This window comes from Salvia miltiorrhiza, chromosome 1 (genome assembly GCF_028751815.1).
Source record: "Salvia miltiorrhiza cultivar Shanhuang (shh) chromosome 1, IMPLAD_Smil_shh, whole genome shotgun sequence".
NCBI classification, from domain to species: domain Eukaryota; kingdom Viridiplantae; phylum Streptophyta; class Magnoliopsida; order Lamiales; family Lamiaceae; genus Salvia; species Salvia miltiorrhiza.
Window position 1 is genome coordinate 51,055,639 of NC_080387.1, and position 133,305 is coordinate 51,188,943.

Below are 133,305 nucleotides of genomic sequence, written 5' to 3' on the forward strand. Positions count from 1 at the left end.
TCAAGTAATACGACGTCGTTTTGTAGTTATATTTAACGCTCAAAACGACGTCGTTTTGAGTGATTATAACTATTAAAAAAAAACCCAAAATCTGTAAACCACCGCCACCGCCTGAAACCAGCCACCCCAATCCACCACCACCGCCTACATCCAACCACCACCGCCCCAATCGAACCCTGAATCCAGCCACCCCAATCCACCACCACCGCCTACATCCACCACCCCAATCGAACCCTGAATCCAGCCACCCCAATCCAACCACCGCCTGATCAGCCACCCCAATCAAATCCTCACAAGACTCCATTTTCTCACAAGATCTGCAAATAGAGAAGGAAATGAACGGCAAATGAACCTCCGTCGCCGATTTCAAGTTCTCAAGGTCGGTGCAGACTTGGAGCCACTGAGCGAGATCACCGGAGTCATTGCGCGAACCTAGGGAGAATCCTCAGATCTGCACATGAGCCCAGATCTGGTGCGCCTCTCACTTCATACACGAGTCACAGAGCACTCATTCTCTGCTACTTCCGCTAGGCAGCCGCAGCGGAGGAGGGTTTTCAGGGGCGCCGGCGGAGGAGGATGAAGGAGATGATGGTTTGAAGAGGAACATAAGAGAAGAAGAATTTCAGAGATGAGAAGAAGAATTTGAAGAGGAACAGAGGGGCGGAGGAAGAGGGCGTGGAACGATGGCCAATCGCCGGTCCTCGTCGGCCCCTCAGCAGCGACGACGACTCTCTTACAGACGGAGAATGAGAGAGAGCTAGGGCTCGGTTTAGGAGAAGATTTCCAACTCAGTCAGAGGCAGCGCCGGAGGTTAGGGCTCGGTTTAGGAGAAATGGATCGATTATCGAAGGTCAGAGGCGGCGTCGGATCGAAATGGTCTTCAATTTTGTTTTTTTCAATTTTGTTTTTTTTTTTTTGTTTTTTTTAATATTAAGAGTAATGCCATGTCAAAAAAAAAAAGTGTGTATTGTGGAGCTACACGTGTAAAAAATTCCACGTGTAATGCCATGTATGTAGGGGTGTAAACAAACCAAGCCGCTCGCGAACTATTCGGAGCTCGGCTCGAAAAAAGCTCGTTCAAGTTCGTTTAGAGAAGCTCGATAAATAAACAAACCAAACTTGAGCTTAGTAGTATTCGGCTCGTTAGCTCGTGAACATGTTCGTCAAGTGATTCAGCTTGAAAAATATAAATTATTAGTATATACAACTTATATTTATCCACTAAAATTAATAATAATTGTATTAAATCTCTAATTAATTTTATTTGTCATAAGAAAATAATTAATATATTTATTATTTTAAATAAAATAATTTATTTTTAAAATAAAATAATCAATATTTTGAATATAAATATAAATTTAGAAAGTTCGTATAGGCTCGATTAGGCTCGTGAGCCGCTCGCGAGCCTCAAAGTATTCGGTAAGTAAAGTTCGGGATTCGATTCGATACTAAACAAACCAAACTTGAGCACACCACTATTCGGTTCGGCTCGGTTCGATTACACCCCTACATGTATGTTAAATATTGTCCACGTCATCGCCGGTCAAACTTAAAAGTGATCGGAACTTTCACCGTGTGCAATTTGCAATTAAATTAAAATGTGATGTATTCTGGGGCTATTTTTGAAGGTCATGTGCAATATGCAAATTCGGTGAAAGTTCGTGTATTTTTCGGCTATTAACCCTTGTTTATTTGGTACCCTAAAAAAAATTGTTTATTTGGTATTTCGGTTCTTCTACATTATTTTTAATTAATACTATTAGTTTCTTAGATTAACCCCAATCTGCATCTTTATTTTTTCTTCTTATTTCCAGATTTTGGCCAAGCAATGGAATGATCTTTTTGAAATTAAATTCATCATTCATGTAGTTTTACTGTTCCGACTGTGCATCTTAAATTTTGTATCCTGCTTTCTCGACTTGATAAACAAGTGTGAGTTTTTTTTTTTGGGCAAAAATAAATTTTTTGATTTATATCCTGAAAAACTATATCTTTCACCCTCAATCCTCATTTCCTGGAAGAACATATTTTCAGATAACATGTCTTTTTCTTATCAAAACTTTTACCTAACTTCTGTATGCAGTTTCTACAAAGATGAAAGTTTGAAAATAAATTTTAGACCAAAACTATTTGCAGAAATTTCAAAGCAACCCCAAATTTCCATAAACATAGATCAAAATCAGAATGAAACTTGCTAAAAGTAATTAGGAGTAAACTCAGATGGGATCCTCTGTCCATTATTTTGTGTGTACCATTCTTAATTTATCTATTTTATAATTATTTTTTATAAAAAAAATTATTATATTATGAACTCTAATTAATATTTATCACTAAAAATTGAAATTTTAAAAAATTATATACCCTAACTTTGAATTAATGAATCCAAATAATCAATTATTAATTCAAATAAATATAAAAAAATAATTATAAACCCTAATTGGATGAGTGAACCCTTGTTAATTATCTTTTTATAATATTAAAGCATAATAAATTAAAATTAAAGAAAATATAATTAAAAATTATAATAAATTAAGAGTGGTATACGGTGGTACACACAAAATAGTGGGACATAGGATCTCATGTGGTAAAAAAAGGGATGAGATCTAGTGTCCCACAATTTTATGTGTGCCACTGTGTCTCATGTTTATATCTCTTATTTTAAAAATATTTTTTATAAAAATAAAATTTATTATAATATTATGAATTATATTTAATTTTTATTTCAAAAAATTAAATTTTTTAAAAACTATATACCATGACTTTGAATTTATCAACCTATTATTAGCTAATAAAAGTGAAATTAAATGATAAAATTAAAATAATTATATACCCTAAATTGATGGAATAAATCTTAATTAATAATTATAAAATTAAATTAAAGCACACAAAGTTGAAATTGAAGAAAAACTATATAAGAAAATAAATAAAATTGAAAATGGGACACAAAATGAGACATAAAGTGTGGTACACTGAATCTGATTCCGTAAAAAATATACTTCTCCAGTAATTGTATTTAGAAAATATATAAAGAAAAGAGTAAAATTTTGGAATAGCCAAAATGGATCATAAAACACAAATTATGGCCACTCATTGAAAAAACATAAATTTTGGCCATTTTTATAGCTTTGGGACGTTTTTGCCCTTAATTGGACGGACTGGGTAGGGTCAGGAGCGCGGATCGCGTGCCGGGTAGGATCAGGCACGCGGATCGGGTTAGGCACTTATGGCACTATTAGTGCCATAAGTGCCAACGAAATTTTTTTTTACTCCCCCTGCCCTGTCTACCCCCAGACCCCCGACCCCACCCATCCCCAAGCCAAAAACAAAAAAAAAAATTACTCCCCCTAGATAAAAATAAATCTAATTTTACTTTTGTTATTTTATTTTATGGCACTAATAGTGCCATAAGTGTCATAAGTGCCAAACATGCAGAACAAATATAGAAACAACAGCATCATCTAAACCCTAAATGGAACATTTAAACCCTAAATGGATAATCTAAATCCTAAATGGAATATCTAAACCCTAGGGGAAGTGTTTAAAAAGTTCCTTTTGGCTTGGGGGTGGGTGAGGTCGGGGTCTGGGGGTAGACAGGGCAGGGGGAGTAAAAAAAAAATTCGTTGGCACTTATGGCACTATTAGTGCCATAAGTGCCTAACCCGACCCGCGTGCCTGATCCTACCCGGCACGCGACCCGCGCTCCTGACCCTACCCAGTCCGTCCAATTAGGGGTATATTAGGTATATTGCCTAATTAATGGCCATAATTTGTGTTTTTTCAATTAGTGGCCAAATATTGTGTTTGCATGTTCAATGTGGCCATTTGACACCATTGTTTCTAAAGAAAAGAGGAGCACCGACCCATGCATGAAATGGATTCATTTTGTGGCTTTCCCCATCCACTCCCTGCATTAGTCAAACGTCAAAAATTAATGAAAAGTAAAAAGAAAATGAAATCTAAACCAAATCTATAATTTCTTTTTATACCTTAGTCATACAACAACAAAGTTAGCACTCGTCAAGCTCTGAGCAACTGCTTTCTTCTTCTCTGACTTGAAGGGCTGCTTCTTCCCCGTGTAATTCCACTTGTTCCTCGACTATTCTTTTAGCAGATTCGCTACACCATTCCACATCAATCACTTTAAGTGTGTTTGAGTCTGCAAATTCGAAAGGGATCTCAGAAGAAGGTGTTCAAGGCATGGGAAGTGGGAGCGATACACAGAGCCCACTAGCCGCGGCCCAATTACTCCTCCAGCCCAAATGAGTGTCACCCACATGAGAAGCCCAAATTCACCACCAATTAGCCTATTAAGTTTAAGAAACGCATAGTTGATAGCTAAGAGTTATAGCTATATATATACTAGTATTTGCACGGGTGCACCCCGTGCAATGCACGGGAAATGATTTTATATTTTTATAATTTATATTAATTAATACCAACTTAAGTATTATATTTATAAATATAAATATAAAATAATTTTAACTGAATATATTTGATTTTAATATTGAAAAAAATAAAATAAATAAGAATTCATAATAATAAAAATTGATATTACGAAAAGACATAAAAATAAAAATAAATTAAAAAATAGATTCATTCAAAAAAATTACAGAGAATTTTGTTTATTTTAATATTTAAATGAATATAACTTTTACATTTTAAATCAAATATTTATATAAAATTTATCAAATTAAAGCTCTTATCGTGAATTTTATTTTGATATGCATATTAAATATTTTATAATTAGCCGAGTTTCACAATTTTAGAAAGAGATAAAAGAAATAAGAAGATCAAAAAAAGAAAATATAAAGAAAAAATATAGTTTACAAATAAACCTTCAATTTTATTATAACTACAAACTTGTCACTTAATTTTGAAATCAATTTGAAATTGATTTCAAATTGAAATTTTGACTTTTTAATATAGTATAGATTTACACGTATAATTGACATATAAAATTATTTAAATTATATTAATTACGTAATACTTTTACTAAGGTCATAGAAAAATAGAAAACCTAGGGAATAAAATATGGTAAACCCATTACCATCCAAAATTTATGCCTTAGTCATTTCGTATGAATAATCAAAATTTTATTTTATTGAGAAAATAAATCAATAATTACTAACATTCCATTAAAAACTACAAATTAACAAAATAAGTTTTAAAAAAAAATATAGGAATAATTTCGATTTCAAATTATTAAGCATTTATTCAACATCTTATTTGTAATAGGTCCATAATTCTAGCTCAACCAATTCATCATTTGATAAATTTGCATTTATTAACTATATTGGACAATTTCGTTCATTAACAAATAAGATATTGCATATATATACATATCGAATTTGCTAATAAATACTATTTCAAAAATTGAACGTGAAGTTAGAAGCAGTTTTTTTTTTGGTAACACGTTTTTCTCTATATTTTTTTTTAATCTAATTTGTAACCTTGAATTCTCTTTAATTTACAAAATTGCCACTCAAATCAATTTCAAATTGATTTGAAATCAATTTCTAATTGAAAACTGCTGTTTTAATATAGTATAGATTTGTATCATCTATGTTTTCAAAACTTGGAAGGAAATGAGTTAGAACTTTATTTTGCAAATGGAGTGTAGGCAGCTTGACTAGCCATTTCATCTTCGTTTCTTAGGCTAGTTTTATCAATGACCAACAAAAACCGGTCATAGCTAAAGACAAACAAAAAAATAATAAAAAAATGTTAAAATCAAAAGAAAAGCACAACCGATTGTCAATTTGAATTGCAGACCGACTATAACAACCTTCACCCTTGGTTCGACATGTGGCATTTTATAATTAAAAAATATGATAACAAATAAAAAAAAAAAAGTATTTAGGTTATTGATAAAACATAAAGGTTGTTAAATTATAGGTTGTATATGTGGAAGAGAGATAAATAAATTTTTTATTAAAAAGTTGGGTTGTTGTAGGTTGTTGATAAAGATAGTCTTAGGTTTCTGGAGTTTGGGCTTGCTCGAAAAGCTCCACCATTGATATAATTGTATCAATTGGTGCTTTCATTGAGATAATCTTTCTTTGAATATCCAATTTCTATAAAATAAAAAAAATAAAAAAAAAAGAGAGAGAAAGATTTGTTGCATTTGGCAGTGGGTGTTATGCGAAACCAAGTGGCGTGGACAACATAGGATTGATTTGGGATTATTTGCAGTGTGGAGAACAAGAAACAAGATAAAGAAATCGAAGCAATTGAGGTCAGGGTTGTTTGCTGAAATTTCTTTTGTTTGCAGAGTATTTTACCTGCCTTGCTTGCAAATTCCATCGCTCGAACTTTGAATTTATTGAATCGATTCTTCTATTTGGGTCGATTCATATCGTATGGGTTGGTATTTTTGAATAGGTATTAGTATTAGGTAAGAGGATTACTGAGCAGAGTTTTTTCTTTTTTTTATAAAAAAAGAAAAAAAGGGGTAGTGATTTTAGATGTTGCGGGGAGATTTGTATGTATTGAAAAAGGAAGAAAAATGGATTGAACTTGTTGGTGGGGTGGTGAGGAGCAGACACGCTGAAGGATAGTCGGATTTGTTTTGTTGAATGAATTTCAAGAGTTTAACATCACAGGGATACATTCTAGGAATATTTGAGAATCTGATACAGTGTGATGGCTTTCGGACTAAACTCACTTAGATTTATTGGGGAAGATGGTGATATTTATGAATGGATATGTCGAATAGATAAATACTTCACTCTTCGTGATGTCCCTGGTGAGCAGCGACTTTCCTTGGTCTTTTATCACGTAGAAGGTGAGGCATTGACATGGTTCCGATGGTTGGAGGCGAATTACTTATTAACGACTTGGAGCAACTTCTTGATAGCCATCAGTTTCGTTTTGGATCATCAAAATTTGAAGAACATGAGAAGAGCCAACTTCAAGAGCAAGAAGGTAATGAAATAATCGTACCATAAACTAAAGAAGCAAGTGAAACAGTCGTCAAGGCAACTGAACAACCACTCTGCTTAGAGAATCAAGATGCTAAGGATGCAGCTGAAACCTGTGAAGCGAGCTTAGAGATTCAAGAAGCTACAGATGCGCCTGAAATAAGTGAAGTGCACCAGAAAGTTATGCCAATGCACTTTGAGAAGGGTAATGAAATGAAAGGATTGGTTTGTGAATGATTGATTTATCATGTGAATGAGTCTACTGGTGTGTGTGAATATGTGCAATTCTTTCACCGATCTGGGCAACATGGAGAGGGGATAATATGCTAAAATGGTTTATGGATTGATTCTTCCTACAAGATGAACAAAAATCCCTTTGGTTGTATGATTGTTGCAGACGCGGCTCGAATAAGAAGTATTCTAAAATGCTATGCACTTGCAGAGGTCTATAAAGAGGAGGTTTTGAGTCTCGATTTTCGAAGAAGGTGGGAATGATACGTAGAGCCCACTAGCCGCGGCCTAATTACTCCTCCAGCCCAAATGAGTGCCACCCACATGAGAAGCCCAAATTCACCACCAATTAGCCCATTAGGTTTAAGAAATGCATAGTTGTTAGCTAAGAGTTATAGCTATATATATATATATATATATATATATAGGGTGCGGTTATAGTGAGAACCACACTTATCGTGAGAACATAAGAACCATTAAAATCAATGCATCTACTATATAAATTAATGCATTCGCTATTAAATTTAATGCATCCGAAAATAATAAATTTTTTGCTCCCTTCAGGATTCGAACCCAGGATCTGCATTCATCCACCAAGATGATGCATCCACCGTAGATCTTGATGATCGAATGGTTTAAAATGGTTCTCTGTTCTAATTTTATTTAGTGGTTCTTATTTGAACCTCTCCCTATATATATATATATATATATATATATATATATATATATTTGTATCATCTCTGTTTTCAAAACTTGGAAGGAAATGAGTTAGAACTTTATTTTGCGAATGAAGTGTAGGTTGCTCGAATGGCCATTTCATCTTCGTTTCTTATATTTCTGGAGTTTGGACTTGCTCGAAAAGCTCCACCATTGTTATTATTGTATCAAGCTTTCTGTAGTCCAGACTTGTAGATTTTCAAATTCACCAAGAGCCAAGAATTTGAGGCTGGGGAATTGGCCTTCACTTGTTTTCCACCGCCCTTCTTCGAACCTCATAGATAAGAGTTTGAACCTCTCAAGAAGGGGTAATTCACCTATCTTATCCAATATGTCTTGCGGCCAACAATATTGGGCTGCGATCCAAAGGGTCAACTTAGTGAGAGAATTTGGGAAGTTAGTTTGGTTATTCAAATGACGATGATGGAAGGTAAAGGACTAGAAGTTGTCAAGCAGAAGTAGGACTCTAAGAAAGAAACTTGCGGTACAAATTAGGGTTCTCTGAAACCCTAGTGTAAAAGACTCCAACACCATCTGGAGATTTGGTAGTTATATATCTGTAGATAGGCTCAAGTATATCTCCAATATTATCTTCAAAACCCGCAAATGTAGGCTGCTTAGGTGTCTCCAGAAAACTTGTAACATTAATGGAAGCAACTCATAAAGAAACGGCAAGTAGAACTCATGAAGACACTCATGAACACAATGACAACCAATTTAGAGTGTAGAAATACTTTAAGGGTGTGTTTATTTTTATCCCTCTAAATGGAGGGATAACAAAAATTTATGCCTTTAAATATCTGCTTTCTTATCCCACATTTTACACAAACATCATTTTTTCTTCCTTATTTTTATTTTTTTGAGTGCATTAATTTTTACAGTGAATGCATTAGATTTGATGATTCTCACGTTCTCACAAATAATGTAGTTCTCTCTAGAACCACACCATATATATATATATAGGGTGCGGTTATAGTGAGAACCACACTTATCGTGAGAACGTAAAAACCATTAAAATCAATGCATCTACTATATAAATTAATGCATTCGCTATTAAATTTAATGCATTCGAAAATAATAAATTTTTTGCTACCTTCAGGATTCGAACCCAGGATCTGCATTCATCCACCAAGATGATGCATCCACCGTAGATCTTGATGATCGAATGGTTTAAAATGGTTCTCTGTTCTAATTTTATTTAGTGGTTCTTATTTGAACCTCTCCCTATATATATATATATGGTTGGTTTCTACAAGAAAGGAAGAAACATTGAACACGTCGGTAATGCGGTTGAACATACCAATAATTTTATTGAACGTTTAGGGTTTTTGGGGTTCGAAACTTGGATACGTTCAACACAATACCGATATGTTCATAAAAAATCTGAATGCGAAATTTAATCTTAATTATTGACCGTTCAATGGATCATAATCAATAAATGAGATTGCTTCTCTATTCTTTGAAAACATTTACTTCTCTATTGACCGATATACATATTACATTTGAACTAATCAAATATGAATCATATTATTAAAAATTAGATTAAATATCTAAAACAAATTAAAATTATATTAGAATTATATTACACTTCAGTTTCCTTCTGCATCCCATTCGACTCCAATGATCAAAATTGGAATTATATTAAAGATCAGTTATAATTTATAACTTGAACTTACAGTAAAATTTAATTATTTCATTTATTTATTTTTTGTTTTATATATATATATATATATAGATGGATCAATAATAATTTCTCATTTTTCCCTTTATAACTCGAACTTACAACCTATTAGTTAGAATGGGACCGTCTCACCAACTCAGGTGTGCTTTATTGTCATTCTATTACTATTTTGTTTGCTTATTTTATTTCAGTTAATCAACAACTCTTGAACTTTCACTAATTAAATAGGTTGAGAATAATTTGTTAATGATATTTAAAAGTTTGAATTCACTAATTTTTGTGGATACAATCTTACTTCCATTTATTGCAATTCAACTATGTGCTTACGACGTAGTCAAAATAATTTTACGAACGTAATTAAACAATTTTTAAAGTTCACGCTATATAAAAAATAAATAAAAGTTGAAAGCTACAAACTAAAATTTACCAAGGGTGCGTTCTCTTTAGTTGTAAATTTATCATGGGAAAATGAAAGATAAACAAAATTTCACCATTTAAATCCTTTCTTTTTTTTCCCACATTTCCTACTTGACCCTTACTCATTCCTCATTTACACTACAAAGGAGGGATAATATTATCCCTCTAAAAATGGTGTGATAATATTATCCCTCATTTGTAGTGTAAATGAGGAATGAGTAAGGGTCAAGTAGGAAATGTGGAAAAAGAAATGAATGATTTAAAGGGTGAAATTTTGTTTATCCTTCATTTTCCCACGAAAATTTACAACATAAGAGAACGCACCCCAAGAGTTTAGGTTATAAATTATAATTAACTTTTAAATTTTTCGAATGAGATCATCTATTCCATAATTTATTGTGTCCCATTGTGTCTCACTTTCAATAGTTTCAAATTATTTTTTTTCTTCAATTTTAATTTATTACTTGTCCCACCGATGGTGAGTCGGATCGTCACAACGAAAGTGAGTCATTGTGGACTGAGGGATTACTTTATATTTATTGAATGATAATGTATTACTTAGGTTAATTAGTCTAATTTTGTATATAATTTTTTTAAAAAAATTAATTTTTAGTAATAAATATTTATTAGTAGAATTTATATATAATGATATTTTTATTTTTATAATAAATCTTTATATATATAAAAAGCAAAGTAAATGTCAATAATTTCAATTTGAAGGGTAATTTTGGAATTGAAAAAATTGCATGATCTATTTAAAAACTACCAAAACTACCGAGAATGTTAACTAACAAAAAAAACTGCCTACAATTTGAGGTAATTAATTGTTGTTCTTCCTCTTTTTTTTATTTTTTTTTATTTTTTTTCTCATATTGTGGATTAAACACATTTTTGGTATAAACACAATATCTATTTCATAAAATCTACCGAGAATGTTAACTAACAACAAAAACAAAAACTACGCACCATTTAATGTTATTAATTGTTGTTCTTCCTATTTTTTTTTTCTTCTCATTTTGTGGATGAAACACATTTTTCCCATTTTCACTAAATTATGTTTTGGATAATAATCACTACTCTCTCCCTCTCTCTTTATATAATAATAATAATAATAATAATAATAATAATAATAATAATAATAATAATAATAATAATAATAATAATAATAATAATAATAATAATACTGGTGGTGGGTTACAATCCCCTAATATTTAACATAACCAAATTAAATATATTTATATTTTTCATATCAACTTTAATTAAATTCAAGATTAAATAATTCAATTTTTATTGAATTAAAAGTTATAAGAGACCAAAAAAGATTTTATGTTTTAATTAATTTGTTTAAAATAAGTGTTTCTTTCAAAATATGACAACTTTTTTATTTTTAATTAATGTATTATATTTTTTTGTATCCATACAATTATATTTGATAGGTATTAAATTAAGCTCGGATATCTTTACATGTTTATTAATTTTTCAAAAATATGTGTTGAGACATGGTATGTCTTTAATCCCTTGAATTATGAAGATCTTTGGTGAAATTATAGTTTTGCTGAATGATTTTTTGGTCCAAAATTTCAATTTCATAGGTTGATTTTTTTAATTCATTATTTTTCACATCAAATTCATAATGTTACATACAAAATTCATACACAACTTATTTTATACGATAAATTTGATTTAATTTGTATAATTATAGAACTCCTTATATAAGTGATACAATATCTATATATAGACTTATGTTATACTTTTATTTGAATTACATTGGTTATATTAAAATATTAGATCACTTTGCAAAAAAATAAATTTGATATCAAAATTTAATTGTATTAATTTATATTAATATTATAAATATATATATACATATTTTGCGCGAATCTAAAATCATATTCACCGCGCATAGTGCGGGAGGTACACTAGTAATTACAGAATAGCGAAATGAGGAGTTAGAAACGAGATAATTCATCTGTACATTTATAACGTCTTTGGCGCAATTCGTCGAACACGTGAAATGCAATGGAGTACACTGTCATCTTGGAGGACAAAACCTTGGCATCTCTCCATTTTAGAGAAACCTGTATATTACAAGTGATGAATAAACATCTTCGCGCAGCTCGTCTTCTGCATCACCTACGGTGAGATCATAACTATTAGGGACTCCGAATTGTGGAAGTCTTGATTTCCTTTTATTTAAAGAGCTCGAACTTGTTGTTCTTCAAATTCCATATCTAACTGTTGTAAATATATCGGTTTAGCCTTAATAAAATCATTTGAAGCAATGGAAGAAATTTGCCTATTAAATCGACTGTTTTGTTTTATTGTTGCTTGTTCTTTTATTAGCCTAATCTTAGCTTTCTCTGACTCTGGACCATTTTCAGCAGCCCACTGGTTTGACTTATGGTGTTTAAAATATTTTTGAAGTGATGAAATTGATTGGCTTATGAGCTTGCAATTATTTTTTGCTCCGTGATTTGTTTGAGAGTAATGGATATTTTTCACGTAGCTATCTAGCTAGCCACTCACATGTAATACAGCTGAATGGCTAATCCACTCATTCTAAAAATTAGTTAATCCACACAAAAAATATAAAGAAAGATACAAAAAGCAAGTCTTCATACATTATAATACACTTTGCAGTTTCTCAATTCTGGTTGTTAATCCTATCTAGGCTAAAATTCCATCCAGAAATACAGAAAAGGATCAAAAGAATTGACAGTAGATAGTGCTGAGATGGAAATCCAAGAACAAACAATCGAAAAATTTAAAGGGCAGACAAGACTTCCAGAATTTGCAGTCCCAAAACGCTATGAGCTTACTTTAAAACTGGATCTCTCTGCTTGCACTTTTTCTGGATGTGTAGCTATTGATACTTCTATTAACAAGCCCACGAAATTTCTGGTCTTGAACGCACTCGAACTCGTCGTTCATCGAGTCTACTTCACCAGCTCTCAGAAACAAGTATTTCTTTTGGAGCTCATATATCTGTTGATTGTGATTTTTTATATTACTTTGGTTGATTGTTGATCCCTTCTCTTTCCATTTCCTTGGTCTTGTTGGAAGACAAACTCTAATTGAGTATGAATATTGTGTTCTTTTCCGCTCTTGATCATGGATTCCTGTTCTTGTTTTGCTTTATTTTTATTGCAGAAACATGTTCCATCTGATATAGTGGTGGATAGTGATGATGAGATTCTTGTTTTGGTGTTTGAAGAGTTATTGGAAGTGGGATATGGCTTATTGGAGATTGAGTTTTCAGGGGTGCTAAATGAACATCTGAAGGGCCTATATAGATGGTAAGCCTTTCTGATTATTCGTTTCTTGGGAATATAATAGGACAAAAAAATTCAGAGAATTTTGTGTGTATATGGTGATTCGACAAAAGCTTACAGAAGTTGGAAGGTGGTGTTTCTGAACAATGTTTCTAACTTGTAATTTAACGAGTCCTTATTCGGGTGAAACTGTGTAAGCGTTGCTTGCTGATTTTAGCAACACATCACTGCAGTACTTACTCTGATAAAGGGGAGAAGAAGAATATGGCAGCAACTCAATTTGAGGCAGTTGATGCACGGAGATGCTTTCCTTGCTGGGATGAACCTGCTCTCAAGGTCCACTAGGATTGAAATTAAAATTTCCTATCTAATAATGTAAAATTATAGAACTAATCTAATGTTTCTTTGTGCTAAAAGTTCTGGATCATACAAGTATCTGAACTCCTTCTGGAATATCTAATCATTGACATGAATGAAGTTTAGTTCTAGTAAAAGTTCCTTCTATATTGAAAATCGGTTCTTTTATGTTCAGTTTAGTCAAATAAGAAATGAAAAGGATGCAACTTAGACATAGAAGAAACCACTTCATTGTGTTTAGATCCTTTTCTATTAATAATCCTTTCTGTTATTTTGATGGATTTAATTTACTTCTTTCCTTCCCATTCTGCTCTCTGATCGTCTGATAGATTTCCACCATTTCAGGCCACCTTTAAGATAACGTTGGAAAACATTCCATCCGATTTGACAGCATTGTCTAACATGCCGGTTTCTGAGGAGAAAGTCCATGGGCATCTCAAGACCGTTCACTTTGAAGAGTCAATTCTTATGTCTACTTACTTAGTGGCTATCGTAGTTGGTTTGTTCGACTACATTGAAGACACAACAGATGATGGTATCCGAACAATCAAGAATATATCGGTTTTTTTCTATCTTTGGTGAGTTCTTAACTCCCATATGTCCATGCAGGAATCAAAGTCCGGTCCTATTGCCCAGTAGGTAAAAGTGATAAGGGCAAGTTTGCTCTCGATATTGCTATGAAGACACTCAGTTTTTTCAAAATGTAAGATATCTGTCTATCTTCTTCTTCGAAATCAAGATCAATAGAGCAGTGTGATTTCCATTTGATGGAATTTTGCACAGGTATTTCTCGACACCCTATCCACTTCCAAAAATGGATATGGTTGCAGTTCCTGAGTTTTCCGGTGGAGCCATGGAGAATTATGGTTTGATTACATTCCGAGAGAGCGAGCTCCTTCTTGATGAATTGCATTCCGCAGCAGCTAACATACAGAGGGTATGTTAAGAAGTAGTTTTACGAAATTACTTTGTTCTCAAATGTATGAAATCACTTTTCTTAGCACTCATATGCTATCTATGAATCTCTCCTGTTTAATTGTATCATCTTTTTTACGAGGCAGCAAACAATCGTCGTGGCTCATGAAGTTGCTCATCACTGGTTTGGTAACTTGGTGACAATGGAATGGTGGACTCATCTATGGCTTAATGAGGGCTTTGCTACATGGGTAATTTTCGATTCCTTTGTAGAGATGAATATTGTTGCTCTCTTTTTTCCTAATTTGGCCGTTGCTGATGCTTTTAGGTGAGTTATTTGGTTACTGACAAACTATTCCCCGAATGGAACATTTGGAACCTATTTCTTCAAGAGACAGAAGATGGCTTGCAAATGGATGCATTGGAAAAATCACATCCAATTGAGGTAACATCCCGTGATGTCTTCCAAGACTAGTCGTCCTGTTGAATAACGTGAGATATTACATTCTGCAGGTCGAAATACCTCAAGCTCGAGCAGTTCTTGAATATTTTGATGACATAAGCTATAGAAAGGGGTGTTCTGTTATCAGGATGTTACAAAATTTTCTTGGTGACGAGATTTTCCAGGTGTGTTTCTCAAATCTATCTTTCATCATCCGTTTTACACCGTGATCAAGAAAAGCAAACTACTGACTTTGATTACCCTTTTTGTGAGGCAGAAGTCATTAGCTTCCTACATGAAGAAGTTCGGATTCAGCAATGCCAAGACAGAAGATCTATGGAAGGTTATCGCAGAGACTTCAGGAGTGGAAGTCGACAAAATCATGAACATGTGGACAAAGCAAATGGGCTACCCTGTTATTACAGCAAAGCTGAAGGGCACTACTTGCGAATTCGAACAGGTTTGGTGTCTAAAGAGTTAAAAAAAGAAAGGCATTGTTTTGCGATGAATATTGGAACAGTTAGTTAAGCTCATTCTTCTCTGCCATGTTCAGACCCATTTTTTGTCTTCAGCACTGGATTCTGATGCTCAATGGATAGTTCCAGTGACATTGTGTGTATCTTCATACGAAAACCAGAAGAAATTTCTGTTAGAAGCAAAAAATGGGCAGTTGGATATTGCTGACATAGAAGACATTGAAGAGAATTGGTGGATCAAAATTAATGTCCACCAAGCTGGTTTCTACAGGGTGAAATACGACGATGATCTTGAAGCTCAGCTACGGAAAGCTATAGCGAGCAATTGCTTATCGGCATCAGACGAATTCGGTTAGTGGCAGTCTCTAAAACTCTTATTCATGATTGTTTTCTTATATACAGAGATTCAAGCTTTACAAATTCAGTTTAATCTTCTTCGAAAGGGATTTTGGACGACGCGTTTGCTCTCTGTGAGGCGTGCTTGACACCGTTCTCGTCTTTGCTTCACTTGATGGATACGTACAGGAAAGATCTGGAATATATCGTGTTGACAAGGCTCATCAATGTAAATTCTCGTATTTTTTTTCAGTTAAATTACTAACATTCATTTTTTGAGGAATATTGTTTTAAATCTTCATTACACAGATTATCTACAGTACTTCAAGAATCATAAGAGATGCCATCCCAGATTTGGAGTCTAATTTAAAGCAATTCTTCATCAGTCTCCTTCAACCACATGCAGAGTGAGAAATATCAATGTCTTTTGAAAGACCAAACCTAAAAAAAACTCACTTTTTACAAAATATATAAATTATACCCATTTAAGACTTCTTTACCCTTAGTGCAAATTTTACACTGATGCTCGACTGCACAACTTGCAATGGTTGAGTATGTCGAGCATTAATGCATTTTCTGAGAATGCTCAATTTGCAGTGATCGAACATGTCGAGCATTGGTGCATTTACCATTAATACGCGACTTGCAGAGGTCGAGCATTAATTTATTTATCATAAATGTACTAACGCTCGACTCGCAGTGGTCGAACACGTCGTGCATTAGAGCATGTCGATCAAAGTTTGCAATCTGAATAAGGGCAACTTTATCCTTTCAAGTTCAAAATGGATAGTTATAATGTGTATTTTTTACTCCCTCCGTCCCATGAAGCATGACCCAGTTCTTTTCGGCACGGGGAATTAAGAAATTGATATTTTGTGTGTTAAGTGTGGTAGGTGAAAAAGTGAAAAGGTGAATAAAGAGTAAATTTTTTGTCATTTTTAGAAATAGGTCAAGTTTCGTGGGACAAACCAAAAAAGAAACTGGATCATGATTCGTGGGACGGAGGGAGTACTTTTTATTTTCGAAAATGGGCAAAAGCTACCATTAACCCAAGAATATATGTAAAAATTCTATTTGCCATGCTTTTCTCAAGATCGATTGTTTCTTGGGCAGAAAACTGGGCTGGGATGCCGTACCGGGTGAAAGCCAATTAGATGAACTAAAAAGGGAGCAGGTTTTGACAGCATTAGTGAATCTCGATCATCTTCAGACGAAAGAGGAAGCAATAAATCGTTTCCAAGCATACCTGGAGGATAAAAACACCTCATTACTTCCAGTTAACACCAGAAAGGTAGCATCAAATATTTCTGTTCTGTTCCACTGTTTCTCTCGCTAACCTGTTCCATTCAAACGTCTTTGACAGGCTGCTTATGTAGCAGTGATGAGAAATACGAGCAGTGCAGATAAAACCGGGTTGAGGTGGCTGCAAAAGCTATACAAAGAAGTCGATGCAGTTCAAGAGAAGACACGGATTTTGCGTAAGGTTTAGTTAAAAACTTCATAAAATGTGCAAATTCTAACTGCGTGTTGCCTCTTGCAGGCTGCATCGGTTCTTCTCCCGACCCTGCTATAGTTTCAGAAGTTCTTGACTTCGCGTTATCGCACGAGGTATGGCACCATCAAGAACTGTTTTCCTTCTGCTTTATCATTCAATTTACTACTTTTGCTCGCATGAAGGTTCCTCAACAAGATATAGTCTATGTGCTTCGGGTTTTAAGCTGGGAAGGTCGCACCACGGCATGGACGTGGCTTAAGGTACCCGATTAGCATTTCGACTCGCTCAATCTGTTGGAAAAGACAGTGGATCTGAACAATTTTTTCTTAGTGAATTCGTTCCAAGAGAGGATAAATGCTTTCCCAATTTTGCAGGAAAATTGGGATCTGATACTGAAGAAATGGGGAAAGGAGATGCTTCTTACTCATTTCATACGAGACATTATCACACCAGTAAGTGGCCAACACAGCCATTATTTACTAAGATGGACTGAAATTTTGGGATATTTCAAGGCCCTTAATTATTTCTATCATTTGAGTTAATTTTGTTTGATTCATATCTCATTAAAATGGTGTAATCGGAGAAATTCTAGTAATGAGATAAAAAAAATACTCAATAATGTAAAGTAAACGCCCTTCTGATTATGCATACTTGTGTCCAGTTCTGCAGTGATGATGTGGCAGACGAAGCTGAAGTGTTTTTCGGTGGAGACGACGCTCTTCCCTCCATCGCGCTAAATCTGAAGCAAAGTCTGGAAAAGGTGAGGATCAAAGCAAGATGGGTTGAACACATAAAGCAGGAAACACAGCTTCTTGTAGCATTTGTGGAGAGACTGGCTTCCAAGTAGTGGGCTCTTGAATCATGATGAGTGAAATCCATCATTTACCACTGAGATATAATCATATTACAAGTACAAGGATACCGTAAAAGATACTCCATCTATTTCGTTATTAGTGACTCAGCTTTCCACTTTGATTTGCCCTATAATCCTATTATAAATGATTCATTTTATACATAGTAAATATTATTTTAAACCCCAAATTATTTTCACACTATCAATTATATTTTAAATTATCAAAAATAATTATTTAAATGTATCAATTGATACTCTTCGTCCATTTTTCACCTTTTGAATTTTCAATTAGTAAGGCATATATTGACGTTGTTTCATACAATATAAAAAAAAGAATGATTATAAATACATCCTAGAATTCAGCGAGGCACATCAAATTTTGGAGCCAAAAAAAATGGACGAATTGATCAATTGACACAAAATTGATAGTTCAAGATTTAAAAATATATTTTCGATAATTTAGAATATAATTGATAGTATAAAAATAATTTGAGGTTTAAAATGATGTAAAATATATATCCCTCAAAAAGTTGTAAATCCTATAATTTTTTAATTAATTTACGCACTCATATTAATTCTCGCACCAAAAAAGTTGTATATCCCTCGGTTCTCTCCTTGTTGTCTTCAAGTAGGAATTGAATGATGGATCATAGTTTTTTTTTTCTTTTTTGTAAACTGAATTTTAAGTGTTTCTGCTTTTGTGATTGAAATTGATCTGGTTTAGATCCCCTAGTTATAAGGGGCTGAACTTGTAAGAATTGTGGGAAATTTGAAGATTTTAAAATTTTGAATAAATTTGTGTTACAAAAAAAAAAAAAAGGCGCCATTTGGTGATGCAATTCTAGAATTCATTTGATTTTCTGCATTCTTGGAGTTTATAGACGCTTTTAAGAATTGGACAAGTACAATGTAAACAGGAAACTCAATAAGTAAATTTGAATATATAAGGGACGTTTTTTTAAGATTTTAGATTATTTGGCATGATTTTTTAATTTCAAGCAACATATTTTAACTAATGAATTTAAGGGGGAAAAATCATTTTAGATGGACAAAATAAGAATAATAAGCAAATCCCCTAAACACAATCTTAAATGTACGAACCACACACCTTTTTCCTCTCATTTTTGTATGTGGCAAGAGATTGGACTGGTCCAAACTCACCGGACTTTTCCAAATAAACTTGACACCTGATTATTGTTTTTTTTTTATTATTTATATAAATAATCCTATAAACTTTTTTTCATATTATTTATATAATGGTATGAGACTCAATCTTCATTCAAAGACAATGTTCTTAAAATTTGTGCCACTTCTATTGAGTCACAATTTATAAGAACGAGGGAGTATGAAATTATTCTTCAACACAATAACGTAAAATGAATTTTCATCTAAATTCGACGAACTAATAACTAGTTATTCTTGAAATCGGCATGTATATGTCTAAAGCTATGACAATCCACATAATCCACAAAAACAGCCTCTCCATCGATACGTCAACAGTAAATCCAAAAATGAAATAAATAAAAAAATCAAATTTTTATTACAAAAGAAAGCACTAAATCTGATTTGGGCCCGAGCCCGGGCCAAGACTAGACGGGCCCACATCTCTTTTCTTCATGGAATGGATCTTCTCAAGCTTCAATTTGGCCCGAAAATTAGTGATGAAGCTCTCAGCCTTCGTGTTCACATCTGGACTCGGGCAGAACAACGCCGCCGCCGCCACCGCGGCGCCGCCGTCCGCCGCCGACGGAGTGACGTCGGAGTCCGTTTCGTCGAGGTCCGGAGAGCCGCTCCTGGAGCTATCGTTGCTGTTCACCCTGACGTAATCGCCTTGCACCACGAACCTCCACGCCGGGGTTTTCAAGAGCGACGGCGGCGGCGGAGGTGGTGGCGGCGGAATACGGCTCATCGGGGACTCACCGCCGCTGTTCGAGGCATCGTCGAGCCTGTCGAAGTTGTTCATCTTCACGGGTTTCGGCGGCTTGCGAGTGAGCGCTGGCGCCGCCGCCTGAGAAGCGGGTTCTGGGTCACGCGCCTCCGCGGGAGGCGGCGCGTCCGAAGGCGGCAATGGTTCCAGTGTGACCGTTATGGTTCTTTTTCTTTTGGGCTTCTTGGATGAGAACAGAGTGTGGAAGACCGACGGTGGCGGCGGCGGAGGCGGAGGAGGAGGAGGAGGCGACGGCGGCGGAATTTGGAAGCTCAGAGGTGGCGGAGCTTCGTGGAGAAGAGAATCCATATTCTCTACGCTCCTTTGCCTCTGCTTCTTCTTATTCTTATTGTAGAGAGAATTCAAGAAAACTTTAGTCGAATTCGCGGCCGCGCCGCCTCTTCTTCTCTCACTCTTGCCGCTCTTCTGCGGCGGCGGCGGCGGAGGAGGTGGTGGTGCCATCGTGATGGGTTCCACATCTTTGTAAATCTGCCTTCTACTCGACCTTTCCTTCTTCCGCGCCGCTCTCTCACGGCTCCGTTTCTGACTTTCTTGAAATTCCGGCGGCGGAGTAGATTCCTCCACCGGTGGCAGCGGCGGCTTCGGCGCCGAAACAGGATTTGAGATCTCCAAATCTTTGTAAAATCTCCTGCTCGATCTCTCCTCCCTCACCACCGCACTCTCATTCACCACCCTCTTCCCAATCTCCTCATCTTCCGGCGGCGGCGGCGCCGTCTCTGCCGGAAAACTTTTACCCTCCGCATTGGATTTAGACACCAATGTATCAACAAGAACGGTCTTAGTTTGCGGTGGCGGCGTCAGATAATCAACTTGCTCCAAGCTCCGGTGGCGGCGGTGGTGAAGCTGCAACGGATCCGAGCTCCGGCTCGAATCAACATGAAAATCATCAAAAAATCTCCTCTGATAATCTCCATAACTCCAATTTGATGAAGAAAATTCACGCAGATCAGGGTAGGAGCTGCTGCTTCTTCTCAAGATCGAATTTTTATGCTGCTGAAAATCTTGAAATTCATAAAGATTCGATTTTTCCTCATCATTTGATGGAAAATTAAACAATTTCGATTTCTGGGTTTCATCGTCCTTGATCGGAGAAGTTTGAAATTCATCAAACAATGGAGATTTCTCCTCATTTCGATTTCTGCTAAGAAACCCAAAAACTACAGCAACCAAAACAAGCACAATGTTCAAAGAATCCCAGCTTTTCTTGACGCTATTAGGCCTAAAAATAGTAGCACTAAAAGAAATGGTGGAGGGCACTATAAAAGCCAAGAAAAATGCAGCTGTTACCAACAAAAGGAAAACCACCAGCCCCGAGCTGAAGAACACGGCGGCGACGCCGCGGCGGAGGCGGTCGGCTCGGCGGAGGTTGGTGGTGCTTTGGACCCAGAAGGGGGTGAGGTCATCCCCCCCATCTTCTTCCATTTTTTGTGAGAAAAATGTGTGTGTGTATGTGCAAATGGATGAACACTTTTTACTCTTTTTTTTTGGCTTTTGCTTTTTTTTGTGTTTGGTATAAAATGGCTGTTTGGCAACTTTTACTTTAGCTTTTTGTAGGTTTTGGGGTGTTTTATTGCATAGATTTATTGTGGGGTTTTAGGGATTAAGGATTGATGGAATTGGAATAGTAGTGGGAATTGTTTATTTAATATGGAATTTTGTTTGTGGGGTTGGATCACTTTCTTGAAATCTGCATTTTTTTATTTGGAGAAAAGGTTGTTTATTTTACATAAAGTGTAGCGTTTTCATGAATCCAAACTGGCATTTAACGTGTAACTTCGCATCTTGGCTGGTTTGCCTGTGATTTTAAGAATGACAGCCCAATCAAAGCCGCGTTTGGCAATTTCAATCACATAGTATTTCAAACTTGTGTATTATTGAATTTTTGGACCATAGCATATTTCGCAATTTGTTTGAATATGGTCGTAGTTTTAGAATTAAATGAAGTATACAAGTTTTATAGTAGCATATTATTGCAATCTAGATTCCAATTTTTAGATATGGTTGCAAATTACATTTAATTTTTAAGCGTTTCACTAATATTTTATATATTTTGATTTGTGATGAATTAATTCCTTTCAATTTTTGCATAGTTTTGAAGTCAAGTAATTGAGTCGAGAGTTGGCGCAATGGAATTAGTTAGGGCTTTCTGACGATTCGAGTTGCAATTTCAAACATTGAAAGGTAAAATTAATATCACAAGATGACAACTTAGACAATGCATTTTAAAAGCTCTCAATTATTTTTGAATTTTCCCGTTGGATAACTTTTTAAAATCTCACATTCTAACTTGTGCACTAAAATAAAATGGTCAAATTTACTAAAAAATGAAATAATGAATCATTATTCACATTCATATTCATATTCATATCGACACTCGCATTAAGATTGTAAATCAAAATGAGGGACGACACTCGCATATTCACTATTTTATTTTATTTTTATCAAATTGAATAAAAGGGAATTTTACCATAAAAAGCATTAAGATTGTAGTTTTGGAATTCAAATGTGAACAAATACAAACATGCATTGAGATTGTAAATCAAAATAAGGGACGAAACTCGCATACTCGCTATTTTATTTTATTTTTATCAAATTGTATAAAAGGGAATTTTACTATAAAAAGCATTAAAAATTTAATACATCAACGCACATAATTCATCTTATAATTTATTGGTGGAGGAGACGGCTATGCTCGCCTACGTTATACTGTCAATTGGTTCATGAATCCAGCTCAAGGGAATGTCACCAAAAATGGAAATAAATTTAATACAACATTGAATTATCTTAAATTTCAAAGGAAGTTATACTAAACTATCTATGTAATCTAAATTAATCTCCATAATTGCTTCACCTAATACTCAACCACCTTTGGATTTAAGGGAATAAGTCAATAACTATTAAACCCTTGATGAACAAGCTTGAAACCCAAGTTTGGAACACATGAAAAAAGGGCAATGGTCAAAATTGGGCTAGCAATTATAAATAGAGGCAAATATTAAAATAACCATTTTGCTTAAGCAAAGGTTAATAATAACCATAGAAATAAAAATATATTAATTGTAACTATTTTTACCAAAATATCCTTATATTTTAAAATTTATCAGAAATTTAAATAATAAATTTTAAATTTATTTATAATACTTAAAACCTAAAAAGAAAAGAACAAACAAATAGAACCCCAAACCCATTCCCGTCAAGAGAAGACGAAAATGAAAGAGAAATGTAGTGGTGGGGGAGGTGTGTTGAATTGGTCAGAAAAGAATGAATTGGTGAAAAAAGAGAAGGCAAAGGAGGTGGTGGTGGTGGTGGTGGTGGTGGGGGTGGGTGGGGGGCGGGGGGGCGTGAAGATAAGAAGGAAAGGGAACGGGAGGGGGAGGGGGAGGGGTGAGTTAAATTTTAATTTCATTGTTATTTTTTCTTTTATTTTTATTATAATTTCAATAAGGATAAAATAGTCTATTTATATAAAAAATAGTTTGAATTAATATATTTTTATTCTTGTAGTTGTAATTAACATTTTATTAAGTAAATTGGTTATTTAGGAGTATTAACACTTATTTATAAATAAGTCAATAACTATTAAACCTTTTTTTTTTTATTTTTTTTTTATTGAAGATGTACTAAAATTGTGCAATACGATCTGTCTTACTTCATGTAAACATTTTATGGTAATTTTACCAAGAAGATCATCTCTATTCTAGAAACAAATGATAAAAATATTAGCTATCTAGGACTCTAGGTAGCAATATATTCATTTCTTGACTAACGAAACATATTCTACACAAGTACACAACGCCTACCAAATTCTGTTTACAAAATATTAACTTACATATTAACAACCCTTAATAATACTCCTATTACTTTCTAGATCAAGTTAATTCATTTTTTTTCAGAAATGGATTGCACTTTTGATATCAACTGTATTGTACTTTCTTCGTTCCGCGAAGCTTGAACAATTTCTTTTCGGCACGAGTTTTAAGAAATTATTAATATTTGTATGTTAAGGGCGTGTTTGATTTTGTTAATAGGCTAAGCCCATTTAACACAACCCAAGGTAATAGGAAGACCGATGGGCATGTAATGTTTCATAAGTTAATCGTTTGAAATCCATTAAGTAATCAAAGATATATAGCTTATGTATTTGATAACACCTCTCCAGCATACTGTTAGCCCCTTGAGCGTTGTGCCGAGACGTGTCGAGAAATTGGCACGCCTCGGCATGATGGTGTTGGGTTGCCCCGTCCTAGGCAACTCGGCTGGTTCGGAATGTGGGCAAGGGTCGTCGGGCACGTACGCCGCCGAGTGGGCGCCCTGGGTGATGCCAGGCGCCGCACATCGAGCGTGCGGGGCGCCGAGACCAAGTGTCGGGCGAGCATCGGACAAGCGCCGTGCCATGGGCACGCACGCTGCCGAGCGAGTGCGCCTGGTGATGCCGGGCATTGCACGTCGGGCGTGCGGGGTGCCGAGACATGGGCGCCCGCCGAGACGGTTAGCGGGCGGTTGGGCGCAAGTTCGTGGGCAAGGCTTTGCCATAACCGCCCACGACGTGGGAAGCCCCTGATTGACTAGACGGTTGACCCGACGGTTATCCTAGTGATGGGGGATTGTCCATCACATAGATAGGGCAGTTTTGGGCGGATCTCACACTAGAGATTCATGTGTGCAAGCCTATTGTTCCTTTGTACGAATTGTGAGTAATGCAAAGGTTGTGAGTGAGTTGTCCCGTATGTTGATGCGTGTCTTACGTTTATGTCCGTTGTGCATGTTCTTGATTGTTGCTTGAGCGAGTACACGAATACTCACCCAAATCTAAACACGAGTGTTGGTGAGGGAGTGTTGGTTGGTCGATTGTGAGTGATCGGCGCGCACAAGGCGAAAAATTCTAGTCCGAAAGAAAACCTTGTGACACATACCATGTGCAAAATGACAATTATAACCCCATAAATTTTCGCTAATCCCAAGCGTATCCCTGGCTATCTCCCGCCGCGCAGTGATTTTGGGAGGGAAAAAAGATTCTACCTTTATATAATAGCCATTCATAGACGACGGTATGCATTCCTCACGATTCACTTTCTCATAGTTGTGTTGAATTTGCAGGCGATTAGCGAGATTGAACAGACTGGTGCGAAGATGAATTCAGCGCAACAAGGTAAGTCTGTTGTTATGTGTTGTCGTCATCTGATCGATAGGGTTTAGCTCATAGTTTTTATATATACACACACACACACACATGTATAAATATATATATATATATATATATATATATATATATGTGCAATCATCCACATGATTAAACGGCAAGGTGCCTTACGTTACATACATATATTTGTCGGAATTTGCATTATATTCTTCCGTTACTTAAATCATGAAATATCTTCATTATTGCCGAAATTGATTATGGTATACGTGCTTGATACCAACCTTCATACTTTCGAAAGGGAATTGTTGACTGGTGTAATTGTATATTGGATGTGTGTCGTTTGTGTGTAAAATAGAGAGTTGTGACGTGGTCCGTGCCCGTCTCAACAAAACGGAAAAGACTCGTCGAACTTGGACTATCAAAGAGGAGGAGACTCTCATTATTGCATTGAAGGAATTGGTTGCTCAAGGCTGAAAGTCAGATAACGGCTTTAGAGGAGGCTACCTGAATAAGCTCGAGGATGCAATGAAGCGCGTGTTCCCAGACACGGACTTGAAAGGAGTTTCACAACACATCAATTCAAAGATATCCGCCTGGAAGAAAAACTACAACAGCCTTTCGACAATGTTAGGCATCAGCGGGGTTGGGTTCAACGTGCACGGAGACCACATGGTAGATGTTACTAACGAGCAGTGGGAGCTAATCGCGAAGGTTTGTGTTTTTTCTTTTACTTTGTGGCTTTGTTGTTGTTAAATTTCCATCTTATTGTTGATATCTATGCAGCGTGACCCGAATGCGAAGAATATGAGGTACAAGTCGTGGCCTATGCTTGATGCATGGAAAGAAGTGTTCGATAAGGACCGCGCAACAGGTGACAATGCCGAGGACCTTATGGACGCTGCGCAGAACACTCCTGATGGGGATTACCACGTTAATCTTGAAGCTGTGATGGAAAATGGTGTTGTTGAGGAGAGCGCCAGTCAATGCAAGAGGAGCGAGGGGACTACAAGTGGCATTAAGAAGAAGCGTAAATAGAGGGACAAGTCAGCTAATCTCTATGAATGTATGGGCGAGATCAGTCGGAACACTGCCCAGATGCTGCAGACACTATCAAATCGTGTCGGTTACGAGTTTGACATCGGGCAAGCAAGGAAGGCTGTGTTTGAACAGGTCAGCCTCATCCCGGGTCTATCTCTTGAGGAGACGTTTGACGTGACCGAGCTCCTTGCTTACAAGGTGGAGTGTTTGGAGATCTTCATGGGCTTGCCACCCGATGCACGCATTGCTTATGCAATGTGAATCTTGCAAGGGAATAGTAAATGAAAGGAAAGCAAATACCCATGGTCTTTTGTGATGATTCTATTTTGTATATAGCGCTTACGTGTGACGTTGCAGCAGCGCCTATTATTTGATGCATATATAATGTAATTAGGTGGTATGATGGGTATGTTTGTTGCTTGTCTATAGATATTTTGTTGTGTTGGACTTGGAATGTCCAATTGTTAATGGTGGTTCGTCCGTAAACTTGGTTTATGCGTACATAATATATTACTTTGTTTGCTTTTTTTTAAAATCTTGTGTTCCATTCATTTGTTCTTTAGATCATTTTAATGCACATATACATTCCTTGTGTGCTCATCCATGTTCCATGTGTTGCAATATGTAAAGTTCATTAACAAGCAACCACCAAATAGCATAGATCATCATAAAGGGTGTTACTTCATTACATAGCCTAACGGAGTAGTGCCCAACCCATATATACAGGACACATTTCAAAACGTAACTAGCACGTCGTAAATCTTATACATACTGCACCACAGATGGAGAATTTTCGACGCTATGACAAAAGGGGATCACCATAGATGTCTCTACTTGAAGGGATTGGACGGGGCGTAAGAACTCTCCACAACCTCCGTTGGTTTGGCTGCATCATCATGTGGCTTCATTGGGAATGCGTTACGTGCTGGGAAACCGGGGCGAGAATTGCTCGATGGCCATTGCACGTACCCGTGGCTACGTGGGGGAATCGTGGGTTCATAAACAGAGTGAGCATCGTCTACGAGGACCGCCGACGATGTAACTTCTTCATCGGATGAGAGTAGTTCAGTGTACACCGAATCACTGATGTTGATGATCTCTCTCACTGACTCGTGCTTTATGTCGTCTAGTCCGAACACTGCACACATTTTGTAGTACTCTGGCTTCCCTTGGTGGTAGTAACTAGTAAGCCTTTGCGATGGCATTTGTCAAGGAATAGAGAACAAAGTGTAATGACAAGAATTGGTATACAAAAACATTGTGGGTTCAAATATGGATGCAAACCTCGAAGATTCGCTCCCAGACTTCGTCAACTGCTGTGAGTATGTTGGTCTCGCAGCACCAATTCGTTTCCCTCATCTTCATAAGTCCCCTAAAAAAATTGTAGCGATTTTTGAGGACATCAAGACGATTGTTGATGTCAAAGAGCCGGAGGTTGCACCCAAACTTGGCGTTGATGTCTCCGAGTGTCATGAGTCGTGCATGCGGTGATTTATATCATGTTCCATCTACATACATAATGGAGCAGATGACAATCGAAAAAAACAACGCATCACATAGGGATTAAATCATAGTGACTTGCTGTGGAATATCTTACCCACAATTCCGGTTGCTTTCTCGATGACAAGGATACTTCGCAGGAGCATTGAGTCCTTCTCTTTGTTCCACTTTTCGTTGTAGAAGAAACGTGCTTGCTCCGAGATTTCATCTAAATTCACCATCTTTTCTTATATGAGCTTCCAAGTTTTTTTGCTTTATGTGATTCATTGTACACATATCAATTGTATTTATAGAGGTAATATCATGTGCAATTAACCCAAATTGGTAGTTGTTGGAACGTCACATAGCAATTAATAACTGAGGGCAGTCATGTTGATTTAAGTTAGCTGTGCACACGTTATGATCTACTCTCCCAGACGTGCGCAATTAAACCTCTGCACCGCCACTTTGGAGTTCAATTCATTATTCAATTCAAATGCAATAAATACCTATCTATATGATGTTAATAAAGACACTTTATCAAACATAATATACCTGCAGCATATGATAAATAATAGGGCACATGAGCTTGAACAATACTAATATCACCATATGATAAAGCTCAGGGCATAACGATTCACCAAAGTATACAATATAAAAATGAATAATTAGACAAAGCCACTGGTATAAAGTGCTCATACGCATCCACACAAAATGATATAAGGAGTCACCTTCAAACATGCAATCACAAACGCGGATACATCAGAGGAACTTCCCAACAAGAACACCAAGTACAAACACGCAAATAACCATTACATCAAAATGATTATGCATTCGTTGCTAGGCGACGCAGGTGCCCTTTCGTGCATACTCTCTCTTCAGTCCTTTCCATGTATCGACTACCAGAAGAAGTTGTAGATTGCTCCACATGCATGTTTTGATTGGTTGTGCTCCACCGATGCATATTCGCATACATATCGCCGCGTGAGAGCAGCTGGAACTCATCATACCAAAAGAAACCATCTACATGGTTCTTAAGAGTGGGACACTTGTAGTAATAACGCCCGACATAATGGGCTTTTTGTCTGACGCGTAATAATAACATTCTCTTCCTACCACAATTGCACTCAGGATTTCCGTACTACCCCTGACCACCTGGATCCATCTTAGCTGCAAAAAGAAACAGTTGAAAATAATTCGTATTTTATATCTTAAGAAATGTACTTATTTTAGCCCTCCCATATATATATATATATATATATATATATATATATATATATATAAGGAAGGGCTAAAATAGGAGCATTTCTTAAGATATAAAATAACAATCATTTTCAGCCCTTAGATCATCAAGATCTACGGTTGATTCGTAATCATGTTGGATGGATTTATGATCATCAGTTCGAATCTCAAAGGTAGCAAAAATTTATTTTTCATAATTCATATCTTTATACAACGAATTCATACGTGTTCTACATAAAATTTATACTTTAAAAATTGCTCTAATTTCTTATTTTAAGATGTGCTCTCACGGTAGCCCACCCCTATATATATATATATATATATGGGAGGGCTACAGTGAAAACACTTCTTAAAATATAAATATAAACATTTTTTAATGTACGAATTTTATCCAACAGGGTTACGAATTCATCCAATAGGGTTACGAATTATGAAAAATAAATTTTTGCTACATTTGAGATTCGAACCCAAAACCACGAATTCATCCAAAAGGGTTACGAATCAACCGTATATCTTGATGATCTAAGGGCTGAAAATTGTTTATATTTTATATTTTAAGAAGTGTTTTTATTTTAGCCCATATATATATATATATATATATATATATATATATACTTTATGGGTAAATTTATTTGGATCAAATTGATCTGGATCAATGAGGATAAAACAGTCATAATATTACAAATAAAAATGTGTTTTATCTTAAATAGTACTGATAAAAGTTTACCAATTTTTTAATATTTATTAAATTAAGTTCATAATTTGAATTATATGTACTATGATTTTATTTTATTTAAATAATTTAATATATTTCTAAAAATTGAATGAAAATTATACTCCCTCCATCCGCGATATCGTTTCCACATTTGCCATTTCGGTTCGTTCGTGATATCGTTTCCACTTCCATTTATAGTTATATGGTCGATATGCCTTTTTCTGATCCAAAAAAAAAAAAGTTATATGGTCCATATAACACTTTATTCTCTTAATCTTATACTTTCATCAAAAAGTACCTTTATTGTGGGCCCAAACTCCACTCACTATAATATTCACTATTATCTATAAATATCCACCACTTTCTTTAAAACTCGCATCGTCCATAATGTGGAAACAATATCGCGATTCGCGGACGGAGGGAGTATATTTTAAGTAAAATAAATTACCAGTTTTAAAAATAAAATATCCAATTAATGGTGATTTTTAAAGCAAATTTAATGATGAATTATTATTCAATTAATAAATATAAATAAAATCAGTCAAAATTCTTATTGAAAATACAAACATTTAATGAATTTTTTATTCTCAGTATATATATATATATATATATATATATATATATATATATATACTCCCTTTGTCCCATTTATATAGGTTTCTTTTTCTTTTTCGGATGTCCCAAATATATAGACTTCATAAAAAGTAGTACTCCATCCGTCCCACGAATCTTGACATGTTTTCCTTTTTGGGTCATCCTACGAATCTTGACACATTTCCAAATAAGGTAATAATTATTACATTTTCTCTCCTACTTTATTACTTTTGTTATCTCATTTCTCCTACTTTATCATTTTTATACTTTATTAACTACACACTTAAAACAGTAATCTACAACTCCTTAATTCCCGTGTCGAAACCAAACGTGTCAAGATTCGTGGGACGGATGGAGTAATACTTTTTAACTCGTTTATTATTATATCCACATTTAATTCTTTAATTTGTTCAAACTTTAATTTACCATTAAATAATAAATATGACATATTAAGAAGTTTATTTATATATTTTCATTTCGAATAATTTTTCTTAATTCTTGTGTAAATTTCAAATTAGTCTATATATATGAAATGGAGAGAGTATATAATTATTATAATAAAATTATAAAATGAAAATGCATAAAGTGTAAGAACATTTTTTATATTAAATTGTAATGAATTCGGATCAAATTGATTCAAATAACATTATCCATACTTTATGAGACATATGAGAGCCTCGGAAAGAGACAAGACGGTTTCTATAGTCATTTATGCTGCAACGGTCTACAGCTCTATCATTATCACATTGCACTGCACCCCAAAATTTGTTACAAACATACATGCATGTAGTTGCCAAGAAATAAAACATCCAATAAAATAAAAGGTTAGTCATAATTTATTCTTTAGTTTTCCGTATTTTTTATAAAATATTTTAGATTTTTGTTTTCTATTCAACATCCAACAACTTTTAACATTTCTCAAAAAATATGTCTCATTATACAAAATTCGATAATAAAAAGACGAGTCACGTTGCCAAATTTTTAGGTGAACTTTTTTTTTTTTTTTTTTCAAATCTCACCCAATAAAACAACGTCATTCCATGTAAGAATCCTGCAAGACAACTCATAATTTAGTCGTCAAATTTTATATAACGAAAAATGCTGAAAGTTGGAGGTTTTTTTCTTAAATTCTTTGAAATGCTGAAAAATGCTGAAAATTGGTAACATTTTCTTAAATTCTTTGAAAGCTAAGGACACAAAACATAATTAACCATAAAATAAAATTATAACATTATATTTTGCTCTTCTAGTAGGGTGTCTTCCATTTGATGAAAAAGCGTAATAAATATATATTTTCACTATTTTCACTTGTTTATATTGTGGATAATGTTTTCCGAGCAAAATGAAAAAGAATTATAGCAACATGTTTCCTTGTTTTTCACTTGAATTTATGATAATATTATAATGAGAAGTGGGATGATAACGTTTTTTCGTATTATATTTTTAGAGAACATGGGATAATATAAATATATAATAGAGATGTGATAAAATTTTACTTATTTTAGAGAACGCCGCTTTATTATCTTATGGAGTATTTATTTTATCATGTTGAGTCGAGGAAAACGTGCAGACATCTCGCTAAGAACATTACGTTGACGTCATGAGATCTGTTACAAAATTAATGCGTCTCAACAGATTTTATCTTTTTAAGGGGATGGATAATTATTAATTTATACTACAATTGAGAAGTTCAATGTGTTTCTTTATTATTGTTTGTTATTGTAACTAATTGCATTTTTTTAAAGAGAATTGTAACTAATTGCCTTTGTAGGCATTATTATTAGACACATTGTAATTGTAATTATAACATCATTTCTAGATTTGATTTGTATTCGCTCTCAAATTCGACTGAATTATCAGCTACTCAATTTCAAACAAATTCGTCTTGTTCGAGCTCTTAATTTGAAAAAGCAAAAGTTAAAATTTGCAAACGTCCACCAATACTTTATAAGCACAATGAATTTCACAAAATCGATTGAATTTAAGAGTTATTCTAATTGCAATAAATCGAAAGATTAGAATCCCACTGCCAATATCTCAGAATGGTGTCACAATTTTTACTACTTTAGCTTTTCTAATTTGTTAATTGAAAACGAAAAAACGAAATCCATCCTCAATTAAAAACGGAATCAATATGACATATTCGAAAAATCCCACATATTTTCGACTGAAAAAATTGATATTAACCATAATATAAAGCATGACTGAAGTAAAATCATACATCAGTATATATTAAGGGAGCAAAATATATTAAGATTTATACAGAATTTTGATCGTAGCCAAAAATTCATACAAAGGTCATTTCTCATATTGCATCTATGTTACATTACTGATACACTATATTCTCATAAACAACTCAAGCCCATATGAAAAATAAATGGACAAGTTATGTAATAATGAGATAATATATATTGTGCTGTATAAAAAGAGACTACTATATCAGTACCTGGGCTTCAAGATTTGCTCTTGAACTTCCTTTGAGCTTTGAGATCGACAACGATGATCGATATATTGTCCTTGCTACCTCGGTGCAGGGCAACGTTCGAGAGGTACTCCGCTGCTGCTTGTGCCGCAGGGTCGACTCCCTGGCCCCGGTCCACAGTCGGGTTCGTCCCGTTCTTCTTGTGCCAGATCAAGATCCGTTTCCGTGCCAGGTCGCACACTTCCTCGTTCGTCATCACATCCCACAAGCCATCGCTGGCGAGGACAAGACACTCGTCTTCCCTAGCTCGAGGGACGAACATCACCTCGGGTTCCGGTATGATCCATGGCTTCAAGTATCTGTCGCCTGTCGCACGACCAAGCGAAACAATCAATAAAAAGAGGCGAAGACGAGATTAAAAATGTGAAAAGACTATAATACCCTTGGCTGGGTCATGATGCACCAATTAAAATTATAGATATGCCATTAGATGTGGACTTGAATCCCGATATTTAAGGCGTCTGACGGATCTCGACCCGTTTTGACTGACAGATCTTGACCCGTCTAGATGTCTTACGCAAGTTTTTGTGCTCTACAAATATGTAAAAGGAAATCAAAGATGCAAGTCTTTAAACATTTCGATTTCCTTCCAAAACGACGTCGAGTTGCACCAGCGTTAGGAAAATAAATTATGATCTAATTTTCAACAATCAACTTAATCAATAGGCCATGCTTTTAAATAAAACTTAATCGAACCAGTTTCACAATCCCGTAATTCCCGATCGGATCTTGCATACGTCGATGAAGAATATAATATTAACTTTTATACGCACGTGCACGAGATACGTAAATGGATGACGTAGTGTAATATTAACTTCTATATGCACGTGCACGAGATACGTAAACGGATGACGCAATGAGACATTCGTACGCCATGCGTCAGAACTATAATAAATAAATGACGTACCGATAGACCGTGACATCGCGAGAACACCAAAAACACGGTGTCCGTTCCATTGTATGACTTTGCCACCAGCCGCCTCGATCCTAGCATATTCATCCTCCCGATTTGGCTGAAAAGCGAAATTGCAACGTGTAAATCGGGGGCGGCCAACAAAACTTGACCTAGAGAACGACAAAATGCAAGAAAAACAAGGCGCCAAACATTAACGAACATAAAAGCTTACTTTATGGTCGACCGATAGTGTGATTGGTTCTTTACCACGGTAAAGGACAGCCCTCGAATCTCCACAGTTTGCAACTATAATATGGGATGAACAAACGACAGCAACAACCGCTGTGGATCCAACAGTTTCAGGGGCAACGGGTTCAGAGGCGCAATTAGACACTTTTGCATCTTCTACAGGGATGGCTCGGCTCACCTTCCCACTGACCTCACCATCGACCTTCAAAAAGCAATCGTTGAAGACCTTATCCCATTGCACCTGTCGAGCATCTTGGGAGGCTTGGGTGCTCCCATTAACCAGATTATCTTTGACATTTATTATCTCGTCTTTTAAAGCTAAATGGAGACGCTCACGACAATAATTTGCCACCTACAACACTCATGCTATTAGTGATATGAATCGGCAAAAGGAGAATAAGTCATTGCCTTCTCAACAAACTTACCTCCCGATCTCTAGCTACAAATATAACTAAATCACCCTCCCAAAAAAACATAAGCAACAGTCTAAAAGCATATTATAATAAAACAAGCGCCGCAAACGAAAAGATTCTAAATAAAGCGAAACAGAATTTTATATACCAATGTACACACAAACAAAAACCTGCACACACTAAAAAAAGACGAGTAAAAACACGTAATAAGCAATTATTTATTTATTTTATCATGATGAGAAAATAAGTTTTTCGACATAGAGAAACCTTACATACCTGAGATCCACCATGGCCATCGTATACCCCGAAAAAGTGTGAAGTGAGGTGAGTCAGAGTTTGACTTATCCCGTCTATCTTATAGTCCCCAATGAACATCTTGATGGGGATTTTCATGAAATGAGGAACAGCCACGATAGCATCTTCCATCTCCGGCCTATGTCCAATGATAGACACCGAACCCCAAAGAGGCAGACAATCAAGCTCATAGACACTCTTAACCCCACCTTTGCTGGGATCTTTTTCACCGGATAGCTTGAGAGAAACTACTGAAGCCTTTATAGTAGGCCCGCTTGAACACTCCTCATCTTGTCTAGTGGCTACTGCGAGGGCATCGTGAGATAGCCTCTGCTTTGTGTTTCTCTCTTCCACACTAATGACTTTTGCAACTATCTGACCATTATCAACACCCTCAATCTCGACGGCAATGGGTAAGCTGGACTCCGGTGCGGTGTCTAAAGGCACGCTTAGATTGGAGCTAGAATCTAAGGGTAGCAACTCCACACTACTAAAGTTAGGGTCTTCCCCGATAGAGAGGACTTCGTCTTCCTCACTTTCCTGAACATCACTACCGAACTGACCGTTTTCAGCTATCCGCCTCGTCTGTGACAGATCATGTTTCGCCTCACCTACTCCCGGCATTACCGAGACATCATTATCCAAACTAGAACAAGAATTATCATCCAGCACCATTGCTGCCTCCGTCTCCAGCTTGAGCCGTGCGGTCTCCTTGTGAGTTTCACACGCAGGACTACTACCTAAGCTAACTGTAACCGCAATTGCTGGACACATTCCGTCCATCAATTTCCTTCCTCGAGGCTACACGACCTCCTAACTGAACCTTGGGGATTCTCGAATACATGCATTAGCCAGATCACGAGCTTGAAATGCCCCGATTCAAGAACTAAACAAGCCGATATCCAGCCTCACGAAAAACTAAACAAAGGGTAAAACAAGTTACACCACAAGAATCAAGACAAACAGTTTTCCAAGAAATTAACAGAGCAAAACTAGGTTCAATTCAATTCAATTCACAACTTGATACAATAGAGATCTGAAAAAGAAACCAGATTAATTAATTACCCTAACAAACGATGATTTTTTTTCAAGAATCTGATATCCAGAGCTCACGAATTCTTCCTCCACAACACGAAATCACAACCCCCTCTAATATAATTCAAGAGACGCAGAAAAGGACAAATTACCAAACCCTTATCCAAATCCAAGAAACAGAACTCGTGAGAAAAAACAACCTCGGAAAAAAGATTCACAAGAAAAAACCCTCGAAAGATGCCAACTTTTTGCCACATGGAATACGGGTTTCATGGATCTAAGGCAACAATTCTCAGCCTCTCAAACAACATGCGTTCCTTTATAAATTAATCAAACAAATCTCCGATTTCCCCCAACAACAATCATGATTAAATCTTTGATAAAAAATTCTTCACAAACTAAGAAACCCACAAATTACAAAACAAAAGGGACTGAGCCACCACATCCAAGAACCAATTTTTTCAACTGGGATCGAAGTGTAAAGAAGAGATGTGAAAGGAATCTCACCAAGAATCGAAATGAAGCATCATTAACATGCCAAGAACTGAAAATGACTCGACTTTGCTCAGTAATAATGCCCCCCACCGCAGATTTTTTGTGTTTTACATCATTTAGCTAATTACCTCAGCTTTGAGGGATTGAGAGGAGAGAGAGGGGGTGGAGACAGAGAGAGAGAAAGAGAAGTGTGTGGAAAAGCTTTTTAGTAAATTGAAGAACTGCTTCACAGGACACGTGTAGACTCAATTATCTAACTCCAATCAATGCTTCTGAGCAGAAAAAGGAAACGAAAAATATACACAGAAAAATATAAGAGAGAAAAAAACATAATCATCTTAGGATTGTGCTTACAATAAATATTTTCAGGGGTCGTGTACCTTCATGACATGGACCTCAAGCACGCCACGTGTCCTCTCTCGACAGGCGCCAGTTATTTATTTATTTATTTAATATATAGATGCAATATTCCATAATCTAATTTTAAATGAAAGGTTGTGGTTGTAGTTGTAACTTGTAAGTGAGGAAGCGATTCCCCATATGGAAAAAGAATCAGTAATTTGAAGTTAATCTAATTTAGATTTTGATTAGTGTCAGTCAAATCAAAGATCAGTTTAAAACTAGTTTTATCTTATTTTTAAATGAGTGATAAATTGTAGAAGTTTATTTGAATCTAGTCGATCTTAAGCTTTGGAAAATTCTTATTAAACAATCTAATTTCTAATTATAACCCTACCTTTTATAGTTATAAATTCATAACTATAATAAATCACAAAATGTGTCTTTAGAAATCAAACTACAAATAATTTTCAGGATGACGAAATTGTGCACGTCACGAAACGTGTCTAATTCGATTCAACAAATTCGTTTGCATAATTAATTCTCACGTTGATAAAATTGTACACGTCACAAAACGTATTTAATTCGATTCAACAAATTTGACTGCATAACACGTGTACTTCAACAGAATTTATATAGATTTCATTTTATTTTGGGGATTGAATTTTTAATTGAATAGATTTTGAATATGATAAAATTAGTTAATGCATCATGTACCATTAGGGCTGTAAACGAGCCGAGCCGAGCCGAATACTAGCAGGCTCGAGCTCGGCTCGTTTAAATATTCAGGTGTTCGAGCTCGGCTCGAGCTCGATTCGAGCTTTTATCTTGAAGATCGAGCTCGGCTTGTCATCCACTTACTAAGCTCGGGCTCGGTTCGAGTTCGGCTTGGGTGATGCTCGATAATATCGAATTCGAGCTTGAGCTCGAGCTCGGCTCGTTAGATGTTTGTATATATGGTGTTCAAGCTCGAATTTGTTATAAATTTAAGAAAATCTTCTTAATTAATATGTTACACGAGTTCGAGTTCGACTCGTTTAAGGCTCGTGTACTAGCTCGATTGAAGGCTCGACTGAAGGTTCGTGAACAAGCTCGCGAATATGTTCGCGAACAATCGAATTCGAACATGTTCGCGAGCTCAACGAGCCGAGCACTGTCAGGCTCGAGCTCAGCTCAATAAAAATTTCGAGCTCGAAATTAGGCTCGAGCTCGACTCGTTTATTATCGAATCGAGCTCCGAACGAACTTTTTTCGAGCCGAATCTTGAATAACTTACGAGTAGCTCTGTTCATTTACAGCCCTATGTACCATTACTAAATTAGGCACTTAAAACTCAAGAAAATTTCTATGGTTATGAGTTATCCAATTCTCTATTTAAAATCATTCTCAAGAAAATAAAATCTCACATAAAATAGGAATCTAGAAAACAAATACTACTCCCTCCGTCCCGCGAGTCTTGACACGTTTGGGTTCGGCACGGGAATTAAGGAGTTGTAGATTAGTGTTTTAAGTGTGTAATTAATAAAGTATAAAATTGATAAAGTAGGAGAGATAAGATAATAAAAGTGATAAAATAGTAGAGATAAGGTAATAATTATTGCCAAAAAAGGAAACGTGTCAAGATTCGTGGGACGGCCCAAAAAGGAAAACGTGTCAAAATTCGTGCGACGGAGGGAGTAGTAGTTATTCCTTTTTAGAGTGAAAACCAACAAATATTTCTTGCTCAAAAAAGAAGAGATAATATCAGTAAATATTTTATTTACAAATCTATACTTATATTACTTCAAAAAAAGAACAAATACAAATCCATAGGTAAGGAAGGTTCCGCTGGCCCACACTCCCGCCGGCTCATTCGTGTCTACATCTCCCAATCAAATAATTTAAGATACAAATCTACTGCCCATAGTTGTAAATCTGCTACAATCCTTGCCAAATCGCCACCACAGAATGTTTGAATAGGTGCTACGCCACTTGTTTATACTCTCTCTCTCTCTTTCTCTCTCTCTCTCTCCTATTGAGGTGTGGTGGCGGCGGCGAGGCACGACGGCGCAGCGACAGTGCGGTCGGAAGAGAAAGTGTGATTAAAGAAATTAGGTTTCCACTTCGGGAGAGGAAAAGCGCATTTTAGTAAATTCACGAGGTCGATTTATATTTTGAGGGTATGAACTAATCTCCCATTTTATTTTATTTCGAGGAACTAAACTCCTAGTAAAGTAGTAAGTATTCCCTTCTTTTCGTTTCTTAAACATTTTTTTTTTTGGTTTGATTCGTCCTTAAAATATCTTCTTAATTTAATTTTAGAAATACTTCCATGAATAGTTATTTTTACAATCTACGCTTTTTGTGAAACTCATTTTTTCTTCCCTCAAAAAAAAAAAAAAAAAACTCATTTTCTCATTCATCAAATAAATAATTAACTTTTTTTAAAATTGGTCTCATGATCCATTAAGAAGATGTATGAGGGATGACCTTTTCCAGAGATCCGCAGCTAGAAAGAAATAGATGGGAGAGAGTTTAAGCTAGCTAATTTTTGTTTACCTTTTTGTTCATTTTTCAAATAATTTTAGTTACAAAGAAAATTTGCTTTTTTAACGTTTAAAAGAAATAGTATGAAAGTATTACCCTGAAATAATGAAACAAATTTTAGGATTACTCTGTGAAAAATAGTTTGAATTTTAACCGTATGATTACTTTTAAAATCAAATTTAAAATGATTAAAAATAATTTTTATTATTTTCGATTGTATATATTCGAGTCAAAATTTTCAATTACCGATCATTCGACTAAATTATGTACTTTTATACATATATGTTCATGAGTTCTGATCATCCGATCGAATTCTTGCCATCTATGTTCGATACATTTGTATTTTTCATTCGATATTTCATTAAAAAATTTCGTTCAGCCTATAATCTGAACAATAAAAATAAACACAATTTATATTTATAACAATTATAACTAAAAACTCACATGCTGTGTTTACTTTGATGAATAAATTTATCCATGAAAAATGAAGGATAACAGAAAATTATGTCTTGAAATGTCTCCTTTCTTTTTCAATATTAGACACAAAAGAGATATTCACCATTTTTTCTTCTTTGTTTTCACTTCAATGATGGATAATATTATATCTCCATTTTTGAGTGGATAATATTATCCATCCTCAAAGTGAAAATAAGGAAGGAAAATTGGTGAACATCTCTTTTGTGAAAAATATTGAAAAAGAAAGAAGACATTTTAAAGCATAAATTTGTATTATCCATTATTTTTCATGGATAAATTTATCCATCAAAGTAAACACACCAACAATGAAACCAGAACTCGAGCTAATTTTTATGGATAATAAAGAGACGTAAAATGCGTTGTGTAATCTCTATGTATAAAATTTTCCAAGTGATTGAAGTTTAGATTCATTACATGATCCACCAATATATACTAGATAAAATAATTGTGTTTATTTTATCATAAAATCAAATAATAATTTTATTATTTAAATAACTAAAAAACATGCATGTTTAGAATTGAAATCGAATCGAATTTTGCTTCTATTAGCAATTGATCAAAGAAATTATAGTAGAATGTTTATTATAGGCTCGATTAAAAGTTATTTAGCAAACATTATGCTCATGCAGCAAAATAGAGACAAAGATTCGGTGGAATAAAATTTTAATTACTAAAGACCAAAATAAAAGTTGTTTCTTCTTAACAATCAACAATTATAAATTGCATCATTTTTACGTCACTCGTCTTACGTCTTATTGGAAGTTGGAACCTCGTTTTCCACTTATAAATATACCAAAAGCAAAAAAAAAAAATTATCACATTGAGCTTCATGCCCACATTATGAAGATAACGATTGCCCCACCATGAATATTTTGGTTCACTTAAATACATAAATGCGATTATTATTTATATGTTACAAAGTATACTTTTTGTTGATGTAATATTTCGAAAGAGTACACTGTACACCACTAAGGATTTAAATAAAGTGATTTCGACGTATAAATTCTATTCCTTATGATAGTTTTAGCTTGTTTGCTTATTATTTAGCAGAAATGATCAAATCGAATACAATTATATAAGTCCCACCTGTTTTATTTTTAATACTTCCTCCATGTACGAAAATAAAATTCAGACAAGGTTGGCACGAGTGTTTTTTTTTTTAGTTAATGAGCCAAAAAGAGTCTCACATAAAAAAGTACTACATCCGTCTCATAACAAGTGTTCATTTTTTTTCCAACACGATAATTTATATAGATATGATTAAAGAGTAAAAAGATAAAAAAAAAGTGAACCTACTTTTATTTTGTGAGGGGAATAAAATTTAGGTAGAAATGATTAAAAGGTAAAAAATGATCTAATCCACTTTCTTTTTTAGAAAGTAGACATTTGTTACGGGACAACGAAAGTAAAACACATCTATTATATAGATATATAGATTAGAGTGTGTCATCTAAACTTTGTGCGTATTAAATTATTTCATTATGTATATATCCCTAATACAGTAATACTGGCTATTAAAAAATCTCAATTTCAACCTCAAACAAACGAGTACAAAAGTAGAAAACATATCAAAAAACTCTCATGATGCAACTCTATTAGTGTAGTGACGATATCCTAACCGAAAGATTATTACTTCAAATTTCAGTAGGTTCTCTAAAACAATAGTATATTATTTATGCATTCATGGTAACGTCCTCAAATAAAACAAACAAAAATTAAAGAGTATATTTGTATTAGCACTTAAACCTCATGTAATGCACGTGAATTTTTTTTTATATTTTTATATATTTATAAAAAAAAATATTACTAATTTAATTATCATAGTTATAAATATAATACAACAAAATAATTTTAACTGAATATTTAAAAAAATAAAGAAGAATTTACGAAAATAAAAATTAATATTATCAAAAGGTAAAAAAAAGGTTAAAAAATGAAAATAAAAAGAACTGAAAAATAGATTTGTTCAAAAAAAGATTAGAGATGAGAGAAAAGAGATTTTTTTTAAAAATATATCAAATATTTATATAAAATCTGTATCAAATTAAAGCTCTTATTGTGATTTTTAATTTAATATACATATTAAAAATTTTATAATTAGTCGAATTTCATAGTTTTAGGAAGAAATAAAACAAAAAAAAAAAGATAAAAAAAAGGAAATAAAAAGAAAAAATATAGTAGATTACAAATGAACATTCAATATTATTCTAATTATAAAATTATCACTCAATTTTAAAATAAATTTAAAATTGATTTCAAATTAAAATCTTTAACTTTTTAATATAGTATAGATATGAATATGAATGAAAGAAAATACTAGTACTCATTGAGTGGCCGCCTAAGCCCTAGTCTTAGTATGATATCATAACTAACCCAAAACCGAGTTACGTAGTCCCAAAATCAAATCAAAATCTAAAAAGAATATATAATCATATTTTTGTTGTAAAAATACAAATTGTGATTATTATTGAGTATATTAATTAATGTTGACTATATTTGAACGATCCGTATCTCACGGAACACCCGTAGCTTCCTAGGGAGTAAAACCCCTACCCCAAATATAGTCATAAAAGTTAATAAAAACACAAAAAGATTTTCATAAATTCCCGACAACAACGTCAAAATTTCTCCGGCTGGTCTTCTTGCATGGCTGAGCAGCCGCGGTAGCGCACAACCAGCCACCACACCGCTGTCCAGCGCCACCGCTGCTCCGCCTTGCCGGAATTTCTATACGTTGTAACATATGCTATATATATAGAGATAGATTTATAAATAATAATGGCAAATATGTTTGAAGAGAGCCGAATATCGACGGCGGTGGGCATCGACAAAGACAAGAACAGCCAATCCGCCGTGAAATGGGCCCTCGAAAAATTGAGGTTGAAAGATAACCACATTCTCCTCGTGCACGTTAAAATCCAACATGGCCCTGATTCGCGTACTCTCTCTCTCTCTCTCATATTGAAAATTTCATGTATTTCACCTTTTTAAAAAAATTTAAAGTTATTGGGGGTCAAATATAAAATACACCAACTTTGATCGATTTTTGGTTTTGCACACCAACTTTAAAGTTAATACTAAATACACAAATTTAATTATTATTGTAATTTTACCATAGTTAAAATCACGTTATGAATACAAAATACACAAATTTAATTATTATTGTAATTTTACCATAGTTGAAATGACGTTATGAAAATTTACGTCATCAAGTTGCAGCACCAACTTTAATTTCTGTGAAAATCTTAATTACGGTAAAATTACAATAATTATTAAGTTGTTGTAAATATTGAATTTGATTTAATGATGGAATTCTCTTTCAAATTTGATTAAAAAGTAATTTAGAAATTAAGAAAACTTAAAATGTGATTAATTCTCCAATAAATAGCTAGACTACCTTTAATGTTCTTATATTGTTTTTTATATCTCCAATAGAGTTTTGGATGTATGTTTGAAATATGCAAATATATCTTTTAGAGCAATATGATTTAATATGTAAAAGGAATAAACATGTTTGATGATCAAAGACTTAAATTTGGTTAAATAGAAACAAATATTTTCAATATAGATTATGAATCTCCATTAAATCACAAATGCCATGCAGTAAAATATAAAATCTAATTATTCTTATAATAATTTCATACGATTTCATAAGTTGAAGGTTTACTTCTTGAAGCACTGCTAATTTTGGTATTATATCTGCAGATGATGCTCCTAGAGAGGGCAGAGAGCCAACTCCAGCTGAAACACAGCAACTATTCCTTCCTTACCGCGGTTTTTGTGCTCGAAAAGGGGTAAAACGACGAACCCTAATCCCGAGCCAGATCCTCTATTGCAGCATTGTGCAACATCTTTTTTGCATCTACGTATTATCAACACAAGAAAAGATAATCGAATTCCATGAAACTATGATGAACTTACCTTGTTTGTTTTCTTTCTTCTTGGTGATTGTGGCGGCTGCAGATTCGTTCGAAAGAGGTGGTTCTGCAAGGCAACGATGTGGCAAGCACGCTCGCAGAGTATGCCAGCCGGAACTCTATCGTGAACGTGGTTGTAGGCACTTCGAGTCGAGGTGCCATAGCAAGGTAACAAGCAGAGCTGCATTTTTCACATGCTTCCAAGTGGGAGATTTGAACTCTCAAACAAAATTCTTGATGACTTCCTCTTTCTCAGGGCCTTCAAGAATCCGGATGTTCCAAGTTATTTGATGAAAATTGCACCTGATTTCTGCAACGTGTACTCTGTGTCAAAGTCGAAAGCGCAGAAACTGAAATCTGCCAATGATTCCGGGACCCCCAGCAGCACAGCCAGCTCGTGCTCAGTAGACAGCTCATTTCCTTCAAAATTTCGCCCGTAAGAACTTCATCTACAGCGGTGAATTCATTCTTGAAATTACAATGATGGAGATTACCTGTTTCTTATCTTGATTGGCAATGTCTGTTTGCAGTCAGGAGAGCTGGAAAAGCTCCGTCTCTGACGCCTGCGATCTGGATGGGGGCAAGAATGCGTCGCCTTTCAACAGCAGAGAGTCTCGTCAGATCACTCCGAGGGACTGGGCTTTTGGCAGAATACCTTCACCTCAGCATTCAAATGAATCTCTCCAAAGGGGATCAGCAAACACTAGCTATGAATCTATCGGCTTAGGCAGCTATTACAGCAACAGCAATGTCTCAGGGGCCAGCGACAGTGAAACCGGGCATATGCCTCGGCCCAAGAAGCTAGACCCCGATGTGTCAGATATCCTACAATCTATGAGGAACCAGAATCTTCAAGTTCGAACCAGGGACAGTCCACAGTACTCCATGGCTTCTTCGAGTGATCATTCGGATATGCAGAGTTTCCCTTCGGATGTGTCGTACGAACATCTGGACCAGTTCCGGATGTCTTTATCTTCGAGAAGCTCTATCTGCTCACAAACAGCTGTAAGTTCAAAAGTTTTTTCGGTCATTGTATGAAAAAAGAGATGGTAGCGCGCTCAACAAAGAATCTCTTATCTTTTCAGGATGTAGAGGACGAGCTCAGAAGATTAAAACACGAGATGAAGCGAATCACAATGATGTATAATCTAGTTTGTCAAGAATCTGAGACGGCTACTGATAAGGTTTGTAAGTTGCAATCATGCTCAATGGAGAGATTCTAATTTGAAAATAAACACTAGGTATTCATGGATACTTACCTGTTGTCATAGGATGCCGGCGGCCAAGGAGACGGTAACCATTCCCAAGAGTCTGCATTGGCCATGGTTGAGAGGGAGAAGTTGAAGTGCAAGGCCGCAGTTGAGCTTGCACAGACAGCACAACGCATAGCAGAGCTGGAGTCGGAAAAGAGAAAGTCTGCAGAGAAGAAGTTCAGAGTGGAGGCCGAAGAAAAGGAGAAGGCGATTCACGCACTAGCAAATACCGAGGTTCAATACAGAAAGTACACGATGGAGGAAATCCAAGAAGCCACAAAATATTTCGCTGGTTCAGAAAAGATCGGTGAGGGCGGATATGGGCCTGTCTTTAAAGCAAGTCTTGATCACACACCCGTTGCCATTAAGGTTCTCAGGCCGGACATGTCACAAGGCGAAAAGCAGTTCCAGAGAGAGGTCGAGGTGCTGAGCCGTATGAGGCATCCCAACATGGTTATCCTTTTAGGCGCTTGCCCTGAGTACGGTTGCCTCGTGTATGAGCACATGGAAAACGGCAGTTTAGAAGACAGGCTAAACTGCCTAAACGGCAGCCCTCCTTTATCGTGGAGGGCCCGTTTCCGGATAGCTGTAGAAATCGCCACTGCCCTGAATTTCCTGCATCGGACAAGGCCAGAGCCCCTCGTGCACCGTGACCTCAAGCCGGCCAATATCCTCTTAGACAGGAATTTAGTGAGTAAGATCAGCGATGTCGGCCTATCCAGGCTGGTCCCACCGTCAGTAGCTGATTCCATCACTCAATGCTGCATGACTGCTGCAGCGGGCACGTTTTGCTACATAGATCCCGAGTACCAGCAAACTGGAATGTTGGGAACGAAATCGGACGTGTATTCATTCGGTGTGGTGCTGCTGCAAATTCTTACCGCGAAACCAGCTATGGGATTGACCCATCTAGTCGAAACGGCAATAGAGAACGGCAAGTTTGCAGAGGTGCTTGATCAGACAGTGAAAGACTGGCCAGTCGAGGAGGCCCTAGCCATGGCGAAATTGGCCTTACACTGCTGTGAACTGAGGAAGAGAGATCGACCGGACCTTGATTCAGTGATATTACCAGAACTGCATCGAATAAGAGAAACAGACTCACAGATCAAACCTGAAGACAGACTCTACTAAATGCATTCACCAATTCAAATTTGTAAAGACCGCTCACCTCCAATACATGGACGACTGGTAAGCTCGTGTACGGTCAAACCTCAGAAAGTTGTGTGACAATCAGAACAATATCTTTCAATAGTACAAACATTAATATTTTATCATCGGTAAATGCAGGAGAGAATAAACCGATAAACAAAATGTACTTACGATGGAGATGAAGCAGTCTATACCATGTCCAGCACTTGCTGGTGGCGAAAACCTTAGATGAGGCGAGAGATGCACATTTTTATTTTTTCCTTTTTTGCAGAACCTGAAACTCGAGCACAAACACAGAGAAAGAGCGAGCAAGAGAGTACCAAAACAGAAGGGGTAGCAAACCAAACGGGCTGTCGTATCTTATTTCAGCTGTATTCTAAATAGTTTATGTAGGTGTTACAACGTTCTCGGGGATAAATACCATGACTAATTTTTCCTGCCAACCTTACAAAGGCACTTATCGTTTAAATATTCTCTTACACATAAGCTGGTGGATGATTCATTTCCTAAAACAAAAGATCAGCAACTTCAAGATTTTAAGATATTCACGGGCCCATTGTCAGCTTGCTTTCATCCATTAATGTGAAGCATAACATATTCCCTGAAATGGAGCTTCTTAGCTAACCATCATGTATATTAATGAGTTACAACAAATGAACTGCTTGAGAACTAATTGAAAAAATATGTTACCTTGTAATCATTTCTTGTATCAATCACAACTAGGATTAAACCCTTCGAAGCTCGTAAAAATTGACAAACTGCCGCAAGGAATTAAGAGTCGATCTTCTTGAAGATGGCACGTATCCAACGCCTAATTAACAGTATGAATCAGGAAATCCGTTAATGAAAAGCAAGAATAAACTGCAAACGAGGAGAATAGTCAGAAAGTCGCCAATCAACCCTTCTGCCACCCCACTGCCATCACATTTTATACAGAAAAGTTCTTCTACCAGTAAATAACGGCTTCAAGCAATGAACAAAAGGTACAAACGACAGAACTAGCAAAATCTGGTTATACCGGTCAAATGTCATATTTCGAGAGTGGTTCACTACTTGTCTGCAGCATGTATCCATATCCACGATACAAAAACCAGCTTCCGTAAACAAATTTGACAAGAAATCTTCAGAGAAATAAAATGAGCACTGCAAACAAACCAACAATCATTGAAATTCGAGTGTCAAAAAGTAGCTGAACAAAACTAAGAGGGTACAGATACTCACAGTGCCATCGCCTCTAAAATAAAAATTATGGCTGATCATCTGATTTCTGTTCTCTAACTTCACCTGCAAACTTGAGCTACTTAGTCCGATTATGAAGAGGTGGAAGTGTGGACTAGTTTGATAAGCATATCATAATCGATGACTTTCAAGATACTGAACACAAGAAAGTTATTTCATACCAGTTTCTTATAATTAAGAAAATTGCCCCCATTTACATATTAGCATCCATGCCAATCCGAATAGCAGATACATGATAAAAATAAATATTAATAAGCTCTTACTTGTGCAGAATCTCCAACACCGTAATCTTTGACTAGAACGTGACCATTTGGCTGTGAAAACGAGCCACACATAATCTCACATGAAGAAAATGAATGCCAGAAAAGTAAAGGGAAATGGATATGAAAGCAACTGCCAATCGTAACAACCTTAAGTATTTTCTTTACATTTTGTAGCACGAAGGGCATCTTCTTTGGAGAAACTGCAGATAACATGAAAATCTGCATAAAGATACCAGCAGAATACATTGAGGAAGACATAAAAGCAACTGCAAGAGCTTTTCAAATACCTTCACAGCATAATAAGAGCAGTTTACTCACTAACCAAGGTTACAAGATCAACAGAAGACGGCAAAATTCTGTCGCAGAGCTCTTCATTCGTGACATCACAAGTAAATACATTCATCCGTTTTACATCAAAATTCGAATTAGACTGCATTTATCAGGATAACAAAAGTGAGAAAAATGGAGGACTATTGACTATCTATCAAGAACAAGAAACCTTCTAATCCCCTAAAGCAATGAAGACAGAGAGAACAAAAACCTTAACAAGATTCAATGCCTCGGTCGAAAAATCACATGCGTGAATGAAAAGCATGGGATAGGCAGCAATCAGAGGAAAAATAGTATTACCAGCTCCAAAACCAACCTGTCAATCATCAAAATATACCTCAATGTAATAGCCATCGAAGTTAACTCACAAACTCCAATCATGAAATGATGCCAAGAAAGTTACTTCTGCCTAAATTGTATAGTCAACATGTTTGAAAATCACCTCATATGTTAATAATTTCTATAATTACCTCTAAAAGCACTTTCCCATCTGCAGAAACCCCATCATCATCATCATCATCACCACAAAAATACTTTCCCCAATCTTTACCCAAATAATGCCTGTCCTTGAAAAACTGCAACCACAAAGGAATCAAAAATGCAAATGGTGAGTCCAATAATTAGCAATGTAAGGGAAAATGTAAAAAACCTTGTTTTGATGGCGCTGGTAAAACTTGTCCCAGTATTTGAGCGACTTTCTGCAGTAGTAGTGCTCATCACTGTCGTCGAAAGCTTGAGCTTTGCAGCTCAGTGGCTTGGATTGGATGTTGGGTGAAAAGGGGAAAACCGTTCGATCAAAGGAAAATGGAGAGCGTATAACCGGTGGCAATGCGGTGGCGGCCGCCGCACTCGGCGGCGGTGGTAGCTGCCGTAGAAGTTGCTTCCACTGCGGCCGGTTCATGCTTACAGGTTACAACGATAGTATAGAGAGAGGGAGTCAGAAGCGGAAACAAACAATATCTTCACATGTTAAATTCAAAATTATTTTTTTATGGGTTAAAGTATCAAATTTGCCCATATCGATGAAGTCCATATCTTATACATGACCCTATAGTCAGGGTAAGCACTGTTTACTATCTTAACGTGGTAAAATCGAACCGATTTCCCCCTTCCACTTAACAGACGTCAACACCGATAGAATAAATAATATTTTATAATTTTTAATTAAAGTGGGCCCCAACTTGCCTCCTTCTCAATTCCGGCAAGCAGCAACGAAGGCTGCCGTCGTCTCTCGCCCTGGTCTCCCTCTCCCTTCGTTCGGCCGGACAGTAGCTCCGAACTACCGCCGACTGCCGACCGCCGCGTCCTAGCCCCTGCCTTCCTATCTTTCACCGCCTTCTCTCTCCTCTGCGTCCTTGACCCGGCAGTAGCGGGCAGAGCCACCATGCCGCACCCTCCCTTTGTCTCGCGGCTCTCTCTCTCTCTCTCTCTTTCTCCTCCCCTCTGGCTTCGACGGACAGCGGCAGTTAGGCGCCGCCGCCGCCGTGCACTAACCACTGCTTCGATTAGAGAGAGAGAGATGGGGCTTTGGGCGGTGATTGGCTCTGCTGGCCACTACAGTCGTCGGAATGAGAGAGGGAGGCAGCGGCGTCTTGCCGTTGCCAAGGAAAGAGACGACGCAGGGTTCACGCCTATGAGTGAGGATCTTGCGTTTGAGGTCGAGTCGGGGAGAAGAGGATGATCGGTGGCGGCGCTTCTTGCCGGGGCGATAGAGCAGCGGCGGTGACTGAGCTGTGTCGAGCTGGATCGAGGAGAAGAGAATGACAAGTAGCAAATGCCCCCTTGTTGAAATTGAGAGAGAGAAGGCGAGTTGGACCCCACCTTAATTTTCACTCTCTTTTTCTCTCTTTTCTTCCACCAAAATTTTCACTATTTTTTTTAACTTTTTTATATTGTAATTATTTTCTAAGCATCATCAAATTTGAACATGAAAAAATAATCAATATATATCTTAAATTTAATATAATATAAAAATCATCAAAAATGAATAAGTTATGAAAAATTTAAAATATTTTATTTTCTCTTCATTAAAATTTATAACTTTTTATTTATATTTTTGTATAAAATAATTTATTATGATGAATAATGTATGCATAGTGCAAATTTTTATTATCAAATAATTTTTAAATTTATTTAATAACTATATTATTATTTTTATTTATTTATTTATTTAAATTTATAGTTTAATTACGATGTCAGTCGTGCATCGCACGAATGGGCGTATACTAGTTGAGAGAGAGAAGGCGAGTTGGACCCCACCTTAATTAAAAATAAAAAAAATAATATTTCTAATGGTGTTAAGCTCCGTTAAGTGGCGGGGAAAAAATGGTTCGATTTTGCCACGTTGAGGTAGTAAATAGTGCTTACCCTGACTATAGAGTCCTGTACGCGAAAGGGACGCTACCGACAGGGGAATATTTGGTACTTAACTCTTTTTTTATTGATGGTTTTGTTTTGATCTTAATGAATTATTATCGAATATATATAGTACTATTACATGAATATCAAAACTCAATTATTTTAGCTTAAGTTGCCGACGAGGCCTAGCTCAAGTGGTAAAGTTGAAGCGCTCAAGTGGTAAAGTTGAAGCACATAAATATTTATTGTGATTTTTTCACCTTTATGTGATAATGATTAATTTACTTGCGTACGATTATTTTTTTATATTTATGTGGTATAAAGATCTCATCTATATACGAAGTTATTTATTTGATTATATAATATATATACCTTTTATAATTTTAAAAATACAAAATCAATTTAGCTTAAGTTTGAAATCATATTAAAACTACGAATCTAAAATTTAACGAAGATAATCTAAGGTACATACGATGGTATATTTGTAAAAAGGTTTAAACATTGAGGTATTAGAATATAATGTTACTTATTACAATGATGCATAACATTTTTATTTGAAAATGATATTACAATGTTACCTCCCAAGTGTGATACAAAATCCAAAATATATGAATAGTAAATAACGGGCCATTAATTTATAAAAAAATTGAACTTAGAAGCATAAAACATATTAAAATGTTATAGGTATTTATACCACACTTATCATGCGTAGCAAACAAGCCCTAATTAAACTACACTCCGTATTTTAAATTTATTTAAAGAGTTTTATTTATTAACGCCTTTTATTTTTAGATGTACATGTTCAAGCACATAAAATGATTTGAATTCTCGATTTATTAATATGAGAGAAACGTATTACCAATTAAACTGTGTTTTCATATTTTAAAGTCATTTAAGGAGATAATTTATATCCTTTTTTTTTACAAGAAGAGAGATATCTTTATTGACGACTCAAACATGGTATATGAAGATGATCCTCCACAAAGGACGTGGTTCACTCCAAACATGAAGTGCAACAAGATCTCTCACTGCTCTCGCTAAACAATGAGCGATGACATTTTGATTTCTGCTCACATGCTTGATCTTAAAACTTGGGAGTGTAGCCAACTCGTTTCGACAGTAGGAGGCAAGGACGCCTATCTCTGTGATGTTTCTATTGCGAAAAGCTGATCGCATCGCATGCTCTCTTACTATCTGAATTCACCCAGCCACTCGAGGAACCCCTTTTCTTAATCCAAGAGAGAGCCTTCTTGATGCCAAACAACTCGCCTTCATTCATTCTCAACAAGCCAACAACTTTAATACTCCCTCCGTCCCTGAAATAAGTTCCTCTTTTTCCTTTTTGGGACGTCCCCCAAATAAGTTCCTCTTTATTTCTTTCCATTTTTGGACAACTACCCCACCACTAATAATACTTTATTTATTCTTACTTTTCACTTTTTCACCACTCCCAATACTAATTATAATATATTTTTCTCCACTATCAATACATTTTACAATTTTTCCTTAAAACCCGTGCCGTCCCCAAAGAGGAACTTATTTTGGGGATGGAGGGAGTAATTTTTTCCGCAATGAAGCCACCAAGATCGTCACGAATAACCATCCCAAAACTTATCGAGTTTTCATTATTGAAGAACGCTGCATAAAACAGATACAGCCTTGTCCACCAAAAATGTAATGTAGTTTATGAATGTGTATAAAATAAAAAAAGCGATTTATTAAAATTAATTTTTTAATCAATTCATAAGTAATTAGTTATTTTGTATATTTATTTATAAATACTAAATATAATTGAGATTGAAAATATAAATATATATCAAAATTAAAATACTATAATTATTGTGAACGAATTAAAATAAAAATATAGAGAGAAAATATAATTTGGTCGTAGTGAAGTCGGTTTAAGATAAGAGGGGTTAAATGTACAATAAACAAGAAAGTGAGGAGCTACATGCAATAGCCCCCAAAGCAAGCAAAAGAGAAAACGACCTAAATTTGCCACGTCGATTCCACCGTTGACCGGTACGATGTCGTCTCCTCTATAAATTATGCGAAAATTCAGCAAATTCTGAACCGGACCGGTCCGATTTTTATACCTTTCCTCTCCACTCACACACAAGCCAAGGCGTAGTGCGCTCTCCGTTAAGATTCTTACACGTGTATTTATTAAAACCAGCTACTTTTTAAAAAGTAGCATTAGACTGTTTCCGGTTTCGAAACCTTTTCAACCTTTTTTAAGTTTTCCAATTTTCCCAAATACCAAAATCAGTCTTGTGCTTTCAATATTTTGAAGTCCGTCAAAATTAGACACGTCAACCTGCAATCCGTGCATGTATGAGAAATAAAATTAAGCAGAACACATAAAGAAAGTATGTAAATTTCGTTCTATGTGGTATGAATTTGATATATTGACGGTTAAATTAAGCGTTCAGTAATAAATTATCCAAAATTATCGAGAAGTGAACTTAATATTGAACAGTAACTATTACGTCCGCTCGTGCGATGCACAATTAATACTCATTATCATTTATAATTACTTTTGATATTTGATTATTTATATATTTATACACATTATCAGTTAAAATTAATTAATTGGTATTTTAAAAATTGAAAAGTTAAATATTTTCAAATTCATATTTTTTTTTATTTGAGATTATGTTGTGGATAATTTTATTTTTTTTAGATTCATGTTTGCATTAACTTATATTTAAATTATATTTAATTAGTATATATATATTAAATTAAAGCTCTTGTCATAATTTTTAATTAAATATATATTGAATATTTTATCATTATTAAATTACAAATTTTAGAAGAAAAAAGAAGAAAACGAAAATAACAAAAATGAAATAGGAGTATAAAAAAGCTAAAAAGTTTTTAGAGTGGAAACGGTAAACATGGAGTATTTGCCAGTGGAAAATAGAGTTCTTTTAGTGGCAAAAAATTAAAACATGAAATAATTGTGATAAGATTGAGGTAGCCGAAAAATAGGCCTAGTTAGTTTGAAATAAAAACTGATAGTCTTTTTACATGTGTGTGGTTATTATATTAATATTACATGGACTGAACTATACTATATTCAACTTTATTACCGAATTCACTACATACCACTAGTATTACTTTATAAAAATACTTTATACATTTATTTACTAATATAAAAATTATGACATCTCTTAAAATTGTTATATTATTTATTTTATGTTTATTAATAAAATATATATATATATATATATATATATAATTTCAAAATATCTAACAGTAGACTTGAGAAACACAATTTGTGGCACTTTTGCAATAAAATCATCAATTGAGAATAATGATATAAGTTGGAGCAAACTTGATAGAGCTGAGATAATATAAGTAATTCCCACTAGCCTAAATAAATGGAAAAAGAGTGAGGAAAGATAGAATGGGAGAGAGAATGGAGAATTAAAAAGAATGTTTAATATTTAAAATTTTAAATAAGTATGATTTATTAATTTGTCACAATTTATTTTTAATTATTTTTGTCAGGATTTTTAATCTAATAGGAATACTGAATTATTTTTATGAAAAAAGAATGTAATATAAAGATCAAAAGATGTTATATAGATTATAATACAATTCTCTTCCAAAAGAATGTTGTTTCACGTCTCTTTATTTTTTTATTAAAACGTAGTCAAATTTCTTTCATATTGTTTTTTTTCAATATGAATCTTAAATTAAAGCTTATATTTAATTTGAAATAAGGACACACACACATTATATAGAATTGTATATAGACACACACACGCATTAAAATATAATTTTACAATATGTTCCCCCACCAATTTAGTGTCAAATAAAGAATAATAATAACAATTATGAATTGATGCCTTATTTGTTAGCAAATATTTGTTCCCCCACCAATTTTGTCATCGTATTTAATTTAAGATGTATATGAATAATTTATTATGAATAAAAAAAATCTAAAATTTGACAAGTTTTATTTCGATATGCTTATTTAATCGAAGAATTTAATTGCAATTTGAAATTGGCATAAAAATATAAAATAATAAATAATATAAATGTGACAATGTATACATTATCCGGCGGTATTCTCAATTTTTCTGACGGTATTCTCAATTTTCCCTACGGTATTTTCAATTTACCCGTAGGTATTCTCAATTTAATCCGACGGTATTCTCAAAATACCCGACGGTATTCTCAATTTATCCGACGGTATTCTCAAATTACCCGGCGATATTCTCAATTTACCCGGAGATCTTGGCAAATTTCCACTTGAATATCCAATTGCACTTACAAATGGGGTTACCACTAACAAAAAAACACAATTAATGTAAGCACAACATACGGCCAAATCATCTTCCTAAGAACTACCTAATTGTTGGCGTTTGGAGATCTTTCACGTTCACTTCTTCGGGGCATCGATGGCGTTTTAAAAATATCTAACAGTAAATTTTGGAGGCCCTCAGTCGTCAATCCTTTCAAAAATAAATTTTTTTAGAAAAATTGTATATGAATATTAGTAGGCTTGACAAAACAACCACCTAAAAATTTGTCTACCAACGCTTGACCGCCTTTCCCATACAATACCTCTTTAACCAATTTCAAGTATTTAGTCGAATAATATGTCCCAACATGTAAAGTGACATTAATTGTATTTGGCCTCAAATAAATCGGATCCTCCTATAATTGTAAAAAAATTATTAAAACACAAATTATTTTTAGGTGTCCCACAACTAGTTAAACACAAATGGTTTCTAGTAAATCAAGTGAGAATTTTAAGAATCAAACTAAGAATTCACTAAATGGTTCTTGATTCACTAATGATTTCTAGTAAATCAAGTGAGAATTCTAAGAATCAAACTAAGAATCCACTAAATGGTTCTTCATTCACTAATGATTTCTAGAATCTCAAGTGATAATTCTAATAATCAAACTAAGAATTCTCTAATTGGTTCTTGATTTACTAACGATTTCTAATAAATCAAGTGAGAATTTTTTATATCATTAATAATTTATCATCTTAAATCTAAGTTTAGAATTTAGAATCATAACATAAGAATCATACTTTTAACATGAGAATGATCACCACTATTAGTGAATCATGAATTAATTGAACTAATTCATCTCAAATCTAAGTTTAGAACTTAGAACTGTAATATGAGAATCATACTTTAAATTAAGAATGATCATCACCATTATCATAATTGAAATTGGTCAATGGATAGGTAAATTTTATATTTATGATTAATATTTGAGTTAAGGTTGGTTTAACTTATTTTGTTACAAAATTCTCATTAACAAGAAATAAGTTTCTAAAATTAAAAATTTAAATATTATATCAAAGTTTGGATAAACCGAAAACCAAACTGAAACCGAAGTTTAAATATGGTTTGGATCGGATCGGTTGGAAGGAGAATTTTGGTTCGGATCGGTTGACATTTTTTAAAAGTTTGGATGATTTGGTTTTAGGAGTTCGGATCGATTTTCAACCGAAATGACCGATTGCTCACTCCTATACACGGTAGGGGACACGATATCTTACACAGTTTACTAAAACGACATAACAAGTGAATCATTTACTAACATTATAAATATAAGTTTAAGATTTATACTTACAATTTGATATTCATGAAATTCAAGAATGATTAAGGCACATATTAACAGTTTTTTAACATTAAAGCATTAGTAACGGTTTTTTATTTAATTACGTTTACTTTGAAATCTAAAACATACTTTTTTCATTGCCATAATATTTTATTCTAATATATATATATATATATATATATATATACACATACATATAGGGTGCGGTTATAGTGAGAACCACAATTATCGTGAGAACATAAGAATCAATAAAATTACTGCATCTGCTATACAAATTAATGCATCCGCTATTAAATTTAATGCATCCGAAAAAAATAATTTTTTGCTCCCTCCAGGATTCGAACCCAGCATCTGCATCCATCCACCAAGATGATGCATCCACCGTAGATCTTGATGATCGAATGGCTTAAAATGGTTCTCCGTTCTTATTTTATTAGTGGTTCTTATTTGAACCTCTCCCTATACATATATATATATATATATATATAATATGTATCTTAAATTTTTTCTCAATTTTTTCGACGGTATTCTCAACTTACTCGGTGGTATTCTCAATTTACTCGGTGGTATTCTCAATTACCCGGCGGTATTCTCAATTTTTCCGACGGTATTTTCAATTTAATCTGACGGTATTCTCAATTTACCCGTAGGTATTGGCAAATTTCCACTTGAATATCCAATTACACTTACAAATGGGGTTACCACTAAAAAAAAAAACCAAATAATGCAAGTACAACATACGACCATATCACCAATTTTTTCATTCTATTTAATTTAAGATGTATATTGAATAATTTATTATGAATAAAAAAATATGTATTTAATCTGTGATGAATTTGTTATATTCATTATTAATTAATAAAATTAATTGGTATTTTAACTATTGATAATCTAAATTTGACAATGTATACATTATCCGGCGGTATTCTCAATTTTTCCGGCGGTATTCTCAATTTTTTCGACGGTATTCTCAACTTACTCGGCGGTATTCTCAACTTACTCGGCGCTATTCTCAATTACCCGGCGGTATTCTCAATTTTCCCGACGGTATTTTCAATTTACCCGTAGATATTCTCAATTTAATTCGACGGTATTCTCAATTTACCCGTAGGTATTGGCAAATTTCCACTTGAATATCCAATTACACTTACAAATGGGGTTACCACTAATCAAACTAACATTCTTAAGTTATAATTTTTTCACTAGATGTCTAAGATACCTAGTGTCCAAAAATCACTACCCTTTGTCGAAATTAATAATCTACCGGCGGTATTCTCAATTTTCCCGACGATATTCTCAATTTACCCGGCGGTATTCTCAATTTTTCCGGCGGTATTCTCAATTTTCCCTGCGGTATTCTCAATTTTTCCGGCGGTATTCTCAAATTACCCGGAGGTATTGTCAATGCTCAAATTTAATGTAAAATATTTGTACGTGATTCTGTGCATGAGTATGGCAACACATCTACTTCTCATCAGAATCAGCCACGTTTTTTTCTTCAAAATCCATCTGATTACAATTTTGATCCCAGATATATGGAGTATATGATGCAGGTAGTAATTTTTTTTTTGGCCAAACATTTTAATATTCATATACATTTTTTCTAAAAATTTTGATTTTTGAAGGGATTGACGACTGAGGGCCTCCAAAATATACTATTAGATAATTTCAAAACGACATCGATGCCCAGAAGGAGTGAACGTGAAAGATCTCCACACGCCAACAATTAGGTTGTTCTTGGTTTCAGTGATCTGATCGTATGTTGTGCTTGCATTAATTGCATTTTTTTGTTAGCGGTAACCCCGTTTGTAAGTGCAATTGGATATTCAAGTGAAAATTGTCCAATACCTCCGGGTAAATTGAGAATACCGCCGGATTAAATTGAGAATACCTCCGGGTAAATTGAAAATATCGTCGGGTAAATTGACAATACCTCCGGGTAATTTTATATAATTTGTTATATAATTTTATATCATTGCGAGATTGTCACTTTCAAGTAAGATTAGTGGCAAATAATAATGACATTGTAAACTTTTGATTGCAAATGATTGAGAGAAACTTGTAGAATTAATTGGTAATTATACATCACAATTCGTTTTCCCCCAAAAGAAGTTCATCAATTAAACCAACGATCAAGGGGATTCCAAAATCTTATCGCATTAATATTCTATTTAATTTATTACATATTTTATTTTAAGGTTATTTTACAGTATTATATATTTATAAGAATATATATATTATTCATTAGATATTACACTAAATCTATATGATACTATATATCTATAGCTATTGATAAGGCTTATAAATAAATATATTCATCCAATAAATTATCTAATGAAAGCAATAAATTAATAGATTTTCTAAAATAATAGATTATTAAATAAAATAACCTTAATTACACGTACAACGTACGTTCTTTCTGCTAGTTTTATGGTGACAATTGTATACACAGATAAGCTTTATGGTGACAATTGTATACACAGATAAGCTTTTATTTCATTTTTTTTTAATATCAAAACACCTTCTTGCAAGTGCATTTATTAAAGTTAATAATTAATCAACAATTAATAGTATTATAAATAAAATGTGTTAAATAAGAGGTAATGTGTGGTTCCCAATAAACTCTGCTAGTCTAAAAAATAGATGTCCGACCGCAACAACTTTATTCAACAATTGTCCGCCCAACACACAAATTTTACGATCGGATAATGGTTTTTAATCATATGTGTCGGCCGGTCATTTAATTAACCATCTATAAACAAAAAGTTTGTCCTCAATATCAATATGATAAGCTTAAATATAAAGCTAAGAAATGATTGTGATTATTCCTATTAACGTTCCCTCAAGATAGTAGTTTTACCTTGACTTTTGGGTATGAAAGGGAAAGCATAGAATTGAACACACCTCAACTAAAATAAATTTCACCTTTTGGATCTACGTCCGACCCACCCACAAGAAAACGCCATTTTTAATAGGAAAATATCATGTCCGCCCACAATATTTTTATAGAAACATTGTCCGACCGGAGTACAAGTAGACCGGGCGGACAATTATTTGGACTCATAGTTATCGGCCGGTTAAAAAATTAATCACTTGTTCTTGTCAATTAATTTTCAAGAACTCTCACTACTCCACTATTACTTTGAGTCACTAGTTTATAATATTGATAACCGCCAAATGACCAGACGTCATTTAAACAAGAACTCCCAAACAAATCTAAGATTATATTTTTAGGAGAATCTCTGAATTAGTGTAAACAAATCAATAATATAATTTTGAAAACAAATAATAATAAATAGCTAAAATTTTGCAAATATAAAAACCGAAAAAAACTACAAAATCGATTGGTTCAATTTGAAAATGATATTTTAGATAAATCACTAAATAGCAAAAAATCGGTCAAATTAATATTTAAGCAATAATCGATTTTTTAATTAGGTGTCTAAGATACCTAGTGTCCAAAAATCACGACCCTTTGTCGAAATTAATAATCTACCCAAAAAATATGAACCCACATCTGAGATGCTATAAAAATGAAGATATCTCTATAAACATTAGAAGAAATAAAAGGCCGCGCGTAGTGTGTTTAAAAAAAAAAAAAAAACAAGAATGGAAATTTTAAAATATTTTATTTTCTTTCTCTTTGTTAAAAATTTTCAACTTTTTATTCTTAGTAAGAATCTTATAATTATTACTTAAGAATGTTAATTTGATTAGTGATTCACTCATCACTAATCTAAGATTCCTAGTAAGAATTCAAGATTTTTAGTAAGAATCTTATAATTATAACTTAAAAATGTTTGTTTGATTAGTGATTCACTCATCACTAATCTAATATTCCTAGTAAGAATTCAAGATTTTTAGTAAGAATCTTATAATTATAACTTAAGAATGTTAATTTGATTATTGATTCACTCATCACTCATAACTAATCTAAGATTCTTACTAAAAATTCAAGATTCTTAGTAAGAATCTTAAAATTCCGCCGAAAAAACTTAAAATACCGCCGGAAAAACTTAAAATACCGTCGAAAAATGAGAATACCGTCGGTCGATATTCTCAAATATTATGCCGGTATAATAAAACATTACGACGGTATTTCCGTTTTTCAACGGCGGTATTAAGATTATTTCCGACGGTATTATATTAATGTATTTATGTTATATAATTTGTTATCATTTTTTCTTTTTCACGTTTCTTATGTGTATATATATATGTATATATATGTAATATATATACGTGTAGGATATGTATATATATTCCTCTTAAATTGAAGAATCTTAACAAGATTATTCACTAATCTAGTTTGGAATCAAGAATCTTAAGTAGAATCCCAACTAATCACTCTATCAAGTGAAAAATCTTAACAAGAATCTCAACTCATTAGGTATCTGAATCTTAACAAGCTTATTCAAATTACATTTGCACCCATAACTATTAAATATTTTTGTAATTCCTTGTGTTCACAGCTAGAGATATCAATCGGGTCAACTCATCGGGTTTCAAGCTAATCTTATCAGGTTACAGTTAATCGGGTTAGATTTTTTTCGAATTAGAAATTTTCAATCTTAACCTGAAATATTCCGGTTTCGGGCTAGCTTGTCAGGCTAATTGGGCTCAAAAATTTTCTTTAAACAATTAACTATAATATATATCTTTTTATAATATTATATTCGTAATAAATAAATACACGCATAAATAAATAACATTTCAACATCGACTTATATAATAACTAATATACAAGTTTTAAAGATATAAAGATGCAATATTTTTATTAAATATTTTTTTTTTTTTTTTCACTTAAATATTTTATGTTAAGTATTGAATTAAAAATATAGAGAAGTGAAATGATGAATACAACTTTCTAATATTGAATTTTTATTATCGAATCAAAATATATTTTACAAACTTTTGATAAAATTATCTTATTATACTAATTTTTATTAGCAAATATGAAATTGAAAATATATAATATAGGCTTTACAAAAAAAATTCATTTTTTATTTGCATTGCTTTTCTATCCGCCCTATTGCAGAAACAAAGCTTCCATGTAATGGTAAAAGGGCAAATGAGGAGGACGAAGTAAAAGGATAAATATAACAAAGTACTATCTACCACCTATGACCTGTCTACGTATTTACTGGCTTAATTTTTTTTTGGGTACGGAAACAGCTTCTCAAAAGCAAAACAACAAACCAAAACACTAAGCAAAGAAACCAGATGTATTACTCTTCCTATTTAAAACAGAGGTACACGTGTAATGATCCTAGCGTGAAGGCGTTTTACGTAGGGGTGTAGTATAGACTTTTCCTCGTTTTTAACCTAAAACTCTCTCTCTGCCAACACTTTTCTCTCTCTAGAACCTCCGATCCCCCCATGGCGTACACACCTCAGTCCCCGAATCGCAGCCGCAAGGACGACGAAACCACCTCAAATCGCCGACTTTACAACCCCTACCAGGATTTGCACCACCCGGCGCAAACCCTATACCACCTCCCCACGCAGCCGGAATTCCTCTTCCAGGAAGAAGCCTTGGCGCAGCGCCGCTCCTGGGGGGAGAACATCACCTACTACACCGGAATCGGCTACCTCCTCGGGGCCACGGCCGGCGCCGCCCAGGGATTCGGCTCCGCGGTCAAGGCGATCGAGCCCACCGATACCCTCAAGCTGAAGATTAACCGGATCCTAAACGGCTCGGGCCACAAGGGGCGGCAGATCGGCAACCGCTGCGGCGTGATCGGGCTCATGTACGCCGGGCTAGAGAGCGGCATGGTCGCGTGGAGGGATACCGACGACGTGGTCAACAGCGTCGTGGCGGGGCTGGCCACCGGAGCGCTGTACAAGGCGGCGTCGGGGCCGAGGGCGGCGGCGCTGGCGGGGGCTCTCGGAGGCGTGGTCGTGGGGGCCGCTGTCGCTGGGAAACCCTACTTGAAACGATACATCCCGCTTTGAGCAGTTAATTTTTGTTCTAGTATTGGGGATTTGAATTTTGCATTTCGTTTGGTCTTTTCGTGATCTTCAATTAATTAATTGATGGTTTAATGTTGTTTTAGAGGTGCAATTTTGATAGTCATTAAGCTATATCTGGTGCTGAAATTTGAGTCTTTGGCATAAAAGGGGCACACTTTTTTCTCTGTAGTGAGAGTATATGATATCTATGTTTTATCTCTTTGGATGTAATCTATCTAGCCTTGTAGGATGAGAAATCAGGTTCCTGAATAATGCCCAGGAAACATTGGCTACTGCTATCCTTAATATTCCTTAATATTCATTTTCATATATAGTTGTTTACTCTTTTTTTTTGCACATCCCATTGAATTGATGTAAGTAACCACTTGTTCTACTGTTTTAGGTTGTTTATTAGGGAATTGTATGTACATGTAGTAAGGTTGCTGATGGACAGACATGTTCGAAGTTATGCATCCACATCTCTTGTTACAACTACTATATGTGATTTTCCTCATCCTCGTATGCTTATGTGCTACATTTGTATGAAGACTGGATCATTTGTATAAGTTTTTGTGTTTATGTGCATGTGTTTTGCATGTTACGCATAATTAGCTCAACAATTTCACTCCATCATTATCACCGGTGTGCTATTTCTGAATATAAGGTGGTTTTGGGGATTTAAGTTATTGTGCATAATCTCTGATGTGGATTATTGCTCATTAACTTATGAGCATGCAGTCCTCTGTTCAAGTTGTGTGACTACATATTTTCATATGTGGCTGATGTTAATAATCTGACTGTTGGGTATTCGAACATTTTCATATGTGGCTGATGTTAATAATCTGACTGTTGGGTATTCGAACCTCCGTGCTCATTAGGGCCTGTTATCTATCTATCTATCTATTTGTGTGTTCGTGTTGGATTCTACTGGAAATGATGGTATAGTCAAGTTCTGTTTCCATTTTTCGTGGCTGGCTCTATAAGCAAGTCTAGATACATGATTATTTGTGTGTTCTTGTTGGAGTCTACTTGAAATGATGGTATAGTCAAGTTTTGTTGCTGCCAGTAGTTGTCGTTGTTGTAGCTTAGTCTTGTAGTATCATGTTATGAAATCCATAGACATCCAACGGATGAGCCTTCGTAATAACATCCTCTTTTGGACTTGTTTTAGAACTACTGTTCTCTATGCAAATGCACATACAATCTTGATGATCACGGTGATCGTTGTATTAGGTGTGGTGGTTCCTCTGATTATAATCCTTGGTTAAAATTTGTGTTACGGCTTGCTGTTTTCTTGCGAATTCCATCAACCTTTCCTAGCTGAATGCTGTGATATGATTCTTGTTGGGAAAATGTTAGATGTGTTGATGTGTGGATCATTGTACAGTGACATTCTTACATCTCATTTTAACTTCGACAAATCCCTTGTGAATTTATCAGTATTTAGTAGTAGATATATTTTAACTTTGACAATCCCTTATGAATTTGTCAGTATTTGGAAACAGGGTGGGTTTTGTTTTTCTTGATTGCGCTGATAACAGATGCATGGATTGTAAATAATAGTGGATTGAAGAATATTTCCTAAATTTGAAGAGAATCTAACAAAAAAATGCCTTGGAACATTCGCATTTGACTAGATATTGAAGGATGTGGTTGAGAAGCCTACACCCTAGTAGTCCAAAAAACCATTGCAATTATCAAGCGAATTCGCTCGCACCAAACAATTATTTAATCTCGCCAACCTTCCACGTGGCATCACGAACTTGCTCGTGGAAAAATACGTTTATGTTTTTTTACATGTACACAACCATATTGGCAAGCATTTAAATGGGAGAGGTTAAATAACCTCACAACAAATCAATTTTCATTTCCATAATTTTGTTCAGAATACATGGAAAGCAAACAAAAGGGTGGTCAGAAATATTTTATTTCCTTGACATATATGTTTAAGGAGGAGACTGGCAAGTAAATAATCACATGCTGGGTAGATTTCTACACTCTATATCAGCAAAAATTGGTTCAATACCATATTGCCTTGGGACCCATTATTCGAAAATATCTAACCCGCATAAAATCGGTTCTCAGTGAATCAAAAGCAAAGAGACGGTATAAAATTCTTCTACGACAAAAGAAGGATTCCAATGAACGCGTGGGATTGTATCCCACCCTTCACTTCTTTAAAGCAACATCGACTCTGGATTTTCAATGTAACCTTTGAACGCCTTCAGCCATTCTGCTCCGATGGCACCTACACACAGTATCAGTAGTACGTTAGAGGAGTTGAATGTAGATATTGGGCATTTTGTGTCTGATCTGCAATTAGCTACTTACCATCAATGACCCGGTGATCACAGCTCAGTGTCACAGACATGAATGATGCAAACTTATACTGGTCGGGACCAGCACCGGGAATCACCCTTTTCTCAGCTGCTCATGCAGTGTGAGGACAGTAAACATCAGCAAGCAACCACTAAAACTTGATGCACTGTAATAATAGATAGAGCTCAAATTACCTGAGCCAACTGCGAGAATGCCAGCTTGGGGTGGATTGATAATGGCACAGAACTGCTTGATGCCAAAAGGACCACCTAAGTTTGATACTGTGAACGTACCACCCTGCAAACCAGATATAGTTAGATAGATATGATCAGCACTTTAGTCTTTCAGAACGATCGATGAAATTCCTGTTTCACCTCATAATCTTCTGGCTTCAAGCTGTTTTCCTTGGCTTTTTGAGCTAATTGCTTAACTTCCTCAGAGATTCTTGATAGACCTTTCTTGTCAGCATCCTTGAGTTTTAGGGCAAAGAGTTGAGAGGCACAATTGTCAGATCATTCCTATCAAGTGGGAAGAGCTTCCTTTACATGATAAGCATTAAACTCCTAAGATGACTTACCCTAATTATAGGCACGTACAATCCATTCTCAGTTTGCACAGCAACATTAATATTCACATTGTTAAACCTGTGAGCACACAAGAAGTCGCAAGTAAGAGGCATGTGTTAAACTACAAACTTCCTTTATCATGTATACTTACTGGCGAATATAATCATTGGTCCATGAACTGTTGCACTGAGGGACTTTTTTAAGGGCCAAGGCAGCAGCCTGCAGTCAAAAAAGTTGTTTAATAAATTGTGGGTGGGAAAATCTATCCAAACACAAAATATTTAGGTCCATGAAAGAAATTTAATTCTCTTAGAGAATTATCTACGACCTAGAACATAAATTTTAAAAAACAGCTAAATTTTTTCTCAAGCAAATCTTATATCTTACAAAGACGAAGTAAGTTCCTCACAAACAGAAGGAACTTGATAAAAGAGAAAGGCTTATCCCAGGATGAAAACAAGGTAGCACTCCCTCGAAGAAGGCTCATCATACCTTAATAACAAGATCGTTAACTGAAATCCTTTTCCCACCCGAAGCTTCTTGCAATGAGTTTAGCTGGGAACGCAATCTGCAGATCAGGTAGAGGGTAAAACAAATAATATAGGTAAACTTTGATTGGCCATTCTCATTTGCAGAAAAATGCACTCACTCCATAAGCTTGTCAACACATGTATCTACAGTCAGGTAATAGTGTGGGATTGTTTGTTTTGACTGCAATAATCGCGCTGCTGTCACCTGTTATACAGATTGCATATGTTAGCAACATAGCACACTAAATCCTGTCAAAACTCTCGATGTGATATGATTGATTTTAGAACATTTGCATATTACGCATGCCACAGAGATGGTTGTGTATGTTAACTATTACAGAGCCTTCTTATTCCAACTGAGATGCTATATTGGATCAGATCATTTTTTTTACTGTGTTACATGAAAAACAGCACCCCAACCTCCAATAGAAAGTACATATCAGCAAATGAGCGTGTGCAAAAATATCCCGCACCATCCTAGGCACGGTGAAATCTTAGAACCACACACCACTGAGAGAGAGAGAGAGAGAGAGAGAGAGCGCTACCCACCAACCATATATATTTCATAAGCCAAGGATAATTGTGCCAGCAATGTGAGAATATTACCTTTCTGATCTGCGAGTGTGGGATGTCAGTGTAATCTAAACCAGAAGCTGTTGCGGTAGCAGCCTTAGGAGCTTGTGAAGCTTCCTTACCACTTGAAGCTGTAAGGAGGAGAATGTAAAACAGAGTTAGATTATGATTTCAAATAGACTCCATTTCCTAAAAGTTGTAAGTTGGTAAAGAAGATCTCAGGGAGTGAAGAATTATAATAGTATGCCATCAAATTACAGAAACACAGAGCCCAAATAACTACCAAGATAATCTTCAATATCTGCTTTGACAATGCGTCCATCAGGACCAGTTCCTTTGATGTTTGCAAGAGATACCTGCATTGATGTTGTGCAAGATAAATGTAACATGAGAATAAAAACCTATTCCTTCAAACACATTGCTTCAAGATAAATGTAGCATGAGAATAAAAACCTAATCATTCAGTCAGATAAATATCATAGGTCATCTAAATTACATTATGATCTTCCGCAAGTTTTCTGGCAAGCGGACTGGCAAAAATGCGATCCCCAGAGGAAGAAGGCGCACTAGGCTTGGAAACTTTAGGCTCTGCCGGAGCGGCAGAAACTTCTTCTTTTGGTGGACTTGGAGCAGACGGTGCTTTGGGCGGGGGTGCTGGTGCAGCATCTGATGCTGGACTATAGTCCTTAAATTTATCAATATCCCCCTCTTCTTCAACAGTTACGGCAATTATCTAGTCAAAATAATACTTTGATCAGACACCAAAAGTAGGTTGAAAAATCAACTTCCTATGAATCCTTCTAGCTTCCTTCAATATCTAGACAGCCAATTACTGCAACTCTTTAGCTGGGTTCAGCACTACTAGTTTCAAAATCAGAACATATTTTCCAGCCAGCAGCACTAGCGACCCCTAAATCCTTTTAATTCATTAGGCACACAAGTAAGGTGGATTCCCATGAAAAATAAAAGCATGTTAACTTCGGACAGAGTAAATCTCATGATGGACTTGGAATTCATTGGTAGAAAATAAATACTAGTTTGAACCAGCTGAAATCACATAAATCAAGTGAACAACATCAAGCAACATACCAAAGACAATCAAATTAATTAACGGCTTTGCAAACAATTATTAGAATAGAACTAAAAAATACTATGTGCCAATGTAAAGGGACCAATCCATAAACAAAATAAGACTCAGAAGCCCTTAGTAAAAATCGAGCAAATAACTTGATTCGGTCTTTCTTTGTTCTAAAATGTGTTAAGAAAGATCAGAACAGAAGTATGGAAGAAATAGTTTGAACATGAAGTCCTACACTCGGGTGCCAGATAGATACCTCACCAACTTTAATACCGCTTGATCCATCCCCGCGCAAAATTTTTGCAAGATATCCTTCCTCCATGCATTCCATTTCTACAGTTGCTTTGTCCTTAAGACGTTAATTGATGCACAATTAGTTATCAGATTACCAAGAGAGTATGGTATCATGTTCAGTAAAATTGAGTGTGTAGAGAACCGATAGAACCTACAGTTTCCACTTCACAGAGCACTTCTCCAGTAGAAATTTTATCACCCTCTTTCTTCAACCACCTAGCAATATTACCCTACATTACACCAAACAAACAGCCCTTAGTATGATAGTTGAAGATAGCAAATAACGTGAGGATTATCAGAAAGATGCATGCCTCTGTCATCGTAGGTGAGAGAGAAGGCATCCCAATTTCAAAGTGTGGCGGAAGACCTGGAAAACAGTACCATGTTTAGCTGTGGATTGATATGCATCAACCAAAATTGTAGAGAAAGGTGCCTACTTAAACATGAGAAAACATTCATCCGCACATGCTGGAAAAGAACAGAAAAAACCAGCAAACTATGTTTTATTCAATAACTAATAGAACTTTGGATAACCTACCTCCTAACATTCCTACAATACACGATCTAATAACATCTCTTAAAGTGCTAACTTAGCACTAAATGAAGCATACTTAAGAAACCAACCTGAATCTGTTGAAAACTGTCTGGCCCTTCTTTCTGATTGGCTGGAAATAAGCATATCAAAGAGGCCAGTTAGAGAGAGATGACTTTTTACAAGAAATGATAAGTGGTTGAAAGATATGCAGAACCTGTTGTAGTGCACGCCTATTGCTGATGCAGGACTCCTGGCTGTCCAGAAAGCATTTCCATTGCTCATTTTTACAGCAGACTTCTTTATTACATAATTCTTATCAGAATCTTCCCAACTAAACACAAATACTTGTAAAACACCATAAAGCTCAAGTGTTAATTACCATCATTCCATTGACTGGCACATGATTGGGGCTGAAGGAACCCATACTGGAGAACTTTGGACTGCCATTCTTGTCCAAAGCTCCAAGACCACCGTGTCTTGAAATATCTGTACACAAATGGGCATTACATCGATTATGCACACTCTAAAAGTATATACGTGCACACAGACAAAACACAAAAGCATATGTGATAGCGCACACCTATGCAAATAAATCCAAATTCATCAAATTTAAGTAGAAAATGCCAAAATAATCAATAACAAATGAGCACAACTTGATAAGGCTGAAAGTCCATGCCACAAGCCTAAGCACTATAAATATAGAAATTTGGCTTGAACAACAGTACATACTTATGAAGTTGCAACTCAGCTAGTCTGATTAGCATGCAGTGAATGTAAGAGCAGCAGGATTTAGATTCTTTTTTTTTTTTTTTTAAATCTTGGATCTTTATTTGTTTGCTTAAAACAGTTAGCATTGAAATTGGAAAGATTAGGACTCTACTAGTACATTTAATTCCAATGTGAATATACTTTGTCTAACACAATGAGCCATACTCAGATAATGCCAACAAAGTTCAAGACTAAAACATTTTTTGAGCCTTTGTTCAACCTGCTCTATCAGGCAATAGGTTTTCAGGAAGCAGGCATGAAGGTGTTATAAGATGTTAGGACAGTAATGGATTGCTAAGATTAAAGGTTCCAATACTATATCAGCCAACTATCCCCATTCAGAGTGTAACCTTGACCCATTAGCCAGCTCCAACTCAAGTGTAAGCCTCGTCAATTATAGGAAGGACCACATGTTCAAATTCCTGCCTTATGCAGCAACAAAGAAGAGAGACCAATCTTGCTAAAAGAAAGAGCATGCAAAGATCACGACTTACCATCTGTTTTGACAACAGATCCTGCATCATCTGCAAAAGAGCGTACATAGATTGCCCGGCCTCGTATAAGATTAGGGCCTTGTCTGAGCTGTAAGTATGAAGCATGGTTATGTCATTCAAAACAAAGTAATTCCTCACGGCAGGCATGAAAAAGGAAATGACACTCATATTCTGAATAAGGAGCGATTGGTCCAGGAAGTTGATTAACGCTAAATCTACAAAACTGGAATCAACTTATCAACGTAAAAATAGTTTAATTAACATTATGATAGTTCACATACAGCATCAGAGAGAAATGAATGTAAATGTTTAGTTTAATTAACATTATGATAGTTCACATACAGCATCAGAGAGAAATGAATGTAAATAAACATTTTTTGAAATGCAGATTTCATCAGAAAGCCTTAGCCAACTAAAAGTATCACACCACAAATTCCAGTAAGACATCTAGATTTGGCATGACATCAGTATATCTTCGGAAAACTACAACACATTGTTACATAACCACACTCAACCAAGCATCCATCCCGGGGCTTAAGCTATTCACATCTCATGGGAGCTCAAAACAGCTAAGCTTCACCATTTGCTAATCAACAAGGAAGCAATTTCCAATATTAACACCGAACAATAAATCCCCGTGCGATCCATCATAGTAAATTTCTGATTATGCAACGAAAGTTCTAGAGAAATCAAAACACAATTTCAGCTAATCCCAAACAGACATCGCATCACCAGAGATTGACCTTTCATGCAAGTTCCGAATTCAAAACCGTTCAATCACAGAAGCACGAAATAGAATCAGAAAACAACAAATCGAGATGGAGAAACCTTTTTAGCGTGATGCGCAATTCGAGCGGAGTACATCATGGATGATCAGATCGTCCGGTTCGTCGATTGAAATGGAACTTTGGGGCTTGGCTTTTCAGCAGTCGAAAAAGGTAGGCTGCGGGTGGGGGGTGGGTGGGGGTGGGGGGGGGGGGTGATGGGGGGGGTAAGAGCCGTGCGCTGCAGATTCGGTGGTTGTGCGTCAGCTAGTAAATTTTCCACTATCAAACTGTGTGTTGTGTGTGTAAAATTAGGGCTGAAAAGTAATAACACCGAGAATTTTGAATTGTGATTTATGGACAATTATTTGTTTTTATTTTTTACTCATTATTTATTGTAGAAAATACATTTCAACTTCAGTTTTTACTCAAAAAAAAACTAAACAAAAAAATCAACTTGATTTTTTATTGAAGCTTCCGACTCCCGAAGTGCTTATTAATCATTTTATTACTATTATTTTTTAAAATTTTCTTTGAAACTTCAACGTACTTCTGATATTTTGGTTTTTTTTCTTTCAGATTATGTAGTTGTATTAATTTTGTGTTAACTATCTATTTATAAAATATAATGTCACTATTCTACAAAAAATAGCAAATTATATGTTAAAATCTATTTGAATATAAAATTATAAAGCTAACACATATGTGTAATGAAATGTATGGAATTCTCATATATCCATACAAATATGTTTCTATTTGTTTTATTTCCTCAAAAAAAAATGTTTCTATTTGTTTTATTAGGCAGAAGTTGTTTGATTGGGTACTATTTTTAATTTTATTCCGATTATGTGTGGAAAAACCACTTTTGAGAATTCCATATATCCACGATATTGATTGTATACTATTATGAGAATTCTCAAACATCGACGAAATATGTTATGAGAATTTTGCATGTTTAATTGGAGTACAATTTTTACTTTTAATGCTTGTTTTTATTATTTGTTAATAACAAATACGCCCTCCGTCCATCAATTCGTATCCTATGGAGAGGAGTACGAGTTTTAAGAAAAAATATACTCCCTCTGTCCTTCCGTCCCGCGAATCTTAAGTCAATTATTTTCGGTACGAGAATTAAGAAAATAGTATTTAGTGTGTTAAGTGTGGTAGGTGAAAAGTGAAAAGATAAATAAATGAGATTTTTTTTGCCGAAAAAGAAAAGTGACTCAAGATTCGTGGGACTGCCGAAAAAGAAAAGTTACTCGAGATTCGTGGGACGGAGGGAGTATTGTTTATTTGTTGAGTGGAGAAAAGAACACGACTTTTAAGAAAATGTGATTTATTTGTTAAGAAAATAGTTATTAAAAATTAGGACACGAATTGGTGGATGTAGGAAGTATAATATATGATGCGAGGTGCCAAGATAATTCGTGTGCATTGCACATGTGATACATTAATATTGTGTCATTTCCATATTTTGTTTTCTAATTGGACTATAGATTGTCCGGTGTGGAGAATTTTTTGTATATTAAAAATATTAAAAAGTAATTGTTTTTATTAAACATATTAACCTTTATTTATAATCGAATTGCATTTGCTTTTTCTTCTAAATTTGTTTACATGCAGTCATTACTTTTTTTGACTTCGTAGATTATGCATTACAGTCGATATCTTTTGTTTGCTACATTACTATAAATTTTGAGAATACTAATTTGCACGCTATTTATTTAAATATATAATTAAAATTCGTCAATATGATATAAATGACCGACCTAACGAAACGTTGCAACTTAAATTTACGGTCAATAGCTTGGTATAATTAATAGGGTAGGGATCAGCTTTGAATTAAATTGTTGGGAAATAATAAATTTGGGCTAGTTTGGTTTTCAGTAAAGGATTATGTAGGATAATTTGTAATTAGGATATTTAGCATGGATAATGACAGATTATTAATACTTAATTGGTGTTTGTTATCATGCTAGATACAGAATATCCTGGTTTAAGTTAATCCTATGGGGGAAGTGGTATTATTAATCCTAAAAAATCTGGATTAATAATACTCGGTCCTAGGATTAAACCGGGTCATCCGCATTATTACTAAATAATACCAAACACTGAACTTATCTGTACTAAATTAGCTAATACAGTGTATTAGTCAATATCAAACACGCCTTACAAGCAATAGAATAGTAGGATGTAAATTGTACTCCATTTTATATTAGGTAAGTAACATGCATATGGTTAATATAACTTGTACATTCATGTATAAAATAACTACACAATAATACAACAAAGAAAAATATAAGAGATTTAAATTTGAACTCAACCTCTAAATAATAAATCTGTATAGTCGGAAATTCGGAGACAACGAAGCGATGCTCAATTGGTTAAAAAAAATAAAAATCATTATCCTCTTTTAGAAATAAGAAAAAAAAAATTGGTGACAGCAGAATATTCGAGATGAATTACTACTAAGCTACAAAGCATAGATTTCAACTGATAAATGAGAAGCAACAGGAGATGAGTAAAGTAGCAAGGAAGATCAATACAAATGTTTCAGTTACAAAATCCATCTAAATCTTCTGGTTTGAAACCAATTAGAAATACCAAAGATAGCAGCATAACTTATGATGAAAAGGATAGAGGTCTTCCAAGAAGAGAGAAAAAAAAGAAAAAAACTCACTCGTACAAAAATGCTCGCGGTCGATGAATCTATAAGAGCACGAGGCCAAGCTCCGATGATCTCAGAACGTGCTTTAGCCGGTAGTTGTAGAGATAGTAATGAAGCTTCCCGTCTCCGGGGCCAAACTTGAGCTCCTTCAAGAATGTCTCGTTTTGCATAACATCCAACGCGTTGAAAACGTCGAAATCCTTCTTCTTGGCAACAATGAGAGCATCATTCATCAATTGAAGCAAGGGAGTCTTGGTGGATACGTTGTAATAAGAGTAGGCGGCCTTCAGAATTGAGTGGTTCTGGCTGCCAAGTATCGAAGAAGGGAGCGTGTAAAAACTGCAGAAATCAGTGATTTCGTGGCTTTCAGGACTTTCGACCAGGTAACTATCCACGACATCTTCCTTGGGAAGCAGCCAGTGCTCAACATCATTCTCATCAAAATCTGGCGCCACAACAAACTGCTTCAAGTAATTCCTAAGCAAACGAGTAACTGCAGGGACATCATGTGGTTCCATCTTTCTGAAGCCAGGGGTCGCGGTCTGCTCTGGTAGCTTGTACAATTTGATAGTTCGGCTCATTGTCATCCTTGCACCGAGCCTAGAGAACCCAACATCAATAAGCTTCTTTGGATTCAACGACCTGTGCCAGTACTGACAAGTTGTAATCGGTGTAGGCAAAACAACGCCAGCTGTATAAGCTGCCTGCCATATATTCTCCAAATGAACCCTCCGAGTAACCTCCTTAATCATGACGGGAGCAAGTCTTTTTGATCGGAGCTTCTTGTGAACACACAGAAAATTGACCTCTGCAAGCAGCACTACAGCATCACGGACACGAATCTTTGCAGGGATCCCGGTAATGAAGGCAACCAGTTTCTTCGAAGTCTTGACCCTTACTCCAATGTGCCAGCTCCGGAAATAACCAGGAGGGTGAAGTGCCCATCGAAGAAACTCTTTCGAGTAGTTGAACCTGAACATGTTCTCATCGTCCTCAACATAGTTATTGGTCAATAAAGTATACACCTCACTACACACCTCCTCTGAGTCCAGATTGCATGTAACCCATTCATATGGAGCTGGGAGATTATACGGCTCCTGCTTGACTTCAGACAGTGGCGTTGGTTGCTCAATCGGGCCTTCAGGCAGACTCGTGTCTCCAAGATCCTTGAACTGGCCTACGGGTTGGGTCTCCCAAAACTTATGCCTCTTTGAAAGCGAGAGCGACTCTTGAACCTTTCTTGCTAATGCATCAATTGACGTCTCGCTTTCATTCTCCGAAGGTGCATTATTCTCATTAGAGGGGACGTTTTCAGCTAGAGCATCGTTGTCAGCCATTCTCAAGAAACCTACTCTGACACATATACAACGTAAGCACGACTCATATTTCTAAATAAGCCATAAGATAACAATCAAATCCTCATTCACATCAACTATGCAGTTTAACAATATGGTTCTCTAATGACTACGAAATTCACCATGAATGCTCCCCGAGGAGTATAATGCACACACATACATTCTCTTTTCACAAGCATATGAAACCAATTCATCAAATCACTGGATTTAATGCTTCAACACTAGTCAAATTTACACATGAAATCGAACAGATAAATAATTGGAAAGAAACTGATATCATTGTCTACCAATTCCAACTGCTAAACAGTGGATAATACATCAAATTGAATATCTGAATCATATAATCTCAATTCAATTACTCAAGCAATAAATCAATGTTCTTCTAAATTACACAAATTTCCAACAAAAGTTACAAAACCCAAGTTCATAGCCATCTTCCCCGATCATTCACTGGGTACTTCCAACAGAATACTACAGCTAAACAATCAGCTAAAAACCAAAAACTGCGCAGCCAATAAACTAAAAAAAGGAAAGCTCGTATTGCAAGATCCAAATCAACCCAAATTGTCAAATTCCAATCTTATATCTTATAATTAATGAAAACATGGAGTTGTAATGCGTTACCTCAACCACGAATCGCGAGCTGCGCAGCAACAGCAATTAATGGAGATCTACGTAGCCAAAATTCGAAAGAAGTCGAATTGAGTCTCGATTGATGGAATCAAAGAAGATGGGAGCAAGGAATCATGGATTTTAGGTAAAGCAGTGGAATGTGTGGGATGTCTGGACCAAAGAAAGATCTTTTTCTTCCATTAACCCTAAATTACAAGGGCATTTTTGATATTTTGGATCGTGGCATCGTCAATTCTATGATTTTTTTTATTTTATTTTGGGGGAATTTCTAGACAAGTGAACATGAATTATAGGATAATAGCTTAATTCATTATTGTTTTATCTGGTTAACTACGTATTCTATCTATCATAATCTTAAAAAATTACTAATATAATATTAGATATTATCAACTTTTAACAAGTTTATGATAGAATTGATACGAACAATTTTATATTTAATTTAATATTACTAATATGGGTCGGTCTCTGGTGCGGCGGTCACACTTCAGTGCGACGGGTCCGCCCCGACCCGGCCCGCGCCCCAGACCCGAAACCCTAAATCCTAAATTATTACATTTGTTTATAATAATTGTTACTTTTAATAAACATGACATATACATTTGTTCGCACAAATGTATACTTATATAAATATAAGTATTTACCTTCATTTAATATAAAGTAGTAATATTATATTTTCTAAACCCTAAATTCTGTAAACTAAACCCTAAATATGAACAATAAACCCTAATAAGAGTATTTACTTTTAATAATCATAAGATATACATTTGGTCGCACAAATGTATACTTATGTTAATATAAATATTTACCTTCATTCAATATAAAACATTATACATATCAATAATTACTTTTTCGTACGATAATAATTATTTGATCAAATAATAATGTAATTATTTATGCTTATTAAAAGTAATCATTGTTATAATAAAAAGTAATATTTGATATGGAGAAATGTAATGTTTCAAAAATATTATATTAATTGTAATTATTATTGTAATAAAAATTAATTATTATTATTATAAAGAAAGGTAATGTTTTTAAAATATTATATTTCTTCACAATATTGATGTTAACTACTTGTATTAACATAAATATACATTTATGTGTACAAATGTATATATTATGTTTATTAAAAGTAACAATTATTATAAATAAATGTAATAATTAGGAACATGGGTCAAACCCACGCGGGTCAAGGTTCCGGATCAGGAGGGCGGGTTTGGAGTCGGGTCGACCCGTCGCACGCCTGTGCGACGGTCGCACCCAATAATCCGCGTACTAATATTTCTTCCATCCCCATTAATAATGACTCACTTTCATTTTTCGTCTGTCACATTGATAATTAATCGCTTATTCTAAAAAAGGAAACCATCGTCTCTAAAAAAAAACGCTGTGGGCTATATCCCTTTCTATCGATTTTATCATTTAATCACTCTTCTTTTTAATAACTGTGCCTATCATAAATTAGTCATTATCAACGGGACGAATGGAGTACTTTTTATATAAAATACTAAAATTCTATTGAAATTCATACTTTTTTTTTCTTAAAAATGTCGATCACTATCCACACAAAGGTGATAAAGTTACATGCACCATGTACAGATGAAATTGAATCCAAGATTGTTGGGGGTGCCTCAACTTTGCTACTTGAGTTAGGCTTCATTGACGTTGTATGTTATGTTTATTTATTCTTGAGATTGACAACAATATTAATTTTTTGTTAGGAATTAGTAGTAACATTACAAAGTTCATAATTTGTATGCATCTATAGATATATATATAAGTAGAACCATTGATAAATATAATAAATTATATTTTTATATCAAAATTATATTTATATTTTAAAAAAACTTATAATTACATCATATTTAGTATAATATAATGATTGTATAATAAATTATGTATTCATAATAATCTCATCGTATACATAGAAATAATAGCACTATAATTTATTGGAGTAATTAAAACAAATTATTGTATATTATTATAATTTATTAATCTATATAAACTACAATTATTGCTTATATAGAGTAAAATGAGTCATTATTAATAGGGCAGACGAAAAAAAAAGTGTTATTATAAATGAGACAGATGAAATATAATACATCACTATATATAAGCTAAGGGATAAAACACGTGGACAAATGAAAATAGCAAATTAGAACATATTTTTCTAGACGGATATAGTATAAATTTTTGGTACTTATATATTATTAATAAATAATTAAATTTTAAAAATAATATTTTTCATAGATCGCACATGCGTAAAATTAGTACAATCTCAACGAGTGCAAGTTGTGCAACACTTTATGCAGACCAAATTTAGATGAATAATACATAATTGAAGTTGAATAATTAAGAAATCTTGTATGTTTATATTGAAGTCAAGTTAGTGTTTTGATGAAATAATAAATGTATGATTTTGATTATCCACATCATTTTTTCAAACAAATTATTCTTGTTTAAGTGCTATATTAATTAGAACAAGAAAAAAAATTAGGATAATAATATACCAAATACAAGAACCTCTCAAAAAATAAAAAATAAAAAATAAAAAAATACGAATACAAGAAATAAACCGACTAGAAAGAGGTGTTCAACTTAAAGTAAAATAAAGAGTTATTTTCCTAAAAGAAAATTGAATATTATAATATATAATTTGCAGGAATTTTGCCCTAGACGGATTCAGTATAAAAAGGAGAAAGCTGATAGCAGCCCTTGATTTTTGCAAACACAAAAGCGAATTTTTCACTTCCCTACTTCTTCAACTCCACGGCGCTGATCCGGGGAGTTCTGCAAGGCTAATCAATCCTTTAACAATCTTTCTGTTCCTTTCAATTCAAAGGTACGATCTGTTGTTGCGTTTGTTTGATTTCTCCTGTTTTTCTTTTTTTCTTTTTTCTTTTTTTTTTGGGATTTTGTTGTACAGGTTTATCGTGTTGTGTTTTATGAGCTCATATCGTGTTTGATCTGTTGTCTTCTGTTGATGTGCTTTAAAAAGGTTGAATCTTTAATGTAACACGCGCGTGGTTAGGTTTCCTGTTATATTTGATGCTCGAGATCTTAATGTTAGGGTTCTTGATGTTGGTTGGTTCACATCATATGTTAATCGGATTTGCTTAGGTTATCTTTGTTTGTTTGTTAAAACTCCCTATAGTTGATGTGTAAATCTGTGACATGGTTAGGGTTGATGCGATCTGAAATTGTTTTTTGTTGATATAGTTGATGAGTTGGTGTTTTCTTTCGGAGAAAAAGATAAGATTGTTTATGGTGAAACAAGGTTTATGTGAGACTTTTGGTGTGCTAGAGGTATATCTCTAGAATTGGGGGAAGAGTATTGTAACTGCTATCATACATAGACTTTGTTCGTGATAGCGCCTTTGCTTCCCCAGACATGAAAACAGGATCTTAATGCTTGTACTCCATAATGTATGGTGCCCAAGTTTGGCTATTCTGTGACATTTTATCTTTTAAAAATCAAAGGATCTTGTTGTTCTTGCATTCATTGCTTCTACTTCTAAATTGATTTTCCATGTACTCGGTTTCTTTATTGTCAATTATTAGTTGCAGACTCACTTATTCATAAAAGTGTAGTGCAGTTATGGCAGGTTTGGCACCAGAAGGATCACAGTTTGATGGCCGTCAGTTTGATGCCAAGATGAATGAATTGTGAGTTGCCTCCATGTTCATCATTTAATCTTCAATGGTGATATAGAATTGAAAATGTTAAAATGAGATCGATTTTCTGATGCAGGCTCCAAGTTGATGGTGGTGATGAATTCTTTACTTCCTATGATGAGGTTTATGACAGCTTTGATTCTATGGCTCTTCAGGAGAATCTTCTAAGGGGAATTTATGCCTATGGTATGGCTGCTATGGCTTTGGTTATTTTTAAAATCTGCAGGACCCATTGGTTTTTAATCCCTATTGCTTGTTCTTGAATGCAGTTTATAATGTTTTGCCTCCCTTCATATAGGTTTTGAGAAGCCTTCTGCCATCCAGCAAAGGGGCATTGTTCCCTTCTGCAAAGGGCTTGATGTTATCCAGCAGGCTCAGTCTGGAACTGGGAAAACTGCTACCTTCTGTTCTGGAATCCTGCAGCAGCTCGATTACGGTGTGGTTCAATGCCAGGCCTTGGTTTTGGCACCTACTAGAGAACTTGCACAACAGATCGAGAAGGTTATGCGTGCCCTTGGTGACTACCTTGGTGTCAAGGTTCATGCTTGTGTGGGTGGAACCAGTGTTCGTGAGGATCAGAGGATTCTTTCAGCCGGGGTTCATGTTGTTGTTGGAACCCCTGGTCGTGTGTTTGATATGCTGCGGAGGCAGTCTCTCCGTGCTGAATATATCAAGATGTTTGTTTTGGATGAGGCTGATGAGATGCTTTCCCGAGGTTTCAAGGATCAGGTACATCTATTTTACATGATTTTTTACTAGTGCATAATTTCCCATTTTCTTTGTTGATATGCTACTGACTATGTAATGCTCGTGCTGCTAGATTTACGATATTTTCCAGTTGCTGCCATCAAAGGTTCAAGTTGGGGTTTTCTCAGCTACAATGCCTCCCGAGGCCCTTGAAATCACCAGGAAGTTCATGAACAAGCCCGTGAGGATCTTGGTGAAGAGGGATGAGCTAACCCTCGAGGGTATTAAGCAATTCTACGTGAACGTGGATAAGGAGGAGTGGAAGCTGGAGACTCTTTGCGATCTCTACGAGACCCTGGCCATCACCCAGAGTGTCATCTTTGTCAACACCAGACGGAAGGTGGACTGGCTGACCGACAAGATGAGGGGCCGTGATCACACTGTCTCAGCCACCCATGGAGACATGGACCAGAACACCCGAGACATCATCATGCGTGAGTTCCGCTCAGGCTCCTCCCGTGTCCTGATCACCACGGACCTCCTGGCCCGTGGTATCGATGTGCAGCAAGTGTCCCTCGTCATAAACTACGACCTCCCCACCCAGCCCGAGAACTACCTGCATCGTATTGGTAGAAGTGGAAGGTTCGGGAGGAAGGGAGTTGCCATCAACTTCATGACAACAGAAGACGAGAAGATGCTCAACGACATCCAGAAGTTCTACAACGTCGTCATCGAGGAACTCCCGGCGAACGTGGCTGATCTTCTTTGAGCTGTTCTGCTCTTTTTTCTCTCTTTCAGGTTCATCATTCCGGTTCAAGTGGGGACCTTTTTGAAGTTTCTCTTATTTTGCTCAAGCTTAGTCTGTTTTTTGATTCTCGTTGCTTTTATCTCTTATCTATTTATTTTTGCGTAGATATATGTATGCAGCATATCGTTTGGGTGTACATATATACTATTGCAATTTTGTCTGTAGGTATATTTCTGTAACGTATTTAAATTTTTGCCCCAAATTTTGGTTAACAACTTATTTCAGTCTTCATTAATTTTCGAACTCCTTGTGTATTTATTCATCGAAAATGCTCGTTTGTTATTGTTTTTGTATGTTAGAGTTCTTTTCTCTTGTGGAAATCATAAAATAGAACATAGTAACACGTAGTGGGTTTGGTATTGATGATAAAAAAGTGTATATTTAAATTGCAGGTGTAATACAATAAGTTGAAATTTGCAAAACTTGCTGAATGGGTTGATAATGTGATTAAAATTGTTGAGTTAGATGTAATTTAATTACAACATGTGTGAGTGAGTCTCGTGCATAATTTAACCACTTCACTTCATGTACATAATTTGGTTTATACTATATGCAAATACCACATATTATATTAATAAATCATTACTGAAATACCTATCTGCCCTAATACACATGAAAAACTCACAGCTACCCGAATTAATACCAAGTGAAGTACACGAATTGGTAACTCAACCTTCTATGCCTCTATAATTTCCCAAAACCTCAACACTACTAAAACGTTGAAAGCTAGATAACACAACTCTCTAAGTGTGTACCCCGACGAACACACTTAGTCCCTTACAACCATAAACTCACAAAAGAGATAAACGAACTCGCACAACACAGAGAACAAACGCAAAGCAAGTAAAATCAAGAACATAAGACTCGAATGAAACTATGTTCTCTCAATGAAGTGTGTTGCGCTCACAATCTGCTTGAAAGAATGCACAAGTGGTTAAACCCTTCTTCAAGGAAGATGTCGACTTATATAGATGATGCAATCGAGACTCTTCTCTTGATCAAACTCTCTCATAGCTCTGATAAGTCGATTCAGACTTATATAGATGATGCAATCGAGACTCTTCTCTTGATCAAACTCTCTCATAGCTCTCATAAGTCGATTCATACGGAATGGAAGTGTCCAACACGAAACAAACACTCCAAACAATATGATATCAAAAAACCTTGAACATATCCGCAAGAGAATATTCTTCAAATATTCAGCCCAGTCGTGGTATCACATCTGGTATCACAGATGGTAACAAGTACCGCAACCGTATAAATGACAATAAACCAAATAGAGTTTTCAACTCTAATAATCTCCCCCTTTGTCATTTATATGGACAAAACAAATATTGCTTTAACTCATGAATGATCAGCAATAGACAATAAAACTCCCCCTTAATAAATGAACTCCCCCTCAACTGAACAACTCCCCCTCAAGTATAACACCCAACATCAAACACAGGCACACAAGTAGCAAACATCAACTACTTAATAAACAAGAGAAGTATAACAAGGAGTTCACGGAGCTCCCCCCTTTTTGTCTGGATAAATGACAAATTCTCAGATGGAGGTGGAGGTAGAGTCTTCATGAGTGATTCCCTTTTCAACACAAAAATGATCAAAAATCGAATTTTCAAATCCTTTGCCATGATTACTTCGGATCCGTTTGATATGCAATTATTTATCCTTCTCAAGTATAACATTTTACAATCGTTGAAGCCCAGATAAATTCAAAGTTTCAATACCAATTACTTTAGCTTGAGCTCCACCACTGATAGTCACACCTTCATCTGTGACCAAATGAATGTTCGTCTGAAGTTTTCTATTCACTGTCGTGTGTTTCGATCCTGACCAAAAGGATGTATGTACCACATAACTTCTGTGATTCTTGAAGTTTGATTTTCGAAAAATATCTGGAGTTGGCTTTTCTGGCAGCAATGAGGAATCAACATCTTGGTCTGATATGGCCAAGCCTTTGGCAATAGTGACAAATGGGAACAAACTTTGCCACAGGGTTTCTACGAGGAGGCGGATTATTATATGAAACAGGAACTACATGCCCAACCTCTTTTCCAGGTCTTTGATTAAATTGATGCTCCGATTCATTACCAGGTAGATAGCCATGTTGAGTTATTTGAATTTGATCCTTAGAAACCTATCGATTCTTTTAGAATCCAATACCAGCCTTGTTACTAGATTTTTGACCTGTATCCACCCTTTGACTCTTTTGAAAACCAAGTCCAGCCTTGATTCTTGAGTTTTGGCCCATTTCCAAGATTTCTTCAAGCTTCTTTGTGCCTGTATTCATCATCTTTACCAACTTCTGAAGATGTTCCAACTCCTTGACTTTGAGATCCATGTTCTGATGTTGGATTTTTGCATCACTTCGTAGATTATCCACCATCAACTTCAATTCATCGTGTTCTTTGGTAACATCAGAGAGCTGGGATGATAACGACCTATTCAACTAACTCCAAAACATCCAGGCATTTTTTATGCATAATTTCATAATTTTGAGCAAGATAATCTTCAGCAGATCCGTCAGTATCACTATATATCAGTATCTTCTTCGTCAATGACTGAGTCGGTTACCAACACCTGTAACTCCTCCTTACTGGCAGTAAGAGCAATATCATGATTATCAGAGTCATCTTCAGTCGCCAGAGCCAGAGGATTATCAAAGTCATCCTTACTATGTAAAGCTTTTATTTTGGCAAGGAAAACAATTGGTTCATCATCAGAGTCACTCCCACTGTCATCAGTTTCCTCGTCACTAAAGGAAACATTGAATGACTTATTCTGCTTTTGAAGCTTCTTTAAAGTATTCGCACACTGAGCCTATATATGATCAAATCCATGGCACTCGTGACACTGAATACTCGATTTGTGAGAGGGTTTATTATCATTCTGAGATGAACTTCCAGAAACATTCTTGGAGTTATTCGAATTTCCACTATTTTTCTTGAATTTGTTGAAGGCTTTTCCAAAGTTCTTAGTGAATAGAGCGAATGATTCCACAAGATCATCATGATCATCATGAGAAGAGTTTGACTTCTTGTTACTGGATTCGGCAGCAAAAGCTATACTCTTCTTCATGCCAAATTTGTCCCTTCTGAAATTCATCTCAAAAGTTCTCAATGATCCAATCAACTCATCTAGCTTCATATCAGAGACATCCCTAGCTTTATCAATGGTAGTAATCTTGTAGTTAAAGCGTTCTGGGAGCGAACGCATCACCTTGCGGACTAATTTTTCTTTTGAAATCCTTTCACCAAGAGAAAAACTTTTTTGTTAGCAATGCGTAGTAATTTAACATGAAATCCACTAATAGTTTCATCCTCATCCATCTTGAGCTCCTCGAATCTACTGGTCAGTTGTTGTAGACGCTGCTTCTTGACCTTCGAGTTTCCTTCATAAGTGTTGACAAAGACATTCCATGCTTCTTTGGCTGAAGAACACATAGAGATAAGTGTGAAAACGTCAACTGTAACAACAGTTTAAATAGAGTTAAGAGCCTTTTGATTAGCACCGGAGGCATTTAGATCCTTTGTTGTCCACTTGCTTCTGGGTTTGACAGCTCCATCATTACCTTTGGGTGCAGTCTACCCTAACTCAACGACACTCCATGCTTTCACATCCACAGAACGAATGAATGATTCCATGCGCATCTTCCAATATCCAAAATTGGTTCCATCAAGTAGAGGTGGTCGAACAACGGATCCACCTTCTCTTTGAGTAGCCATCGAACACGCGAACAGTACCACGGGACAGGTGGCGAAAACGCAGGATCAAAACCTATAAAGCAGGTAACCCGCTCTGATGCCAATTAAAATACATGTCTGCCCTTATACACATGAAAAACTCACAGCTACCCGAATTAATACCAAGTGAAGTACCAAAACACAGCAGGTAACAAATAAAGAGATAAACAAGAACACACGAATTGGTAACCCAGTTCGGTGATAGAACACCTACGTCTGGGGGGCCTCGCCCAAGGAAAACGATCCACTATGAGAGATTAAATTACAGCAGGACTTACAACGACTCAACCTTCTATGCCTCTATAATTTCTCAAAACCTCAACACTAGTAAAACGTTGAAAGCTAGATAACACTAACTCTTTAAGTGTGTACCCCGACGAACACACTTAGTCCCTTACAACCATAAACTCACAAAAGAGATAAACGAACTCGCTTTGCACAACACAGAGAACAAACGCAAAGCAAGTAAAATCAAGAACATAAGACTCGAATGAAACTATGTTCTCTCAATGAAGTTTGCTGCGCTCACAATCTGCTTGAAAGAATGCACAAGTGGTTAAACCCTTCTTCAAGGAAGATGTCGACCTATATATATGATGCAATCGAGACTCCTCTCTTGATCAAACTCTCCCAAAGCTCTAATAAGTTGATCCATACGGAATGGAAGTGTCCAACACGAAACAAACACTCCAAACAAAGATATGATATCTAAAAACCTTGAACATATCCGCAAGAGAATATTCTTCAAATATTCTGCCCAGTCGTGGTATCACAGATGGTAACAAGTACCGCAACTATATAAATGACAATAAACCAAATAGAGTTTTCAACTCTAACAATTACTACTAAATTTATCAACTCCAGTATGGGGTTGAGTTGTTATATTAATCCGATTTATCATATAAACTATGTCATGATGAAACATTATAAATTCCATGTGAAAAATGATGAATTCGAAAAAATGAATTTTCGTCACCTACAGAATTCAAACGATTAGCAAATCAATAGGAGTATTTACAAAAAAAAGTCTACCATTTAGCATATCAACTTTGATAGGTGTCTTTTGCCACTTAAATACATCAAATAATCATTTATTAAAACTCGTGACGTTCATACTACACCATACTTGTTGGGAACACGAGTATATAATACTATCTCAGTTTATGAAAATTATAGTTTTATTAATAATCTACAAAACGTGTAGTCTTTTCTTATCTGAAAGTACTCTTTATATTTTAAACATCATTCACACTTAATATTTATACATATGTATATAAAATCAATAATTTACACATTAATTTTGGTGGATTCTTTTTTCCACTTAATTTTGGTGGATTTATTTCTCCTCTTTATACATGTCTCCAACTATTTTTGTGTCATTCAGTATACACTATAATTTTTGTAGACGGAGGGAGTATTATTTGTTGAATAATATAACACATGCACTGCACAAAATCAACACTCTTAATCAATTGCAAAAAAGAGAAAATGGACTTCGCAGCTAACAGAAAACACAAAAAGCACATCCTGAAACACACTACATATAGCCAAATAATTCACTATAAAAACATATAATCCATTTTTAAAAAACTCCACCATTTCAAACTACACCTCAAACCAATCTCTCTCTCTCTCAAAACATGGAGAAATATTCAAGATCCAATTCCAGCAGAGAGGGTGTGGTGCAGCCAAGCAGCATGAATGGCCTGAGGAGTTACAGTGTCTCAGTAACTCAAGCTCCAAGGTTTGATCACCTCAACAATAATTTGAAGAAAAGCAAAACCACCAAAATTAATGATACAAAGAATTGGAATTTTGGTGTGGATCATCCTGAGCTGCAGAGGAAGAAGAGAGTTGCTTGCTACAAAGCTTACACAGTGGAGGGGAAGATGAAGGGCTCTGTGAGGAAGAGTTTTAGATGGATTAAAGATACTTGCAACCAATTTGTTCATGGAATTTGGTGATTGAGTTTGTTGCTTTTATTATATGAAAAATGAAATTATCAATATTTTTTGTATTTTTTTGTAGTTTTCTTGGTTGTCTATATATATTGAATATTTGTGAAGTTGTTGATGAGAAGAATATACTACTCCATAAAAGGTGTTGAAAATGGTGCCCATGTTGATGTAAAGTTCTTGATGATCATATATCAAGGTATAATGGAATTTTATTCAATAGCGGTTTGAGCATGATTTCTTGTGGCTTTGGCAAAGGCTTTGATTTATTAATTTAGTTCTTAGCTTTCATTTATTTGCTAAGAATTACTAAGTGGGATATTCATGATTTCGTACATACTAGTAAATGAGTAGAGCTTTTTTTTTTTTTTTTTGAGAATAGTGAATGAGTAGAGTTATCTTTATGTGAATCATACAATCATTTGTTTTAAAATTATCAAATTTTCGATATTTTGTGGAGCGTTGTGTAAAAGCTCTCATCATCAAATCAAATCATATTTTTTTCTGGCTTCGTAATATGCACATGGAATATGCTGGTGTAGAAAATAAAACACTATTCATAGCCAAAATTTTCAACTAGTGATTGAGAAATGCTAGATCTTGCTTATGGGAGGAATCAAAATCTTGACCTTATTTTTTGTTAAAATTTATAAATTTGGAAATTCTAGTAAGTGATTAAACATCGTAATTAAAATATTTGATGTTTGTTACTGAGTGGGTACAATGATAAAATTGGGACATGAAATGATGAAATAAGAGGTTGTTAAAGCATGCTTGCTTTATTAGATTGATTTCAAAAGAGACATGTTAATTAGAAACAGAGAAATCGCTGGTATATGCTTCCATATTATTCCCTCCGTCTCATTATAAATGTCTCATTACTTTTGGGCACGGAAATTAAGAAATGTATATAAATTAGAAAAAATGAATTGATGAAAATTGTTTAAATATTAAATATAAAAAAATATATATTATAAGAAAAAAAATACATTTATAATAGCACGGATGGAGTAACTTTTCAAGCGATTAACTTTTGTTTTTCTCTTTTCCTCAAATTTCCCCCCTTTTTCTAATCTCCTTTTCCGATGCTAATTATGAATTCCTCCTTTCCTTCAAAGTGAAGAAAGGATAAATGGGCTCATTGTAAACGTTAAAATAGTCAAATTTAGACATAAATTAAATGGGGAGTGAGAACCACATCTTTTTGTGCGAATAAGAATTATGAATAAATACATAAAATACATGAATAAAGAATAATTAAGATGTAAATAATTATGAAACACAAAATATATAAACATTAGATGATCGGATCTTGAATATATATTATTTTTAATTGTTCATGATCTGACTATCTCTTGTTCACGTGTTTGATGTATTTGTTTATGATTTTCAGTTTTCACGAAAATATATGGTTCTCACGTTGTTATATTTTATCAGATTAAATACTCCCTCCTTCCCATATGCTTAGGCTTGTTTTCCTTTTTTGAATGTCCCATTTATATATAGGCTTGTTTCCATAAAAAGTAATGTTTTTTTACTCATTTACTATTATATCCCTATTTAATTCTTTAATTTACTCCACTTTAATACATCATTAAATAATAAATATGGACATATTAGGAAATTTACTTATATATTTTCATTTCCAATAATTTTTTTAATTTTTGTGAAAATCCCAATCAGTCTATCTATATGGGACGGAGGGAGTAAATATGATCAAATATACATTTAAAACCAAATACATATTTAGAAAATATTCCTAGCGAAATTGTAATTTAAACTTCTATGAACTTTTGTAAACAGATTATCTTAAATTCTTGCCACAACTGAAGTTTTTATATTTAGAAAATATTCCTAGCGAAATTGTAATTTAAACTTTTATCACTCGAGCTAAGTTAAATTTAAAAAAAAATCCTCTGCACCTCAAATCATTTCTCTATATTTCGAACCAAAAATTTATAAAATAATTATATTACAAAAAGATATATCTAATATCCTAAGGGGGTGTTTATTTGGAAGAATTAGCCTTGATAGATAAAAATAGTAAGAATCTCTTATTTACTTTGATGGATTGAAACTTTGGTATCACAAGACCCTTAATTATTTACATCATTTAATCTAATTTTGCATGATTCTTATTCTTATCCTATTAAAAGGATGGAATTAGAGAAATTCTACAATTAAGGATACAAATATTCAATCATGTAAATTATCAATCATTCAAAGTAAACGGCCTAAGTAAGAAAAAAGTAGGAATTTTCTCAGTTAGGTAAGAGTTTAAATTGGAGAGATAGGTATAATTAAAGCAGTTTTCCAACTACTTCATGCAACAACCATTTAAATCCCTTCATGGCCATTCAATTCCAATAAATGACTATAATAAAATGTTACATATACATAGTCCCACCAATCACAAAGTTCATCGTGCATGGCACCTGAATAACAAACTAGAGAGAGGGAGAAACTTTTTCTATATACTTTCAAATTTTTTCAACAAAAATATTAATGTTTTTAATATTTCAGGATGAAAAAACTGCGTTGATTTGAACAGGGATGTCATAAGTTTCACATAATTTTCTTCACTCTTATATATATAGAGCGAGAAATAATATTATAGAATGACTAAATATGATGAGAAATGGACATGACACAAGTTTCACATAATTTTCTTCACTCTATATATATATATAGAGAGAGAGAGAGAGAGAAATAATATGTAGTAATAGAATGATTAAATGTGGTGAAAAATGAGAATTAATTTGAAACATAAAATATTTAAATTTTAGGACTAATATTTACACGTTTAAGCCTCAACCAAACAAAGATTGATTTCTTGATTGCTCTAACGGCCTTTTATGATAGAAGTTTGTTGGTCACAACGAATTGTGACATCAAAAATTATAGAAAATTATCTTTTTGAAATCTCAAATTCAAAATTTTAAAAATATAACCCGTATTAGGGATTTTTTTCTACGTCTGTAACTACACTTTCAATCTCATATATATTGAGAGGGTCTCGTACCATCAAATTAATTATTTAATTACTCAAACAAATAAGCAGGATAGTCTCCCATAGGGGTGGTAAAACGGTTCCGGTTAATCGGTTTTAACCGTAACCGAACCGAAAAAATCGGTTTTCGGTTAACCGATAACCTGTTTTTACCGGTTCGGTTCGGTTATCGGTTAGTGTGTTCATCACTAATCGGTTAATCGGTTTAACCGGTCGGTTAACCGGTTAAACCGATTAACCGGTTTATTTTATAATAAATTAATTAATTTATATTTTAATATTTTAATTTAAATAATAACATTAATATTTCAAGTATCTATAAATTTGTTTTTGTTCTAAAGTATAACAAGTTATGAATTGGTGCAGTGGATAAAGCCTTATTCTTTCTTTCAAAGGTCAAGAGTTCAAATCCTATTACACACATTTTACAAATTTAAATTTTTTTAAATAAAAACCGGTTAATTAGGTTAACCGGTTAACCGATTAACCGAATTAACCAGTTAAATTCGAACAAATTGAGAAATCATGGATTAATCGGTTTGATCGGTTAACCGATTAACCGGTCGGTTAACCGGTCCAATAATCGGTTCGGTTACCGGTTAGGGAAATGACCCTTAACCGGTTCCGGTTAACCGGTAAATCGGTTCGGTTTTAACCGAACCGACCGATTTACCAGCCCTACTCCCAATTGAAATAGTGGTATTGAATTTATATAACTACCTATAAACTAACAAAACAAAATGTAACTGATCTGATTAAAATCTATAGGCTTTCTCCGCAAACATATCAACCACAGGTAACATACTCAATAATGCTCAAGAACACATCATAACACAGGAATATTTGAGTGTTGACATTATCCGAAAATTGGCAAAGAATTTGAAGCAATTACAGAATATAAACACACCCCTTTTATATAGACAAATAAATCAGGAAGAGAGAGAGAGAGAGTAATAAGTAAGCAAGAAATCAAAGCATATCTTTAGTAAGACTACCGCCTCTTCTCTTAAACTGCTGATACAACATAACGAGGTTCGACCGCGCTTTCGTCCCGTGTTTTGCCGTATCTTGCTCACTCTGTGTATGTGTCTGAGCTCTTTCAAAACTCTGCATCGAAATAATAATTTCAAGTTTCCATTAGCACATTGGTTATGTGCTGCGATGGAGCAACAGATTTTTTTTTCCGAATGCTATATATGTATCGCATTCTTGATAGTAGAAACCGGCTAATAATGTACCCTCTCATCGGGGCCGATTTTCAGGCCTGCTATGCCCTTGAGCGTGGACTCAAAACTCTTCACGTTCGAGGCGTTTCTTGTAAAAGATGAGCGCTTACGGTCTGATGGCACTACCGGTGAGCTTCTCTGCGCTGCAATGGAGCTATTACCCTGTTTTCTCGGGCTAGGATCTGCTGTGCGGGTGGAAGGATGGTCGTTACCACCATTGGCAGAAATCTCCAGATCACGACTGCTGGAGACAGTAGGCCGCCTTGATGTTCCAACTTGCCGGAAAATGTTAGAACTCGATAGCTGCAACCACAAGAAGATCAGGCAAATTAAGTTTATATCATTCTTCAAGTTTTGGTTCCTTGTCAAATATTCTTAACTATTTGAGTATAGTCGACTGTCCAATCACACGTGCAAATGCAGTAACATCATTTTTTATACGGATTTCTATTTTGTGCAAGTGTCGAGCATGCTTACTTCTTTACCCATGGTGAAGTCATTTGTAGTTGCACCTTTTTGTCTAGAAAAGCTCCCAGAATTCAGAAAGTTTCTGCTATGACTAGCATTAGCAGATAAACCACGAGTGACATCTTCATCACGGCCTGCAAAAGTATAGTTGAAATAGTTTTTAAGTTTAAGAGTAGATTATAATAAAGTTGTAGAAGCTGAGTAGACGGAAGAGAGTATAAGCCACAATCAGATAAAATGTAGCTTAACCAATAACCCGAGAAATACCTGGTCGTCTGCCAATGTTGGCGAGTTGCATCCCTGAACTTGTCCCAGCAGCAGTTCCCTGTCCCAAAATTTGTTATGGTTTTATCTCGGGGCCGAAAGAAGATAAAGTGAATAAACTAAGAATTAAATTTTTTACTAACAAGAGCATGAGATGGAGGGCTGGCAAAATCAGCCTGCTGATATTTCAAAATTGTCCAGTCAAATACATGATCGAATTGAAAACCTGCAACGAGGGGAGCGGAGACAGAAGAAAAAAGGATGCATAAACAAGTATGTAAAATGATGTAAATTTGAACATAAAGTTGAAATGAGAGGGGAGTTTTAGAACCTTCACGAATGAAAAGGTCACGGAAATTCCTCTTCAAAAAGGCATAATCTGGTTTATCATCAAATTTAAGCGAACGGCAATAATGGAAGTAAGAAGCAAACTCGGTAGGATATCCACGGCATAGAGACTGTAGAGACATTGAACCTACGTCAGTCAGTATCATGCAACTGGATTTATGCAATCATCAGGTAAAACATTAAAGTGTCGGTCACCTCAATCGAGGTTGAAACTTTTTTCTCACTGATTTTATCATACTTCTGTTTCTTGGTTCCGGCTTTCAGCCCCTGCCAGGGAAGGCTACATATTTCCAAGAATCAATATACACATCACAAGAACTCAATATTGAGAAAGGGAAAAGGTCGTCAACTCTATTAGATATACCTTCCTCTTAGGAAATACATGAGAACATATCCAAGTGATTCTAGGTCATCCCTGCGACTTTGTTCTATGCATTCACATAATCAAAAATAAAATTCATACACAATCAGATAACAATACCTCCCAATGGTTAAACTTAAAACTGAAAGAAGATATGATATACGTCTCATCCATACCTATGCCAAGATGTGTGTTCATACTCGCATATCTGGCTGTCCCGGTCAAGTTTTTATTTTCTCTGCAACATACCAAAACAAAAATGTTGGTAAAATCTAATATGTTATTAGGGATTGCTAACGATTTGAGTTCGGAACGGATGCATGTGGAAGCCAGCCTACCGATAAGGAATGTGCTGATGAGTCGAGGTATCTCTATATTTTTTGGCAAGTCCAAAATCTATGGCATAAACCTAGTAGCGAATTCCAAAAGATCACATAAATCAAGAAACGGAAAACGACACTTAAAAAAACTTTCAAAGTAAAGGGAAAAAAAGAGCAACCTGATTGGCACGTCTCCCCAATCCCATGAGAAAGTTGTCTGGTTTTATATCTCGATGCAGGAAAGATTTAGAGTGAATAAACTCAACCCGAGTAATCTGAAAAAGGTTCAAGCTTTCAAGCTAAGTACCGAGCATCAAACCATCTATAAGTGTAAACGATTGCAAGCAAACCGAACATCATACCATCTGATCCGCAAGCATGAGAACGGTCTTCAAAGACAGTTTCCTACTACAGAAGTTAAACAAGTCTTCAAGACTATGCCCCAACAATTCAATCACAAGCACATTATAGTCTCCTTCAACTCCAAACCATTTAACACTCGGAATCCCAGCTATCAAAACACAAAAAAAGAATACTAAACGATGAGCACGCAACAAATACAACATGCAAAAGATCAAATTGAAATTGATAACAAAGATCATTACTTCCTCCTTGAAGCAATTTGTACAATTTCGACTCGTATTGTAATTGGGGATGCTTCGTCTTCACATTTTCCTAAAGCAAATTCAGCACAAGTGAATGCTTGCTAGTGAAAGCAAAACACCAACAATTTATACACACACACACACACACATATGTCATAATCAAAGATAAGCATCAAGTAAACATCAAAAAAGGGAAAACGGGATAAAGAAAAGCAGCATTTAAAATTACTGACAAGCTTAATAGCTACTTCTTCATTCGTCTGTATATTAGTTCCTGCAAACAAGCAGCAGAAAAAAGTAATAAGAAACCAATTTGGGGAAAAGGAATCACTAACTGACAAACACAGAATACACACAAGGCATCAAATTCAAACAGTTAAAACATCCAAATTCAATCAATTAAACATCCCCAAACGGGAAAACACACACGCACACACACACACATAGTGGCAAAATTGAACCTAAATAGATCTCCCCAAAGGAGCCGCTCCCGATTTTCCTGCCGAGGCGATACTTATTCCCAACTCGGGGCTCCATCCAAGTTCAAATAGTTGCGAACCCAATCCACTCCCTCTTTTCCCCCGAACTCAATCAAATCCTGCAAATTCCTAGATAGAGAAAGCGCGACAATTCCTATCCGGGACAAAAATTAACAACTTTAATCCATGTTTGGGCTCCTCGTTTCGTCGATCTGATCAAGAAATTCGGAGAATTTTTTTTGTTCCGTTCACACCTAAGTTCCAATGATTTATCTGTTTCTTCTCTTTTTTCTTTTTTCTTTTTCTTTTTTCTGCTTTTTGTTTTCTACTGTTTCTGCTCTTTTATGACACACAAGAAGACTGTACAATTTGCTTGACACGACGTCGTCGGGTTCGTTTGTGTACCCGTTTTTTCCGGGTGCAGGTTTCCGGTAACGGTTTGATGGGCTAACCCGGTCGACAATATATTTATTGGTAAAGATTAAACAATAAACCCTTTTTTTCTTTAAATTTGTAACGTCCGTGCGTTGCCAATCCAAACGGGATTTATAGATACACCAATCCGACGGGTTTTAGATAATTTTAAAAGATTTTTTTTTTCTTTTGAGTTTTTTCAAAAAAAAAATATATATATTTTTTGAGAGGATAATTTTAAAAGATTTTAAAAATTCATAAAAAATTAAAGTTACATAAGAAGAGACCGTTCTTTATACTCATTCAGTCCCAATTGAATAGACCATATTTCCTCATTTACGAAATTTGAAAAAAAAAAAAAAAACCTCATTCCACAAATTATTTACTAATTATTTAACAAATCAACTTTGTTGAGTTTATTTTTTCACTTTATACACATTTCATAATATTTTCTCAAAATTTGTGCCATCTCATTCACGCCAAATTTATCGTGGATGGCGAGAGTAACTTACTCGATGCATATTTTGAAGTAGTGGCTGCGAATTTTCGTGTCATTAAGAAGGGTCAATATGAAATAAAAGGCACAATGGCATTGGTAGAGAGAATGAGAATAAAATACCAAACATGGAACTGTTATATCATATAAAGAAGCTATACATATATATGTTACATACAGCAGCCATGGATAGCTCCACCGCAGTAAAACTCACTATGAGAGAGAAACACTCCAACCAGCCAAAACCCTTTACAAAACTATCAAAGAATCAGGTCAACACATTTTTTTTCTTTTCATGAAGAAAGTAACTATACTTATATGTATATATATATATATATGTGTGTTAAGTCTGTTGCCTTGCAGGAGAAGAATGGCCACTGATCACTACTGAGTATTTCTTGTGCAGTCTCCCCTTCAGCTGCCGGATCTTCGCGTCGACTCTGGCCGAGAATCCGATCTTGGTCTTCTGCCGGGCCTTGGACCTCTCTCGGCTCCACATGCGCCCATCCTCGATGTCCTTCTTGTAGTACTTGATCTCCTGGATGATGTGGTGGTCCAACGGGTTCAACGACCTCTGGAACGCGATGTGGGCAAAGTACGGGAGGTTGCACACGATCGTGACCAGGAGGGTTGTGGACCAGTAGATCGGGGCTGGGGCGAGGATCTCCAGAAGGATCCTGAACGCGTTCACGTGGAGGGCGTGCTGCAGCTCGCCATAGACCAGGAGGAAGAGGTACCATGTGGCTATGCTGGCGACGATGAGGACATGCTGAATCCACGTAAAGTGGCTCATCGCCAGCGCGATCTGGATGTTCACGGCCCAGATCACGCAGGTCATCATGGCAGTCCCGACGGCCGTCAAGTCAGCCGTCTGGCCCCCGGCACGGAAAGCTTGGTCGTAGAAGATGATGATGTTGAGGAAGAATATGATGAGGGAAGCATAGAGGCCGTTCGCCATCCACCCGAATATCCTCAGCCAGTCGAAGAATAGGTTTTTTGGGCCCTGCTGATACAAAGCTGGGAACTGCCACAAGCAGAGTTCGTTTTAGACAGCAGCATCGCACGGGAGAAAGACTAGTTAGTATAAACCCATAGGAGAATACTAACCTGCAAGCATACTTCGGAATCCACATCCTGTTCGAACACACCAAGCGAAATGACTGGCAACGAAGTGAGAACGACGTTGAATAGCAGCATATACCAGTCGTCGTACACTGACTGTCCGGAGAAACCAGCAAATGCCTCGAAATAGAAGATTGTGAGACCAAACGCGATATTCTTGTAGAAGAAGTAACAAATCTGCAACAAAAATTGCAGCCTAGTTAGAACTAATCAAATGTATAACTGGATTTTTAACTTATTATTATTTACCATTTGAGCAATCCTTTTGTAACACCAATGTCCATGTACTACCAGAAGCCTCTCTAGAAACCGAAACTCGGCAATAGCAAAGTCACTAGCCATCACAGCCTGCAAACAACTGATAACATAAGTGGGCCAATCTCAAATCAGACGAATGCAGCACATGTTGGTCACAGACGAGATATGATTTTCCAATGCGGTAAACTGAAATTCTACTATTTTCCATAAGACTAAACACAACCTAGGTCACATAAATCTCTTTATTTGAAATGTATTATAACCAATCAAGATCTACAGCGAGACAGATTCATCACTGACCTGCATTCCTTCACATCCGCTGATGCCAACTCCAATGTCAGCTTCTTGAATCATGCCAACATCGTTTGCACCATCACCAATTGCTAACGTGATTTTTCCAGTTCCTTCTTTCACTAATCTGGTTACCTAAGTAACCATATATTATAGGTGTCAAATGACGGGAAGACAACCTAAAATCATAAATCATTGAGAGTATAGCTAAAGTATCTTACGAGAGCTTTCTGCTTAGGGGAGACTCGGCAGCATATAACTGAAGCACATTCAACAGCTAAATTCAAGAATTTATGCTTCATGTCATCCTCCAGTGCATATGCCAGAGTCTTTCCATCGATGATCAATGCAAATGCAGCATGAGGATCCTTTTCTTGCTTGATCATTTGGATTCCATTGGTAATTTGCTTTAAGATTCCCTCCTTTACCAAATTCTAGGAAAGATCGATAAGACAAGCAAAACAATTACATCAGCTTCGCCAAATATAATTCCATATGTCCATTCCTACAGGAATACTACCTTGTTGGACTCCAATGCATCAGGATTGATAGTTATACAAATTTGCTTCATGCCTTGCCGGAGTAAACTACACGCAAATCTGCATTGCACGGGCACTAATTTTAGTTTAAGCTTTAGAAAGATTTGATAATAGACTTGCGGAATTACCATAAATAGGTACAGCCAACAGACCCTATATTAATTGCAGTTTCCATCTTATCACCTGTCAGAACCCAAATCTTCAAACCAGCTAGTGCAAGCTTGTCTATGCACTGAGGCACCTATAGAGAAATGATGAGGAAAAAGTAAACAGAGTTTCAAGATTACAAAGTAACAAGAATAAGCATCGATAGGTTATATCATATGACATACCCCTTTCTGTAATTTGTCCTCCACAGCAGTTGCACCAACAAGTATCAAGTCCCTTTCCATCATATCAGACACCCGCTCCAGATTCGCCTCCCTGTCACTACCGAATGAGGTTTTTGCTCTGGTGAATTCGTTATTCCAAGCAGCATACTCCGCCTCATCGAGTTTCTTGTAAGCAAGTGCAAGAGTCCGTAATCCGGCCTCCCCATAATCATTCAAATGCTTTGTGGTGACATCCAAATATTGTTTCCCGTGGTTTGCTAAGCGATCAAAGATGATGCTGCATCAAACAAATGCTTTAAATACAAGAGTGGAGAAATCTTGAAGGTAGTAGTCAAATAAACACAAAAAATAAGTAGCAGAAGAATCGCATACTACAAGAATTGCACCTGTCAGCTCCTTTGCAGAGGAGAAGAATCTGATCATTTTCATCCCTAACGATTACAGACATTCGCTTCCTCTTGCTAGTGAAGTCCAACAAATTTAGAACTTTGTACTCCCTGAAATCAGAGATAAATAGTACAAGACACACGTCACAATGTGGTTAAAGACTTAAAGATAAACCAATCTTCCACACAGAAGTTAGAGCTAATCACTCTTCATCTCACCTTTCAACAGGCTCTTCATTGGAAGGATATCTCTCGCGTACATGTACACTCGACTGTGTTCTTTTACATAACTCAAAACCAAATTCTCTGGCAGCAACAAGAAACGCACCTTCATCGGGTGATTCTGCTTCATAGGTAAAGGTTCCGGTCTCTTCGTTTTGCTCTGGAATCGCAGTGTGACAAACAGATAGTATTCTGAAAAATAACAAGATGTCATCTGCAGTCGGTTCACTGAACCAATTCCCATTCATGAGACGGGAATCCTCAAAGCTAAACCCCTTTATCGGAGGCTTAAGAATGTCATCTTTTGCAGTAACAACAGTCTCCAATTGGATTTCCGATTTCACAAATTCACGATTTTTCTCCACCGACTGGGGCACTCCATTTTGGCCCTGGCCATCCATATCCATCACCATCTGCTCAGCAGCAGCAAGTTCTACATCACTAGGGCGAGTGCCGTACGGAGTGCCCGCAATCGAGCATTTAAGGAAATCCATTTGGTTGCATGTTAAGGTACCGGTTTTATCCGATAGGATTGTATCAACCTGCCCTAATTCCTCATTCAAGTTCGATGTCCGAGCCTGAGCCGGAGTTCCGCTCTCTTCATCATACATATGAATATCCTTGTTTATGAATAGTGCTTGGAGGACTTTTACAACCTCAATCGACACATAGAGGGATATTGGTATCAAGTACCCGTACAACATAAGAGCAGTAACAAGGTGATAAAACCCCGACTGCAGCGGCTGCTCAGGATCATAAAGATGTTCATCGTCAGGAACCTGTAAATACCACCAGTTCGGCAAATCATATTTTGTCTTCAGAATAAAACCAATGGAACTCAGAACCGATATGACCACCAAAACAATGAAAAGGATATAAATTATCTTGTCCATTTGTTTCTCAATTGTACTCCTCTTAGAAGGAGATTTCGTGGAGTTCTGCATAACTTTGCTATCATGACCAGTGAATATAGCTACTCCATATACATAGGCTGTATTCCGGAGCTTCGAGTCCCGAAGGAGTATTTGACTCGGATCAATGGGATATACCTTACAATCGTATTCTATTTTCCCCACAAAAGTGTAAAGACTGGAGTTGGGATCCTCACATTTGATGGTTCCACTGAAATCCTTCAAAGAAACATCATCCTCAATGTTTTGTGTCACCTCCAGGGCTCGTTTCACCTTCAAATTCGTCTCCCCGTCTAAATTCATAGTCTCGACATAACAAATCCCATCTTCATAACTAGAGGATAAAAATAGCAAATCAGCAGGGAAGAACTGATCCTTTTCTACTTTCACAACATCTCCTACCCGAATCTTCATCCACGGCTTAGGACCAAAAGTACCGTCTTGCTTGTGTATAGATGCCTTCCGTAAGTTAACCTTCATATCCTGCATAAACCGGCGCCAATCTTCCATAGCTTCCTTAGCCATACTCAACCCCACAACAAAGACCAACGGAGCAATCACGCTCAAAGGAGCAAAAGGTGTGACAGGAGTCAGTGACAAGGCTGCAGCGAGGAGAAAGTACAAGTTGGCAACGCGTCTGAATTGTTCAAATATTGCCTTTGGAAGAAATGTAATGAAATTGTACTTGGTGGTGGATATGTAATTCGTGCAGTACTTGAGGGGTTTTAGCTCGTGCAGGTGAGGTTGGTTGCACTGAACAACTCGAGAGTAACCAGGCCCTTCGACAGGAAGTGTCTTCTCTTCCTCAGAGGTGCGCGGCCTGTGGCAAGTCGCGAACGTGTACAGGCTGCTCCTGCGGAACTTTGCCCTTATTCTTCCCCCGGCCATTTTCTAACTATCTCGAAGTGAAATTCTACTTAGATTTCTCAGAGAATAACGCAAACAAAACCCGCAGCACTTGCCCGGTTAAGGCAAGTGAAAGGCTTGCTTATGCAAGCATCATTTTCTCCATGGCAAATTGACATGCCCTCCTTGAAAATTTGCCCAAACCCTAGAATAGTTTAATCGAAGAATCCTAGCAATGTACCACCTAGAACAAAAGTAAAGCACAAAAAAATGAATTCATTTATCATATATTGCAAATAATCCACCAACTCTCTCCAAAATCACACCATCATTTTCATAGCCAACACAATCATATCAGCATCCACGCCTAAATTCCCCAATTAAACAACATGATTAATTACATTTAACCATGGATCCCGTAAAACAGAAACAAAAAATTCAGCTCGAAAGCAGTAAAATGACGACACTTATTCCTTCAATTAACAAGAAAATAATAGGTTTTGGAATATTAATGCAAACAAATCAATTTAACAAGATGCAAATAGACAATAATCACAATACCCCAGCTAAAATTCTCTGTCTCTGCAGCTCCAAAATATAGAATTCGAAAAAAAAAAAAAAAAAATCAAACGTAAAGCGGCATTTCACATTTACTTTTTTTTCTCTCTCTCAAATTTCATCGCGCCGAAACAAATCTCAAAAAACAAAACAAAGCACAATTCCCGCGCATAATAAAACGATGTTTTCAGCAAATTTATCCGGTTTTTACCTGAGCAGAATATGATAAAACCGAAATGTGGGGCAAACCCAGATGGGATTTCAGCTGAGGGGTGGCGCGGAGGAGAAAGATAGCCAAGACGAAGAGGGGGAGAGGGGTGGGTCGGAAAAGAGAGAGTGGGAGAGTTTTTAGAGAGAGATGCGAAAAAATAGTTGTCTTCTGTATTCTGTCGAAGTCACAAACGCCAGTTTTTCACGCTGTTTCTCTCTCTAAAGTTCTTCCTCTTTCTCTCTCTATATCTCTTGTGCGAGTTTTCATCACAAAATGAAAAAAAAAAAAAAGGAAAATGAAGAGGAAATGCTATTTTGCTATTTATTACTATCATCCTTCAGGATTTATTAGAGATTTCATGTTAATAATTGTTATGGCACAATCGTATTATCATTTTGATTAGTTGGCATAATTAATGAACCTAATTTAAACAGTGCTTGGGCAATAAGTTTTTTTCTATTCTGGATTAATATGTTTTCTAATTTGGATTCAGTAGTTGGAAAGGTTTTTAGTTACTGATTATTTCACAAAACTTTGTTTAAATGTGGCAATAAATGCTCCTATACTTAATAAATATGCTAAAAATACACAACTGAGACTTGTGAGTTAAATAGCAAATTCAAATAACTTAATCTTTTCTCTCTTTTTTTGAGGAACAACTTAACTTAATCTTTTCTATACAGTTTATATTGACAAAAATAATTAATTAGTTGGAATATAATTTTAAGATGAGTATTTTTATTTTTATTTTTATTTTGAAAAAGAAGATACATATGTGTGTGTGTGGCTATCACCTTCCTTCACCGCTGAATTCAGTTTGACGACAAAAAGCAGCAGACTGCTTATCTTTCTTCTTTATCTGATAAAGTAATTTTAGAATAAATATTTGGGGGTTTTTTAACTATTCTAGAAAATATATATATATATATATATATATATATATATATATATATATTGCAAACAATATATTTGTAGTAAAGATTAATGATTTCTAATTTGTTGGGATTGTCTAAATAGTAAATGGGTATTGGTTAATCTAATAATCGAATGTGGTTATTTGATAATCGATTTTTTGCTATTTTGGTTGGTATTCAATTAATGATTAGTAAAAAATTTGGGTATCAATTAACTTGATACTCAAATAGAGTTATCCAAATAATCAAATTTCAATAAATACATATATAGAAAATTATTTATATATACATATAACTATAAATTCTTTTGACCCATTGCCATTGTTTGAATCAGGGCGTTGCTGTCGTTGCACTATTTTTTTGTTTGTGATTAATTGATTATTCGAATAATCAATTCAGGTTATCTTTATTCGAATTTGATTATTAAAATTTGGTGAATTTCGGGTTTTTCTGTTCGGATAATTAGATATTCCTACAACTTGGTTTGGTTCGATTCAGATAATGTGTTTGATAGTCATGCTTAGAAATAATGTGATTAATAAAATCAAGATAAATAATATATAAAATATGAGTTTAGTTAATTATTTAACCTAGATAAATAATATGAGATTGAAGGAAGTATTACTTATCAAGGTGAAATAATAGAATAAGGCAGCAAATCGACTTGTTAAATAATAATAATGAGTATGAGCTATCAAAAGTTCATATAAACTAAAGATTATTTAACAATTTTAACTTATATAATGTACCAAATACTAGGGATGGCAACGGGCTGGATCTGGACCAGGTCTGGCCAATACCAGATTCAGATCCGTTTTCATATACTAGATCCAGATCCGTGGATCTGAAAATTTTGGATCCAGATCCAGATTCGTCAGATCCGCGGGTCCACGGGTCCAGATCCATGGATCTGCTATTTTTAAATTAAATTAAAAAATTTCACAAAATCAACAACATCTAATTTTCATCATGAAAAATATAACACAAAATACTTTTATCTAATTACTTTTAGTTTTTATTCTTTTGAATATAATTTATTTATTATTTTTAATTTAATTAATATTATTAGTAAACTAAATATAAAATACAAAATATATATATAAAATAAAACGGATCCACGGGTCGAATCTGGGCCGGATCCGGATCTAAAATTTCAAGATCCATATCCAGATCCATTTTCAAAACTGAGATTCAGATCCAGATCCAGATCCGTCGGGTCCAAAAAACTGAGATCCAGATCCATAAAAACGAATTTGGATCCACGGATCTGGACCGGGTCCAAGATCCACTGCCATCCCTACCAAATACCCCTAGTGTACATATGCTGGTTGAAATCGGATTTATAATTTCCTTTATTCGATTATGAAATTCAATCACCAAAGTGGCTTGTTGCTATCACTTGCGCCGACGTGCATGAATAAATATTTTTCCGCTTAAAAAAAAGATTATGAGGTTATAAGTTGTAACCATTAAATGAATTTAAAAAATCAATTTGGATATTTATGATGGAAATAATTCCTTAATTTAATTTGCTGCACACGTCTCTATTACAGCCTCCATATTGTTTGGAAATTCTCATGTTTGGGCCCACATTTTAGTCTGCTCCAACATATATAATTCTTCTAGTTTGGGAAATGCTGGTTTTTGGCCCACGAATTTAAACATAGTTGAAAATATCCACAAACGAGTCCAAACAAATTCATAAAGTTTTATTCCTTTTTTCTATATAGATTTCACTTGTTCATTTTGTAATATTCATTGTTTAAAATTCTAACAATATAAGGACCGAAAAGGTCTATACGATTATATATTATATTTAAGTGATGCATTTAAATATAAAAAAATGAACTATAAATATAATCAAAGTAGGAGAGGGGTTTTTCTCTCAAAAAAAAATAAAATAGGAGAGGGGTTGATGGGCCTCTTGCCCCAATAGCGTAAAGAAATTGGATTTTGAATTCACCTAAAAAAAAAAGGATTTTGAATTTTCCATGTCCAATTGGGATTTGGATGCGTAGAGTTTTTCTTTAACAAACATGTTTTTTGCATTTCCAGAAAAATCGAGTTTTTTTTTTCCTGAAAACCCAATCAAGGAGAGTTATATTTGCTTTTCGACCACTTTTATATTTGACAAAAATAAAATAAAATAAAATTGAAGATTGTAGCCAATAACGGACACAAATCACACAATGAGATGTAGGGGGCGTCACCAAGCAAAAATATTATTCATATAAAAGTATTAGTATAAAATTATCGTTTTTTTGTGTGTAAAAACTCCATCATCAAACTAAATTATAAAAAAATTATCTATTGAAAACCTCCAACTCGAAAATTGAAAAATATAACTCCTTGAAAAAAGTCATTGTACAAACTAATGCAGCTCCTAGAGCTAACTAATTACTTCTACCATCTTAATTTCACAAAGATGAAAGAAAATTCGAAAATTGATGATACACCTCTCTCTCTCTCTCTCATTAAGGGCTGTAGAAGGTGGGCCCACACTTACATTTCCAACCCTCTGGTTCATAATTAGTGTAGAGAACCCCAAAATGTGTGGCTGTGGTTGGAACTTGGATGGCCTCACATGGCATGCAACCATAACACTTGTGCTCACAGCTTGGTGGCTTTGATCCTATTTTCTTCACTTCCTTGTATTTCTCCTTCACATTCAAAAAATAATAATTATACAATGCAAATAAATGAATTAAATACATGTTGGTTAATTTGTGTTTACCTCAATTGGGGTGGAAGAGATGGTCTGGTTTCGGACAGAGCCTGATACGTCACAAATGAAAACAATAGTAGTAGTTAAGAATACAACAACAACAACAAAAAAGGGTTAATGACTTCACACACACAAGCATGTGATTTATTATTGGAAGAAATGGCAAGATTTTCCGTTTTTGTTGTAGTGAGAAATGAGATATTGCAAAAGAGGAGCAGAAATGAACCTTGAATATTGTTGCTTAGTGGGAGATGCCTACTTGTTGCTCCATCCAAATTGAGCAAAATCACAAACAAGAAAAGAAAACAATAGATTCTTGCCCTTCTCATCATTTTCTCAGAGAAGAAAACCAAACTCTCAAATTTTCAGTGCGTGTTGTGTGTGAGAGAGAAAGGAGAGAAGTCTTGAATCTTTAAGATGGCAAGCTTCTTGAAAGCTCTCCTTCACTCTATATGTAAGTGAATACTAACATCACCACTCCCAAGACTCCCTCTCTCTCTCTAGACTGGAGCTGAGGGGTTGCTTTACGAACAAGTGATTCTAAATTCTGAGTTTGAAAAATCAGAGCACACCTTTTCCTCTCCTAGTTTGACAAATCTAGCTGACACAACCCAGGAAACAACCAACCTTTTATCTTAAATTACTTGAATCATCAATACAAGTAATCCTATAAATAAAAAATTAAAGCATTGAAAGGGCAAAATACTACCATTTGGAATCAGCATGGAATGCAGAGCCACAAATTTTTAACATCTTTCCATAACTATAGCTTAATAAAAAAATAGAGATTTTGAGGAGTAGGCTGCAATTAAAACCATATTTTGGGTTAAATTAAATACTAAGCAATAAACCGACAAATATTAATGATTTACAGATGACTACCACTTGGAAGAGGGGTGAATAGCTAGTGACACCATGCATGTTCAATCAATTAACTAATTAAGCTGTTTATTGAGGTTCAGCTGCTCAAATTACGTACATTAGTCAACCAAAAATCCAGCCGTTACAATGCTATTAAGGAGAAATATCGAATCATAACCTAACAATTGGACTCGGTATCAATCTGATATTCGACCCATTTGACTTGTATCAAAGTCTAATAGTATCAAAAAAATAAAAAAAATACTAATAAAAAATAATTAAAATACATTTTTTTTCAAAAAGATGAGAGGAGAGAGAAATTTATAAAATTTTAATATTTAAACAAATTTTGTTTAATTTGTACATTTTAAATCAAATAATTACATAAAATATATTAAATTAAAACTTTTATAGTGTGATCTTTAATTTGATATGCATATTAAATATTGTATAATTAATCGAATTTCACAATTCTGGAAAGAAATAAAAGAAATGGAAAATAAAAGGAAAAATATAGTAGTTTAAATATAAACCTTCAATTTAATTATAACTATAAAATTGTCATTCAATTTTGAAATTGGAAACTAATTTTTTAATATAGTATAGATTCCATATCTGTTCAATAAAAAAAATTGAAACTCCATATGTATTAAACACTACAAAAAAAGGTCTATTACCGGCGGCATTTTCCGTCGGTAATAGGGACACGGCGGTCGGAAAATACATTACCGGCGGCGTTACCGACGGCAACTTCCTCATCGGTAATTCAATTACCGGCGGCGTCCGGACGCCATCGACAATTAATGGCGGCGACGCCATTGGTAATATTGTCGTTGAGCGGTGGAGAATTACCGACGGTAGAAGCCGCCGCTCGCCAGTAAAATAAAAAAAGGCGGGTCGGCTTATTTGCCGTCGTTGTGTCGCCGATAATTATCGGCGGCAGCTCCGTCGCCGGTAATTGCTGCCGGTATTTTGACATTTTTTTGTAGTGAAATGTATTTTGAATGAAATATTTGAATAGGTTTGAAATTCTTACATTTTTTTTAGAGTGGTGCTATTTGGACAAAATTTGTCCGAACAAAAATAAGGTTAAAAATTTTTAAAAATCAATTTATTTGTAAATTTTGATTCAAGTTTAAAAGAATTTAGTTAGTTTTATTGTTTTTTCCATATTGTAGTTTTTTTTCGTAATCTTTTAACATTTTTTTTTATTTTATTTGTAGTTTGTGTACTTTAAAAATAATAATAATTAAAAAGGTTATTAAAAAAATTACAAAAAAATTATAATATAAAGAAAATAATAAAACTAGCTAAATTATATTTTATTTTGAACCAATTTTTTTAAATAAATTTATTTTATAAAGTATTTCATCATATTTTGTCCAAATAGCATTATTGTTTTTTTTTTTATCCTAATGTGGGGTTTTAAATTGATAATTGGTTATAAATTGATAACATTTGCCCCAACATAAAATAACAAACTTTTTTAGGAATTGAGCATGCATGTATCGATCATTCATATATATCATATATATCATTAATTGTTTGAAGGGATTAATCCTATCATCTATAATTATATAGTATAACAATAGATATTAAAGGCACCTCAATAATTCACAATCATATATGACATTTTCTTCATTTCTTATTTTTATTTATTTTAAATCTTTATTATCACATTGAAATTTTAATAAACTTCATTAATTAGGAACCTAAATATAAGGCCACTGATCATTCTCACATTGATATATTATTAAATTTCACCAATTTAAAACATAAATAAAAGATACTTAAACTAATAAAATTTGAATTTTAGTTTATACTAAAAAACAAAATATTATAGCATGCACCTTGCTTCATTCTATATTCTTATTTATCTTAAATCATCCTTCTCGAATGATTATATTCAACTTTGTTACTTTGATATTTGGTCGATCCAAAGTAATTTGTATATATTTTGCATAAATATATGTCTATTATAATATTATACGTAATATAGTTTTCCACCTCAAGGATTGCAAGATAATAGATTTGATAAACTTTTGAAGTAGTATATATTCTTAGAAATAATTAATTATCTATATATTGATTATATATAACAAAATATATCGGAGACACCACAAATCCAACAATTCAGAATCATGTATATGGCATTTTCTTCATTCTTTATTCTTATTTATATTAAATTATCATTCTCATATTGAATTTTTATTAAATTTTCAATTAAGAACCTAAAGAAAATAATACTTAAATATATTGAAAATACATATGTTTTTAATTGTATTTGACCATAACATATTTTGAAATAAATAATAAAATTTATATTTTTACTGAGACAAAAAAAAATAAAAATAACATCGTAATCCATTCTCTATTCATCTTGAACCCTCATGCTCACATCAAATTATAACATTCAACTTTGTTAACTTAATATTTGATCAAACCAAAGTAATTTATTTATAGTTTAATAAATATATATCTATGAGTATAATATTATAGAACTCCATTTCCCTAGGATTTTAGGATAACAACTTTAACAAACTATTGAGGTGGTATATATTCTTAAAAAATAATTATCTATCTAATAATTATATATAGCAAAATATATTGATGGCACCACAACATTTCACAATTCTACGTAGCATTTTCTAAATTCTATATTATTATTTATCTTAAATTCTCATACCCATGTTTGAGAATCTATTAATTATATATAACAAAAACATATTAAAGGCACCACAATAATTTGTAATTCTATGTGGCATTTTCTTTATTCCTTATTCTTATTTATTTTAAATCTTTATTCCCACGTTGAAATTTTAATAGACGTCGTCAATTAAGAACCTAAATAAAAGTATTTTATGGACTTCACCAATAAAAAACATGAATAAAAGATATTTAGATGTATTCGAAATAAACATATTTTAAAATTTAATACTATCAAATTAAATATTTTGAAATAAATAATAAAGTTTAATTTTTGTTGAGACTAAAAAATAAAATATTCAAGCACCTTACTCCATTATTTATTCTTATTTATATTAAATCTTCGTTCTTATATTAAATTATAGGGTTAATTACGCGAAAAATCATGAACTTTTGTCGGATTTTCAAGTTTGCCATGAACTTTTTTTTTTATCAAATTTTCTCTGAACTTAACCAACTGATCAATTTTGCCACGGTTTTTACCTCCGGTGAAGGTCCGATCTTAGCTGGCGCCTACGTGGCAATACCGAGTTGACATGGCACCTACGTGGTAATACCGAGCTGATGTGGCGCCTACTTGGAAAAAAAATAAACAAAAAATAGAAAATCGATTATTTTCCTCCCATTCATCCCCTTTCTCAATGAACGCACGCCTCTCTCTCTTTCTCAAAAGAAAATCTGCTCAGCCCCTCTCTTTCAATTCCCAAAATCGGCGTCTCCTCCTCAGCCATGAGTTCTGCTGCAAGCTACCACCGATCTCCGGCCTAGGGCGGCGATGTTGAGCCGCCGCTCCCTTCGACTCCCTCATCTCTCACCGCCTCTGTCTCCCGCTCGGATTCAGGCTCGCTGAGCCCTTGCTCGACTTACCACCTTCGGAGTCTCTCTTCTCTTCCGGCGACTGCAGCAGCGACGAGCCGCCGCTCCGTCCCCCCTTTCTCTCACCCTCTGCCTCACTGAACCCGGCGGAAACCGCCTCCTCGCCGCCTCCACGTTCCTCCTCCTTGGCGACGGCGAGGCGCCGCCGCCTCCCTCTATCTCTCTTCCTCCGATTGACAGCGACCCAGCCACCACCGGAGCCCTAGATCCCGATTTCATTCGCTCAAAATCCTCTCTGAAAACTCTCTCCCTCGGCTCTCTTCTCAGGTTGGCGGCACCAAGGCAGCAGCCGTGCAGGGTAGATTCGAGGAGTCGGCAGAGCAGAGTCGCAGAGTCAAACAGAGCTGAGTCAGGCAGAGTCGACAGAGCTGCCTCTGGCAGCGCTGCACTCTGGCAAGGCTTAGTCAACTCTGGAATTGAAGAATACTTAGTCAGCTCTGGAATTGAAGAATTCTGCTGCCGCCCCGCCGCCCTTCTCTACCACCACACCTCTTTCTCTACCGGCCTCCCCCACCACCATCACCAGATCCGCCGCCCCCTCCGCTCCTCCACCCCCATCACCAGAGCTCCGTTTGTTGGCATTTGTTGAGGAGGATGAGCAGCACTTTCGCCTCCACCATCTCCTCCTGCATTGCTATCATCTTCTTCGATGAGCCTGGGGCCTCCATTGAAGAAATCGGATGGGTGAATTGAAAATTTGTCGATTCGGGGAATGGGTTTCCTTTAATTGTTGGAAAATTTTCGATTTTGATCTTGTGTGTGTGTGTGTTAGCGTTGCTGGTGTTGAAAATCAAGCAAATATCGGATAGGGTTGCTGGCTATGCTGTTGTTAGCCAACGCCGAAGAAGATGAAGTCGGTTGCGTGGAAACATTAGAAACTAAGGGTACCTAAGGCGCCGCTGCCCTATCAGACATGGTGGCTTCTGGGAATAGAAGCGATTCAGTTGGGGGTGGACCGGATGTAGCCGCTGCCCTCCGATGTAGCGGCTGCGGATTTCTTTTCGACGACGATGGTGGTGGCGTCTTTGGGGGTGGACGAAGAAAGAGCAGTAGACAGAAAATTAGGGCTCTGCAAGACTGAAGGTAGGGGTGGTCCGGAGTTCAGAGAGGAGAAGACGGGGGCTGGAATTTGAGGTAAAACGACGCCGTTTTACCTCCAACTAAACGACGTCGTTTTGGTTTCCGTCCGGCTGCGTCCTGTCATATTTCATGTCAGCACTCAATTTGGAGATTTTTGAAAACCATGGCAAAATTGATCAGTTGGTTAAGTTCAGGGAAAATTTGATAAAAAAAAATCATGAAAAACTTAAAAATCGGCCCAAAGTTCATGATTTTTTACGTAATTAACCCTAAATTATAACATTCAACTTTGTTAATTTAATATTTGATTGATTCAAAGTAATTTATTTACAGGTTTCATAAATATATGTCCATTAAATTAAGTGTGTGTGTGCGCGCGCATGCGTGTATATATATATCTGAAACCAACTTAATTTATTTAGAAAATTTTAAATATAATATAAAATAGTATAATTTTAACTGAATTTATAAAATATTAAAAATCATAATAATAAAAATTTATATTATGAAAACGTAAAAAAATTAAAATAAGTTAAAAGAAAAAAAATTAAAAAACATAAAATTTGCAAAATTTTGATCTTCAAAATCCCAACATTTTTCTTTTTTTTGTTGGAAACGCAAGCTGCATTTATGATGCAAGAATTAGGAGCCAATGATCACCGATTGTCTTGTAACTGTATAAGGTAAAAAGAATGTGTTAATAGGCAAAAATGCCCCAAAAAGAATTGTGACAAAATCAAACAAATCTGTTGAGCAACATTTAACACTCTAAGATTTTTTTAAAAAAGCAGCTGACAAACCACATCATCTCAATCTTTGCAACCAGCCTGAGAAAAAGAAAGATAGGGCTGTAAATTTAGGGTATTGGGATTAGGGAAATTAGTTCACAGAATTAATATCAAATTTGGAATGTGTGCTTGACATTTGATTTTACCCAAAAGGGCCCCCCAAATATTTGATGGACTGAAGAATGAAATACTAATATTAGAGGAAAAATATTGTAAATAATAAAATAAGCATACATATAATATAATTTGGTATACAGCAGAGCATATGTTCGAAACTCTCAATTGTCTATCGGTGATTTATGGTGTGCTTTTTGTTATGTCACAGAAGGATTTGATTGCTCACTGATTAAATTCATATGCTACACTTTGACTCACTGTCTCCATCCTTTCTCATAAATTTCCAACACCCAATTTTGTTCTTCTTTTCAACAAAATATAGGAGTACTCATTTTTTTACTTACTTTGAATCTTTGATGTTGCTATATGAGCATAAACTTATTTTTTTACTCCTTAATTGCGCTTCTTTTTGTCATTTATTTGAGTTTGGAATTCATCCAAACTGTTTTGTCACTTTTCTAAGCACCTCTGAACGAGAATACCATTTTTTACTTTGTAAAAAGAAATGAGTTTAAACATATTCCCTTCGTCTGCGATATCGCTTTCACTTTCATTTATAGAAGTAGGGTCCACAAACTTCCACTCACAATAATAGTGGGACTCAAACTTCACTCACTACAATATTCACATTATCCACCACTTTTCTTAAAATCCGCGTCATCCACAATGTGAAAACAATATCGCGGACGGAGGGAGTAATAAATTATTTAATATTAAGAGGTATATTATTCATATATTTTAATTTAATAAGTCATATTTCATTATTTTGACGATATATTTTAATAGGTCACTTTTTAAAATAGAAATTAATATAACAAATAATTTCACATAACTCATTATTTACCTCTCACACATAATTGTCTCTCTTATCATTTAAAAAAGACTATCTTCATTTTCTCTCATACTTTTTGATAAATAAATTTTCAGAAAAAATTACATCCTCTATCACATTTTATTATAAACTACTTGTTTTATTAACATTTGTGTCCTACTAATTAAATTGGGACGGAATGAGTAATATTTTTACTAGAGGTTCTCATTCTTTATTCTAATAAAGAGGTTTACCAACTGAAAATAAAAATACAAATACTTTTTTTAAATATATATAATGGTATTTTTTATAATATCACTCCATTCGTCAATGTATATCTTTTCCGCAAGTAATGTCGTAGAAATTATATACTTTTATACAACATATATTTTCCGCAAGGTTCAATCGTAGGTATCTATTTGGATCAGCCACCATTAACCACCTCGCACTCCTTCACGAACAGTCATGACCTAGAGTTAGGAGACACACCCGTTCGAACCTAATTGCTCGCACATGTTCAAGGTTCAACTGCAGCCTGCAGGCACATGTTCGGTTCAGCCACCATGAACCACCTCGCCCCCCTTCACGAACAACCACCTTCTAGTTATAAATAGGAGGTTCTCCCATCGTTAGATTCATTCATTCAGCATATCATTTTGATCATATTTAATGTTTTGTCATGTTTTGCATACAATTTGAGTCATAGGAGTGATATTCAGTCCCGAATATCGAATAGTTCGTTGGAACATTGACCTATAGTAAAGCATATCGAGTTCAATCTAGTCGTTAGTAGTTTGCCGAAACATCGTCATTTGGTGCAATATATCGAATTCAATCTAGTCGTTGTATCTTGTAGACATATGTTATGGACCGTAAGCACTTGTAATGAAACATTTTTATTTTGCGGATAAAGAGTGTAACTCTTACCTCGACTCATCGATAAAGATAACGTAATTATTTCTATTTCGTTATTATTATTATTATTATTCAAGTTCATCGTATGTTTCTATATTATTGGCTTGTTTATTGTTAATAAAAATAACTCAGTATGCTGCAACTTGATAAAAACTTAGTAGATGCTATTTGAAGCACTGTTTTGGACTTGGTCACGCAAAAAAACCAGAATATTTCTGACATAAAGATTTAGAGATTAAATTCCTGAGGTGGCAGATGACAGATACTATATGCATAAAACAAAATAGATGGTGCTTTTGGAAATTGACTATTAATTAAGCTCGTACAGGAGTGGAAACCAAGGGAGATTAGAGAAGATCTATTTTTAAATAATCCAATATTCCACTCTAGAACAGTGACACAACATTCATTTATTAAGAAGAGTCACATTCTTTGTTAACTAATAGTACAATATATATATACATTTATTAAGAAGAAGTCACATTCTTTGTTAACTAATAGTACAAAATATATATATAATGTCAATTTTCATCTTCTTTTGATGTGGGAGACACAGAACGATATTCATATACATCCGGAGAAAATAAATAATACCTCCTTCCATCGAGAATATATTATTTTAAAATTAATATATACTAGTGTCTAACCCGTCGAAATTCGATGGAAATTATTTTATGTCATCATTTATAATTATTTTATGTTATTTTTATTACTATAGCATATAAGATAGTTTATATATAAATTATTTCTTTAATTAATTTGATATGATCAAATTAAATTACTAATACAATATTTAAAATAATATTAATCTTAATCATTTAAAAAAAATAAGAATGAATGAAAATTGAAGAAAATTAAAATATAGTGATTATACGGCGCCACATAGGATAAGATTTATTTTGCTATTATATATATAGATAGATAGATTGGGCATAGCCATGTATTTTATTTATTTATAATATTTAGTTGAAGAATATCTTTTTTAAAAAATGAATTGACATTTGAATTGATGTGGATTAATTTATTGGTATACTTTATTTAAGTTTTAGTCACACTTGGAACAATCTCAATTAAGTGGGTATAAGGATTCCTATTCTGGATGCGATCACTTTATTAAGTTAAATTTTTCGGGTGAAAAAAAAAAGTGGATTGTGAGGCATGATGAGTTCTTGTTGATCATTGAGTTTATATATATAAGAAAAGTTGGTATGAGGTTGGGAGGGATTTCAGGCGTTTGAAAACAAACGAATGGACCCTCGAAGTGCTAATGTGTTTTAATTTGATTGGGTTTCGAATTCCGATAATCACATGGATCGGATATGTAGAATTTATAATTAAATGGATATGTTGGATTTATCTAGTAATTTTATACAATTATTTAATAGTATAGACTTTATCTAATAGTTTTATACGATTATTTAATAGTATAGAATTCATCTATATATTTATATAATTATTTTAGTTTTTAAATGTAAAAATTGATTAGAAATGTATAAACAAATAAGAATGGATGAGAATTGAGGAAAATTAGAATGAAGTAATTATACAATGCCACGTGGGATAAAATTTATTTTGCTATAGTGTAAAAATTGATTAGAAATATATAAATAAATAAGAATGAATAAGAATTGAGGAAAATTAGAATAAAGTGATTATACGATGCCACGTAAGATAAGATTTATTTTGCTATAATATATGTAGGATTTTAATAAAATAATTGATAAATATATTTTTAGTTAATAAAGGGTTACATGCACCATAAAAAAAGTAATTCTGATTAAAAAAAAAGTAATTCTGATTATAGAAAAAAAAAAGAAAGTAAAGTTATATTATTGTATCAGAAACGATTGCATATCCACCGTGGGCAAGCATAATGTGCCCATCAGTGATGTGACAATTGTAATTAAAGTAAGATAATTTTAATTAGAGTAAGATTTGATAATTCTTTTCCTAATTAAAATTACCACATCACTAGTGGGTACACTATGCTTGTCCACGATGAATATGTGATCGGTTCTGATTATTATAAACATCACATTGAATTATTGTTGTATATTACTGTTAGAGGGAAATAGTCCAATTAAACTAATTAAGTCGTAAAATATTCTACTAGAATATTCATGTAACGCGGATCACGATAACATTTCTTTTATTGGCAGCTGTTAGTCAAAGCTGTGCGTATGTGCAGATTTATTATTATTATTATTATTAGAATGTATATATTTTTTATGCTAGAATATTCTAATATATATTTTTTATATTATTTGTATTATTTCTGATTTTTTAATTAATTTTAAACTATTTAAATATGAACTTTTAATGATTATATTGTTTGGATTTTTAAGAGCCCAAAATTGTTATATCAAATGAAGGCTATTAATTTTGTTAATTAATGGTGTAGTCATTGTAGTGTTGTTTTGCTCAAAATGAGATTGATTTAAATTATTTACTTTATAATATATAAACTTAATTATTATTATATATATTATTAATACTATTGTTTTAAATTAAATACTCATTAAGTGGTATTATTATTATTATTATTATTATGATTATTATTATTATTATTATTATTAAAAATTTGTTATTACTCAAAAAAAGGAAAAAATATACTCATATCTCTAGATGACTAGAATCCCCGACCTATTGATTGAAGGAGAAATATCTTACCAACAGATTGTGCTTTATCGTCAGCTAATATTATTATTATTATACAGTTCTCATTAAGTGATGAGGAGTGAATCCTACATCAGCCAAACCAACTCTAAAACTTTTAATATAATTTAAATATCTAAATAAAACCACGATAATTGATATTTATTAATGATGAGTAAATCCTACATCAGCCATTCAAATCTCATCCCTCAACTTAAGCATTTAAAGTTTATAAAGCTAAAAAAAGATTTCATGGTGTCAAAAAGGAGCAATCGGACTGTATGCAATTGGCTATATCATGAAAAAGGAGGCAAGATGAACTAAGAGGGCATTTCCCTAAACTAGAAGGTCAAAATCCGATCATGTGACTTGCCACGATGGCAAGATATCCTAACTCTAAGGAAGCAAAGGATTTAGAGGATCTGGGCCATAGTGGCACCTCCAATTTAGTGCCACGATGACACTTCCATTACTTATGACCATAAGATCATCCAATGTTGAAGATCTTGCCAAAGCTCTCAAAGTAGAAAAATAGTCGTGTGTTTGGGAAAAATGTAGTGACAAGCTAAGTGCCATGGTGGCACTTCCATGAGGAGTCTCAACTAGAGGAGAGGAAGGTTTCGCTAAATGCCACAGTGACACTTTCTTAAAAGGTCAAGACTAGGAGAAATAAAGGATAGAACCAAAATGCCATGGTGGCGCCCATAAAGCATCTAGGCCACGTCACCAGCCTAATGCCATGGTGAACCTTTAATTATATATATCTTGAGACGACTTATGCTATTTTTTCCACAGGATGAAGAATTATTCTTTCACGACCAAAAACGCTAGGAGAGGATCAAAGCCAAATCATCTTCATGCCTTGAGAGAGTTTGTAGAATCAGTTATAAGAAGGATAAAAAAGCTGATTACACTACAAGAAAACACGCGTTTAATGACCGAAAATTTCGGTCGTTAATTTTGCGGCCTTAACGACCGATTTACGACCGTTTAACGACCGATTTTACTTTTTATTTATTTTTATTTTTTAACGACCGAAAATTCGGTCGCTAATTATTTTTTAAATATTTTAATATTTAATTTTTTTTAACGACCGAATTTTCGGTCGTAAAAATTATATTTTTATATTTTAATTATTTTTTTAATTTTAACGACCGAAAATTTGGTCGTTAATATATATATATTTTTATTTTTTTATTAAAAACTAATTTTTTTTAACGAACGAATTATTTGGTCGTTAATATTATTTTTTAATTTTTTTGTTAATTTTTTTATTTTTTTAATATTTTTTAAATAAAAAAAATATTTTTTTAATTATTTTTTTTAAAGACCGAATTTTTCGGTCGTTAAAATTATTTTTATTTATTTTTTATTTTTTCATATTTTTTTTATTTATTTTAATTATTTATTTATTTTATTAACCACCGAATAATCGGTCGTTAATTTTATTTTTTCAATTTTAAAAATTTTAAATTTCGTTTTTATTTTTATTTTTTGATTATATATAAATATATATATATATATATAAATATTTAATTATTTTTTTATTAATTTTCTATTTAATTATTTTTTTCAAATTATAGAGAATATTTTGAAAATGATTGTTATTTTCATAATATTATTCTATAAAAATAGATAATATTGATTATTAATAAAAATGTGATATTATTTGCAAATAATAATAAATTATTAGATTTATTATAATAAATTATTAGACTTATTATAATAAATTATTAGACTTATTAGATTTTATAAATTATTAGATTCATTATTTTCAAAATATTAATAATTTTATTATTTTTTCAAATATTAATTTTATTAATATTGATTATTTGATTTAATATTGATTTTGTTGTATATTTGATTGTTATTTTTCATACTCATATTTTCTTTTCTTTTTTTAATTACGATAATATTATTTTTTTATTATTTTAAATTCGATCGTATATTTATCGTCAATGTTTCGCCGACACCACAAATCTTAGTTATTATCTCGACATATTATAAGGTTATGAATGATTAATGATATTTTATATTGAATTAGAGTTTAAATGAATTAATAGGTACTATATATATCAATAATACGAGTGTTCTCTATTGGTGACTACTCGAAAAGGAATTTCAAGGTTAAGCATGCTTGACTTAGAGCACAAGTAAGATGGGTGACCTATTGGGAAGTTCGTCAAATGGTATGCAATTAAGGTCAAAATACATTAGAAATACACTAAAAATACTTGTGGGATACAAAGATATAAAAAAAAATAATTTTTTCGAAAAAAAAAATATTTTTTTTTATTAATTTTTAACGACCGAATTTTCGGTCGTTAAAAATAAAATTTCGATTGTTATTTAAAAAAAATAAAAAAAATAATTTTTTATTTATATTTTTTTATTTTTTTTCTCTTTTTAACGACCGAAATTTCGGTCGTTAAAAATAAAAAATCGGTCGTTAAATTTAACAACCGAAAAAATGGTCGTTAAAACTCGGGCGACGATGCAAACAACGACCGAAACAAACGGTCGTTAAATCGGTCGTAAAAAATATTAACGACCGATTTTTGGGTTTCAACGACCGAAATTTCGGTCGTTAGAGCCGCATTTTCTTGTAGTGTTAGGAGGTGAAATCGTCACTTTGTAAATCAACCTATCTTTACAATTGTACCCCTTTTGTAATTTGTCTATATAAATAGAGAAATCGTCACTTTGTAAATCAACCTATCTTTATCCGAAAAATTAATAGAGTAAATATATAAAACTATCCACTTTCATATTGTAAAGATAAAAATTGTCCACTAAGATAAAAATAATAAAAATTGTCCACTTTTTGATTGAAAAGACGAAAATACCCTTAACATTGAAAACATAAAAATTAACCATTTTTCTCTCATTCTCTCTCATCTTTCTCTCTCTACGCATTCTCCCTGCTTTCCCATTCTCTTCTCTCTCTCATCTCTCTGTCCACTCTCAATTTCACCAGCGAACCGAGCGACGATCCAGCGCGGCGGCGGTTGTTGGAGGCTTCGGGGAGGGTCAGGCAGTGGTGATTATTAGTCAAGGGGTTGAAGAAGACGCGGCAATTGGAGGTACCCCACGCTTCAGCCGGAGATCCGACGATGAAGCGTCGCGGGATCGCCGGAGAATTCTCGGACCCTGCCTTCCTCGCTGATATATCGGAGCCGAGGAGTCCATCGCTGGACTGTTAGAAGACGAGAGAAATCTAGCTGAGTAGTTGTCGCGCCGTCGATCGACCGATCTCCGCCTCTGCAACCTCTGATATGAGGAGGAGTCGATGAGTTCACAGGAAGCCGACGATCGACGTCTGAAACCCTATCGCCGCCGCCTGAAACCCTAATTTCTGAGGAGACGCCGCAGATATGGCTCTCTCTCTTTCTCATGCTCGATGAGTGTGAAGAATCTGGCCGACATTTCAGTCGCCCTCTTCGCTGATGGAGATATGTTTTCCGAGAATTGAAGAGTCATTTTGTTTTTTGTAGAGGAGCAATTGTTGGTTGCTGTTTGGATGATCTGATTGGATTCTGTCTTCAACTCTTTCCATTGAAGAATTGGGGAGGCTTGGCTTGGCTTGGCTTGTATCTACTTTCTATGTACATGTGTGGATCTCATGGTGTAGATGGCCTTTTGCTTATATTATTCCTTTGGATTTACTACAGTTTCACATATTTTCTTTTTTCCAGTTTCCATAATAGTTTGTGGTATTGTTAAAAACAACAAGTGTAGGCTGGCGATTTCTCTTGAGAATTCTGTTTCATTTCATTGATGGATGCAACTCTGAGCATTTTAGATGATAATAGTATCTGCCAAAATAGATGGGCAAACTGTTTGTGTATTTCAGTACCCCATAGAATGCCTCTAAAAAAAAAAATTAACATAGAATGATCTCATCTGGTCAATGGTGGTAGAGTTGTCCGCCATAAGCTGTGTGCGGTGGTTTTGGTTGTTGGAAAATTTAGGAGTCCATGGTCGGAAGAGATTTTGATTGTATTGTATTGATAATTAATTAATATATTTAACTGATATTTTGAGAGTGTATAAATCGATTGAAAGATAAAGAGATTTTCGACAATTGATTAAAGAATTGATTAAAGTTCTTGAATTCACAACTAGATCTATGAATTCACAACTTAAATGTTCTTGAATTCACAACCAACTCGATGAATTCACAACTTAATGTTCTTGAATTCACGATCATATCTATGAATTCACAACCACATTTATGAATTCACAACTAAAACTCGAATTCACAACCAAAATAAATTCTAGTTTTAGTCGTGAATTCAAACTTTAAACATTCAAATTCACAACTACTTGAATTCACAACCAAAATTGTGAATTAAATTATGGTTGTGAATTAGACTGATTGTGAATTCACAACAAAAAAGTTATGATTGTGAATTAAATTTTCGTTGTGAATTCGACTGGTTTTGAATTCACAACCAAAAAATTCTTATTGTGAATTAAATTTTGGTTGTGAATTCACAACCCAAAAAATTTGGTTGTAAATTAAATTTTGATTGTGAATTCACAAACAAAAAATTCTGGTTGTGAATTTGATTGGTTGTGAATTCACAATTCACAACCAGTGTGTATTCACAACCAAAAAATTTTGGTTGTGAATTCACACTGGTTGTGAATTGCGGGATTTTTTAAAGGGGTGATGTAAAGTGGACATTTTTTTAATTTTTAATGTGAAGGGTATTTTGGTAATAGTGGACATTTTTTATGTTTTTTATTTTAGTGGACATTTTTTATTTTTACAATATGAAAGTGGCCATTTTAAAAATCCACTCAAATTAATACAAGTAAAATTCTCTCTTTTTTGTTGTGTGATACTCAGATTTTAGCTCTATTCTTCTTCTTATTCATATTTTACCTTGATGTGTTGTGAGTTTACTCATCATTAAGTGATATTATTATTATTATTATTATTATTATTATTATTATTATTATTATTATTATTATTATTATTATTATTATTATTATTATTTTAAATTAAATATTAATATTTAAATTAGTAGTATATTTTTTGTTATTAATTAATATAATCTATAAATAATACTACTTTCATTTCATAAGAGTGTGCCCTTATTTTTATTTTGGTACTGTTACATGAGTGTGTATTTGTCACTTTTAAACACTATCTCACCATTATTTTTTTATTTTATACTCTTAGTAATAAATTGAATAACTTTTTCAATTGTTATTTTTTCGGGAAAAAAAATATCGAATTCATAGAGTGATCACACTCACAGTATCAGCAAACCCACCTTATCCACAAATTTAAAGGAATTCTGCAAAATTCAAACAAAGAATACACTCAAGAGTTGAAGAAGATGGCAGCTGCTTATGCAGCTCTGGTTTCTCTCACGCACATCATACACCAAATCGAGCACCATCCTCGCCCTCCACTCTGTCTCCACAAACAACAAGTCCATTCCCTCGCTCAAAGCCTCAGTTTCCTGCAACAATTCCTCGAAACCTACACCTCCCACGCCGTTTACACCGAAGAAGCTCAACACTTGGAGATGCGCATCGCAGACGCCGCTCACTCAGCCGAAGACGTCATCGAATCGCAAATCGTTGATCGAATTCTCGACCAAACAAATTCAAATTCCGTCGACTTCCACCGCCGTTTGGAGGATGCGATTGAACACATGAATTCGATCGCGAGAGAGGCCATCGAGATCAAGGAGACGCTGGAGAGAAGCTGCTCAACCTCGATTGCTGCTGGCTCGTCGAAATCTGCTTACACAGAGCAGAGATTCGTTGCCGTTGGGATTGATGATGCATTGTACGAACTGCTGGATAAGCTCACTGGAGGAATCACTGATTGCCAGATGATCGCCATTGTTGGAATGGGCGGTATTGGTAAGAGCACAGTTGCTAGAAAAGTGTATGAAAATCAGCTTATTGCTTACCATTTCGACATCCTCGCTTGGATCACAGTTTCTCAGGAATACAGTGTGATAGCTCTTTTACAACTTATTGCTCTCAAAATTACTATGCCGTCAGATTGGGAACCCTTGAATAGGATGTGTGAAGACGAATTAGGAGAAATTATATACAGAAGTTTGTGGAGGGGGAGATATTTGATAGTGATGGATGATATTTGGGATATTGAGGTTTTGAATCAACTTAAAATTTTCTTCCCAAACAATAGGAATGGAAGTAGAATAATAATCACAACTAGGCTATCAAACTTGACATATGAGCTAAGTAACTGTTACACGCATGAGGTGAAATTCTTAGATGAGGATGCAAGTTGGGATCTACTTTGTGAGATTGTATTTGGAGAGAGAAATTGTCCCCTTGAATTGGTGGAAGTAGGAAAGAGGATTGCTAAAAATTGCAGTGGAGTTCCTCTGTCAATTGTAGTTGTTGGAGGGCTTCTAGCAAAGTCTGAACCAACACAAGAATATTGGGAGTATATTTTAAGAGACTTAAGTTCGGTTGTGAATTCAGAGGATGACGAGCGTTGCTTGAAAATATTGCATCTGAGTTATAGGAAGTTGCCGTTGTACCTCAAGCCATGCTTCCTTTATATGTCTGTGTTTCCTGAAGATAGTGTTATTCGTGTCTCAACGCTCATCAAGCTGTTGGTGGGAGAAAGATTTCTGAAGCCAATGAGTGGGAAAAGCCATGAAGAGGTTGCAGAAGACTGTGTTAAGGAACTTATTGATAGGAATCTCATTTTAGCAAGTTCATATTGCTATGATGGGAAAGTAAAAATGTGCAAGATGCATGATCTGTTTAGGAACTTATGCTTGAGAGAAGTCGAAAAGCAGAAGTTTTTCCGTACCCTGACAGAGCAGAGTCTGGGAATTCCTCAAGATATGAGCTCTGAACGTCGTATTGTTATTTATAAGCGTAAATCAGAGGAGGATCATTTCCCAGATCAAGTATTTGATGCCCTGGGATCTGCAAAGTTTATCCGTTCTTTGATATCGGAGTTTCACTTTCAAGAACCTTTGCCACTGCTCAATACTAGATTAATGAGGGTATGTTCATTAGTTGATGAAAGTTTTCCTGAGGCTATTCTCCAGCAAGTTAACTTGAGTTATCTTTCTCTTACTGGTAATGTACCACTGTTACCTAGAAGAATTCATTCTTCAATCTCTCTCCTTTGGAATCTACAGACACTAATATGGGTTACTAACGCAATTATACCATCTGAGATTTGGAAGATGCCTCTCATCAAGCATGTCATTTTCAGCAAAGCCAAGCTCCCAGATCCTCCTATAGATGACGGCATTGTGTTGGAGAACTTGCAGACGCTCGTAACGATACTTCATTTCAAGTGTAGTGAAGAGGTAGTTTAAGAGAATTCCGAGCATCAAGAAGTTGAAGATATATTACGAGGACTTCACAGAAGGAGGGCCTCGTAGCTGCATCAGCAATCTTGCCCGTCTACATAAACTCGAATCACTTGGCATAGTCATTGATCCCTTCCCCGATGTGGAGGATACTCGGAGGCACTTGGTGCGGAACCTCACCTTCCCACACTCGCTCAAGAAGTTGACTATAGGTCACACTCGTCTCCATTGGGAAGACCTGACTACCAAGATAGGCTCGTTGCCACTTCTCCAAGTCCTCAAACTGAAATGGCAATCCTTTGTCGGGACCAAGTGGGAAACAGTTGAAGGGAAATTCTGCAGTTTGAAATTCTTGGTGGTTGAATTCTGTGATCTGGAGCACTGGATGACAGAAAGCACCCACTTTCCTCGCCTGGAGCGCGTTGTTTTGAGAAATTTGCCGTTGTTGAAAGAGATTGATTCGAGTATAGGAGATATACCAACACTTGGATCAATTGAGTTGGAATTTTGCACCATTTCTGCTGTCATCTCTGCTAAAACATTACTAGAGGAACAAGAGGAACTCGGAAATGATGGCATTCGAGTTCGAGTTTTGCTCTCGAGGAAGAACAAGGTAGTGGAGAGCTTAGCAAGCCCCAACTTCCAAGTGATAACCTGAAACTAGCATGATCGAGTTTGTCTCTTTTTCAAGATGGAAAGTCAAGGGCAAAACAATGTGTAGTAAGTTCCTATTAATCCTCAAAATTTGCGGACTTCCAATAACTACTGTTTCTCCTTGTATACGCAACGTACCAACTCCTTTAGGGCCATACATAATTAAAAATCCATCATTTTTCAATCATGTCTATATATTTTTTTTCTCAAATTATACATTAACCCACAAAACTTTTTAATCATTATATTTTATATTATATAATTATATATGATTAATATTGTTTTAATCATACATTTACTAAATTTTCTAATATGTCATGAATTTAAACAAGCTAAAATTCCCATTATTTTATTTAACTCCACTAAATTTCTTGTTGTAACATTAGTTCATTAATTTTGGAGGCCCAAAGCTAACTTAGTAAAAATGGCCTTCTCTTAATTTTTAAATAAGGCCCATCAAATGAACCGCATATTCTCTCTCTTCTTCTCCATTCACGTCACAGGCAGCTCCACCATTTTCTCTCTCACTCTCGCCTTCATCTCCTTCCGTCGCAGACTCGCAGGCCACTGTCGTACACACTACCATCTCTCTAGCCTCTCGCCCTCTGTTTCTGTACCTACTACCGACCACCCACACACCAAACAGAAAACCCTTCTTCACTATTTCCGGCGAGATCCGCCATTTAACGTCGCGCGCCACGGCTCTGCTGTTAAACAGCACGGCACCGCCGCCGGATCTGTTTCGCCACCTTGCCTGCTCTCCTTTCCCTTTTATTTGGCCGGACATCAATTAAAGTTGGAGCGAGACATTACCATCTATTCAAGCTTTCATTTTTTCATCTTCTCTTAGTTCAAGAAAGGGCATTTATCAATTTATTGGAGACAATTTCGCTTCACATTTATTTTTTATAGTGAATGAATTTGTTGGTTTGATTGCTGAAATCCATGTTTATGAGTTAAATTGTTGCTCAAATTTTGAAATTGTTGCCGAAAGCACGTGTGTTTAAATTACCTCTAAGTATTTATTTTCTAATTCAAAGTATTCATTGTTAATCTGCTTGTGATTGTGAGAAGTAGATTGTTTTTGAGAAGAGAGAAGTAGAAGTTTTTTTTTATCGTCCGTAATTAATTGAATTGGTGGTTAGTTTTTTCACTTTCGGATTTTTTAACTGTTTCTTTACCAGAAGAAGTGAATCACTGTTAAATGTTTTTACTGATTTCTACTATTTTCCATACGTTTAGAATTGGAGATGGTGTAAAGGGAACAGAAAAAATGATTCCGAAGATCCAGATTTCGCCGACAATCAGCGCGGTGGTGCGCCACCGCCGCTTATTGCACAATGGCCCAGACACCATTGAAGAGCTCTTCGACAGGCATGTAGTGAAGAATGTTGGAATACAAGCTTGCGGGCGTAGTACAATGTAACACAGAAATGTAGGAGATGAGAATACAAGGGGAAAAACTGTATTGAAATTACAGAAAACTGAAACCAGAAAAAAGCCGAGTCGAGGAGGGTCCTCTGTCCGCAAGGCGAGATACGCCCCGGTAGTGCTCTCGGTTTGGCGTGTCGTCCCCAAAGATGAAACGGCTTCGTCTCGTAGGTAGCAGCTAGGGGTGAGCAAAAAATCCGAAACCGAATAACCGAACCGATCCAAACCGAAATTTTAAAATATGGTTCGGTTTTTTCGGTTTTTCGGTTCGGTTCGGTTTTTTTTTTCATAAAATTTCGGTTTTTCGGTTCGGTTCGGTTCGGATTTTTTAAAACCGAACAAAACCGAAAAACCGAATTATATTTATAATATATATAAATATATATATATATATGTATATATATATATAATATTTTAATTATAATTTTATAAATTCTAGCTTCTAATATTTTTTTATTGGAATTTTCGGTTTTTTTTCGAAAATTTTGGTTTTTTCGGTTTTTTTTCAAAAATTTCGGTTTTCTTCGGATTAATTCGGTTTTTCGGTTCGGTTCGGTTTTATTTATAAAAATTTCGGTTAATTCGGTTCGGTTCGGTTCGGTTTTTTTTTTTAAACCGAACTAAAATATGGTTTGGTTTGGTTTTAGCAAAAACCGAACCATATGACCGAATGATCACCCCTAGTAGCAGCACCGCAGACCAACGAGCTCCGGCGAACTGGAACGAGGCGAGAACAGAACTTTTACGATGCAGAGTGCAGCAGAGTAAGAGTGTAATGCTTGTTTTTAGAGATGTACTATGATGCATGGAGGCTGTCCTATATATAGGCACAGTCCACATCAATAGGGGGATTAATACCATTGATGGTATTCATAAGGTGTCGGGGGTTACAGCAGTAACGGACGTAACAGCCCTGCTGTTTGAATCCTGCCATGAATCCTCCGACGGCGGTTACAGATGTGTAACAGCCCTGCAATTATGTGGAAGCTTCCTGGGAGACCAAGGGTCCTCCCGGGCCACGCCCGAGTAGGCTTCGTGTGCATGCGCGTAGGCCCAACCGAGTTGGGCCTCGTCTCCTTCGAACCAAGTTTTCGTTGGTCCAAAAAGATAAGGGTCGATGTGGGCCTAGGGTAGGCCCAAAGACCAGCCCAAAGACCAATTACCAAGATCCAAGTCCACGGCCGCGCGTCGGGTGACGGGGACGGGCCGGGACCGGGCGCCGGGGGCCGGGGCCGGGCGTCGGGCGACGGGGCCGGGGCCGGGCGCCGGGCGTTGGGCGACAGGGCCGGGGCCGGGCCGGGCGGGCGGCGGCGGCGGCGCGTGTGGGCTGTGCAACCAGTCACGTGTGCACACAGTTTTATTACATCCTGTGATGTAATAGCTTTTATACTGTAATAAAATTGTTGGACTACAAGCTTGCGGGCGTAGTACAATGTAACACAGAAATGTAGGAGATGAGAATACAAGGGAAAAACTGTATTGAAATTACAATCTAATAAAACCAGAAAGACAGCCGAGTCGAGGAGGGTCCTCTGTCCGCAAGACGAGATACGCCCCGGTAGTGCTCTCGGTTTGGCGTGTCGTCCCCAAAGATGAAACGGCTTCGTCTCATAGGTAGCAGCACCGCACACCAACGAGCTCCGGCGAACTGGAACGAGGCGAGAACAGAACTCAACAGATGCAGTATGCAGAGTATCAGAGTGATGTTGCTTGTGATGATTTTCAGGTGAAAAATGATGCATGGAGGCTGTCCTATATATAGGCACAGTCCACATCAATAGGGGGAGCCTGCTGGATTAATACCATTGATGGTATTCAAAAGGTGTCGGGAGTTACAGGTGTAACAACCCTGCTGTTTGAATCTGCCATGACTCCTCCGACAGCAGTTACAGAGGTAACAGCTCTACAGTTACGTGGGAAGCTTCCTGGGAGACCAAGGGTCCTCCCGGGCCAAGCCCTAGCGGGCTTCGTGTGCGTGCGCGTAGGCCCAACCGGGTTGGGCCTCGTCTCCTTCGAACCAAGTTTTCGTTGGTCCAAAAAGATAAGGGTCGATGTGGGCCTACGGTAGGCCCAAAGACCAGCCCAAGTTACAGGTGTACAACGGTAAGTCTCGACACATACGTCGACGACATAATACCGTAAGACATTTGATCGAAAGTGGAGTTATCTCAATTGATTATATAAAGTCAATAGATAATCTGGCCGATCCGCTCACTAAAGCTTTGAATCGAGATCAAATGTATAAATTGCTAGAGGGGATGGGTGTAAAATCCACAAAATAAGGATGATTATAGTGGTAACCCAACCATTCCGATGTGGGATAAGCATTAAATCTTATTTAATGCTTATCTTTTCCCACAACTCAATGTTTCAAGTACCCAACTTTAAACAATTATTTCTCACTCACCGGAAATCGGTTTTGAGTAAATAAATATACTACGATCATCTACTCGGAACGTAGATCGATCCTGTCCCATTTAATTATGCTAAATTAAATGTTTTCGGTACTCGAAAAATTATCAAACATTGGTTACTCACAACCAATTTCCAACAATCCCCCACATGAGTGGAAATAGCCAAATGCAAATGCAGACACAAGCTCTGTTCTCAAGAAACCTTAGTGCATTAGAATAGGTGGTTTGCGGCCTTGAACCATCCTTAGTTAATACTATCGGATATACTGGTGAATTGGTAGAACTTGATGTCTTTGAACCATTTCTCCTTCGTGTATACCGAGACAACAGTATTAACACACTAACGCCTCAACCTCATTTCGTTCTCACGTTTTTGTCCTTTGCGGGCCTTGGACAGCTCTTTGGATTCATAAGTGTTAGGTCGATGCGGCCCCCACATCTCACTTATATAGGTGATTCTTTCCCGAGTATCCTGCTATACTCAACCTCCCCGAGGTGTTTAGGAATCATTAAAAGTCAATGACTTAACCTTACCACTAAGCAGGCTTCAACACTCAGTTGCTCTCTAGGGAATGCAAGTAGATGAGTGTTCTACTTGGAATCTTATAGCTTAGTTTTCCCATTGAACCACGTTCTTGGGATCTCCAGTCATCATGGTTGGGTTACCACTATAATCATCCTTATTTTGTGGATTTTACACCCATTCCCTCTAGCAATTTATACATTTGATCTCGATTCAAAGCTTTAGTGAGCGGATCGGCCAGATTATCTATTGACTTTATATAGTCAATTGAGATAACTCCATTTTCGATCAAACGTCTTACGGTATTATGTCGTCGACGTATGTGTCGAGACTTACCATTGTATAACCCACTTTTCGCCCTCCCAATAGCTGTTTGGTTGTCGCAGTTTATCATGACGGGCGGCACGGGTTTTGACCAACATGGAATATCTTCCAAAAAGTTTCGTAGCCATTCGGCTTCTTCACCTGCTTTGTCTAAAGCGATGAATTCTGATTCCATGGTGGATCTAGCAATACATGTCTGTTTTGTAGACCTCCACGAGATTGCTCCTCCCTCTATAGTGAACACGTAACCATTCGTTGATAACGAGTCTTTCGCTTCAGATATCCAGTTAGCATCATAGTACCCTTCAAGTACCGGGGGGTATCTCGTGTAGTGTATTCCAAAATTTAGAGTATACTTTAAGTATCTCAAAACTCTCTCAAGTGCTTTCCAATGTTCTTTACTTGGATTGCTTGTATAACGACTCAATTTGTTCACTGGGCATGCAAGATCAGGTCGAGTGCAATTTGTAATATACATAAGGCACCCAATGATCCTTGCATATTCTTCCTGTGCAACAGGTTCACCCATGTTCTTCTTCATGTGAACGTTGAGTTCTAATGGGGTTTTTACAGGCGATTTGTCAAACGTATTGAACCTTTTGAGCACTTTCTCAATGTAATGAGATTGTGTCAAAGTTATTCCATCGGTGGTCCTGAGAATTTTCATTCCAAGGATCACGTCAGCTAACCCCATGTCTTTCATGTCAAAATTCACTTTTAACATGTTCTTTGTATCAACAATGATACGATTGTTGCTTCCCATAATCAACATGTCGTCTACATAGAGACACACCATAACGTACCCACTACTAGTGCTCTTGATGTAGACACATTTGTCACATTCGTTGATTTTGAAGCCATTTGACAACATGACATTGTCAAATTTCAAGTGCCATTGCAGCGGCGCTTGTTTCAGTCCATAGAGAGACTTTACTAGTTTGCATACCTTTTTCTCTTGTCCAGGTACTACAAACCCTTCATGTTGTTCCATATAGACTTCTTCTTCTAGATCACCGTTTAAGAACGCAGTTTTAACATCCATTTGATGAATCTCAAGATTGTGCAGAGCAGCAATCGCGAGAAGCACTCGAATAAATGTAATCCTCGTCACTGGTGAATAGGTATCGAAAAATCGTACCCCTCACGCTGCTTAAATCCTTTAACGACTAAGCGCGCTTTATACTTGTCTATTGATCCATCCGCTTTATATTTCCTTTTTAGGATCCATTTACATCCTAAGGGTTTACAACCTTCAGGTAAATCAACCAACACCCAAGTGTGATTTTGCATGATTGAATCAATTTCACTCTGGACTGCTTCCCTCCAGAGTAGTCCGTCTGATCTACAGAACGCCACTTTGATAGATGAAGGTTCTTCATCTAGCATGAAGGCGATATATTCTGGACCAAAGTCCTTGGCTATCCTGCCTCGTTTACTACGTCTTGGTTCTGACCCTTCAAGGTCAGGGCCTGGTCGCTTTCGCGATTCGGGCACTGTCTCAACAGGTTCAGAACTAGTAGCTTCTTCTCTAGTATCATTGTTTGTACTAGCTTCTTCTTTTCCCTTGTCTTTACAAGGAAAGATATTCTCAAAGTAAACAGCGTTATTTGATTCCATCGTCATTCCTACAGTCATTGTTGGAATGTCTGACTTGTGAACCAAAAAACGATGTGCATTGCTGTTTAGTGCATACCCAAAGATACAATAAATTGTTTTAGGACCGATTGTGACTTGTTTGGGTGGAGGCACTTGTACCTTGGCTAAACACCCCCACACTTTAAGATATTTGTATGGGGGCTTTCTGCCTTTCCACAACTCATAGGGAGTGACGTCCCTTCCCTTGAGTGGTATTTTATTGAGGATATAGTTGGCTGATAGAACAGCCTCCCCCCACATGTTCTGGGGTAATCCAGAACTAATCAACATGGCATTCATCATCTCCTTAAGAGTTCGATTCTTGCGTTCAGCAACACCGTTAGATTGAGGTGAATATGGAGCAGTTGTTTGATGTATTATACCACTAGCGTTGCATAATTCCTCAAACGGAGCAACATATTCTCCCCCTCTATCACTTCGAACCATCTTAATTCGACTACCAAGTTGATTCTCGGCTTCTGTTTTGAAGTTCTAGAAAGCTTCAATAGCCTCATCTTTACTTCTTAGAAGATAAAGATAGCAATACCTTGTGCAGTCATCAATAAAAGTGATAAAGTACTTCTTACCACCTCGAGTTTGCACAAACTTTAGATCACACACGTCGGTGTGGATTAGTTCTAAAGGTTTAGTGCTCTTTTCCACATAATGAAACGGAGACTTTGTCATTTTTGCTTCAACACAAACTTGACATTTGTTTTGAGTGTTAAGCTCGTTTATTTTTAGTAAATCCATATTTAGCAATCTTTTTATAGCATTTAGATTCACATGTCTACAATGCTATAAATCACAACACTCAAATAGATAAGAAATAAACCCATTCTTATTATTATTGAGTTAGACAAGCTCATTGGCTATGCTCTACCAAAGTGCTATCTAAACAACGATTATTACAACTTGGACTCAAACTCTAGTCTAAGCCGACAAGTTGTCTTGATCAACTTCTACTCGATGATAATGATATCACGTCTCGCCTTCTTCTTTTTGAGGTTGTAGAAATCCTTTGCCAAGTGGCCCGGTTTGCCACAGTTGTAGCAATCCTTCATCTTTGCCTTGCCCTTGTCTTTGGCATTTGGGCGAGCACGTTTGTTGTTGGAGGGACCGCTTTTCTCCAACAAGTTGCCTTTGATTTGAGGTGAGTTTTCGACCTTGGTCATACATTCTCTCACGTCAAATTCTTGGCACAGCTTCACCATGAGACCTTCAAGAGTCATCTCCTCTTGGTTTTGCATAAGGCAGCTCTTGAAGTCAATCCAGCTTGGCGGTAGCATCTCAATGACTGCCGCAGTGATGAAAGCTTCGGGCATTTTCATCCCTTCGGATTCCAACTCATGCAAGATAAGTTGGAATTCTTGCACTTGGTCCATGATCGATCTACCATCGATCATCTTAAAGTCTAAGAACTTAGCTATTACATCATCACTACGATATTTGTTCTCTAGTGCCTCCCAAAGTGGTTTGGAGGTCTTTACATTGGCGTATACATTGTATAAACTATCCTCTAAACATTCTAAAATATAGTGTTTACAAAGATAGTCACCATAGCGCCAATCGTCATACGCGGTATGTACCCAGAAATTGGTCTCGTTCTCTGCCGGCGCAGGAGGCTCGTCTTCCCACAGGAAATCGACCAAGCCTAAAGTCGTGATGTAGAACATCATCTTGTGCTGCCACATTTTGAAGTGTGACCCACCAAACTTAGGTGGTTTTTCGGCTATCGCATTTGCCCTCGGGGGCTGCGTTGGCACCGATCCTGCCATGTTGCCATGGCTCACCACGTTGGTCCCGAAGGCCCCAATCGTTCGTCCAAAAGTGGACCCCATGGAACCACTCGAAGTGGAACCAATCGTTGACCCAAACGAGGTTTGGCCAACCGTTCCTTGCGGGCGTAGTACAATGTAACACAGAAATGTAGGAGATGAGAATACAAGGGGAAAAACTGTATTGAAATTACAGAAAACTGAAACCAGAAAAAAGCCGAGTCGAGGAGGGTCCCTGTCCGCAAGACGAGATACGCCCCGGTAGTGCTCTCGGTTTGGCGTGTCGTCTCCAAAGATGAAACGGCTTCGTCTCGTAGGTAGCAGCACCGCAGACCAACGAGCTCCGGCGAACTGGAACGAGGCGAGAACAGAACTTTTACGATGCAGAGTGCAGCAGAGTAAGAGTGTAATGCTTGTTTTTAGAGATGTACTATGATGCATGAAGGCTGTCCTATATATAGGCACAGTCCACATCAATAGGGGGATTAATACCATTGATGGTATTCATAAGGTGTCGGGGGTTACAGCAGTAACGGACGTAACAGCCCTGCTGTTTGAATCCTGCCATGAATCCTCCGACGGCGATTACAGATGTGTAACAGCCCTGCAATTATGTGGAAGCTTCCTGGGAGACCAAGGGTCCTCCCGGGCCACGCCCGAGTGGGCTTCGTGTGCATGCGCGTAGGCCCAACCGAGTTGGGCCTCGTCTCCTTCGAACCAAGTTTTCGTTGGTCCAAAAAGATAAGGGTCGATGTGGGCCTAGGGTAGGCCCGACGGGGCCGGGGCCGGGGCCGGGCCGGGCGGGCGGCGGCGGCGGCGCGCGCGTGTGGGCTGTGCAACCCGTCACGTGTGCACACAGTTTTATTACATCCTGTGATGTAATAGCTTTTATACTGTAATAAAAGTGATCCACATTCCGATGTGGGATAAGCATTAAATCTTATTTAATGCTTATCTTTTCCCACAGCTCAATGTTTCAAGTACCCAACTTTAAACAATTATTTCTCACTCACCGGAAATCGGTTTTGAGTAAATAAATATACTACGATCATCTACTCGGAACGTAGATCGATCCTGTCCCATTTAATTATGCTAAATTAAATGTTTTCGGTACTCGAAAAATTATCAAACATTGGTTACTCACAACCAATTTCCAACAAAGAATGATAAGAAGCACCTCGATGACGACGAAAAGGCACTTTTGAGTCGGCAGCGGCTCACCAGCACTCGTCGCGAGGCTCTGAGTCTGTACCGTGATATCATCTGGGCTACTCGTTTCTTCACGTGGCCTGACTCGCGGGGTTTCCTTTGGCGCGACGTTTTGAGGGAAAATGCGCGTAAGGAATTCGAGGCTGCCCGCTTCGAGAAGGACCCAGAGGTAGTCACCCGGCTGCTTATCGGGGGACGGGACGCGGTGCAGGCAGCGATAGATAAGCTCGTGGAGAAGCAGAAGCAGCAAATTGACAAGGAAAGAAATCAATCGGGCCACTGATGATGTTAATGGTAATCGTCTGCCCTAAACATTTGCTGTATATGGTATAGGTTTCCTGTGTCTAGCCTATAGACACCTTTGAGCACTCTGTTCATACATCGAGTTATGGGAAATGAGTTTTCTTTTTTATTTCACAAATAGACATACTGGATTCAATATATGGGTAACTAGATCAATCAGTAGATTTGCGCCTGAGTTCTTTCTACAGAAAACCAAAAACTGGTATAGGTTTGAACAAAGAACTATCGAGGGTTTAAATCCCTCTCTCCCTTTTCTGTTCATTGAATCAATTTGTTTCTATTGGTTTTGCCTATCTTAAAGAAAGGGGGAATTGCACGGCTATCCCGTGTTAATGCAGTTAATATGATGCAGAACAATGGTTTTTTGTATATTTGGGATTCTAGATTTGTTGAGCATGTGAGTTTTAATCTAGGGGCAGCAGTGTTAAGATGAGTTATATGATTATGAGGGAGTTGGCTAGGGATGCACATGACAAATAGAGAATATGTGTAGGAGCATATAATACGAAAGTAGAAGCTTATCCTAAAAATGTACTAATCTAGGGAATCGAAGGGGGCATCTGTAGCAGTGCCTGCTGAAACTATTTGACAGGGTGTGCCATCTAGTCTATTGCTTTGATGCAATAGAGGCATGATAACTTAATTATATTGAAGCTAGAAGATGAGCATGAGCCCCATGCCAATTGAGATCCAATTACTTATAAGTCGAACAATTGTGAATCTATTGCCATTAGTCTGGTATATAGAAAATGAGGGGGAAAACGGAGAAATTTAAAGGAATAAAAAGTTTTATTTTTTCATAATAAATTTACAATTAAAGAGAACGCACCCTAAGATTAAATGGATCTTCCCTCCCTGCCTCGCTGCACACTGGTTGTATCTCTTTAATGTGCTCAAGTATGCATAATTTGCAATTATTTATTTTTATTCGTTTAATTTTTGCATTTTCGTCAAGAAAAGGAAGAAGATGAACTGCATGAGTCTTCATCTTCCTGTGCATATGATTGGGATAACTTAAACCCTATACTTCATGTCTCTAGCATTAATCTTCTTCCACTAGGCCAACACGCGCATAACGTGTGTTGTATTTTTATTTTATGTATGGTATAATTTATACTAGTTTATTATTATTATGAAATTATTAGTATTTTTGTGATATATATTCATATTCATATGATATAAAATGTGTCTTGTATTTAAAAATAAATTACAAAAAAACATTACTTGCTGCTATTGATGTTTTTATACATCTTTTACAACTATTCAATTTTAATTGATCTATTATATCACAACCTTAAAAGAGTAAATTACAATTTACTAGTATATAAAATATGTCTTGTTTACAAAAATGTTCTCAAATTATTACGACACTAACAAAAATGTCGCCAACTGCCTTTCCAGGCAATGTTGAATTCTGTACCGTACATAAAATAATTTAGTACTCCATATCTTTTTTTTTTTTGGGAAAAAATAGTAGTATATCTTACCGATTCATCGTCCAATTTTCTTAATTGATACATAACAATTTGATAGAGTGAAGGGATTAATAATCTATATCTATATAATATATAAAAGAGGAGTTTTTTCCTCCATCTTTTCCCTCTCTTTTTCTCTCTCTTCTTCCATCAATTTTTTCATTCTTTTTTTCTTTTAGTTTTTCATAATTTAATTCTTTTACAAATATTGTCAAATTTAATTCATGATTTTTTTTCAATATGCATCTTAAATTTGATACTATTGTATAAAAACATCAAAAATAAATTTAAAATGAATAAGTTATGAAAATTTTAAAATATTTTATTTTCTCTCTTTTCATTAAATATTTTATTTTCTCTCTTTTCATTAAAATCTTATAACTTTTTATTTATGTTTGTATATGAAAATATTTATTATGACGTGTAACTCTATAATAATAATGTGTAAATGCTAATTTTTGTTATTGAATAATTTTTATTACACTTTATACAAAGTTGTTAATATAAATTTTAAATTCAAGATTTTATTGTATAATTGACGTGAATTATTTTATTTTATTTTAAAATATATTTTATATTTATTTATATTTATTTAAATATATCGTTAGTTTCGATGTTCGACATGCATCGCACGAATAGACATTCTAGTAATAATAATAATAATCAATTGCCCTAGATAATCAACTTTGAAAAAAAAAAATCCTAGTCAAACGAGGCTAATCCTCAAATGAGATACTACATTAGAAAATATCCCCAAAACTAACGTAATATCTAAATAATAAATTCTAGCTTATAAGTATTTAAGAACTTAAAGAAACTTGCTACCCAAGTAAATTCTAGCTTATAAATAACTAGTATTTAAAAACTTAAAGAAACTTGCTATCCAAGTAAATTTCTTGGAGTTCTAAAAAAAATAAATTTCTCGAGACCACACAAAAAGCTTGGCCCATAGTTTATATTACTAATTATAAATAATGTAATCCTAAATAACTAAATAAATTGAAAGAAAATGAGAAATCATTATTGATCATCTTTTAAAGAAAAATAAAAAATAAAAAATGACTAAATAAATTACAGAAATAGAAGATAATTTTAACTAGTAATATTTATCACAATTTATAAAACGTTTCGTACTACTCACT

At 35.3% G+C, this 133,305-nt stretch overlaps 15 protein-coding genes and 1 long non-coding RNA gene across 27 annotated transcripts; 7 read left to right on the plus strand and 9 right to left on the minus strand.

Annotated features, from left to right (window-relative positions):
• The first annotated feature begins 11,960 nt into the window (after positions 1-11,960).
• LOC130991042 (aminopeptidase M1-like) lies at positions 11,961-18,300 on the plus strand. 3 transcript variants are annotated; one of them, XM_057915242.1, is made up of 20 exons: positions 11,969-12,104; positions 12,638-12,927; positions 13,117-13,262; positions 13,472-13,574; positions 13,941-14,130; positions 14,205-14,298; positions 14,379-14,532; positions 14,657-14,761; positions 14,839-14,955; positions 15,024-15,137; positions 15,230-15,412; positions 15,506-15,779; positions 15,872-15,993; positions 16,074-16,171; positions 16,878-17,055; positions 17,128-17,242; positions 17,305-17,372; positions 17,442-17,519; positions 17,634-17,711; positions 17,921-18,300. In XM_057915242.1, the coding sequence occupies exons 2-20, from the start codon at positions 12,700-12,702 to the stop codon at positions 18,104-18,106; spliced, it is 2,631 nt and encodes an 876-aa protein (XP_057771225.1). In that variant the 5' UTR covers positions 11,969-12,104; positions 12,638-12,699; the 3' UTR covers positions 18,107-18,300. The 3 variants fall into 3 exon arrangements, with proteins under 3 accessions (XP_057771226.1, XP_057771225.1, XP_057771224.1); XM_057915243.1 differs by lacking the exon at positions 12,638-12,927 and having other exon boundaries at positions 11,961-12,104; XM_057915241.1 differs by having other exon boundaries at positions 12,091-12,927.
• Positions 18,301-19,667: 1,367 nt separating this feature from the next.
• LOC131009616 (pollen-specific leucine-rich repeat extensin-like protein 1) lies at positions 19,668-21,482 on the minus strand. The gene has a single exon (XM_057937032.1). It carries the CDS (start codon positions 21,480-21,482, stop codon positions 19,668-19,670), a length of 1,815 nt encoding a protein of 604 aa, XP_057793015.1.
• A 4,084-nt stretch (positions 21,483-25,566) lies between these two features.
• Positions 25,567-26,235, plus strand: LOC131009620 (uncharacterized). The gene is made up of 2 exons (XM_057937035.1): positions 25,567-25,911; positions 26,002-26,235. The coding sequence occupies exons 1-2, from the start codon at positions 25,726-25,728 to the stop codon at positions 26,233-26,235; spliced, it is 420 nt and encodes a 139-aa protein (XP_057793018.1). The 5' UTR covers positions 25,567-25,725.
• Positions 26,236-32,473: 6,238 nt separating this feature from the next.
• On the minus strand, positions 32,474-36,483 carry LOC130991078 (protein phosphatase 2C 16-like). 2 transcript variants are annotated; one of them, XM_057915244.1, is made up of 5 exons: positions 36,144-36,483; positions 34,584-35,519; positions 33,878-34,246; positions 33,658-33,763; positions 32,474-33,056 (listed from the first exon to the last, which is right to left on the minus strand). In XM_057915244.1, the coding sequence occupies exons 2-5, from the start codon at positions 35,382-35,384 to the stop codon at positions 32,722-32,724; spliced, it is 1,611 nt and encodes a 536-aa protein (XP_057771227.1). In that variant the 5' UTR covers positions 35,385-35,519; positions 36,144-36,483; the 3' UTR covers positions 32,474-32,721. The 2 variants fall into 2 exon arrangements, with proteins under 2 accessions (XP_057771227.1, XP_057771228.1); XM_057915245.1 differs by having other exon boundaries at positions 35,667-36,145.
• A 5,531-nt stretch (positions 36,484-42,014) lies between these two features.
• On the plus strand, positions 42,015-46,235 carry LOC130991104 (U-box domain-containing protein 35-like). Of its 2 annotated transcripts, XR_009091071.1 has the most exons (8): positions 42,015-42,411; positions 43,179-43,267; positions 43,437-43,558; positions 43,647-43,826; positions 43,921-44,395; positions 44,476-44,574; positions 44,662-45,831; positions 45,931-46,235. XR_009091071.1 is itself a non-coding variant. In XM_057915246.1 (7 exons), exons 1-7 carry the CDS (start codon positions 42,252-42,254, stop codon positions 45,772-45,774), a joined length of 2,238 nt encoding a protein of 745 aa, XP_057771229.1. In that variant the 5' UTR covers positions 42,015-42,251; the 3' UTR covers positions 45,775-45,832. The 2 variants fall into 2 exon arrangements, 1 of the variants encoding a protein (XP_057771229.1); XM_057915246.1 differs by lacking the exon at positions 45,931-46,235 and having other exon boundaries at positions 44,662-45,832.
• Positions 42,992-44,023, minus strand: LOC130991162 (uncharacterized). Its single transcript, XR_009091092.1, has 2 exons — positions 43,885-44,023; positions 42,992-43,810 (listed from the first exon to the last, which is right to left on the minus strand). It is a non-coding gene; the product is annotated as an uncharacterized LOC130991162 (long non-coding RNA).
• LOC130991125 (uncharacterized) lies at positions 46,127-48,603 on the minus strand. Of its 3 annotated transcripts, XM_057915248.1 has the most exons (10): positions 48,274-48,603; positions 48,095-48,199; positions 47,836-47,940; positions 47,617-47,724; positions 47,442-47,513; positions 47,295-47,345; positions 47,014-47,076; positions 46,811-46,935; positions 46,483-46,603; positions 46,127-46,393 (listed from the first exon to the last, which is right to left on the minus strand). In XM_057915248.1, the coding sequence occupies exons 1-9, from the start codon at positions 48,523-48,525 to the stop codon at positions 46,564-46,566; spliced, it is 921 nt and encodes a 306-aa protein (XP_057771231.1). In that variant the 5' UTR covers positions 48,526-48,603; the 3' UTR covers positions 46,127-46,393; positions 46,483-46,563. The 3 variants fall into 3 exon arrangements, with proteins under 3 accessions (XP_057771231.1, XP_057771232.1, XP_057771230.1); XM_057915249.1 differs by lacking the exon at positions 47,295-47,345; XM_057915247.1 differs by having other exon boundaries at positions 47,295-47,513.
• A 12,275-nt stretch (positions 48,604-60,878) lies between these two features.
• Positions 60,879-61,875, plus strand: LOC130991169 (mitochondrial import inner membrane translocase subunit TIM23-1-like). Its single transcript, XM_057915255.1, has one exon. The coding sequence runs from the start codon at positions 60,951-60,953 to the stop codon at positions 61,524-61,526; it is 576 nt and encodes a 191-aa protein (XP_057771238.1). The 5' UTR covers positions 60,879-60,950; the 3' UTR covers positions 61,527-61,875.
• Positions 61,876-63,345: 1,470 nt separating this feature from the next.
• LOC130991178 (dihydrolipoyllysine-residue acetyltransferase component 3 of pyruvate dehydrogenase complex, mitochondrial-like) lies at positions 63,346-69,740 on the minus strand. Of its 4 annotated transcripts, none has more exons than XM_057915289.1 (19): positions 69,509-69,740; positions 68,681-68,768; positions 67,798-67,904; positions 67,633-67,712; positions 67,508-67,548; positions 67,195-67,250; positions 67,039-67,113; positions 66,846-66,938; positions 66,008-66,244; positions 65,795-65,867; positions 65,545-65,642; positions 65,058-65,143; positions 64,901-64,976; positions 64,560-64,627; positions 64,420-64,486; positions 64,217-64,312; positions 64,037-64,139; positions 63,855-63,950; positions 63,346-63,771 (listed from the first exon to the last, which is right to left on the minus strand). In XM_057915289.1, exons 1-19 carry the CDS (start codon positions 69,545-69,547, stop codon positions 63,701-63,703), a joined length of 1,650 nt encoding a protein of 549 aa, XP_057771272.1. In that variant the 5' UTR covers positions 69,548-69,740; the 3' UTR covers positions 63,346-63,700. The 4 variants fall into 4 exon arrangements, with proteins under 4 accessions (XP_057771272.1, XP_057771262.1, XP_057771259.1 ...); XM_057915279.1 differs by having other exon boundaries at positions 67,633-67,715; positions 69,509-69,738; XM_057915276.1 differs by having other exon boundaries at positions 68,681-68,774; positions 69,509-69,614.
• Positions 69,741-71,962: 2,222 nt separating this feature from the next.
• On the minus strand, positions 71,963-74,353 carry LOC130991199 (glycylpeptide N-tetradecanoyltransferase 1-like). Of its 2 annotated transcripts, none has more exons than XM_057915298.1 (2): positions 74,092-74,353; positions 71,963-73,460 (listed from the first exon to the last, which is right to left on the minus strand). In XM_057915298.1, exon 2 carries the CDS (start codon positions 73,447-73,449, stop codon positions 72,154-72,156), a length of 1,296 nt encoding a protein of 431 aa, XP_057771281.1. In that variant the 5' UTR covers positions 73,450-73,460; positions 74,092-74,353; the 3' UTR covers positions 71,963-72,153. The 2 variants fall into 2 exon arrangements, with proteins under 2 accessions (XP_057771281.1, XP_057771290.1); XM_057915307.1 differs by having other exon boundaries at positions 71,963-73,465; positions 74,092-74,301.
• Positions 74,354-76,781: 2,428 nt separating this feature from the next.
• On the plus strand, positions 76,782-79,513 carry LOC130991212 (eukaryotic initiation factor 4A-8-like). 2 transcript variants are annotated; one of them, XM_057915317.1, is made up of 5 exons: positions 76,782-76,942; positions 77,697-77,766; positions 77,852-77,961; positions 78,074-78,504; positions 78,596-79,513. In XM_057915317.1, the coding sequence occupies exons 2-5, from the start codon at positions 77,699-77,701 to the stop codon at positions 79,229-79,231; spliced, it is 1,245 nt and encodes a 414-aa protein (XP_057771300.1). In that variant the 5' UTR covers positions 76,782-76,942; positions 77,697-77,698; the 3' UTR covers positions 79,232-79,513. The 2 variants fall into 2 exon arrangements, with proteins under 2 accessions (XP_057771300.1, XP_057771309.1); XM_057915326.1 differs by having other exon boundaries at positions 76,790-76,942; positions 77,692-77,766.
• Positions 79,514-84,656: 5,143 nt separating this feature from the next.
• LOC131009625 (uncharacterized) lies at positions 84,657-84,980 on the plus strand. The gene has a single exon (XM_057937041.1). It carries the CDS (start codon positions 84,657-84,659, stop codon positions 84,978-84,980), a length of 324 nt encoding a protein of 107 aa, XP_057793024.1.
• Positions 84,981-88,790: 3,810 nt separating this feature from the next.
• On the minus strand, positions 88,791-92,387 carry LOC130991236 (uncharacterized). The gene is made up of 15 exons (XM_057915349.1): positions 92,035-92,387; positions 91,807-91,847; positions 91,574-91,643; positions 91,331-91,479; positions 91,148-91,243; positions 90,987-91,057; positions 90,825-90,886; positions 90,652-90,715; positions 90,483-90,567; positions 90,271-90,397; positions 90,083-90,165; positions 89,943-90,000; positions 89,685-89,809; positions 89,220-89,510; positions 88,791-89,088 (listed from the first exon to the last, which is right to left on the minus strand). The coding sequence occupies exons 1-15, from the start codon at positions 92,108-92,110 to the stop codon at positions 88,951-88,953; spliced, it is 1,536 nt and encodes a 511-aa protein (XP_057771332.1). The 5' UTR covers positions 92,111-92,387; the 3' UTR covers positions 88,791-88,950.
• Positions 92,388-93,077: 690 nt separating this feature from the next.
• Positions 93,078-98,923, minus strand: LOC130991227 (probable phospholipid-transporting ATPase 4). The gene is made up of 11 exons (XM_057915337.1): positions 98,639-98,923; positions 96,110-98,113; positions 95,891-96,001; positions 95,505-95,781; positions 95,325-95,413; positions 95,154-95,232; positions 94,855-95,067; positions 94,643-94,768; positions 94,334-94,432; positions 94,070-94,261; positions 93,078-93,986 (listed from the first exon to the last, which is right to left on the minus strand). Exons 2-11 carry the CDS (start codon positions 97,909-97,911, stop codon positions 93,306-93,308), a joined length of 3,669 nt encoding a protein of 1,222 aa, XP_057771320.1. The 5' UTR covers positions 97,912-98,113; positions 98,639-98,923; the 3' UTR covers positions 93,078-93,305.
• Positions 98,924-101,884: 2,961 nt separating this feature from the next.
• LOC130991246 (EPIDERMAL PATTERNING FACTOR-like protein 3) lies at positions 101,885-103,100 on the minus strand. The gene is made up of 3 exons (XM_057915360.1): positions 102,504-103,100; positions 102,287-102,327; positions 101,885-102,212 (listed from the first exon to the last, which is right to left on the minus strand). Exons 1-3 carry the CDS (start codon positions 102,607-102,609, stop codon positions 102,027-102,029), a joined length of 333 nt encoding a protein of 110 aa, XP_057771343.1. The 5' UTR covers positions 102,610-103,100; the 3' UTR covers positions 101,885-102,026.
• A 15,337-nt stretch (positions 103,101-118,437) lies between these two features.
• On the plus strand, positions 118,438-121,075 carry LOC131009632 (putative late blight resistance protein homolog R1B-16). Its single transcript, XM_057937047.1, has 2 exons — positions 118,438-120,381; positions 120,446-121,075. Exons 1-2 carry the CDS (start codon positions 118,438-118,440, stop codon positions 121,073-121,075), a joined length of 2,574 nt encoding a protein of 857 aa, XP_057793030.1.
• Positions 121,076-133,305: the final 12,230 nt, after the last annotated feature.

Bases quoted from the DNA above. Each gene is read 5' to 3' on its own strand.
- LOC130991236 (XM_057915349.1), bottom strand. From the start codon at position 92,110: ATGGAGCCCCGAGTTGGGAATAAGTATCGCCTCGGCAGGAAAATCGGG. The intron at 91,848-92,034 runs GTTCAATTTTGC...GCTTGTTTGCAG, and splicing joins CTTTGGGGAGATCTATTTAG to GAACTAATATACAGACGAAT. The intron at 90,568-90,651 runs GTATATCTAATA...GGAAATATGTAG, and splicing joins ATGTATTTCCTAAGAGGAAG to CCTTCCCTGGCAGGGGCTGA.
- LOC130991199 (XM_057915298.1), bottom strand. From the start codon at position 73,449: ATGGCTGACAACGATGCTCTAGCTGAAAACGTCCCCTCTAATGAGAAT.
- LOC130991078 (XM_057915244.1), bottom strand. From the start codon at position 35,384: ATGGACGGAATGTGTCCAGCAATTGCGGTTACAGTTAGCTTAGGTAGT. The intron at 34,247-34,583 runs GTATGTAAGGTT...TGAGTGTTGTAG, and splicing joins ATGGCCATGGTGGATCTCAG to GTGGCAAATTATTGTCGTGA. The intron at 33,057-33,657 runs GTACGTCATTTA...GTCGTGCGACAG, and splicing joins CGCGATGTCACGGTCTATCG to GCGACAGATACTTGAAGCCA.
- LOC130991178 (XM_057915267.1), bottom strand. From the start codon at position 69,547: ATGATGTACTCCGCTCGAATTGCGCATCACGCTAAAAAG. The intron at 65,643-65,794 runs GTAGTTATTTGG...TCCTCCTTACAG, and splicing joins AGATATTGAAGATTATCTTG to CTTCAAGTGGTAAGGAAGCT. The intron at 64,977-65,057 runs GTGAGTGCATTT...CCTGATCTGCAG, and splicing joins TGTGTTGACAAGCTTATGGA to ATTGCGTTCCCAGCTAAACT.
- LOC131009632 (XM_057937047.1), top strand. From the start codon at position 118,438: ATGGCAGCTGCTTATGCAGCTCTGGTTTCTCTCACGCACATCATACAC. The intron at 120,382-120,445 runs GTAACGATACTT...AGCATCAAGAAG, and splicing joins TGGAGAACTTGCAGACGCTC to TTGAAGATATATTACGAGGA.
- LOC131009616 (XM_057937032.1), bottom strand. From the start codon at position 21,482: ATGGAAGAAGATGGGGGGGATGACCTCACCCCCTTCTGGGTCCAAAGC.
- LOC130991246 (XM_057915360.1), bottom strand. From the start codon at position 102,609: ATGATGAGAAGGGCAAGAATCTATTGTTTTCTTTTCTTGTTTGTGATT. The intron at 102,328-102,503 runs GTTCATTTCTGC...GTGACGTATCAG, and splicing joins ACTAAGCAACAATATTCAAG to GCTCTGTCCGAAACCAGACC. The intron at 102,213-102,286 runs GTAAACACAAAT...TTGAATGTGAAG, and splicing joins TCTCTTCCACCCCAATTGAG to GAGAAATACAAGGAAGTGAA.
- LOC130991169 (XM_057915255.1), top strand. From the start codon at position 60,951: ATGGCGTACACACCTCAGTCCCCGAATCGCAGCCGCAAGGACGACGAA.
- LOC130991227 (XM_057915337.1), bottom strand. From the start codon at position 97,911: ATGGCCGGGGGAAGAATAAGGGCAAAGTTCCGCAGGAGCAGCCTGTAC. The intron at 95,068-95,153 runs GTAGTATTCCTG...GATCTTTCCTAG, and splicing joins ATGCATTGGAGTCCAACAAG to AATTTGGTAAAGGAGGGAAT. The intron at 94,433-94,642 runs GTCAGTGATGAA...AGTTGTTTGCAG, and splicing joins GCGGATGTGAAGGAATGCAG to GCTGTGATGGCTAGTGACTT.
- LOC131009625 (XM_057937041.1), top strand. From the start codon at position 84,657: ATGGAGAAATATTCAAGATCCAATTCCAGCAGAGAGGGTGTGGTGCAG.
- LOC131009620 (XM_057937035.1), top strand. From the start codon at position 25,726: ATGAAGCGCGTGTTCCCAGACACGGACTTGAAAGGAGTTTCACAACAC. The intron at 25,912-26,001 runs GTTTGTGTTTTT...CCGAATGCGAAG, and splicing joins AGTGGGAGCTAATCGCGAAG to AATATGAGGTACAAGTCGTG.
- LOC130991125 (XM_057915247.1), bottom strand. From the start codon at position 48,525: ATGAACCGGCCGCAGTGGAAGCAACTTCTACGGCAGCTACCACCGCCG. The intron at 47,725-47,835 runs GTTTTTGTTCTC...TGATAAATGCAG, and splicing joins AGGCATTGAATCTTGTTAAG to TCTAATTCGAATTTTGATGT. The intron at 47,514-47,616 runs GTTAGTGAGTAA...ATCTTTATGCAG, and splicing joins CTGTTGATCTTGTAACCTTG to ATTTTCATGTTATCTGCAGT.
- LOC130991104 (XM_057915246.1), top strand. From the start codon at position 42,252: ATGGCAAATATGTTTGAAGAGAGCCGAATATCGACGGCGGTGGGCATC. The intron at 44,396-44,475 runs GTAAGTTCAAAA...TTATCTTTTCAG, and splicing joins CTATCTGCTCACAAACAGCT to GATGTAGAGGACGAGCTCAG. The intron at 44,575-44,661 runs GTTTGTAAGTTG...CTGTTGTCATAG, and splicing joins CTGAGACGGCTACTGATAAG to GATGCCGGCGGCCAAGGAGA.
- LOC130991212 (XM_057915317.1), top strand. From the start codon at position 77,699: ATGGCAGGTTTGGCACCAGAAGGATCACAGTTTGATGGCCGTCAGTTT. The intron at 77,767-77,851 runs GTGAGTTGCCTC...TTTCTGATGCAG, and splicing joins GATGCCAAGATGAATGAATT to GCTCCAAGTTGATGGTGGTG. The intron at 77,962-78,073 runs GTATGGCTGCTA...CCCTTCATATAG, and splicing joins AAGGGGAATTTATGCCTATG to GTTTTGAGAAGCCTTCTGCC.
- LOC130991042 (XM_057915242.1), top strand. From the start codon at position 12,700: ATGGAAATCCAAGAACAAACAATCGAAAAATTTAAAGGGCAGACAAGA. The intron at 15,413-15,505 runs GTTTGGTGTCTA...TGCCATGTTCAG, and splicing joins CTACTTGCGAATTCGAACAG to ACCCATTTTTTGTCTTCAGC. The intron at 17,712-17,920 runs GTAAGTGGCCAA...ACTTGTGTCCAG, and splicing joins TACGAGACATTATCACACCA to TTCTGCAGTGATGATGTGGC.